General features: G+C 41.2%; 5 protein-coding genes and 1 long non-coding RNA gene across 7 annotated transcripts; 4 read left to right on the top strand and 2 right to left on the bottom strand.

The window, feature by feature from the left end:
* The first annotated feature begins 51992 nt into the window (after window positions 1–51992).
* Window positions 51993–63275, top strand: xpc (xeroderma pigmentosum, complementation group C). Of its 2 annotated transcripts, XM_030732932.1 has the most exons (14): window positions 51993–52104; window positions 53319–53609; window positions 53730–53826; window positions 54258–54342; window positions 54442–54599; window positions 54791–54911; window positions 55013–55102; window positions 55588–56457; window positions 56757–56917; window positions 58927–59008; window positions 59481–59612; window positions 59754–59923; window positions 60560–60653; window positions 60774–63275. In XM_030732932.1, the coding sequence occupies exons 1-14, from the start codon at window positions 51993–51995 to the stop codon at window positions 61098–61100; spliced, it is 2790 nt and encodes a 929-aa protein (XP_030588792.1). In that variant the 3' UTR covers window positions 61101–63275. The 2 variants fall into 2 exon arrangements, with proteins under 2 accessions (XP_030588792.1, XP_030588793.1); XM_030732933.1 differs by lacking the exon at window positions 51993–52104 and having other exon boundaries at window positions 53595–53609; window positions 53730–53830; window positions 54261–54342; window positions 60774–61100.
* A 1681-nt stretch (window positions 63276–64956) lies between these two features.
* On the top strand, window positions 64957–83232 carry arih2 (ariadne homolog 2 (Drosophila)). Its single transcript, XM_030732935.1, has 15 exons — window positions 64957–65102; window positions 71415–71970; window positions 73597–73664; window positions 74146–74218; window positions 74767–74908; window positions 76047–76168; window positions 76569–76678; window positions 78551–78668; window positions 78879–78929; window positions 79238–79259; window positions 79737–79888; window positions 80238–80381; window positions 80931–80999; window positions 81183–81299; window positions 81767–83232. Exons 2-15 carry the CDS (start codon window positions 71704–71706, stop codon window positions 81836–81838), a joined length of 1527 nt encoding a protein of 508 aa, XP_030588795.1. The 5' UTR covers window positions 64957–65102; window positions 71415–71703; the 3' UTR covers window positions 81839–83232.
* Window positions 83233–88057: 4825 nt separating this feature from the next.
* On the top strand, window positions 88058–100707 carry impdh2 (IMP (inosine 5'-monophosphate) dehydrogenase 2). Its single transcript, XM_030733319.1, has 14 exons — window positions 88058–88519; window positions 89549–89597; window positions 91228–91329; window positions 91442–91516; window positions 91751–91957; window positions 92605–92692; window positions 93898–94097; window positions 94504–94594; window positions 94960–95055; window positions 98587–98730; window positions 99057–99201; window positions 99583–99726; window positions 99995–100078; window positions 100334–100707. The coding sequence occupies exons 1-14, from the start codon at window positions 88422–88424 to the stop codon at window positions 100353–100355; spliced, it is 1545 nt and encodes a 514-aa protein (XP_030589179.1). The 5' UTR covers window positions 88058–88421; the 3' UTR covers window positions 100356–100707.
* A 6872-nt stretch (window positions 100708–107579) lies between these two features.
* On the bottom strand, window positions 107580–110194 carry LOC115782998 (uncharacterized). The gene is made up of 2 exons (XM_030733573.1): window positions 109612–110194; window positions 107580–108269 (listed from the first exon to the last, which is right to left on the bottom strand). Exons 1-2 carry the CDS (start codon window positions 110141–110143, stop codon window positions 107989–107991), a joined length of 813 nt encoding a protein of 270 aa, XP_030589433.1. The 5' UTR covers window positions 110144–110194; the 3' UTR covers window positions 107580–107988.
* A 1462-nt stretch (window positions 110195–111656) lies between these two features.
* Window positions 111657–112204, bottom strand: LOC115782999 (uncharacterized). The gene is made up of 3 exons (XR_004020186.1): window positions 112130–112204; window positions 111828–112008; window positions 111657–111736 (listed from the first exon to the last, which is right to left on the bottom strand). It is a non-coding gene; the product is annotated as an uncharacterized LOC115782999 (long non-coding RNA).
* Window positions 111894–124923, top strand: dalrd3 (DALR anticodon binding domain containing 3). Its single transcript, XM_030733572.1, has 13 exons — window positions 111894–112319; window positions 115436–115743; window positions 116061–116371; window positions 117013–117071; window positions 117180–117281; window positions 117388–117452; window positions 117816–117874; window positions 118041–118123; window positions 118209–118335; window positions 119691–119749; window positions 119912–120028; window positions 120111–120179; window positions 121784–124923. Exons 1-13 carry the CDS (start codon window positions 112083–112085, stop codon window positions 121901–121903), a joined length of 1716 nt encoding a protein of 571 aa, XP_030589432.1. The 5' UTR covers window positions 111894–112082; the 3' UTR covers window positions 121904–124923.
* Window positions 124924–144179: the final 19256 nt, after the last annotated feature.

Here is a 144179-nt window from a genome sequence, read left to right as displayed (position 1 = left end):
TGTTGTATTGTCTGTGTTGTGTTGAGAAAAGCTTTAACAGTGGTGAGAATGATGTTCCTGATGTGTGAATGGCATCAAAATGATCAAGAAAAACTATGTAAAAGATGCTCAACTGGTACTCACACCATTACACCAGCAGCAGCAGCAGCAGCAGCCTGACCATTGATACAAGGCACGATGAATCCATGCTTTCATGTTGTTTATGCCAAATTCTCACCATAATGTTGAAGCAGAAATCAAGACCAGGTCATTTTTTTCTAGTCGTCAATTGTCTGTCTATTGTAACCCCAGTTTCCTGTTCTTAGCTGACAGTAGTGGCACCCGGTGCGGTCTTCTGCTGCTGGAGGCCGTCTCCTTCGAGGTTCAGCATATGTGTCATTGCCTTCCTATCAGCTCAAAGCAGTCTGGCCATTCTCCTTCGAAAGCAACAGGGCATTTTCACCTAGAGAACTCTTTTACGGACCACGTCACTTTCAGAGTCACTTAAATCACCTTTCTTCCCCATTCTGCTGCGCAGTTTGAACTTTTGACCATAGGTATATACACACACACACACACACACACACACACACACACATGCGCACTTGCTACCCATGGGTAAACATCCCTAACACTGACTTGTCACTGTTTAAGCAATGGAGCACAACAGTCACTGAACTGTAACATTTTAGAAACCATTATTGAGGTGAGCTGTTAACAAGCGCAGGACACTCTCAGCATTTTTGTGCATCAGGTGCCACACAGTGTGAACGCTGCAGCTCTGCCCATTATCCTCCTTTCATGATTAAATAGAAGCCATTACAGAGCGTTTGTGCCGCGTTTGAATGCCATTGCTTAAACATCAAAATCCTCTAATGTTACATACATAATAGGCATCTGACAGCTAAGGCACACATCGTGAAGTGTAAATAGATTATTTCTGTTATCTAAATAACATGAAGGTGGAGTGTTGTGGATCTTATTGCCTGGTAGCTCCCTCTGATGGCCAGCAAGAGAGAGAGAGGCAGAGGGACCAAATAGAAGAGCAGGGACACACACATGCCCACATGTGTACACACGTACACACACACACACACACACACACACACACACACACACACACACACACACACACACACACACACACACACACACACACACACACACACACACACAACAGAGTGAGTGGTATTACAGATTGGCTGACGTTGCAGCTCTTAACTAAAAGATTTGCAGTGTGAAAGCACCTCTATTGTGCTTTTTAGTGTGACAGTATCCAGCAGGAATGTGAAGCTAACTGGTCTTTTTTACACACAATAGATACCATCGAGTTCAGTGGGGACACCAGCCACGGAGTTTAAAGCTAATGTACAAAGAGAGAGAGAGAGAGCGAGAGAAGAGGCACGGGATGGGGTGGGGTGGTGGGGGGGACAGCACGTTGTGTATTGTTATCTCGAACTAAAGAATCAAGATGTGACAAAATCACCAGTGCACTGACAGTCGTAAAATGCTTTATTTCAGAGTGAGACACATGCTGCTGAATATATTCTGCTCTGGGGGGTGCTTCTGCCTGCTTTCAAGTAAAATCTTCATTAATTCAAGGATGGAATGGAGTGGGAAAGAAAGCTTTTCTTTCAGTTTAACTTAAACTGTAATTGCAAGAGGAAGAAAAAAAAAAACAAAAAAAAACAAGCCTGATTGCAGCCTTAAAGGCGCTGGTTCACAAAGGCAAACACTTTAAACTCGTAATCCCCGATGAGTTTAATTTTCTGTCGGGAGATAATTCGGTAACAGAAAACCTCACTTTGTTCATGTTTCATTTTGGAAGCAAACTCCCAAGGTGCTATCTGTATGTTGTGTGCGTGTGTGTGGTGATGGGGTTTCTTCCGAGGAGTTAAGAGAGAGAAAAAGCTCTTGACACTGTTTGAACCGGTCTGTTAATCCTCACCACTCTTCAGGTGGCCTGTCCCCATGGAAGCAGTGTGTGGATTTCTGTGCACGTTAAGAGGAAAGAGGTCAATAAGTGGAGAGAGCAAGAGGAGAGGAATGTGGGTAGTGCTGGAATGAAGATTATGTTTGTGTATGTGTGTGTGTGTGTGTGTGTGTGTGTGTGTGTCCCCATCACAGAGGTAGGGCTGCTGTGGAGCTGAATGACAATGAAGGCGGATGTGTGCACGACATGCAACCGGAACACAGCTCCACATAAAGAAATAAGGAAGCAGAAGAATGGAAAGAAAGAGGGGAAAAAAGGGAAGAACACTGGAAGGAGAAAGGTGGGGTTAAGGAATGAGGGAGGAAGGGGAAAAGCAGTGGAAGTAAGAGAAAAAGTAGAATGAAGGAAGGAAGAATGAGGGAGAGAAGGAAGGAAAGACCGTCGAAGTACATTAAATGATTTGAAGGAGGGAAAGCAAGGTGGAGGGAGGGGGTAAAGGAGGAGTCAGTGAAATGGTCTTTGATCTCTGTCTCGTTTAAGAGGGGAAAAGGAAAGGAATTACAACACGTGTGTGTGTGTGTGTGTGTGTGTGTGTGTGTGTGTGTGTGTGTGTGTGTGTGTGTGTGTGTGTGTGTGTGTGTGCCCATCCAGTAGGCCTCCATCCTGGTTTGTCAAATCCTCGGCTGAAGTAAAGTGAGGACTTGAGAGTTTGAATGTGTGTTCCTACATGTACTGAATGTGTGTGTGTCTAAGTGTGTGTGTGTGTTGAAGCCTAGGCGGATGTTTTCTGAGCCCAGCAGCCGTGTCGGGCTAAGGACAGGGAGAGAGAGAGAGAGAGAGAGATAGGTGAAAAGGGGAAGGGGAGAAGCATGGAAAAAAAAAAAGCGTGTCCGAGGAATTTACAAATGAAAAGAGAAGGTTTTTCTCTTAATGCGATTAAATTTTTCCATTTCACCGCTTCCCCAGCCGACAGTTTCAGCTCTTTAGGAGCACAGAGCTGCAACGCAACTCTGTCTTCGAGATGGGATGGCAGGGGGCTGTGGGGTGGGGGGTGGGGGGGGGGTGGACTGGCGGGGGGTAAACAGGAGGGAGAGGGGGAGAGAAAGAAATGCTGGAAGAAATGTTACTTTTAGTAAACCACTTTGGCGGTGGTTCGTCTGGCTAACAGTCGTGCCGGTGCGGCGACTCAAGCTGAGAAATTGAACTGAGAAAGTGACAAAGACAAACAGACACGGAGGGAGAAACACAAAAGGATTAACACTGGTTACACCAAGCATGTTGAGAGTGAATGTGCAGTGGTTTGTTTAGACTGTTTACATCATTTGTTTCATTAAAGCGGGCGAGGCGCACGCTGTTTGAATTTCATTTCAGTTCGTGTGATACTTTAAGGAAAGTGTCACTACCACAGATGCACTTTAGTGCCGATGTCAGGGATAACAAAATACATTCAGTGACACGCTTCAACGCGGAGACTTCGGCCTGATAACAGCCATCATGTTATGAGCCAATATTATTTGATTTAAATATAGCTGCGCAGCTATAAAGTGGGCCAAGCAGTCCAACAGGGCTCAGTCGTTATGGCAACCTAAACAGATCATGTTAAAAGTGTAGCTGTAAGGACCGATAGGAAAAACAAGTTTCTGCTCTTTTCTTTTTTTTTTTTATTTGCAGTGTTCAAACGGTGCAGTTTGAAAAGTTGTACAGTTTCATAAACACACCTAACTTTGGATCAGTAAACTGCGATGGATTTCTTATCTGATACTGTTTTAAACTTTGCTTTCGCTCACTGTTTGGTTAGGACCAGGCACCAAATCTAGTCTGTTAGAATGAGGAAAAGGGTTCAAATCAATCCTTTTACAATATTAAGCACGTACAGTACTATGCAAAAGTCTTGTATCGCTGCTCATTTCTTTGTATTTTGCTTCCAAAGATCCAGAATTGGAACTTTTTAGTGCCACTTAACACTTACCTACAGTATGACTCCTTCTACCTCGAGGGATGAATCAGTCTGGTGTCTACACACAACAGACAACTTACTGTAGCAAAGAGCCAACCAATCTTTAGGCACTTTGTTACTAGCAGCCTGTTGTAAAAACACATCATTTTCCCCAATTTTTTTTTAGTTGAAGCTATAAAAATGTCAACGATAACACAGTTTGACAAACATAAAATAGTATTTTTTGCACCAACAAGGTGACACCCAGAGCACTATTAGCCAATATCTTGGCATACCTCAGCAGGGTGTGCAGTGTGTCTTTAAAAAATTTGAGGAAACTGGACAAGTGGAGGACAAAAGAAGTAGCAGGCCTTAAAAACTATCTACAGCAGATGACAGTATCTGAAAGTCATGTCCTTATGAAATAGGGACAAAAAAATCCAGCAAAGACCTGACACAGAACCTGAAACAGGCAACTGGCCCTACAGTCGATCCATCTACTGTTCACAAATGGTCTCAGTCGAAGGGTGGCTGTCAATAAGCCATTCCTAAAGAAGGCAGACAGCGAGAAAAGGCTGAGCTATGCCAAATTACACAAAAACTGGACTGAAAAATCAGTGGAAACAGGTTTTATGGAGTGATGAATCCAAATTTGTAATTTTGGTTCAAATCATCATCAGTATGTATTGAGGAGGTCAGGAGAGAGGGACAACAGTGAGTGTCTGCAGCCCTCTGTAAAACACAGTGGAGATGGAAGAGATGGAAAAAGCACCATCAGATTTTGATCCACCATGCAATACCATTTGGAAAGCATCTGATTAGCAACAGCTTAATATTTCAGCATGACAGTGATCCCAAACACACTGCCAGTGCAGTAAAAAGCATGTGTGGGTAGCAGTGTGCACAGTGGAACACTATTAGCCATAGATTGGCCTCCCCAGAGCCCAGACCGCAACATAATAAATAGACTGGTTCTTATATAGCACCTTTCTACTCAGTTTGAACACTCAAAGCATTTTCTACTACAAGTCTCATTCACACAACACTTTTTTTTTTTTTTTTTACCTAAGCACTTTTCATTTAACATACTTTTCATCTAACATACTCACACTCCAGTGAATGCATTGGGGGCAACTTGGGGTTGAGTATCTTGCCCAAGAATGCTTCGACAGCTGGACTGCAGAAGCCAGGGATTGATCCACCAACCTTCTGATTGGTTGGTAACCTGCTGTACCACCTGAGTCACAGCCACCTACCATTATTATAGCAATGTGGGATCAGACAGAGAATGGAACAAAAGGCAGCCAACGTCCAACAAAGAGCTTTGAATGTCCTTCAAGAAGCCTGGAGAACTATTCCTGAAGACTTCTTAAAGGAATGAGAAGGAAGCTGCCTGAGAGAGTTCCGGCTGTGTTGAAGAATAAATGTGGTCACAAAGGTGTTATAAAAATAAAGAAATGGTGGAGTGGGTCCTGACTTTTGCACAGAAATGTATTAGAAAGCTCCATTTTCCAGGTTACCGGGGTGCCCTATCTAAAGGTAACACACACAGAATCACAGCTAGAAGTTGCTTTAAAACTAACTCTAAGTTGTTGTACTCGATTGCATTAATGACCTATGGCATCATTTAGTGGTGGAGGACAGTCTCTTTAAGTTGCAGTTGGAAACCTTGTAGTGTTTCCATACGTCACTGCTCATTTGTGTTTCACAGAGGCTGCGCTAGTTTTACATTCCCAGTGAATGGGAGCAAATAAACTGTTGCAAAATGATGTGTACCACTGAGGGGAATCACTCCACTGGAAAAATTGTTTTCACAGTGAATACACACTGGCTGGCTAGTATTTGTGTAACTGGGCATAAACAAATGCAAATGCAATAAAGTAACCCGAGCCTTTACAGTAGTGACTAAAAAAAATCCACTGTTTTTTCTTAGCGTTCAGGACAAACATCCCGTGTTAACATCACAGATCTCTACTTTGGGGTGAGGTGAACTGTGTTTAGTCCTTTCTTCACAGCAAACATTAAAAAGCTGTTTGATGAGAGAAGATGAGACATTCTGAAGAGAGAAACATCAGTTTCGACAGAAGCTGCCTCTCTAAAGTCCTAAGGACTTTAGAGAGGCAGTTCAGCTTTTGAGAAATGAGCACTTGGAGAAGGAGGCGAGTGATGCCCCATCTGTGTGTTTGATGGAGAGGCTCAGCAGCAGCACACTGAAACCAGACACGACGCAACTTTCTGACAGATGCTGCTTGCTGGCAGCAGTTTTAAGTAATTTGCTGAAGTGTTCTTATACTGATGTATGCTGAGTGGATGACAAATTTAAAAAAAAAAAAAGGTAGCAGGGACTATCTGTGTCTCTGTGTCTTGCTAGCTAATTTATAATAAGGAATACCAAGTAGCATAGTGGATTCCTGTAGGTCTCAAAACTTCAAGATAAGAGTTTTCATTAAAGGCAGCCACAGTAAATCTGTGATTTTAAGCAAAAAAAATCAGCAAAAAGTCTTTCCCTCTGCAGTGGAATAAACAATCTTAAGCTCCACTTACAGTATGAAGCCTGAACAGTACTCAACTCCAAAGTGCCTGTTTGGCCACTTTACCTTACCCTGCTGCTATTTGCTATTTTGGCTACAGTGCCCATCTCTGTTGTCAGTCAGGAAGCACTTATCTGTGAACAATACAACAGTGTTTTATTTGGTTTAAAGTACCTAAAAGGTCACACAAGGGAAACTGTAGCATCATGGGCCAGTCCTGCTGTGATTGTGCTTTCACCTGGCAATGAAAATATGGTTATTTCAAGAGAACTTGAATCACTGACACATTCTGGATGTACTCTCACTTGCCTTGGATAGCCATCCAAATATTAAAATCACTGACAGATTAAGTGTATAACTGATCAACATGTTCTAATGCAACATTTTGCTGAGAAACCTGGAGTCCTGGCATTCACACAGATGCCATATGTAGCAGAGAGTTAATATAGTTAATATTGCTGCAGAACATTGCAACTTCACTCCCCGACAGCTGCAGCCTCCCACAGCAGGGCAGTGTTTTTGCCACACTGCAAAAATCATTTAGCAACATCTCGAGGAAGATTACAAGGAGACCAAGGTGTTGACCTAGACTCTGTTAACCATATTCCAATCCGATCAAGCATCCACAGGATGCACTGGGCCCACAGGACCCGGAGGATCTGATGCGACATCTCACTTGAGACATCTATAGGATTGATGTAAGAAACAGACAGAACCCTTTATGAAAAGTGTGGACAGATATTAAGTTGTTCAAATTGGTTGGGTTTAATTGTTTGAACTCACTTTTTGGCAAGTAAACATAAAAGCTGCAGACATGAAGAAGAGTCAGTTCCACTGGGGGTGCAGAAACAGCAAATGTCTGGCTGGGACTTTGGCAGTATTCAAATGCTTTGTTGCTCTTTACTGGTTAGGCCAGAGTGCACAGAGTCCCACAATTCTGTAATTACAAACAGAGCAGGTTCATGCCAGAATGCAGAGTGGCACTCATTTACCCACACTTTGGCCTTTGTAGCATTACGCTGCAGCCATTTTAGCTCCAAAGTTCTGCACCCCCATGTTGCTCAGTAACTTGTTTCCCTGTGCCAGCTGGCTGGAACACCACAATGGAGACGGTAAGGAGCAAAATACTGAACGTCTGCAGCCAAACCTTGGTGGGTCCAGAGAGGACACTGCATCAGACCTGGCTGACTCCAGAAGTGTGTGTTTGTTGTGTGTGGTCAAGGGGCTAATTGGTCTCTGTGCTTCTGCTGTGGTATAATTCTCCCAGTGCTTTAGTTGAAATGGCTCTTGTGGTTGTATAGTAAATATTGGAGGTGTTCTGGCATGATTCCTCCAAATAAGAGAAAAAAAAATTGTATCACTGACTCACAAAGTGTGACTGTGTTTGCAGAGAAACAAACAGCAGAGTTGAATGTCAAAATATATCAATAAAGATTTTGATTGGAATTAAAACCAAAATTAAATATTCACATCTTTGATCCACAGGCTTCAAAAATTCTGCTCATCTCTTCTTCCCTCTAACACATTAATTTGAAATCGTAAGCTTCAGCTGTCAGTTGTTTAAAAAGTGCAATTTATGAGACTCTACATTAATGCAGCCAAGGACAAGTGATGTGCGACAAAAAGAAAACAAAATGGCCTTGTAATATAATGCAATCTTGTTTTCATTAAAGTGCGGATACAAATGGCACTGCTATTTTCAAAGCATATATCACAGCTTTCAGGCCGTCTTTGCATCTTAGAGTGATTTGTGGAGCGCAAATTCATGAGTCATTGCTTCCTGAAGACTACCTTCACTCTGTCTTGTTTATGCATGCAGCTTTAAATTTCAGACAAAACCTAAAACTCACAATTGCATCTAAATTAGCAGTCCTTTTTTGTATCTGTTTTGTATCATCTGTTATTCTCAAGCCCCTGCAGGCTTTTTCATGCCCACTTTTTTGGCATCTCTGCGCATCAGAGTGTAACAGCCAGCCATCCAGCCAATGAACCAGGAAGCCAGCTATCCTGCCTGCCTGCCTGCCTGCTTGCCTGCCAGCCAGCTCTCTCCTCTCAGGACAACAGACAGTAGGGAACGGGCTGGCTTCTGGAAGCTAATGGTTCATGCCCTCCTCCCAGGGCTGAAAATGGACTGGAATGTTGTTTACCTCAAACACAGCAGGCTGCTGCACAGGAAAAAAGATCAAAATACAGATTCTCCAGTCTGAGCTATAATTTTCTAGAAGGGTGAGACATGCTGAAGTAAAACAATCTTATTGATCAAATATCATTTACTTTGAGTTACAGTTTTTTTTGTTTTTTGTTTTTTTAAAAGTCAAAACAAAGGTAAACCAAGTGTGACAGGAACAGAAAAGATCTAACTCTGGGCACTAACGTTGTCATCATCAGCGCAGCCAAACACCGTGAGAATAAATAGACTAAATTAACACGGCCATTTTACTCTTTTGTGCCACTGTGCACACAGCTAAAAGCATCGCCCCATGAAGGCAAACAATCCAGATCAGGGTGACACCTCAAGTGGCACAAGCGTTAAAACTTTTGATGAACTGAAAATAATCAGAGTTCATTGCAACGCTTACATTTTTTTTCTTTCTATGAGGACAGGTAATGCTTTACACTGTCACTGAAGGCAGGGGGTGTGAACCAACAAACACAAAAATACTGACAGGAGGGCCATATTGGCGCCACAACAGACATTACATTTCAGTTTCTTGTCTGAAATGTAATTGAAGGGGCCTCAAGCGGCATTATACGCACGCACCGACGCTTTTTCAGGAAGGCTGTTGATGTCCTCGTTGATGTATTTAATGCCTTTCAGTGTCTATCATGCAGAGTGAGCTACTGTATTCACAGATGGCGCCCAATGCACCATCAAGGGCCCCGATCAAGACTGAATAGACTGACAATAAAGGTGACGTAGGAGGTCCATTCAGGTCCTTTCAAAAGCCTTTCACAAAACGCACAACGGGTTGCGTTTGATAATGAATGATGTCAAAAAGGCCAAAGGTCATTCACGGGGCCACAGAGTCGCGTGTCACAGCTGGGCCAAGGTCAAGATCACAAGACACAAACTCTTTTTTTTTTTCTGTAGCAGTAAAAATTAGATGCAGTGCCTCTATTTGATATGATAATCAGCAGGTAGACGTGTTAGAATCACTACAGTTAGAATACCTAATACTATGTTTAATACATAAACAACAATAAGACCTAGCAAATGTTGTGAAATAAACTGGCATAAAAACCCAGAAAAATTCTGATGTCATTTACTGGTACATTGACTTTCCAGTAAAGGATCCAGATGTTTTAGTGCAGCTGTGGTTCTTGGGATTACTGGTTAATTTTGGTCTCAGGTATTTGGACTCAAAGCATAGTGAAGAATCTAAGCCCACCAATTCATCCTCACAGTTTGTTGTTTTCTTTGAAACTGCCTTTCAAAAATGCGATGACTGCATATGAGACCTTACACAGTGTAAGAGTGCTTGCCTCTGAATTAATTTTTTTTTTAAAATGGCAAATTGAAGCTAGAGTCATTTCTACACATAAAACATAAAAGATACAGGAACAAAAAACAAAATCAAAATCTTAGCTCGGGCATCAGGAGTTAAATTGTTCACTGGGAACACATTTCTTTCCTATCTTTGGCTTCTTTTGAAACATTTTAGTGCTCAAATAAATCTGAGGTTTTGATGTGTGAAAATGGGGGTGAAAGCGACTGAACAATGCAACACTTACTGGAGTAGAAATCCCTCCTGAACCTTCTGTCGGAGTGGTAAAGGGTAAGAGGTTGAGAACTCGTACTACTCTGGCTGGCTTAACGAGGCATGCTGTGCATTGTCAATGACCTTCAAAATACCTCAGACCTATATAAGACTATCAAGGAACTTGGGAACCTGCTCCACTCCCTTTGCTGATGTCTGTAAATGTATGACCTTTTAGAGAGCGTTTTTGATAGGTCTGTTTTGTCCTCAGGTCATGAAACTTGTTAGTTTTCAGTGCATGGACAGCACATAACAAGATCATTTATTAAAGGGACAGTCTCCTCCGTGTGACAGCAAAGTGCTCATCAGGCACTCTTTAGCTGGGTGGATGTCTTTGTAACATTTAAGCAGGCTTACCACGCCTACTGCTTATCATTGTTTCTTTTCAGACCTGCAATATGCAGCTTTTTACCTTTACATAGTGTATTTTAACAGCACATGACCATCAACTCTCTGTGTTATGAAATTGTCTATTAAGTTAATTAATTAACTTAATTAATTAAGATGAGATAAGATAAACATCTCAAAAGGTGGGACCTATAACAAAATAGCTTAAATGAAGTAGGATAGAATATTTAAAGGAGCTTAATAAGTACAAATCTTACATATATACAGGCATTCTGGTATGAGGCAGGAAGGATTTCCTGTATTTGTCCTTGTGGCAGCAGAGCTAAAGCAGTTGTTAGAGAAAGTGTTCCACTGCCTGCTCAGTAAGTGATGCAGAAGTGGCCCATGTTATCCATTTGTCATCCAAAGCCAGCTCTGTGTGACCTCCGTGTCAGCTGATGGAGGAATCCAAACAGTGTGTTGATTCAAACTAAAGGCAGACGGAATTCATTCAGCAGCAGCAGCAATGACAGGAGAAAATTCCACAGTTAGCAGGTCAATATTCAGGCCACAGAAACGTTCCTTCACCGTAGCATGTCCAGGATTACAACACTTTTCATTCACAAACATTGCAGTCCCTCCACATTTCTTCTTCATGTTCAGATCAGCGTCACTTAAAGTGTACTGTGGTCTGAGGAGTGTGAGTGCAGTGATGTCTCCATGAAACACATCACACTACACTCATTTTGATTCCTCCAGGTCTCAACCAGCCATCTTATTGTCCAAGGACCACTCAGCAGAGCGCTGGGAAAAAATAATTAAATAAAAATTAACAATACCAATAATTGTGTGGCATCTCAACATTTGGGCATAAAACAGTCTGGTAATCCTTAAATTCACATGGTTCAGGGAAGTAATTAATATTAGCCTTGCGCAGCTTAGTGCATGCTAAACATTGAATCTGTCTCAAGTTAGGTATGTCTGAATCCTTCTGTAGTCAATGAGTGGAAATTACAAAGATAATCCACTGAAGATTAATTACTGACCATAATGTTACATGTTTATATTGCAGGAATAGTAGCAAACCTGTTGCAGCTGCTACACTGCTGCCATGGCTGCTATATAAAACTAAGACTAGTTGAAATTAAACAATTATTAAAATCAAAAATTTCAAAATTATACAATTATTATTATACCACATTTATTTGGTTTCATTTATTTTGTTTTGTTCTATCTTTAAACTTGGTTTTGTATTGCTACTTGCTGTATTTTAATGATCTATTATACTTCATTATAATTATTCCTTGTATTATTTTGATTGCAACACACTTTGTAACTACTAAACTTTACTTAGTTACTTACAAAACAAAACAGCTGGATGGATGGATGGATGGATGGATGGATGGGAAATAAAGACTTATAGATCTTTAAAATGGTTTGGCTCGAGTGTTATAAGAATGGCCATGTTCTTGAAAACTGAGCTTTTTCAACAGTCTCTGTGTCATGGGCCCTAAAAATATCACAGTGCTATATATAAATGAAGCTAAGGTTGCATATTTTGAAACGGAAAAAAAAAAAGGCCCCTAAATCAAAAGATTTAGTCTCTATGGTAGCCATTTCAAGACATCTCAGACCTAAACAAGCTTTTATTGGAAGCCTGTAATTGAGAAGAAAGGGGTCTATTCCTTTAGCTATTCTGCTACATTGGATGCTAGGCTAGCTGAGAGGTAGGGTAGCAGCCACAAGTAAGGTGCTTATACTCAGTCTGCTGGAGCATATTTTAGTTTTCCTAAAACTGGTGGCAAACTGGTTCCAATAAGAAGACACAAAAGCAGCCACATGCGTGCAAATACATTAGAGCATGTAAGAGCAGTGTGGAGGGGCATGTTTGTGGCATGCCTGCGTGTCATGGTAACCACATGAATTGCCTAAATGTAGTGGAAGGACGCTGGGAAAATAGTGAGTGAATTTCTTGCTTGAACTTCTGATTTTGTGCTCGGGTGAGCGTGTCTGGAGGCGGAAACATTTGTGTGTGTGTGTGTGTGTGTGTGTGTGTGTGTGTGTGTGTGTGTGTGTGTGTGTGTGTGTGTGTGTGTGTGTGTGTGTGTGTGTGTGTGCGTGTGTGCTAAACCTCTGCTTGCAAAAACATGGGGATATTTTTTGATACAGAAATGGTAGCACAGCAGTGTGCGTTGGTTAACTCACGCGCCTTGCTGTGTTAAACACACACACACACACACACACACACACACACACAAATAGCCAGGTATCTGCATGTGGCAGCATCAGTTGAGTCAGAGTTGTCTCGTCATCCCTCCTTGCTGTGAACTTATCTGACCCAGCCACACACACCTACACAAACAAAACGCACAAAAAGCAACACATTAGATGCAAACATGTATTTGTATCCCCAACAGGATGCTAAATAGATGAAATATCACACACTCAGTGGCCCTGTCTCTTTCTAGCACACACTGAAAACACACACCTCTTTGCCTACCCCCTGAAGTGTAGACATTCACACCCCTCGGTGACTCTGACAACAGCACTCATCTGTCATCACACACACACACGAACACACGCAAACATATAACTCACAGAAAACATAGGGGGAGAAAATAATGGTGTGTGTGTGTGTGTGTGTGTGTGTGTGTGTGTGTGTGTGTGTGTGTGTGTGTGTGTGTGTGTGCAAACAGCATGCACATTCCTGGAGCCGCTGACCCGGGCTCTGTGGGTAACCATGGCGACCAGTACTTCGCCATGGAGACGACCGTTACTCCCTTTACTCGCCCTCCTCTCCTCCTCCTGCTTCCCCGCTGTCCCTACACCCCCACCCCACTGTGCTCGCCTTCCTCATTTTTTTTTCTCCTTCCACACACCAGTGATACCAGTCGATCACCAAAACACAAGCCAGGTGTGCTCTCTTTACCACCGTGCAGCACTCACTTTCAGTCACTTCTTTTCCCTTTTTTCTTTTCTTCTTCTCTTCCCCTGTTTTTCTTTCACTCTTCTTCCTATCTATTTCCCTACTCTTTTTTTTTCTGTGTGTTTTGTGCGCTCAGTTCACTTCGACTACTGAGACAATAATATTTTGTTTGCAGGGATCCAACTTCCAACTAAAATGAATTTATGCAACTATCAAAACAGGCCTGTGCAGTTAAACCCTACACTAATTCTGCTCCAGTTTATCCAGAATTATTAATAAATACACACTGGCACTAGGTGCCATGTTTTTGTCATTACAATGAATAGTGATATTTATCTTAGTCCCACATGACATGCTTCTACAGACCCACCAAGACCACCAAGCTTCTCACTGTTATTAAAACTACCAGTGAGCTTTAATGAGTGAAAGAGCTCTGTGCAGTTTGTTTAAATTTAAAGTCAGTTGTGAGCATTGGCAGCCCCCAAAGGGCAGCATTAGGTAACAGTTGGAGGTGACATTTTTAAGCCACAACAACACCTTGATGTTAATCCATGTGGCTGGTCTGTGATTCTTTGCTATAAAGGAAACAAAGGGACTCCCTTTAAGGAAAGAGATATGACACTGATGTGAGTGCAGCTTTCTTTTTCATTAAGAAGACTGCTTTGTCACTTTCTGTGAGTCAACACGTTTTGCCACTGCTGATAATAGACGACATTTAGCTCACAGCTTCTTAATCAATGTGAGCAGGCTGTTCTGTTTTGCAGCTGCAGTTCTTGATACAGGCAGTGAAATGTGTCTGCTGCTGCAATGTGAAGGAGCCAGCAGTCTCCAGACTGATCAGGAGCATGCTCCTTTTTTTTTCTTCTTCTTCTTATTTGGACATTAACTGGGTTTTACACAATGGATTTATTCTCCAGAGTAAGCTGGATTTGTGCTTATGCATTTATGTCTGTTCCTGTTGCTCTTTGGCTATGCCGAAGGATGGGAATTCAAACAATGGAGAGGTTACAGAGAAGCACTCAAGTACAGTCCTCCAAAACCCAAGAGTGGGTCACTGGACAATGATGATTGGCTGAATGCATAGCCCAGTGGATGCTGATTGGCTGGAAAGTTGGCTTGAAGAGGAAAGGGAATCACTGTGGTGTTCATCACAAAGAGGAAAAAGTGTAGCAACAGCCCTGACTATAATGGACTGTAGTAACAATTTTCTCAACACAATGGACTAAACTAAAGGATTAACAAAAGAGCAACAAGAGTAGCCCACACTAAAGGCTGTTTTACTTATTTTTATCACCACCCCCAAGTAACAGGACCTACAGGGATCTGAGGAAATAATTTAGTGCAAATAACAACTTTGGCACATGCTACACACATTGCACAACAGCACACTGAAAAGGCAGAAGATTTTTTTTGTCCACATAAACATAAATGTTGCTCATCACCAACTGCCTGTGACTTTGTCCTCTGTAAAAATGTAGTTTTTGATTGGATTGATGAATGACAGAATGGAGGAGATCCATTTTGCATCACATACGCCCAAGTGTGAGTGGTGAGAACAGGACTTCCAGGGAGTGATCTAGACATTGCAGGAGCCACAAAGCCTTGCAGCACACAGGTCTAGAGACTGGTTAGTGACCCCCCTGGCATCCTTTGGTTGCTAGGGGAAAATACCAATTCCCCTACAGGTTGGCTTGAGTTGCTGACTGTCACTGAGTGAAAGTCTTAAGGAGGGTGGTGCACCGAAAACTTCCATGCAAACTGCAAGGAGGTTTTCGGTGCACCATCCTCCTTAAGCCCTAACTAACCAACTGAAACTTTTCACCTCTTTGCAACCGACTTCACCTAGCGAGAGCAAACGACCTCCCACTACCGCTCGCCAACCACTTGGGGAAGACACATTTTTGCCTTGTTACTGGTGGTTACCAGGGGGTCACTGGCCGGTCTCTAGGCCTGCGAGACTGGGCCTTTACAACTGATTTCATAGCAACTGCCAGCGACCTGCAGCAACCCCTCAAAATTGGAGAAGGCTCATTTTTTCTGCAATGACTGGTGGTTGCCAGGCAGCCACCAACTGGTCTCTAGGCCCGTGTGACTGGGGCCTACAGAAATAATCTTGATGGGGGCACATTTAAATCAGCTTTATGTTTTTAAAGGCACAATAGCAGAACTTTTTCATTTCTCCTTGTAGATGGGATGTAAAGTTAGATGAGGTAGTGATCAAACTGCAGTTGACAGTTGGTAACTTGCTGTGGCAAGTGAGCCAACTGTTACTAATGGTTGAAAAAATCCTTGCTGGGTGGTATAATGGGTATGAACACTAATGGCCTATGGCCATTTCAGTTACCTGAACCACTTCCAGGGGTGCTTAATGAGCTTAATCTACTATACAAAGCAACATATGACTAATTTTATAATATTTTACTTATGTCAGGAACTAAATACCAAACGATGTGCATCACAGGGGCTATTGTTGCCAACATTTTTGTGTAATCTAGCTGTAATAAGCTAATAATAGCTGTAATGTGATACTGTAATAAGAAAAACATTATGCAAAATCCTTTGAACAGTACTGTACCTGCATCTGAACAAACTGTTTGTTGTACCCAAAGTTTCCAACACTAATCTATAAACAAGTTTTTGAGATGTCCTTATAACTGACAGGCAAACAGCACTGTAAACATTAACTCGATGTCAGCGGCAAATATCAGGCATGCTGCTAAAGGGCATTTTGGGGATTTATGTTACTATTTTGCCTGAGCTCGTACACAGCTCTTCCGCCCACACAGCTGTCACCACTTCTTGAGTCACTACTTCCCGGCCTCGACACATTAATGTGACTGAGCCGAGTTTTGTGGCTGGTAATATCTGACCTTCACTCAGTACCTTCAGACAGGATGTCCTGGAGGTCTGTTACTGCACAGACGAGGCAGACTATCAGGAGTGGCTCATAATCATATAGTTATCAGCAGAAATCGTCCCCAGCAAATGTTAAATAAATGGGAAGTAAGAGAAGTCTTTCCTCAGCTGTCCCCTAAATTGAATTGGCAAGAAGAGTGATGAACTACTCCTTTGTGTGTCTGCAGAGGTGAACACCTTCTCTCTTCACCTGCTGTTCATTGCGCTTTCAAAAAGTCAATTTTTCTAAAATTTATAAAGGCAGGCTCATTTTAAGATTGATGACGGTGGATCTTTGAAATCTTATTAAGGATACTGAATGGATTTTGCAGGCCTGAGGGTCAGAAAACTTGCCTCCTATAAAACACCACACAAAAAAACCGTCTGGATCGAAGAAAATCCTGAAAATCTCAGTTTTACAGCAGGAACCTTTTTCTTTAAAGGCAGACAAACTAAACAGCACTAAACTTCCTGTTGTTTATGTTTTTGTTGGGTCACTTTCCAGAAGTTTGGTCAGCATAAAATGCTGCTGTCAACAGAAGTGAGATCCGAATCACAGACAATTCATTCTGCCTAATATATATGAAAATCTATTTTTGACTGTACTGTTTAGGTTTTGCAAACACAAGCTGATATCTGCTGATATTGACGTAGTCTTCAGAGCGTTGCGAGGGCGTGAAAAGGAAACAAGAATGAACGTGTGAAAGCCTTAGACTTATGAGGTTCATGGCCGGTGCCTTGTCAGTGCAGCAACTGCGATTCCAGCTGATTTGACAGGAAATACACACGAGATTTCTGACAACAAAGGCAGTCACGGGACAGCGGTGAGCAAAAGAAAATGCAGATGTTTGTAATGTTTTATTATTCAATAGAAAGGACTGCAGGAACGGTCTTCTTGCAAGGGTCTAATCATTGTACCAAAATGTGATTTCTTTGCCAATAAAGTGGAGAGCCCGTTTCAGCTGGTTGTGCCAGTGATTGAATGCATTCAAATTTATGTTAAAACCACCAAATGTCTTTCAAATTAAACGAGATATTACTTTTTTACAGCTGGCCCTGGCTTCTTTATTTATTGGGGTCTATTCTGTTTAAGAAAGCAAGGCCATACTGTAGATCCTAGGACACCAATAGGTGACCCGTGGTCTAGATCCAAACCCAGGCCCAGACGCCATTCTTTATGGATCCAGATCCATTACTAGATTTTGACGGACTGTTTCTATTTTACTCTGTGCAACTTTTCTTGTATGTATAATAGGATTATATTGATCTGTGCAGCCTTTTCTAGCAAGGTCCTGGGTTCGAAACCAGTTGGGGGCCTTTCGGTGTGGAGTTTGCATGTTCTCTCTGTATCTGCATAAGTTCTCTGGCTTCCTCCCACAGTCCAAAGACGTGCATGCGGTTGATTGGTGATTCTAAATTGAGTGTAGGTGTGAGTGCAAATGGTTGTCTGTCTCTCTGTGTTAGCCCTGCAACAGACCCTGTCCAGGGTGTATCCTGCTTCTCACACTATGACAACAGGGATAGGCTCCAGCCCCAGCCAGTTGTCGTCTATATGCAGACACTGATAGGACTGTCAGGCTACTTCAAAATATATTGCATTGAGTTATAATGCATGTGGAACTTTATAATATTCTGCACCTTTGTTTGAAGGATACTCTCAATACTGCTTGCTTCTTCCTCCACAGTTCTGCAAAGGCTTCCGCTATCCATCCATCCATCCATCCATTCGCTTCCGCACATCCTGTTAAGGGTCGCGGGGGGCTGGAGACTATCCCAGCTGTCATAGGGCGAGAGGCAGGGTACACCCTGAACAGGTCGCCAGCCTGTTGCAGGGCCAACAGGCTGGCGCTTCCGCTATAATACCCAAAATGCAGATGGTCTACCTCAAAACATCTGACATGGTTCAAACAAAAATGTCTTATCTGTTGCAGCTGATGTTCTCCCTGTGCCTCCACGGGTTCCCTTCAGGTACTCTGCATGTTAGTTTTATTGGTGATTCTAAACTGGCCATAAGTGTGAATAAGTGCATGAATTTTTATGGCCCATGAACTTGTTTGTTATATAAGGTTAAAAAATTTTGCCTTCATTTAATCCTGAGTAGTGTTTCCTGTTTCTGTCTCACTTTGTCTCCTCCACACCAAAACTGAGCCTTTAATGAAGCTGAAACGCTGTGAAAAACAAAACATCATGTAGCTATATATAGCCCAGGTGAAATTTGGGGATTTGAATCAGCCTGCGCTGTCTCCAATCATATTATTGCAGAGAGGTGGCGTCATGCACGAACAAAGGTGACACCACAGGTACTTAAGTCTTCCATCGTTGCCCCCCCTCCCCCCACACTCTTCTTTTATCTCATCATCTCTACTTCTCGTCTGCATTCATCTTCCCCGTCTGTTCATCTGCGCTGCTTCGCTCCTCATCACCTACTTTTTTGATCTCCCATCAAATGATCTCTGAGACCGGTTTTATCCCCAGACCATCTTCCTCCTCCTTCCCTCCCGTCGATCTGTCAGTCTCGCCTTATTCCTGATTGTCTGCCTTGTATTTCTCTCGCTCTCTCTCCTGCCTGTTCTTGCGCTCATCTGACTGCCTTTTCTCAGACTGTCTTCCTATTTTGCTCCTGTCCTCTTGTCACCTTGTACCCCCCCCCCCCCCCATTCCATTTTGCATATTCTCCCCTTTCACATCCTCTCAGTTTCTCTCCCATTGTTCCTCTATTAAATTACCAGTTTTGCTTTCATCTGCTCTGTGACCCGTCCATTTTGCTGTGGCTCATCCTCTTCATCTCCTGCAATTATATCAGATTTTCTCCACTATGCCTACGCTTTACATTTCTATTGAGAGATGACAGAAACTTGACTTCTTCACATAGCCGACAAAAAAAAAAAGGCCAGGATGGTTTGTCAAATCCTAAGATTCTTGCCCAAACATCCAGCGCTGTCACATTTAACCACTTTGGGAGAACGTCATTGGTCGTTTGATAAGTTGTTTAAAAAAAAGTGGCCTTTTCAGTTTCATTAATTATTGTGTCTTCAAGTCCCCAGTGTCTGATTTTTCTTCCACAACCTTCCCATTTTTATCTTAAAGCTTCTAATTTTTCCTTCTATTTAATGTCACTGTTTCTTTTCCTCTTAGCTATCATTTCCTTTTGTCTCTCTCTTATTGTCTTCTTACCAGTCTCTCTCCCACCTTCCATCAGCTTTTCTTTCAGGCTCTTTGCCTCTCCGTCCTTTTTTTTGCCCCCCCCCCCGACCATGTCCTTTTTCTCCTCGCTCTCTCACTCACTGACATTTCTCTCTCAGCGTCTCTTTTCTTTCCCTCTCTGAGTCTCTCTACCACCACTCACTCTCCTTACACACACGCACACACCTACGCACACATACACCTTTACACACGGTGCTCATTCATATTCCACCTGTGTCAGTCTCCTTGGAGTTGTCTGAGGGAATCAAATCCACCTTCAAAATTCATCTTTTTATTCTTATTCCCTCTCTGACTCAAGGTCTTATTCTTTTCTCTATTCTTCTCCTCTGTCATGGGTCTTGTGAGTAAATGTAATGATTTGTGCGTACATACTTCAGATTTTGTTGATTACACGCATGCACACAAATGCACAACATAAATGGTGTTTACAGAGAACAAACATTTGCATCCACGATCACAGTGAATTACATTATGAGTCCAATTTTTTCTTTCCCCAAAGACATTTCTAAAGGCAAGGACAAGGAAAGATCAAAGAAAAAAGCAGGAAGGAAAAAAGAGGAAAATTGTTGTCTTGTCTCTGTCAAGGACAGTCAAGGAGCTTTAAAGGGTATCAGGAGTATTTTTGATTGTTTCCATCCCATTAAGGAAAGCTGTTACATGCTACTTCTGGCAGCAAGAAAGCGAAACTAAACTTGAAGTGGAGATAACCTGTAGGACTTATTTTTTAACCTCACAGTGATAGTGAAGCGTAGCTGTCTTGGTCCAAGTGTAGTGCTTTTTGGTACCATTATTCTATTATAGGCCCTTTTTTTCCCCCTGCAGTTAAAAAAAGCACTTTAGTGCTCAAAGCATCAGTCCATCAAAGTATAATGAAAATGTGTCATTTTAGTTCATGTCAACAACATTTGGTTATTGGATGATTGATTTGGTTTTGTCACACAACAGCTAAAAAAAATGAGCACAGAGTCATTATAATGCTTTGCAAAGCTGCAGGTTTCTTAAATATGCAGATGGCAATTCTCTGTGTGAGTCTTTGATTGTACTTTAAGAGACAGACTGGGGAAATGTAGTTACTGTAGCTGATAACTACTCTTTTCTGCAGAGAAAGAGTTTGCTGTTTGGTGACATTTTTTTTTTCAACTTCTTGAAGCAAAGCTGTGGTGTCACATATCTTGCTTTAATTTAACTTGTTTTGCATAAAATTAGTGGGTGTATCACTGATTTCTCCTGCTTTGTTTTCCTTTGTATTCACAGTTACAGTGTGGTACCCAACAGATTGTCAACAGATTTGTTGATTAAAAAAAAACAAAAACTTTTTTCTTATTTAAAAAGGAGCTGGCAAACTTCAGTCACCACTTAAATCAGTGAGGATGAATTTACATCAAAGTTTTACATTTTGTAAGCACAGAAGTTGTTAAAAATGTTTTAACAGTGTTAAGCACAGGACATTAATGTGTGCCTTTGGTTTGAATGGGTCCTGCTGAGAAGCAATGGGGGCAACACACACACACACACACACACACACACACACACACACACACACACACACACACACACACACACACACACACACACACACACACACACACACACACACACACACATATAGTTTCCTTTCTAATCAATGAAAAGATAGTAGAAAACAATTCTTGAACACAAACTTTCTTTTGCTAGAGAGTCAAACGAGGATGTTGAGAAGTATCTCAAACTGGCCATCGAGGTGAATCACCGTCGGTCCAGCTTTCATTTTGGAACTATTTTTTGATTGTGACTTGATGTCAAGAAAAAAAACCCCACCAACATCCAGTGTCAATATGAAGCCACAAAGTCAAGCTCAGCCACAATCCCACATGATCAGCTGAGCTCTACCAGCGCACATCCAGCATTGCATCCATCCTCAGATAGGGTGGAATATTTAAGTTACGTTAGCCTGCCTACAGTTGCTTTGCTTTGATCCGGAAGCTGTTTAGCAACCACCTCCAGCCCAGTTCCTCCTTTTCATTCTGTGTCAGACTTTATCAGTGACGTGTCTGTTGTCTCTGGTGCCTGCTCTGTGATGTATTGGGGGGTCTCGCTTCTGGTCTCCCTGCCTCCGCCTTTCCATGTACGGGCATGAAGCACATCACCGCATATGAGTTACATCAGCTGGAAATAACACTGACTGTCATCATCCTGATTTCAGTTTAGTTTTGAGCCCCTCAGCATTGTATTTCTTTATCATTATCAGATATATTTTGGATGTGGAGAGTTAGACATTTTGTTCAGCTGCCATAGTGGTTAGGAGTAGGGCAGTAAATAGTAATTACACTCCGGATGCCAACACTTCACTTCATTGTTTATGATTTCTTTTGTATTTACTGGTAGATAGAAAATGGTCATTCAAATCCCAGAGAGAAAATCTTGATGCTCTTATTCCTCACTCTGTAACTAACGCACCACACCAGCTTAATCTGCCACTATAGCGAGTTGTTTTTACCCCCCAAAACTGATGTTCTTGAAAATATATTTGGGAACAACTGCTTCACACCATTTATCATTGTTGAATAATATAGCAAAGCAGAGAAAGCAGATTCTTGTGTTTTCTCACGTATGAATCAGTTCACCTCCCACCTGAAATGTGCAACTGGCACATAATTACGTATAAATCTCGCAAAATCCCTACTTGGACAACTCGATCCAACGAGAGATAAAAGATAATGATTAAAAAAAAAACATCAGTTGCAGTCCTACTTACAGCCACAGCAGAGGGAAGCTCAAAGAAAATGTGCAATAAAAAAATGTTTTAGTAGAGTTAAGATGAAATCATTGCATCTCCTCTCACATACTCTGTGATCAAGCAGGATGCTTGGTTGATTAACCTGCTTTTATGTTCATTTTATCTAACCATTCATCTTCATACAGGAGTCATTAGGTTGATCTGCTGCAGCAACTTGTTTGCCTGTTTAATAAGTAATATCCATGTCTCACCATGATCAAAACAAATGCAAAAGTGAGAACTACTTAATTGTGAATTCAGTCATATGGAAAAAAAAAAAAAAACCCGCACACAGATATGATCACAAAAAGCAGAGAGGTTTATCTAGCTCAGGTGCAGTAGAGTGTTGTTACACACACTTTTGATGCTTTCCAATGGAAATATGAAAGACGAGATCAGACCATTTTCCTATTGTTTGGCTGTTGCCCGACATGTTTAGTCATCTGAGTGTGGACTGTGTTCAATCATTCCTGTCTCTCTCGCTGACAGGCCGGTCTCCCAGTGAGGCGGGAAATGAAGCGAGAGAAGGGCTGATGTGTAGAAATGAGTGAATAATAATTCACTGGGATTGAAAGATTATTGTGTGTCGTAGGATAGAGATGTGCATACGTGTAGAGTGTCTTGGGTTGGGTGCTCAAGCGAACAGTGAATTTGTGTTGTTTTTGAAACATATATGTCGAAGTCCTTAATGGGTTTATATGTGTTGTTACATGTTTTGAGTGTGACACGAGTAAAATGTGAGCGTGAGGAAAAAAAGGGGGTGCAATTGTATGTGTGCCTGCATACATCAACATTTGTCCGTGTGTGTGTGTGTGTGTGTGTGTGTGTGTGTGTGTGTGTGCTGAGCTGATGGTAAATAGAGATATTTACAGCATTTGTCTTCATGTGGTAACCATGACTACATCACAGTGGGAGAGGCGATCTGTCTCAATGCATTATGACATCAATGTTTAACCCTCAAAACAGACACACACATGCATGCGCACATGCAAACAGACACACATTTGCTACAAATACTCAAACACTGCATTGAATACAGTTGATAAACCCCCTCACCCCCCCACATACACACACACACACACACACACACACACACCAAGCATTTACATAAAAATGCACACACAATGCCAATCTGCACGTGTGTGCCCCTTCAGTTGGGAGTTAGAGAAAGACACACACTCACACACACAGGATGCATGCACATTCAAGTGGAAGCAAACCTGTTAACACTCAGAGGAATGCATGCTAGACTCTGAAGTACTCTGAAAACATGTCGGTGTGTGTGTGTGCGCGCGTGTGTGTGTGTGTGTGTGTGTGTGTGTGTGTGTGTGTGTGTGTGTGTGTAGTGCATAATTATTTCAGAAGACATGATGTGGGGTGCATTTCTGCTAACTCTAACCTGTTGGTTTGGAGTAATTATAAAAAATGCATAACTATTTAATAGATCTGTGTCTAAATATGCTCATCATTTAACAAGCATAGAATTCAAATGCCTTTTTTTTATTTAAAGACAATCGTTTGAAAGATGTTCATAAATTCTCGAATGTTGACATGTTGACTTATAAGCACGGTGTATTAGTCTTATCATGAAATAGAGGCCAGTAGAATTCTTAGGGTATCTGATCTTATTGTCTCAAATGTTGAAAAACTGAAATTTAAGGGTTGCCTGTGGTATTGGATAAAAAGTCATGGGATCAGCAAAGTCAGTAAGATTTATCTTCTTGAGACAATATCTGTAGGAAATGTTATAGTAATACATCTGATAATATTGAGATACCCTATTTTGCCAAAAGTATTCTGTCATCTGCCTTCACTTGCATATGAACTTGGGTGGCATCCCATTCTTAATCCATAGGGTTAAGAATGTCAAATTCTCCTGAAAAACAACCCCGTAATCCCCCCTCCACCAAACTTTACACTTGGCACAGTGCAGTCAGACAAGTAACTGTTCTCCTGGCAACTGCCAAACCCAGACTCATCCATCAGATTGCCAGACAGAGAAGCCAGTGCAGAAGCAGCGTGCTTTTACACCACTGCATCCGATGCTTTGCATTGCACTTGGTGATGTAAGGCTTGGATGCAGCTGCTCGGCCATAGAAACCCATTCCATGAAGCTCTGTACACACTGTTCTAATCTGAAGGGCACATGAAATTTGGAGGTCTGTAGTGATTGACTCTGCAGAAAGCTGGTGACCTCTGCACACTATGCAGCTTAATATCCACCGACCCCACTCTGTGATTTTATGTGGCCTACCACTTTACATGGCTGAGTTGCACTGAATCACTTCCACCTTGTTATAATACCACTGACAGTTAACTGTGGAATATCTAGTAGTGAGGAAATTTCATGACTGAACTTGTTGCACAGGTGGCATCCTATCACAGTACCACACTGGAATTCACTGAGCTCATGAGAGCAGCTCATTCACTCACAAATGTTTGTAGAAGCAGTCTGCATGCCTAGGTGCTTGGTTTGATACACCATGGAAGTGATTAGAACACCTGAATTCAATGATTTGGATGAGTGAGTGAATAATTTTGGCAATATAGTGTATTTTGCATTAGGTGTTGGTCCAGTGCACTAATTCAGAAATTATAGTGTTGAATTTTTAGGGCTGATTTGATTAATTCTACACATTGAGAATAAAATATTGTTTACAGTCAATGCATTTCAGTTTTTCTCTTGTACCAAGAGTATAGTCTTTTTACAGACTAGTAAGACAGGAGCAAGAAAGCTCTACAGAACACAATATAGGTATTGCTTTGTCAAAGAGTCCCACAACCATTAAATGTGGTTAACTGGAATCAAGTGCATTGCCCTAACCCTAACACTATGATGTTTAACAGTTGGGAATACTCACCTTAAATAGGAATACCCCCTCGTGTTCTCTAGAGACCTCTGATAGGTTGGTAGGTACACTCTCAGGAAGGATGTGTTAAAATCTTACCCACTTTTTGTGTCAATTAAAAAAAAACAAAGGTTACAATAATTAGACACATCACTGTCCACTCAGGATGCAGTGACGTGCACCATCATTTAATGCTTAACTGTCCTAAAGTGAATATCGGTTTCTTAACTGTGACAGTGGAGTGTGAGAGCTGAGGCAAGGAAATTAATGAAACAAAAACACAGCAAAGTCAGTGATCCAGCTGAAGATATTAGATAAAATCATATTCAGGTAACAAATTCTAAAAATGTATTCAGTGACAGTAACAGAGACACTAGGTTGACTGGCTAATTTTACCATACAGCTCATGCTGTACATCATGCTGATGTTAGACTTTTCCAGCCTCTTTTTGAAAGTTAAAAATGACTTACAGATCCTTTAGAGGTCTAGTACATCTCACTACTTGCGTCACTGGGGTGTAACCATCACAGATCGTGTCACAGCTGTTACTTGTAGCACGATGTAACCAAGGGTTAAAGTGGGATTTGGAAGGATAGCGTGGCGGATGGAGTCACTTAGAAGTACTGTAAGTCACATATAAACTGTTTTGTGAGCTCCAGCAGATCTTCAGCTGACTTGTACTATTACTAGTCTGCTACTCTTCTGCACTTTGTTCTTCAACAGGATATAAGAAGATCTCACACTATCAAGGCTGATTTCCAACCCATGGACAGCATCGAGCTAAAGGTTGAATTTGGTGAGCAAATCTAATCATCTAATCATCTTAAATTAATATCTGCTGCCTTTGATGTAACCTAACACTGAGCATGAAAACCACAGCCTGCTGTGCACCAGTCCAGCACAGTGCATTACTGTAACCTTCACCACAGTACTGCAAACTAACCACTTTAGCCTGCACTAAACTAATTTGCCCAGTTTTTCGTGCATAACACAATTTTGAATAACACTAAATTAGTATACTTAACTTTGTTTTGCAAAACGTTTCATGGAAACGTAATTAAGCATCAAATCGTGTAGATCAAATATCCGATTTTAAAAACACAATTAGGACATAACAAGTAAACAAAATCTCCAGTTTATCAACTGTCACTTGCAGAACAGACCTTAGCGCATCACTCATCTTCCTCTCCTCTCCTGTCTTTCTTACATCACTGAGAGTGTCACACATTAATGTTTGTCTCTCTCTCTGGGAAATACAGCAACTGTACATTTAGCTACCAGGACACGACATGTTTGTGTGTTTGGTGACATTTGTTGAGCTGTTGTTGAGCTCTCTCATGCACACTGATTCAGTAGCACTAACTAGATGTAGTACCGTGTAGCCACTTTGGCATCTGCACCATGAAGAGACCACAGGGAAGAGAAGGAAGAAGCGATGTGTTGAAGGTGCAGACCATGGGATGTCAGTATTTTCTTATTACTGAGAAAGTATCTTGATGCTGTCAGCTGGAAGCAACACCAGGCTGCGGCAGATGAAAAATAACTCTCTTGATGGCATTATGTCTGTCAGATGCCTTCACCTGAGTATTAGGGTTAGGATTGTTCTGGCCATATTTAGCCTGTGGATGTAACTACTAAGTGGCTGTGTCTTGTAGATTGTTTGACACCGGATGAAAATACCCAAATACAAACACATGTAAGGAACTCTAACAAAGTGTTAAATGTTTCGAATGTCAATTAAAGCTGGAGAGTTTGGAGCTATATGAAACCTATGAAAGTGTGAACATTAACATCCCTTGACTTACTGTAGGTCTTATTTTCACAGTTTTCACCACCAATTAAGGCAACATTGTGCTCTACTGTAACTCCAAAAATGGAAGCACAGCTCCATTATAATCTGGCTTTAAACAAGCCAGCACTTTAGCTCATCATCTAAACCTTTTAAAGAATAATGTTATCAGATAACATGGTGGTGCGGTAGTTAGCAGTGAGTCCTGGGTTCAAATCCATCACACGGTTGGTGCATTTCGGTTCTTTATTATGGCCTCAGGCCTTTTTTGCAGGGCTTGCTGTGTATGTTTTTTGTTGCAAGAGTTTCCTGTGAAGAGATGTAGGATGCCTGGCCAGTGTTCTGCAGGCCTATATAAATCCCACCTACCATGGCCTTGGCCTGCTTCGCTGCTCTTGTGATGGTGTGTGTGCCGTCTCCATGCCACATCACCCTGTTTGTTTCTGTTTGAGTTATCCTTTTAGTTTGATTTCACACATACAATACACACCATACACTTGCCAACCCATCCATGCGCAGCTTTACACCACTGATGAGTATGATTACATCTGATAAATCTTTGTTAATCTTTGTTCAGCTGGCGGCGTGACTCCATTCTTTGCTGTGATCTACAAGCAGGTGGTAACATCCCTGTACCTGCACAGGTGCTCTCCTGGTCCTTAATTGGTGGTTAATTAATTGGTGGTTCTAAATTGGCTGTAGGTGCAAATGTGAGCATGAATGTTATCCCTGCAGCAGAGGTTAGCAACCCGCTCACCCTCCCTCTTGCCCTATGACAGCTGACATAGGCTCCAGCACCCCTATGACCCTGAATTGACATATGGTTGAAAATGGATGGATGGGTGGATGAATGGATGTAATGCACACGTGAGTTAAGAAAAGCGAGAGGAGAGACAGGCGCTCAAAAAGCCACACTTTCTCTTGCTTTTCTGTGATATTACCATCACGATTTCAACCTGCCGGTAACACAGTTGGGAGCATCGTCACAGCTTTTTGTGAAATATAGAAAATTGCTAACTGAATTACAGTTAGACAAATCAGGTTTGGGTGGAGGGGAAAAAAATGAATCGCAACACCTGATGTGAAAATATCTTCTGTCATGCTGTAAACATTTCAGGCTGATGATACCTAACAGCGTAAAAGAATCTGAAGGAGGGTTTTCCCCCGATAATACTCAGGTGAAGTCATTTTTCCCAACACTATCCATCTTGCTGTGTGTAAAGGAAAGAGAGAGAGAGAGAGAGAGACAGATTGTGTGAGATAGTGCAGGTGTGTGGGTGACAGAGACAAGAATTGGACAGAGAGATAGAGAATGAGAAAGTGAACAAGAGAGGAGAAAGAAAGAGAGACAGAGAAAAAGAGTGAGAGAGTGAATCATTCCCTGAACAGACCACCTCGACAGCGTGATATCAGATGCATTATTTGATGATTGGATCGCTGGCTACAAAAGCTGATAGATCTCCGCCTGAAATTGATTTCTGTCTGGGTGTGACACACACACACACACACACACACACACACACACACACACACACACACACACACACACACACACACACACACACACACACACACACACACACACACACACACACACACACACAGAAGCTATGAGACTGAAAGCCAGGAGAAACTAATTACCAGTTCACAGAGTGTCTGAGAAACCTGAACCTCAATGAAAACACCTGAAGGACTGGCAGGCTGGCAACTAGAGACAAAATAAATTGGGAAATTAATGTTCTATTATTGGAGTGAAAGCATGTGTGGGCTGGGATTTTCACAGAGTCTGATGATTTGATCCCCTTTATTGTCACTTTTGATCCTTTTCAGTGGCACTTGTATTGAACTATGAAAATTAATACAGTTATACTGTTACTGCACAGCAAGCCATAAACAGCACTGTGCTGGAGCTTCAGGCAGTGCAGGAACATTTAAGACTTTCTGAATTTTTTTTTATTCATTTTGATTTTGATTTTGATTTTTTTTATGGGTAAAACAATGTTTTTGAATCAGGCAAACCATCCTTGATCACACTGTATACAGTAGGGATGGAGTGCTGGTGACCTTAACTGAGGATATATACTATGAGGGGTCTTGAACCCCACTGACACATATGGTTGAGCTCACTGAGGTAATTAAAAACTCATATATTGGCCTGGCCCCTGGTGTGGGGTGGATGGGCTACCGCAATGATGTTGGGGACAGGGTCCTGGGAAAGTAGGATTGTGATCCACCTTCTTTAAAAACAGGGACTGGAGAGTGTGTTCCAACATCAGAGGGATCACACTCCTCAGCCTCCCAGGGAAAGTTTACACTGGGTGCTGGAGAGGCAAGTTTGTCGATGGTTAAACCTCAGATCCAGTAGAACCATGTCTTTGTTTTGGTTGTGGAATACTTGACCAGCTCTTTATCTTCCTGAAGATATTCAAGCTTACATGGGAGTTTTCCCAGCCAGTCTACATGTGTTTTTTGGACTTGGAGAAGGCATTTAACTGCGTTAGTTAGGGTGTCCTGTTGGACACGTTTTGGAAGTATGGGGTACTGGGTCTGTTGTTGAGGGCTATTCGGTCCTTGTACAGCTGCAGTGAGAACTTGGTTAGTATTGCTAGCAGTAAGGCAGGTTTGTCCCAGTGGGTGTTGGGCTCTGCCAAGGGGCAGAGGGTGTTTGGTTCTGTGGCTCAAGATCCCATCTCTGCCTTTCTTAACAGTACAGTTAAAGAGTGTCAAGCTATATTATGTGCATATCTATGTATGTGTATGTATGTATGTTAGTGTGTGGTGGGGGTATCTCGTTAAGCACGTGAATAGGGTTTCTGAGCTGTTGAAAGCAAGTTAAGCAGGTCAGTTAAGCAAGAGTGCTGATAGGTGTTATTAGAGATATGAGGATTGTGGTGGTGGCATTTCAGGAGTTGTACACATTAGATATCAATGTGGTTCTACTGGGTTCATCAAGCAATGACCTCCAACTTGCACTGGGGTGGTTTGCAGCTGAGTGTGAAGTGACCGGGATGAAAATGGTTCTCAGCTGGAAAAGGGTGGCGTGCCCACCCTGGGCTGGGAATGAGTTGCTACCCCCAGTTTAAGTATCTCGGGGTCTTGTTCATGAGCGATGGGAGAAGAGAGTGGGAGATCGACAGATGTATCAGTCCAGAAATGCAGAAGTTGAACTGGTCTGTTGTAGTTAACAGAGAGCTGATTATGACATCTGACCATGTTGCCTCCCGGACACCTCCTAGGTGTTTCAGGCATGTCCAGCTGCCTCGGTGTGCTTGATGATCACACCTCACTGTTCATAGCATTAGGGCAGCACTCGCTGCTTTGTTCAGCACTATCAGTTAAAAATTTTTCTTCTGTCAATTAGAAAATGTATTTAATGGTTTTAGTTCTAATGAAAACATTAATACTTTATTAGCTGGGAAAATTTCAAAGAGCAGGATAAACAATCAGTGAAAAGGGTGATAAACTCAGTTTAGGTTCACCGCAGCATCTCTGCCCATGCCCATGTGTAGGAGTATTAGTGGTGGTCATGGTGATGCAGCTACTGGTACTGAGTGTGTGTGTGTGTGTGTGTGTGTGTGTGTGTGTGTGTGTGTGTGTGTGTGTGTGTGTGTGTGTGTGTGTGTGATGGGTTGGGGGGTTACCTCTCTGTCAGAACACTTCTGTCACACTCGGTAATGATCAAAGCTCTCCCTGGGACCCCCTACTGCACACACTCACAACAACCAGTCAACTGGACAGAAATTGCTCAGCCATGCAGCCGACACTCCACACGGCTCATACAGAATCTCACACACACGTATACATACACACATACATGCACGCATTCAGCTTTGTGTCTTTCATGCCTCCAGTTTTTAACATTTTTTTTTTTTTTTTACACCGCACTGTTTTGGCTCCTTCGGTTTCCAGTTAAAAGTTCCATGTGTAACGTCTCACCACTTGTTGTCTAACTCTCCTCAGTGGCGCGCTCATCTCGCTGTTACACTTTATTTTTTCTTTTGCGTCTCGTGCTGCTTCACAGTGTCTTTCTTTAAATTCGTTCCTACCATGCTCTCTTTGAGATTCACTGTTTGAGACTTTGCTCAGCCTGTTTGCTTTCCTGTTCATTGAATTTCATCGATTCAGTCTCTCTAACTTGTGGGCTTTTCACTAGTTATTTGTATTAACGTCACTATTTTCATGCCTTTGACATCTTATAGATAATTCACATTGTTACTTTTCTACTTTTCTCAGCTTCCTCCAGCATAACTTTTATTAGCATTTTTATTTCCTTCTTTGTTTTGCATGGCTGCTTTTAACAAGTTATTCAATTCAAATGGTATATTCAAACTGCACTAAGACAGTAACTTAGCGAATGATAACAAATTGCATATGTAGATTATCTAACAGCCAATCTCCTTATAAAATATGTGGTCTATTGTGCGTATTTGCTCATTAAAACTGAAGACACTTAAGACGGAGATTAGCCCACCTAATCTCACATTTGCATAAATCTGCTGAAGTGATTTCTAATCTCCTTCTACACTTTCCCTCTTTTTTTCCTCAACTCCCTCCTTGTTACACCACTTATACCACCAAAATAGTGTGATCACACCAATTCTTCTAAGTATTATATTTTATTTTGTCAGTGGGTTGCAACCCCACTTAAAAACTGCACTCATGCTGGACCTTAATCCCTGCAATTACTGGAATAATTCAGCCCCTCCCTCTCCTCATCATCGTAACCCACTGCTTGATTTCATGTCTCTTTTGGTTTTTAGGGAGAATGGGCATCCCACCTCCCTTCACGTCTGCATCCCCTCCTCTGGGCTGGTGAAAGGCCGCAGAGCAGCAAGACAGGAAATGGAGCAGAGCGGCGCGACAGCCCAGCACGAGATTGGAACCAAACCCACACACACACACACACAAGCGCACACATCTGCTTGTGCGATATGACAAAACCACCAGGAAGCCCCATTTGTTTTCTAACTTCTTGTCCCCAGAGATGCTTTCCTCGATTGCTCACAACTGATTATTCCCCAGATGTCTCTCATACAGAGATGTAGTTTCAAATAAGCTGGAAATGCTTTGAATCCCACATCAATAAATATTTTGACCTCTAACTGTACAAACTCCATTAGCTGCAGAGCCTTCGTACGAGCTACAAGCTTTTCGGAGTTAAACTTAGACTCCACTCGAAGTGAACCTAAACAATACACTTGTCATCTGCTTGTTTTCAGCTGGAGCACTTGTCTTTTTTCTAATTTTAGCATAATTATTTACACATGGCCATGCCTCATTTAAGTTTTGTTTCACTAATAGGGAACCAAACTTGACTAAAATGTATGTATGCATATGCAGATATACATAGAGCATCTGCAGACACAAAAGGAGCTGTATGAGGTCATCTGAGTCCATTTTGGTTAGGTTTGTTGTCCCTTGTAGTAAATCTGCTGCATCAATGGTCACAAGTTGCACAGCTGTCTATTGTGAATCTTTGAGACTGATTTGCTAAATTAGTAGAATATTATTTCAAGTAATGTTATTGACACTCAGATTAAATAAATCTTTGCACCACTTGAGCTGTTTACACATGTTATGAAAAGTGGAGAATCAGGTAGGGATATTGTCAGAGGTAGTCTGACATGTGGCACACAACGGTAGTCTGCCTCAGCTGCATCCTCACTTCTAAAAATACTCAGAATGGTATTGGCGAGGGTGCTGCCTGCACAGAGCAGGCAGGGGGCAGGACACTTCATGCCCACTCCTTCTCTGTGAATCCACCAGTAGGTAACCTGTGCTATTCTCACATGGGTACAATCAGACTTGACTCAGACTTTGTACTGGGGAGTTCACAAGCTAAAGAGTCTTTAATCTGACTGTGGCTGCAGTACTTCTGCACTTCAGTACATTTTTGGGGAAAACAAAGCTTTTTATCTGCTATTTATTGTCAGCTTGTGGTCACAAACGTGGGCAGCAAAAACAAATCTAAAGAGATTTAACCACAGACTGTATATAAAAGATGGATATTGCCACTTTGACACCATCCACTCTTTTTTAACTCCTCATTTTCAATACTCAGCTTATGCATTTTGGGCACCTCCAGGTGTGTTTTTGGAGCCAGGGTTAGCCAAATCCAGATGGATAAGTTATTAAAAAAAGATATTTTGACTGCGCCTTTATTTCCAAAGTGGTCACCACAGAATTCACACCAGATGCCCTTCCTGATGCAACCCTCCCATTTATACAAGCTTGGGCCGACACTACGAGTACAATAGCTTGTGAGCCCCTGAGGCTGCGTTTGTGCAAATTATTTTTAAAAAGAAAAAAATCAGTCACTGCATGGTTATTCTGAAATTACTTATAAGGATTTAAACCATTCATTGTACCAGGCTGCAACCATGCTTTTCCCCCCTAAAAATGTAGGTATTTTAACACAGGGGTATATGGGGACTCACTTTTAGAGCCAGCCTCAAGTGGACACTGGAGAAACTGCAGATTTTGTCTCTTTTGCATTGGTTTCAGGTTTCAGCCTTGGAGGTTGGCACTTGGTTTCAAATAGCTTATTTTCAGATTCAAAAACTGGGCATATATACAGGGGTTGGACAATGAAACTGAAACACCTGTCATTTTAGTGTGGGAGGTTTCATGGCTAAATTGGACCAGCCTGATGGCCAATCTTCATTAATTGCACATTGTACCAGTAAGAGCAGAGTGTGAAGGTTCAATTAGCAGGGTAAGAGCACAGATTTGCTCAAAATATTGCAATGCACACAACATTATGGGTGACATACCAGAGTTCAAAAGAAGACAAATTGTTGGCACACGTCTTGCTGGCGCATCTGTGACCAAGACAGCAAGTCTTTGTGATGTATCAAGTGCCACGGTATCCAGGGTAATGTCAGCATACCACCAAGAAGGACAAACCACATCCAACAGGATTAACTGTGGATGCAAGAGGAAGCTGTCTGAAAGGGATGTTCGGGTGCTAACCCGGATTGTATCCAAAAAACATAAAACCACGGCTGCCCAAATCACGGCAGAATTAAATGTGCACCTCAACTCTCCTGTTTCCACCAAAACTGTCCGTCAGGAGCTCCACAGGGTCAATATACACGGCTGGGCTGCTATAGCCAAACCTTTGGTCACTCGTGCCAATGCCAAACGTCGGTTTCAATGGTGCAAGGAACGCAGATCTTGGGCTGTGGACAATGTGAAACATGTATTGTTCTCTGATGAGTCCACCTTTACTGTTTCCCCACATCCGGGAGAGTTACGGTGTGGAGAAGCCCCAAAGAAGCGTACCACCCAGACTGTTGCATGCCCAGAGTGAAGCATGGGGGTGGATCAATGATGGTTTGGGCTGCCATATCATGGCATTCCCTTGGCCCAATACTTGTGCTAGATGGGCGCGTCACTGCCAAGGACTACCGAACCATTCTGGAGGACCATGTGCATCCAGTGGTTCAAACATTGTATCCTGAAGGCGGTGCCGTGTATCAGGATGACAGTGCACCAATACACACAGCAAGACTGGTGAAAGATTGGTTTGATGAACATGAGAGTGAAGTTGAACATCTCCCATGGCCTGCACAGTCACCAGATCTAAATATTATTGAGCCACTTTGGGGTTTTTTGGAGGAGTGAGTCAGGAAACGTTTTCCTCCACCAGTATCACGTCGTGACCTGGCCACTATCCTGCAAGAAGAATGGCTTAAAATCCCTCTGACCACTGTGCAGGACTTGTATATGTCATTCCCAAGACGAATTGATGCTGTATTGGCCGCAAAAGGAGGCCCAACACCATACTAATAAATTATTGTGCTCTAAAACCAGGTGTTTCAGTTTCGTTGTCCAACCCCTGTAGATTTCCTGTGAAGTTTGGTTTGAAAGTTGGACCAAAACAATCACATTCTTAGTCATATTAAGGTCTCCTGAGGATAGAGAGATATTAATGTATAGCAACTTTGATTTATGGGTACAACAAAACAAAAAATGCACTCCAATATGTGTCAAAGAAGCTGTGACACTTCAAAATAAAGGTCATGCCTTCCGAATATTGTTTATAAAAGAAATATCACCATGAGACATAAAATTTAAAAAATAATTTGAAGTAGGTGCAGATTTAGATCTGATTGTGTGCATATATTCTTAGAGACCATGGGAATTTGGTGTGTCACTCCACTTTGAGACACTGCCAACCCACCTGAAAGAACTTCATTTATATTGTTTTCAGCTGAGGCATGTCTTATATCTGACAGTCTACATAGTGTTTTAGAGGCTTCTCCATGCTGAATTTGGGGGAGAACAATGCTGTGCAGGTGCTAAGAGGATGAGCCGGATTTTGACTGATTATAGTCTGTGTGCGTATAGACCAGGCTGTGTTTCTGTGTTGCTTGTTAAACAGGGAAAAATGTAAAAATGTGGCACTAAATTGCCTGGCATAAACTATCATAACTGGCAGCACAGGTGATACACCAAAAAACCTAAATCACACCGAAAACCTGGATCACTAACCTCAGTCACTCACAGATTATGCTTTAGCTGGCGGGGGCTGACTGTGCACTGTATCCAGAACAAAGCAGACAGATGGCAAAAAAAAAAAGACAAAAAAAAGGCAGAGAGGATAAAAGAGCAAGAGAGAAACCCAGAGAGGACGATTAAAAAAAAAAAAGCCTGCTAGTCATCGGCTCTGTGGAGCTGAAATCCCCGCTCTCAGCTTTCTGGCTGGTGAACAAGCAGAGAGCCACAATGGCTAGCAGATTCCCCCGGATTTGGAGCACAAAGGGTGGGCAGTAGTCCACCCAATAACCCTCCATACCCCCACCACTCAGTCACATTCAGTCGCATCCCTCCTCGTATTCCCCCTCACTCCATCCACATGGCCTTCCACCCAATCTGACTGTCACTGGCTTCGGTTCAGCTTGCAGAATCAGTAGCCATCCAACTGACACGGGGAATACATGCATTAATGTATGTGCACACTCTCACCTTGCAAATCCTAGAGATTTTAGCCAGCTGTCACTGTCCTGCCAAACAAGAATGTCACAGTTGTAGTAATTGGAGTTTTGCTCCAGGCACAAATGGTCATACATCTTTCTGTTACTGCAGGTGTGAGGAAAATTACAGCAATGTTGTGGATTCATTAATCCTAATCCTAATTCTGATTTTAGCTGTGAATCCAAGCCCTAAATCTCAACTGTGTTCAAATCACCAAACTTTGCACAAATGTCAGCTGTATTAAATTTGACGAGGACCATATAGCACACTCGCTAACCTTCCATCAAGTCTGAATATGTGTTTCTAAAGTTTTAAACTGTGAATTCAAGTTCAGCCATGTCACTGGTTCATTAAAAGTTACCTGCTCTCGCCGCACATGGACCCAGCAGAGGAAAGCCCGTGACCCATTTCCAGTCCCCTCCCTTAGATTAAGAAACTCTTGGCTTCAGGTTTATAGCAGCCAGGTGTTTAGTGCTCTTGAGCTTGGCATAATCATTAGGTTGGTTTCAGACAATTTAACAATGAGGCGATTAAGCTCAATTAATGACTAATGTCTAATGTCTCAGGAACTGTTATCTTCCACCCTGAAACGAAGGTACGGCGACGGCAGCAGGTGGCTGAGTGGAGCACAGCAATGGAGCGTCCGCTTAGCCAACAGCTACCAACTGTGTGTGTGTGTCTGTGTGTGTGTCTGCATTTCCATGAGAGTGTGTGAAAACCTGACTCTAATCACCGGGATTGTGCCACTTGTGTTAGCCACGACAGCGATAGTAATTGCAGCATTTGGCTGCAGTGGTAATAGAAGTGTGATGAGCAGCCGGGCAGACTGTGGGATTGATCACCTCTTCAGAAATGGACTTTAATAACAGATCTTTAATAAGACTGAGCAGAGTGTTCCAAAAAAAAAAAGTAATTGTAGTTTTGATGTTTTATTTTTCTTGTTTGAATGAAAGCTGCATGTGCTGTGTGAAAGAAGTAGAAAAGTGATAAGGAGACAGTCTACTCTCAGTGTGAGTCATCCATAGACTGATCATAAGGATGGGATGATGGGCCGAGAGAAGTACAACTGAAAAGAAGCATATGCTATTTAATTATTGATCACGTCTGATGTAGGTATCTCTGAGAATCCTTTGAGGAAAAGATGGTGGAACGAGTTGGAGAGACAGATGTCTGTGCTGCTTTGCTCAGTTTCCTACCACTGTGACCTAGTCTATGATAAGTGATGGGAAATGGAGAACCTGTAATGCAGTGTGTTTCCTGTGGTTTTGCATCTTTTAGCTAATTAGCTACAAATCATGTATTAACCACATCACTGACAACAATTTCCCAAAGCACAGGTGTTGATCTACTTTGGAGGTAGTCATTTGTTTCAATTAATTTCATTACACTCTCAAAATCAGTTGGTGTACATTCACAATTTGACACTAACACACACACACGCACACACACACAAGCACACCTGCACTGATACAAAACAACCACCAGGAAGCCTCATTTGTTTTCTAACTTGACGTCCCCAGAGATGATTGAAGTTTTATAAGAGCTGAAAGTGTGTGGAATACCACATAAGTAAATGTTTTGACCTCTCTTTGCACGCTCTGTTGATGCAGAGTTTTTGCCGATTATAAATCTTCAATATTTTCAGGACTGCCTCCAACTCCTACAAGCTTGACAGAGTTAAATTCAAAATTACTCAACTTGAAGTGAAGCTAGACGAGGGACTCAAACTGAAACGTGCTCAGACTTGATCATCAATCAAACAAAGGTAGAGTGCTAAGAACTAAAATTTTGATGTAAAGCATTACAATAAAATTTATGTCTAGCACATGTGTTAATGCACAGTCATCTGTGGTGAGATTTTGGCTCTTTAACTCCAGGTTCAGGTTGGCTTTGTACGTAAAAATCTTGATGGCAATGGCTGCACTGGGGGTAATTTGGTCCCTTGATCAGCTATTGATGGTCAGCTTTTGGTTTGCTAAGGTGGAGTACCATCAAACATTCTACAACAAGTTTTACATTTATGCCACAGTCACATTAAAGAAAACAGCTGTTGGGGGCTGTGGCACAACCAAAATTATTGTGACCGCGTGCAATGAGCTTGTGCTCTCGTTGCATTAAAAATGGTTGCTTGAAGACAGGGACCTGATCTGCAACCACTCACAGTCAATTGCCACATTCAAACCAACTTTCCTGCATCAAGACAATAATAAAAAGGAGCCAGGCAGTGACACTGAATCGTGATGCCAGTTTCCTTGGAGCTTTGGAGGTGTCAGCAGCTTTGAGTAAAACTTCAGTCCAGGCAGAACCTCATAGGTTTGAAACAGAAACTCAGAAAATCTTCCACAAGACAGTACCTCTGTCATTTTACTGCAAAATGACATAGATGTTTTTATATTTGAATATATTGGTTGGCAACCAGTTGGCGTCGAGTCCACTGCTGCAAAAAGATGCATTGCTACAAGTTGGAGCTTGTTTTCATGTCTGCCACCCACAAATTATGCATTAGTTTGCAACTGGTCGCAGACTGACTCAGACTGATTGCAGCTAGTTGGCAGTTTGTCTGTGTTTATAAATTAGACAGTCATTATTTGCAAACCTTCTCCAGTCTGCCTTACAGTGACTACAGTCAGTACAAGTTAGATTGTGAGTGTTTGGAGACAGGTTGCCTCCCACTAGGCAACCTGTGCAATCGCCTTGCAATCAAAAGTGGTCCCCCAGAAGTTGAGGGTGTTTCACACTCAGCCTCTGGGTGACCACCTGGTCACTATAGCTACTTGCAATTACAGTAGTTGCTGAATGTGAAAAAAATTCAATATAATCACTGGGCAACCACTGATTTTTTTTTCCTAGTCACAAGGAGTTTGCTGGTCTATTTTTACTTTAGTCAGATTTTTTAAAAATCCTTCTTCTTACAGCTTTCAGGCCCCTCTTCTGTGGAACCAGCTCCCAGTTTGGATTCAGGAGATAGACACCCTCTCTGATTTTAAGATTAGGCTTAAAACTTTCCTTTTTGATCAATCTGGATCAGGTGACCCTGAACCATCTGTACCATCCCGTAGTTATGCTGCAATAGGCCTAGGCTGCTGGGGGGTTCCCATGATGCACTGAGTGTTTCTTTTCATTCAACTCTTTTCACTCTGATTATACACCACTCTGCATTTAATAATTAGTTGTTATTAATCTCTGGCTCTCTTCCACAGCATGTGTTTTGTCCTGTCTCTCTCCCCTCACCCCAAACTAGTCACGGCAGATAGCTGCCCCTCCCTGAGCCTGGTTCTGCTGGAGGTTTCTTTCTGTTAAAAGGGATTTTTTTCCTTCCCATAGTCACCAAGTGCTTGCTCATAGGGGGTTGTTTTGATTGTTGGGATTTGGCATCTTAGAAATCGAATCGAATTGAATTGAATTGAACTGAATTGAGCCATTAAACACCACCTGTAAATGTATGTAGTGCTTTGAGATGGCCATATTGCACTTCACAATCACTATTCAAAACCACAGTTTAACCCTGAAATTGTATATGGCTACTATTTGCTGATTGCACCATCAGCTGACCCATACCCTTCTATTATTTCAATTGGACATCATGTAGGGCTTGCTTATTACAGCTTACTACAGCACAGCTGCAAGTCACATTGCAACCCACCTCCACCCCAACTCCTCCTTTTCATGCTGTTTCTGATTTAATCGTGTCATATCTGTTGTCACTGATGTGCTCTGTAGGTGGTCTTTCTTTTGCTCGCTGTCTCTGGCTTTCCATGTATGCATGTGGAACAGTGTGGAGGACCCAGATCAGGGACACACTACCAAAATACATGAAACTGCACTGGAAATAACAATTTTGCATTGACTGTAGTGGCTTGACTGAACTGCACATAAATGTTTATCAGTCCACATTTGTTGTTCCACCTAACTGCTATCTTATGTGGTATTGCAGACCTGGATCATTCAGGGCATCCTATTGGCATTTATTCCCTATTTCAGTCTGAGCCACATTGGTGCACTGACAGATTGATATTACCACCCCGAGAGCCATGCCACTGGGTTACAAAAAATGAGACAGGCTTCATGTTCACAGTGATGTCTCAAGGACATTTGGAATCTCTGCAAGTTGATTTCTTTGCCATACTGAGCATTTAACCCAGTATCTTGCTTTGATCAAAAATATGATGTTACATGTCAGTGAGATTAATTTCATGAGTCTTTGGACCCCCAAAACCTGATAAAAACCTTTTTAATACATAATTTGTACCTGAGAATGACACAGCACAAATTCAGGAAATGTTTTCACTGCCCAGCCTTTCCTCAGAGATTTTATATACATAATTTCCATGCAGTTCCAAACATTCAATCAGTCCTAAACCTACAGGTTAACTGAGAAATGTCACACAATTTCTCATTACTGTGGTATTATCAATCAAAATGCCGTAGGGTAGAAGCTGTTTATGGACATTTTTTTACAGTCAATCCCAAGTTTCTTCTTTACAGCTGTTCTTTTCAAGGCTGTCTAAGCAGAGACGAGACTCCCTGGCATCTCATTCTCTGCTGTTGAGACAGCGACAAGAGGATCACCGGCTCAGCTGACCCACAAAAGGTTAAAAATCTGATTTTCTGCTCTCTTGTAAATGTAACCAATGACTCATACCCGCTGCCTTCAAAGCTGGCTCCTACTTCCAAACAGTTTCTGGGCAAATGACCAATGCTATCAAAGAAAAAAGCTTTGATTCCCATGGCATGTTTATTGATCATAACACTGCCTTTTGATATGTGCTGCTAGAAGGGGAGCTCTCCCCTGAATATCAATGAAGTCCCACTGACAGGCAGATAGAGTGGGAATATCATCAAGGGCCTATTCATATTTCATGTTTTTCTATTGCAGTTTATTCTCTTCTGTTGTGTTCAATTCTGCCTCGCACTATTCATTCTCTGCCCTGTTTTATTCTCTCTCACCTATTTCAGTCTTTTCTCACTTCTCCTCCTCTCCTGCTTCACCTTCTCATACCCCACTAATGTTTTGTGTATAATTACAGAGCACGCCACAGTCACGCAGAAGCAGCCAGAGTTCGTGGGGGAACATTAAAACCTAATTCTCCGAGTTCTTTTTCCAAAGGATCAAAAGCCTAAAGCAGTGATCAAAGGATGCATCCTTTTTTTTTTTTTTTTTTTATGCTTCTTAGTGTTTTTTCTTTGCATTATTCTGGTCTTCCACTAATGATCATTTGCAACAGTAGATGTGAAAGTAATATATGAAAGCAGACAGCCTCAGCACCTAAAGATGTTTTCTTCAGTTCATAACCTCACCTGTTAGATTAAGGGATTGAAGGAAAGGTTAAAATAACATTCTCTTATTTAAGCTTCTTCAAAATAAATCTTTCTAATGAGGTGAACGGACTCTCCTGAGGAGCATTTTGCAAGAATGCGTGCAGAGAAAAATCTATATACCATAAAACATTATTGTTCAACTGTAGTAAGACAAGAGGGTGTTTTCCCTTTGCAGTAGCTGAGAAACTGAAATTCTTATCATTTTCTGCTTCGTGTTTGATTACAGCTGTAGAGTCTCAGTTATGTTCTGTTGCTGCTCAAGTAAGTTTTGTTTAGAGAGATATAAATACAATAGAAGATGAGAGGAAATGGCACAAAAGCTAACCATGTTTTTTTTTCTGTGCATATTTGATTAAGTAATAAAATGTATCAACATTATTAGTTGGTAGTATTTTGGTTCATGACCAACTCCTGCATCGTCCTCAATTTCACTGGAACCTCTTGATGTCAGCACTGCTGGTAGATGCCAGCATTTTAATGTGGCTCCTTTGATTTTGGGGCAACTTGTGTTGTGATGTGTACCTGTGACCTACTTCCTGGGATTTTCCTTGTTTCTGTTTTCTTTGTCTGACGTGTGTGCTGCTAATGCAAACATCCCAATTCATCTGTTAGAGGAAAGGCTGCGCTACCTTGCACACACCTGACACTATACAGAGGCTTCTACTACAAAGTAAAATTTGGAGCTGGCATCTATTAATGAGAGATGTAGGAAACTGTTTATCTTCAACAACTGATAAAAACACTCACTGATCTGATAAAATGAAGCTCACTTACTGATTTAAATTGTGCTTTTACAGCGCTGTGCAAAAGTCTTGAGCAAACTACCTTTCTTTAGGCTTGCTTGTACTTTTTAAAGTGGTCTTGAGCAATAATTGTCCAAGATTCCTGAAGGTTTTTCAGAGTTTTGATTCGGGCATTGGCTGCTTTTTCCACTCATTTTCACTCCAGTCCTTGTACTTGACCATCGTCACCATTTTATTTTCTAAGACACTTAAAACTGCTCTAGGAATTACCCAAGCATATAAAAAAGTACCAAACTCAAAGCATGAGCTAGTGTTACTGTATGTCTACACATAACAGTTTTAAATTGTCTTTAGGCACTTTGTTACTAGCAGCCTGTTACAAAACATATAATTTGTTGCAGTTTCTTTAGTTGAAACTATGAAAAATGCCAATGATAAAAAAATTTGCCAGGCATAAAATAATGTTTTTGCACCAACAAGGTGATTCCCATAGAGCTTTATCTCAGCATGCAGCGTGTCTTTTTTTTTTTAATCTGAGGAAACTGGACAAGTGGAGGACAAAAGAAGAAGTAGCAGACCTAAAAACTTCCACAGCGGATGAATAATATCTGAAAGTCATGTCCTTGAAAAACAGGGAAAAAAAAAAAATCAAATCCAGCAAAGACCTGACACAAGACCTTCATCTGACCCTTCAGATCCATCCACTTTTGTAGAGCAAAGGTAGTCATTCCAAGTATTGACTTTCAAGCTCGTTAGAATTGTGCAAACTCTGTTTTTGCCTTATATACTGTATTTCCACGTATGTTTGCATGTGTCAATAAATCCCTGTGCCTATTTCCCATTTTCCTAGCAAAAAAAATAAATAAATGAGGGTTGGTTTGAGTCTTTTGCACAGTTCTGTATCTTTGTTCTTTACCTGCTCCTAAGTCTGGTTACACTACCAGAGTTGCAGCTGGATGAATGAATGAATTAAAACCATCTCAGAGTAACTGTGACATAAGAATGCATCAAAACAGCACAGTAATTTATTGGAAACACAACTGTAATTACAGTCAGATGCACTTGTGCCCTAATAATGGGCCCGTTTTTGCCAGCTTTACTTCCTGACTTTGGCCTGGCTTTTCTTTTTTTTTCTTTTTTCCTTTGATTTTGGATTGGATTGTCCACTTCATTTGTAAAATATACTTCTCTGAAGCTGGTAGATGTGCCCATGTTAGTGATTGGTAATATGCAGCAAACACCATCCCTTTAACACACTCGTAGTTATTTCAGAAAACCTGGGTTGACTTGCTGAGCTGATAACTACTGCCAAGAGTCATTGCAGTTATTAGGCTTAGTGAAGCCAGACAACAAAAAGATACCTGGGGTATCTTGAACTACAGGCCCCAGGACGTCAGCTGTGAAAGCTTAAATTGGTGATGCTGTGAATAGCCTGTAGCAAAATGGCAACTGTTATCACTACAAACTGCCTGTTTGATATTACAAATGATCATAATGGATTCCCCTGAATATCAGTGGACTGTTATAGTCCCGGGGTCTCTTATCTCTGACTGTTTCTCCAATTTGCACTTGATCTATGAAGGGCCAACCGAGCTATTTGTTGTGATGAATCCAAGCAGAGACCACGTTAACATGCCTATTACTGCTCTGAAAAGATGAGAGAAATCTGTCTGCAGCCTTTACCAGTGATGCAGAGTACATTCTTGATGGAGTACACATGACTATTTCCCTTTTAACAGCAACTGCTAAGTTTAAAGTTATCATTTTATTTGAGATAACGTTGGTATTTACCTGGCTCCTTAAGATGCACAAACCAATGCAAGTGTTTGAGGTTTAAAATAAGAACTGGATAGTGACATCATTTGGCATTTGGAGCTGAGTGGCTGCCGTCGACACGAGGAATCCGATTCTCCTGTCGCACCTGCTTCCCCGGTTTTTTTTTTTCCTCTTACTCTGAGGATTTACTCCTGTGTGTTTTCGCTGCTCTTTTAAAGGCTTTTAAGCTGTGAAAAGAAACGATTTCTTAAAAAAAAAAAGCCTGAATATTTGTCATTGTTCGTGGCATAATCACGATAAAGATAAATGAGTGAAAGCCCAGATTTGTTGACCTTTCACCTTAGTCCTTCCCTCGTATAATCCATTCTCATCTCCCTTACTCACTCCCACATACGTGGATCAATAATACCATTTGCAATAATCCTGTTTGCCGTAACCCTTCCTGGTGTATTGGATAGATGGTTTACTATTTTAGGATTCTCACAAAAAGCGCACAGCAGCCATTACTGCTGAATAGTCTGCCCATTGTGGCCATTGTGTAGCCCAAAATTAGTCTCATTATGGTTCATGTCTACTTTTCCACACAGTACTTCACTGCAGATGGCCGTTTTGCACAATCTCGTATTTACTTTGACAAAACATCCTGTTTTTGTGAGATTCACGAGTTGTTTCTTTTGATTCCTGCTCAACATGTCATCAACTTACATCTTTAAGGACATTTTCATGTTGTCAGTTTTTGAGCCATCTTATTGGCCGTTAAAGCAGCAATGCTTCAGAGTAATGCAGTTTTTAAGAGATCCATGCGTTTTGTTTTTAGGGCTTTACGGTACAGCAGGTCAAACATGATCACGTCTGCAGGTGATTGTCCTGCTTGTTTTTTTTCCCCCCCTCTGCTTAAAGGATTTTTGGGAGTCTTTAGTTAGAAAAAAAATACTGCAAACTTTTTGTGACACATGGTGAGCCAACCCATAGACCCCCATGAGCGAGCCCTTGCCATTTAGACTACCATCCAAATACGTGGAAAATGGCATTTGTATGAAGTCTATTTTTAAAGCTGCTGCAGTCAGTATCGTTATTTTAAAGGTGCAGCCTACTGTGCATTTCTCTCTTAAAGGAAACAATAGCTGTCTTTACTCTCACTAAAACACATCCTCGGTGTGTATCATTGAGCTCTAGCAAAAGTGTGCATTTCTGATCCTCACGAACATTTACAACCCGGGTTTGTCCTAAAGGTTTAACACTGGCTTTGTTTACCTCCGTGCTTCCTAGATTACAGTCTTCTTTTCCCACTCTTCTTGGAGAATTGCTGCATGTCTTGATGTGCTACAGCTATGAGCAGGTCACTGTAATAGTGCGGCACCTTGCTGCTTTGCTCCACAGGTTACCGCTCCATAGCTACTAGAGGTCAGAGCCTCCATGGGCTCCCATTAATAATCACTCGACTGCTTGTACCCGAATGGGGTAGCTCATACTGTTCAATCCAGAGAGTGAGATCCCCTTTAGCTCTGTGGAGCTTTGTATTATCTTTCAGCTCATTGTTTTGGTTTAGGTAATGTTCAGTTACTGTGGAATACCATTTAGAGAGGTGCTAATTTGGAGGTTGCATTATACAGAGCATTGTTTCTATTATTTAGCCTAGCTTCCCTGGCCAATTGGGTGGATGAAATAGTTATATTTTCCAAGCTGCCAAACACAAAATGCAAATGAAATATAATGTTACTCCTCATCTGCTGGATGCGCAAGCAGAAAGTGTTTGCAATAAGTCCACATTTTAAAAAGTGATTAAATGTCAATGTTGCATTCACAGCTTATTTCCACTGCCATCCAGTGGCCACAATATCTAGTCATTAGCCCATTTATTAAATGATACTGCATATATTATTACGCTGTAGGCAGCTGGCTGTGATCTGTGAGCTTCCAGATATTTTGAAAGTCATTTAACACAATATGAGCGACCTGTCTGGGTAATGCTCTTCCAAAAGAAGAAAAGAGAAGAAAAAGGGATTAGAGCCGCCTTTAACCGTGTTAAGTTTATGTGTGATTTTATGGGGCAGAATCCCACCTGTCTGCTGGTGCAAGCATTTTAAAACAAACGCCACAACTTTCCAGATATTACGTCAGCCATGTGCGCTGTGTCACCTCTCAGTATTCTTTATTACTCTACCCTTGTCTCAGCTTTTGCTTCTCCTTAACACGAGTTTAATAAACCTTAATAAAGCAGGCAGCCCAGAGCAAACCCATCTGACTTTAATGGCCTCAAGAGAAGCAAATGAGCTTTAACAGTGATTTTCCTTTTTAATTTTAGAAATAGGAAGGAATGCCACAGGGAGGGTGGCATTGTTACAACTTGTACACTTTTTTCATTTTGTCTTTTTCTTTTAACTCATTCCTCCTTTTCCTCATCCATCTGTACTTTCATTCCTGTCACCAGCTCTCGTTTCCTTTTATATTTTGACCTTATCTCTGCTTCTTTTTACCTTCTGTCCTCTTCTCATGTCCTCTCTCACCTCATTCGCTTCCTCACACCTTTCCCCTTGTCTTTTCTCCCTCTCCTTTAACTATCCTTAACCCCCTCCCCTTCATTTTTTACCCTCTTCTCCTTCTTGCACTCCTTTCTTCCCCTTTTCTTTCGTAACCTGCTCCTCGCTTCACTTTTCTCTCATGTCCTTCTTCATCTTCCTCATTTTCTTCTGCTCTGATCTACCCCTGCATACCCATTTTCTCATCCATCCTGTCCTGCCCTCCCCTCTGAGGCTCCCACCTTCACCTCCTACTCCCTCTTCCTCCTCCTCCTCCTCTTCTGCCCGGCATGACGTGGGACCAGATCAAGGAACTGTGTTGCTGGGAGTAACGGGGATTGAGAGCGACGCGTTGGAATGCAACTCCAGCCGAGTCCCTGAGAACAGGAGGAGGAGGAAGAAGAAGAGGAGGAGGTGGAGGGAAGGAGGGGAGGTCGAGAGCAAGTATTTCCACTTTATCCCCGTGCAGTGTTTCCCCAGTTCTTTTTCTGATTTGCTTCTTCTTGACCTTTATTGCCATTTCTGTTTTCACTTTTCTCTTGTCTAGCTGTATCTTGTCTGTAGACGTCCTACTTGTCTTCCCTTTTGCTTTCCACTTAATTTCAGAAAAGCAGGTGCCAAGGACTCCTGTTTTGCTGATCTGTCTCTCCTTGTCTCCTCATTAATGTCTCGCTTCCCTCATCTTTTGCTTGAATTGTCCTTTGTACTTTCTTTCCTTCTTTTTTAATATCTTCCCTCATGTCTGACTTTGAGGCTCCTGTTTATCAGGCGTCAGTCAGGCTGTACACTCATCCGTCTGTTTGTCTGGCTGTTCTCAGTGTAAATGGCAGTGAAAGAGACAGAGGGAGAGAGAGGGCAAACACATGGAGATGCAGATGGAAGCACACATATTCACACATTCCCTTGCTCCAGTACACACGCACGCACGCACACACACACACACTCTTTCTCTCTCTCTCTCTCTCGCTACTTTATCAGCAGAATGAAAGTGCTTTCTGGCGGTATTTGAATGAGACAGAAAAGAGCCCTATTCAGCCCCTCTGCCTGGCTTTTATTAACACTGCGCGTCACTGAGGCGACATAAGCCTCCCCTCCCTCACACCCTCTGTGTTGCAGACAGACATACACACACACACACATACACACACACTCGCACACACACACATAAGCAGAGGGAGGTCTCCTGTTCAGGTATGATGATGCCTCCTCCTCGGCACCCCCAACCCCATCCATCTATTTTTTTTTTGGCTCCTCCTCACTTGTGTGCTTTTTGTTACCTCACCCCCTCCTCCTACTACTGTCCCTTTTCACCACACCTCCCTCCCCTCTCTCACTTTCTCTCTCCCCCTGCTCTTTCTCGCTTTCTCCCTCTCTCTCTCTCTGTCTGTCTGTTTGCCTCTGCCGCTGAATGAAAATACGCACAGATGCGTAAAGGGGCGGTCAAACTCCACATATCCACCGGTGGCAGCGGCAGCATCACTGACCCTATCTCTGTGGACAAGAGGACTGGAGCAGGAAACAAACTACTCTTTTGGACAATTCTTCAGGCCCTCGAAGAGAAGCCCAGGCGCGACCCCGGAGCCCACCTGTTTGAAGCCGGACCTTGTTTGCTCGGATCAGAGCTCAGAAGCCACAGCAGCCGGGAGAGGACGCAGGGAACGCGGGTACAGAGTCAGAAGAAGGACCTGCAAGGTCCCGGCTCGGATGCATGGATGCTCGCTTCTTCATCTTCTTCTCTGCCCCCCCACCTGCCACCCCCTCCTCCTCCCTCAAGCTGCTGTTGCTCGTCTGTGGCGATCCAGAAATAGCAGCAGCTTGTCTGGAGGTTGTATGAGAAAGCGTCTGAGATGGGGGTTTATTTGCGGTAGTTATGTTTTCAGCCACGAAATGCCCGTTTTGTGATTTTTGTGTGTGTATGTGTGTGTGTGTCTGTCTGTCTCTCTCTTGTCGGCTCTATTTTGAGTTTCCAGCTTTGATACCACTTAGTGTGCTGGAGTCGTACTAATTAGCGGCCTGATTGACAGCTCGGTAATTGGATTTATTTCATATCCGCTCCTTGAAGTTGCGAAGCCTCTTAAGGCGCGAGAGGAATGGATTCTCGGGCTTTATTTCTTTAGAAATCAATAACATACCTACTTCAGACTTGTAGGGATTTTTTTTCTTTTTTGTTTTTTTTAAGGGGGAGAAGGAGGGTTTCTAATTTTAATACAGTTTCTTGCCAAATTCTCAATCCTTTTTCTAAATCCTTCCTGGGGCTTATGAGGATATTTCAGACAGGAGATATTTCATACTCCACTTAGAACACTAAACATAAACTCCACTGCAGAAATATGCCTGTTACTGAGTCAGATCTCAGTCTTATCTGTGTTAGCAGTCGTTTGGTTATGGGGATAATCCAGAAAATGGCAATATGTGGTAAAAAAGGGGGGATTCCAAACTGCTGTCAAGTAATACATTTCTTTAATAAGTAAAAATAAATGTACACACTAAACTACTTTAAAACCAAGTGGACAACAGGTGCCACCACTGCTCACTGGTGGAAAATCCACCCCCCTCCTTTCAAAAGAAATCGGTCAAAACCTGAATGTCTTTTATCGTGTGATCACATCACATTTTATAACTTACTGAAGAAAATCCATGTGACAGAGGCAGCACAGATTAGAGTATGTGAAGAGAGATCATATGGATGTATGAATGTATGTTCCAAGTATTTAAGACTCAAAATGAAAGTCAGAAAAGGACCAAAATCTACCGGATTAGTAGATGATGTTGATTTTTATGTTGGAAAAACTTGTATATGTTAACAAGAAGGCAGCTGTACCAAATTTAATCAAAATAGATTTCAAATGAGTGTGCATGGTGAGCATTTTCAAACATTTTGTACATGTGTTGCAAATTTGCATTAATTGCCTCTGGGAAAGCTGTAAGGGGGCAAAAGTGATGTACTTGTGGTACACAGCAAAGACCTGTGTGCTTACCCAGTATCCAAAAAAGGGCTTTCTGTAGCAGTGCCTTCGAACATGATTTTTAGCAGGTTCTTATATTTTTAGGAAAATCTTGTGCAGACAGTTTGCGCTGATTATCATTAATACAGCTGGAGATCCAGCTGCCGTGGAGACAACACAGTGGGTGGAAAATAGCCCACATCCTTGCTGTGTGGATGTCAAACCTGTTGCCACACCTTACCATGACTCGTCTTTCATGAGACTTCATGTACTCCCCATCTGACTTCCATACTGTTTTCTGATTAGTCTCAGTGTGATGCTGGATCTCCAATATACCTAGAGTGGAGTGCAGAGTCATCTCCGATAAGCTTGTTTTTCTATCTTCTATCTGTGTCCTTCACCTGCCCTTATCCTTTATCAAGTTTTTCTAGCCTAAGGGGGTTTCAGTTGAATCTCTTTCCATCTATCATCTGACTCCATGTGTGTTTGTGAGTATGTGCGTGTCCTTGCTCAGTCTTCTCAATGCCCAGTGCATTGTATGGCTTTTTATTCCTATCTGACTGTACTTATGGTTCATATAGGGATGGAAGCCATGCACTGCGCTGGGAGCAAAGCGCACAGGACCATGGACTCTTGCCATGTCACCTCACCCATACACATGCTAACAACTATATGTGTAAGCACACTCTTGTCTAGCCTACATACTCACATATGCATGTACACATCCACAAGACCGTAAAGGTAAAGCCTGTCACACACTCTCGCAGAAGCTCTCCACACATAAACATGCATTCATTTATGTGTATGCATGCAATACTTATGGATATGTATGGTGCATGCATACGTATGGAAAGGGCCCCCTGGTCCCATCAGGCCCCTACTGCAGTGAGTCAGTCTGAAGCTGTCTGACTGTATCAGCTGACAGATGGCTCTCTGAAGTGAAGCACACACATCTGCCACAGAACCTCAATATGATCGATACAGAGCTGAATGAAAATTAAATTGAACTGAAATGAACCGAATTGATTCAGAACCAAGAGGCAGAACTTGTTTCAGGGGAGTCACGCCAACCCGTCGCACAAATAACAAGATAAAGAATTTGCTCGGGCATTGCCGTTTACCCACTTAAGTCTTTTTCAGGGTTCCACTGGGATAAAAACCCAGCATTGCGCTGGGTGGCTGATGCACAAATGACAAAAAAAACCCAAGCAAAACAAAAAACAAAAAAACCCATTCACGTCTGCTTGTGTAGAGTTTCCGAAAATAACTGTCAGGAAACCCCTGCTAATGTGAAGCCCAAGGTCTTTAAAAGAAACAACAGTCTATTCACAATACCTACAATAGCACAGGATGAGGTGGGAAATAACATTTGGGGATGTACTAAATTGTATCAACCACTAAAACAAACCAAAAAAAAAAAAAAAACCTTGAAATTCTATCACAGCGTGTACTTGGAACGATCTACTGCCAATTCAGTCTTCTAGCAACACACAAGAGCAACACAGAGAGTCCTCAGTCTGCCGTATTTGCTTCTGATGACATGAAATCAGCTTTTCTGCTTCTTATTTCCGTACCTGTTTGGAAAGGATTTTTTTTTTTTTTTTTTATCTCCATAAACAAGGTGATTTTGACAGACAGCTGGCCAGGGCTGTTAATGGTCTCATGTCCACGGTGACCATGCAGAATCTGTTCAGAATTACATTAAAGTAAAATCCAATCGTGACTGACTTTCTTCTCTTTTATTTCTGGTTGTTGCTTCAACTCAATACATCCTTCGGGACACATGGGGTCTGTGGTGAACAGAAAGAAAAAAAATCAATTTGTTAAGAGAAAGGCATTTAAAGAGTTCTCATGAATCATATTTGGCCACTTTTGTTGAGCTCTGCTGTCTGTTGAGGGCTTCACAGCTAGTTTTTATATATATGTATACGGTTTGCATTACACAATGAATAACAGTTCCAAAAAATACCACAGTGTTTTTCACCTTTTCAGCCTCTTATTCTCATATACAACACAGCCACTGACCTCCACTGATTACACTATATTTAAAAATCCCACCCTGAAATTTGCCCAGTTAGTCTGTTTCATCGCATTGAACATGAGGCCGTTCAAACATATCATGGAAAACATGCTTGGTTACAACTCAATGATATCAATCAATTATAATATCTAGAGGTTCTTCTAATATTGTGGCTCTATTGTAGATTTTTACAGTTGAACTCATTGAGGATGCTTCTGGCTAAATGCTTCATCATATAATATAAATTTGATAATTGACTAATTTTGCCAGATTGTTGCGTTCGGCATGAGTCTGTCTTTTATAAAGCCTCTTGTAGCTCTTAAAAACGTGTGAATATGAAACTTATTAAGTATCAGGATGTGTGAGCCTCCTTAAGGGTTTCACCAGTTAAAAATCATAAGGAAAGCACAACACCGCCTCTCAGTGTCGGAGAGTGGTATTACATCTCCCTGAAACACCACAATATATGCAGAAGCCCATAAAGGCAGCAGCACGGATATAATCAAATATTGGTGTCGGCCTATTTAAAAATACCCTGCTGTTAGCTTGTGGGTTAGGGAGTTGAATTTGGTCTGCTTAGGTGCAAAGAAGACTAAGGAGACAGGAGAGCGGATATGACGTCAAGGCCCGACCTCCAAAACAACCGGGTACAGTTTCTGGTGTTATGAAAACTCCTGAATGGAAGTGTTGGGTAACTGCTGTTTCCTTTCCCTTATATAATACCATGTGGCGCGCTGAGGGACGACGGCTCGTCTAGTTCTGCCAGCGACATATTTAAAGAAATAATTTTTGGACTGCCGGCAAACAGCATGGCGAAGCGGAAAGAGTGCGCGAACACCGGGACCGACACAAAGAAACTGAAGCAGGTGCTGAAAGCGAAGAGCAGCGAGGCAAAACCGAGAGCAAGGAAGAAAGATGCTGGTATGAAAAGTCGGGATTGCTGAAAATCTGTCTGGCTGTTAAATAATAAACGGAACCTCTTGTCTTCATTGTAACAGCGCTGAATTTTGCACACAGGAGTATCCCAATAGCTAGCACAGACAGACTCAGCTCAGGGAGCTCGAGGTCATGAATAAACTTACATGTGTTCATATGAGGAAGAATTTGACACAGATGACTAACATCAGCCTCAGCTGCAGTAAACCAACATACTGCTTCATAGCATTATAAAACTGTTCACATGTGAAACATCCTCTGCCATCCATTCCCTTTGCACTGAAAAGCAGCTTTTTTGTGAAATTATAGCGTCATATGACATAAATATAAGCATATTTCAACACAGTCAGTTCATTGGAAAGAATGAACCGTGTGAGCTATTAGAGCTGCCGCCCTAAAGGCACTGTATGAGCATCCAGTGTGCAGGTGCACTGATGAGTGATGTGCATGGTTGCTGAAGTGGATCTGCTGGCCCAGATGCACATCTGTGCTCCACTTACCAGAACACAAACCATGTTTTGTGTATTGATAGTGTTCCTGTGTGTGTGTGTGTGTGTGTGTGTGTGTGTGTGTGTGTGTGTGTGTGTGTGTGTGTGTGTTTCTTCACTTCTCAAGCCTCTTGCCTCTGTCTGCAATTTGGTCTTTATTCCAGCATTTTCCGTTCTGTTATTCTTCCAGTTTTAAATGCAGTTTTCACAGTGCTGTACTTAACAGAAGAATCATCACCTCAGATATGATCTCTGAAGTGTATTTGAACGGGAGTATTATTGATTCTGTGCTGTATTTACAAGGGATATACTAATTGTGAGATTCTTGGTCAATTCCAATACAAACATCTGGCTTCTATTCGCCCTTCCCTTCATGTTTTGTGATAAATGATTCATAAACAGTGGCTTTAACTCAGATAAACAATCCTGTTTCTCCTCCTACGGTGAGATCAACCATCATGTGGCTTTTAAGGTTGCAGAAAATTATAACTGCTCCTGAAAATTGACACATTTTGGTCGATTTCCTGTAGCAAAAAAACACATTTCCTTTCAAATAATTGGCTCACAACATGCCACATTAATAAAACAAAGATAGTCAGTGGTTGTCTTGTTTGTTTTGGGTGATTATACTTTAGTTTTGTATCAATGTGTCTTCCTTTATTATCAGTCAAGCACAGCGGCTTAAAAACATCTTTCCATCTGTTTATCCAGGTGAGGATATCGCAGAGAAAGAGGAAAAGCTTGAGAGGAAGGTCATTCCTAAGCCACGTTTGCCCTCAAAGCGAGCAGCAGGGAATACGCTGTCCTCCAAATCCAACACCAGCACCACTGTCAAAGCCAGCAAATATTTCCAGTCTCCTGTTAAGGAGGAGAATGATAGTGAAGATGACTTTGATATGGTGACCTCACCACCACCTCTGGTTAGAGTGAACACCAAGAAACCAGAGAAAGAAGAAGAGGAGGAGAGTGAGGAAGATGAGGACGATTGGGAGGAAGTGGAAGGTAAGTGCGAGATCATTAACAGTTGTGATTTCCAATTCCAAGTGTTTTTGTTTTAATTCCTATGCAGAGCAGGGAGCGATGGAAAACACAGGAAATGAATAGTGTGTGTGTCTCGATCAGAGCTCGCTGAGCCGCTGGGTCCAGTTGATCCACTAGAACCCGTCCTGCCCTCTCAGCCTGTAGAGATTGAGATCGAAACCCCAGAAGTCAGAAAGAAGTAAGTAAATATAGAAAGTGTCAGGATGTCCACTTGCTGCATATTAAATTCAAAACTGTTGTTGTGCAAAATAAAACGAGTTGCATAAATTATTTTTTGAGATTAAAATGCCTTGCTGTCTGTGTAACATGAACTGCACACAGGAACAGATTCCAAAATAAATCAAAACAAACAAACCTCATTATTGAAACACAGGAATCTCTAACATAACTTAAATAAAGACTTTAATTTAGTTTCACATTATATTTAGGAAAGCTCTTTCAGACCCTGGAGTTTAATTCAAATGTACACTTGTATGAATTTTGGGTGTTGGGGGGAAGGACCCTGTAATCATGTGTAAAATGATGATTTTGTGCAAACTGCATTATCTACATTTGCATGAATGTGCAGTCTTTGTTTTAACCCAATAATCATTATTTCTGATTGGCCAGGAGAAAAAAGCAGGCAGAACTTGAGACGTATCTGAGGCGAATGGTGAACCGATATAAGAAGGACCTGCTGATAGACACCCACAAGGTGAAAACACACACTTTAGTTTTACCTTTTCTTACAAAGTGCTTCTCTAGCTCACCCCTGACTAACGATCCAGGGACTTTCCTTTGATTGGTCTCCTAGGTCCACCTCATGTGCCTGATAGCCAGTGGGATGTTCCGCAACAGGCTGTGCAGTGAACCAGACCTGCTGGCTGTCACCTTGTCCCTGCTGCCTGCCCACTTTACCATGGTAGCTAAGGAGCGCATCGACCAAAGCTACCTCTCTGGGCTGCTTAAATGGTGTGTGCTTGTAAAATGTGATCTGCATAGTGATGCCTGAAACTACTGTGAAATTTGTACATCAGAGACAGTAGATGTAGTACTGAACTTTATACCTACTGTTCAGAAGCCACCAGTCATCGGTAAGCTGGTGTTATCAGCACCATATCTTATGATTCCATTTCCATCTGTCCAACTTACTTCTTTTCCAGGTTTAGAGCGACATTTACCCTCAATCCCAGCCTTCCCTGTGAAGAGCGTCCGGACCCCCGGGCTCTTCTGGAGAAGCGACTGGCAAGCGTCTCAGCCAGAAACCACCAGGAGATGACTCATGTTAGTAGTTTGGCGTGAGATTGGTCCATTTTCTGCAAACCAGTCCCCTGGTTGCACGTACAAATGAAGAATAAATAATTTTGCTCCTGTGTTTCCTGCAGCTGTTTTTGTTGGTCCTGAGGTCTCTGCAGCTCTTCTGCCGATTGGTTCTGTCTTTACAGCCAGTTCCTCTCAAACCCCCATCAGCCAAGGTACTAACAGTTTATTTGTCCCTTTAGATGATACTGCAGTATAATTACAACAGTCACAGTTGGATAACTGCTGCAGTTTAATGTATAGAAAATCATTTTTTTTAAGCTTTCTACTTAAATGTTCCGCAACTGGACAAAAAGACGTCCAGTCGCCTTTTTTCAAGCTCCAGAGACCTTTCTACTTAAAGGAACATTGGTGGTTTATCCATGGAAGGCCTGATCTTCATTAATCAGGTTAACCTGTAAAAGTTGAATGAAGTGGAATATAAATTAAATTGCAGAAGCTACAGCCTAAGCTCTTGTGTCACACTTGCCAAGCACTTAATTGAAAGGATAAAGACACCAGTTATGTCACATTGATAAATGTATACGTCTTTATACAGTATTTCTGCTCACTGCTCAGTATTGCAGCTATGCAGTATTAGCTGCTATTTAATTTTAAGGTTGTTCTGTTCTTACAAACAGAAAATCTCTCATTTCTGCAGGCTAAAGGGGCTGGAACATCTTCTGGTGCCCCAGAAAAGAGCAACACAAGCAAAGAATCATCCAAGACCAACTCCCCTGAGCCAAAGATTTCTCCTGGCACCAAGAGACCAGCAGGAGGGAGAAAGATCAAAGGAGACGTAGGAGGAAAGAAAGCAAAGAAGAAAGAAAAGAAGGATGAGGAGGAAGAGAAGAGGGCTGTAGTATCAGGAGGGCAGAGACCAAAGAACTCGAAACGCCGCAGCGTCGCCTCAAAGGTCAGCTACAAGGAGGAGAGCAACAGCGAAGGGGAGGAGGAGGAAGGGCTTAGTGATGAGGATGAATTTCAAGCTTCCAGTGAGAATGACAGTGAGGATTCGGAGAGTGGGGTTAAATCTACAAAGGGGAAGAAGGGGAAAGGAAAAGCCAAGGGCACAAACAACAAAAATACAGCAGCTCCAAAGAGAAGAAGCAGTGGAGGTAAAAAACGGGTAAAAGACGAGGAGGATGGAGAGTGGGAGGAAGGGAAGGAAGAGGAGGAAGAAGAAGGAACAACAAGCAAGGGAACAAAGAGGAGGAGTGGGCCAAAGAAAGAAGGACCTGGAGCAGACGAGTGGTTGGAAGTGTTTCTGGAGAAAACTTCTTCCTGGGTTTGCGTAGATGTGGATCACGGTGTTGGGATGCCTCATCTCTGCTCCCAGAATGCAACCTCACCGGTGACGTACGTGGTGTCCGTGGACGGAGATGGGTTTGTGAAAGACTTGGGAAAGAAGTACGACCACACCTGGATGACATCATCCAGGAAGAGGCGGGTGGATGATGACTGGTGGGAGGAAACACTTCAGCCATTTTTGGGACCGGAGGATGAGAGGGATATTAAGGAGGACAAGGAGGTGAGTCAAAGTGACAGGTGTTTTTCTGTTTACCAAAATCAGTGGGCATATTGTGTGTACTGTATGCATCATACGTATTAGCAGGAAAGGCTGAAGAAATCTCTCCTCGGCTATATTTTAAACATTGAATTCTTTCCTCCAAGTTAAGAAATGACTGCATATTTCATCAGAGATAATTACAGAGAGGTCTTCCATCAGTTGTTCACATCAATACCAGTGGAAGAGTGGAAAGAAAAGAAACAATGATCGGACTAACTTAAAGTGAAACTTTCTTTATTTTCCCTTTTTTGCACACCCAGCTCCAGAATAAACTTCTGAACAAACCAATGCCAGTCTCTGTAGCAGAGTATAAGAACCACCCGCTGTACGCTTTAAAGAGACACCTGCTGAAGTATGAAGCCGTCTATCCTCCGACAGCCACTGTGCTGGGGTACTGCAGAGGGGAGCCGGTATATTCTCGGTAAGTAGTTAAACTTTCATCATGGATGAATTTTAGTTGAAGATGCGCTGCATGGAATGGTTTTATACTGTGTGGTCTGTGTTAACCTAGTTGGTCTGTATTGGAAATCCTGATATCTTCTCCTAAAACCTGACAAAACAGAGGTTATTACACTTGGCCCCCAAAATTCTATGTGATGCTGTTGAGTCACCCTCAACAGCATCAATATAACTTCAGGTTCTACTCTAAGAAGCCTTGGAGTTTTATTTGACCGTGGTTTATCATTTAAAGCTCATATAAGTCAAACATGTAAAACAGCCTTCTTTCACTTACACAATGTGGCCAGAATTAGAAATATGTTACGTAAAAGTGATGCTGAAAAACCTATTCACGTATTTGTGACATCTATTGTAACGCTCTGTTGGTAGGCTTCCCCAAGAGCTCTTTGAAATGTCTGCAGCTCGTTCAAAATGCAGCAGCTCGAATACTGACGAGAGCGCATTACCCTTTTATTATCGTCCCTTCCCTGAATTCAGTTTAAAATCCTCCTCCTGACCTATCATCATGATGCCGTGTCATCCAAATAGAGAACTTTGCTCACAAAATGCAGGCTTACTGGTGGTTTCTAGAGTTTCTAAAAGTACAGCTGGAGGTAGAGCCTTTAGTTACCAAGCTCCTACTTTATGGAATCAACTCCCAGTTGATGTTAAAGAGGCAGCGACAGTCTTTACTTTTAAGATCAGACTGCTTTTTGATAAAGCCTGACAGTTACTATCAAGAATGACTTTACAGATACCTCAGATTTTGTTTGCTTGCTTGTGTTATTCATTGATTTTATTTGATAGCCTGCTGAGGCAGCTGCTGTGATTTGGGAATTTATAAATAAATTTAAATTGAATTGAAATATATGCAGGACTGTGAAGGGAAAAAGTTGCAAACGTTTTGATTTCCAGTGAAGTCAGCTGCAGGATGTTCCTCCTTCAGTTGTTCTCATGGATTGTTGCAGCCAGCCTGTCTATTTGAGAAATTTCAGATGGCCACTAGGTGTTTACTCGGTGTTTTCACAGGAATGATTCAGTAGCTTGTGGAACCTCTTTAAGCAGCAATAACTTTACTTTATGACTTTATCAGTTTCTCAGATCGTTGCGGAGGAATTTAGGTCGGCTCTTCTTTATAGTGTTGCTACAGTTCATTAACCTTTATGCACAGCTCTTGTAAGGCCCCGCCACAGTATTTCAATCAGGTTGGCATGTGGACTTTAACATTGCAACACCTTGAGTCTTTAATCTTTCACCCATTCTGTTGTAGATTTGTTGCTGTGCTTGAAATCACTGTCCTGTTGCATGATCCAGGTTGGCCCAAGCTTTAGCTGTTGGACAGATGGCCTCATATTTGACTCTGGAATACTTTGGTATACAGAGGAGTTCATGGAGTTCAAAACAAGCCCATATCATCACCCCTCAACTACTGTGCTTGACAGCTTGTGTGAGGTGTTTGTGTTGAAGTGCTGTGTTTATATTCTGCCATCTGAAATCGAGTAAGAAATATGAATCAACATCAATAACCCTGTGAAAAAAAAAAAAAAATGTTCATTATGTTTTGCAGTTGAGCTCCAGAACCTGTCAGGAGAATTTGGTCAAACATTGTGAAGTTGCCCTTTCTCGTGTGTGGAACTTCAGCCACTGATGTTCTCACTGCTTGAAATTGTCGCAGGGTGTTAATGTTGGCCTGCAGTGCTGAAGTCAACATGGTTGTGAGCATCAATGCCCGCCTGCCATCTAGTGGCGCTGTTTTGCGCTTTAAGCCTCGGTTTTAATAGCTTTGCTCTGCTAGCTTAGAAACACCTTTGTAGCTTAATCTTAGACACTGTTCACACTAACAGTTAAATACATTTTAAATCAGTTATAAGTGAGACTCCTGTTGTGGAGTCTGCAATGGTCTCAACCAATGAGCAAGAAAAATTGGAATCTCAGTGTGGGAGGGGGGAAAACTTTCATTATTCATTCATTTAAATCTTTACCTGTTTCTAGGGACTGTGTGCACACCCTCCACTCCAGAGACACGTGGTTGAAAGAAGCAAGGACTGTCCGGTTAGGAGAGGAGCCATACAAGGCAAGATTTGTTTTTTTAGGTTTGAAATATTTGTGTGGTTCGTTTCTCTGTTATATCTGGTTGTCTGTAATTCAGTCTGTGTATATGTATAAACTGTTACTTCTACACAGAGGTTTTTTTGTCAGCGTCTTCAAGAATGATGTCATTTTGAGTTGATGTGAGGTATAAAATTCTGCAAACCTTTATTTCCTGTTACGGCGCTGATGTTTTGCTGAGTGCAGATCCATTGAATTCTTCATGCAGCAGTGATGCTTTTAAATCCTAGTTTGTCTTAATTGGATCAGTGAGCCAACGGTGTCAGGCAGCAGTAACCATAACAGCAAGGCTGCATTTTCAGCCAGAGTGTGCTGAATAGACACAAAGATAATGTGGAAGTATAAGCATGATTTTGCAAGAAGAAATAAAAGTACAAATCCCAGAGAGCTTGGTGATTTTTATGAACTTGTGATATAAATGTGTCTTTTCCTTCCAGATGGTGAAGGGCTTCTCTAACCGTTCCCGTAAGGCCCGGATGATGTCTGAGTCGAAGGATGAGAATGACCTGGCTCTGTTTGGAGAATGGCAGACTGAAGAGTACCAGCCGCCTATAGCTGTGGATGGGAAGGTCTGTGCCTGTGTGAGAGTCACATACAGAAGATAAAATGGAACTGAGTTTGATAACCTAAGAAACTACAAAGTCACTACAGTGAATTACAATGACTGTCATTGATCAGTTCAGTGCCATTATCATATATATTTCCTCCAGGTTCCCCGTAACGACTATGGTAACGTCTACCTGTTTAAGCCCTGTATGCTGCCGGTGGGCTGTGTTCATATCAGGTTGCCCAACCTGCACCGCGTGGCCAGGAAACTGAACCTTGACGCTGCGCCTGCAGTCACAGGTTTTGACTTCCATGGAGGATACTCGCACGCTGTGTAAGATGACTCTGGGGAGCCTTCACTGGGATGTAAACACAATTAAGCAGATGAATACGATCATATGGGAGAATCTCAGATTTAACAACTGCACTCAGAGTCAGTGACTTTCAAAGTTTCTACCCACACAAACACAGACACTATGACAGACATGTAGGCGCCTGCATTTGATGTATGTTATTATCCATGCATTTATCGATTCCTAGAAAGACTCATTTAATCGTGATATATTCCCAAAAGGTTTGGGTGAATGTTTTTTTTTTTTTTTCCTGCATAGACTCACTTTTATGAGAATACCAAAAGTGTCTTCAAATTTCAATCATGGCTGTGTTTGTGTGTCTGTGTTATTGTTTTGTTTTTTTTTTTTTTGTTTTTTTTTTTCATTTATTTATTTGAAGCTTAATTAGTTGCTTTCCAAGTTTATCCATATTGTTTTCAGTGGGCTTGTTTTCACCTCATTAGTTAGCTTTGGGTAAAATTACCCCTCTGTAAGCATTTGCATTTAATCATTTCAGTATTTAAAATAAACGCACCAAAGTCTGCATGTTTTTACTACTAAAGAAAGAAATGGAATAAATGCATGTTAAAGGTACGGAAATATTTGCTTACCTGTGTGTTTTTGGGGGTTTTTTTCAGCACTGATGGCTACATTGTGTGTGAGGAGCACGAGGAGATCCTCAGAGCTGCGTGGGTGGAAGAACAAGAGCTTCAGAAGCAGAAGGAGAAAGAGGTGTGTGTGTGTGTGTGTGTCAAGCCATTGTATTATCATATATATTTGAAACCTGTAGTTGAAACCTGTACGCGACTGGCTTTAGCCTCAAATCAGTTTTTCTTTTCTTGCAATTTCTAGAAAAAAGAAAAGCGGGCCATCTCCAACTGGACTCTCCTGGTGAAGGGACTCCTGATCAGAGAGAGGCTTAAACAGCGTTACAACAAGAAGAACCAGGGATTGGGAAGCCTCGCTGATGGAGGGGACACCGGCGGGTTTTCCTCAGATGAGGAGGCTGTCGAGGGTGGAAGTCCTGGAGCTAAGACAGCATCTGAGACTCTTGCAATGTCCTGGCCCCAGAACAGACAAGCAGAAGAGGACAGTGGAAGTGCCAGAGGACTGAAGAGGAAGACAAAACGAGAGAAGAAAGGTCAAGAGCAACATTTATTCCCCTTTGAGAAAGTGTGATGTTGGAGATCAAAACAAAACTGTTTCCAGGTTTTCATAAACTGATTGATTCCATTCTGCTGTCAAAGGAGCACTTCACTGACTGCTCACGGTATTTAGTTTAGAAAATTGTCACATCACTTCAAAGCCGGGTAAATAGTTTGGATCACTGAAATGCCCTGGAACCTTTGGCAGTAATGCAGGAAGGAGCGGAAACACAGGATGAGAGGAGAAGGTGAAACTCTCCGCCTCATCACTGTTCATAGCTGCTTTATGGAAGCTTTTATATGTGAACCTAATGGACATACAAAATGACAGTAGAAAAATAAAAACAAGTTTATGTACAGTGGAGGTTGTTGTGGAGAGAACAAACATAAAATGAATGTGAGACCGCGGAAGTGTCCTTACATCTTCATGTATGTGTTTAACATGAGGCACTGATAGCAGTTACACCTTCTGCAAATATTCAGACTTTGACCAGTACAGTACGGGTTTGAGCCAACAGAGCACGCAAAAGCTGCCACGTAGAGCTCATGCTGACTTGAACTGATGGCAATTAAACACAATATACCTCCTGTGCTAACACTACAAATAATAAAGGATTGTAAAAAATAAGTATTCCCATCACGACTATTACCACAGCATCTGCGCCACCTTCTGCCGCTGTTTTATCACATTCCCTGTAAGCGGTTTTCCCAACCTGCAGGTCTGAACAAATGCAGCTTAGCTTTTCTTACTGGCTCGTTGTAAATGTTTGTTTTTGTTTTTTTACAGAAATTCGTACTGTTGATTTATTTTTGTCAGCTGAAAACTTTTTTTTTTTTTTTAACTTTTTGTAAGCAACCAACCACTGTGCACTTTTAAGTAGATCTTTGTGGTTTTGAATTGTAGCAAATCCTTGTCTGACAAAGTGTATGTGAACCATCTAACAGTTTTTATGAGCGTATAATTTGAAAATCACTAGAACTGTTGTTTCATTCTTAATTTCTCATCAGCAGCTTCACTTCCTCTTTGTCGTCTCTTTGGTCTCTGGCGGTTTGCTTGTATCTGCTGTTCTCTGCATCATTATTTTTGTTCAGTATTTTTCTTACTCTCTTTCACATATTTGTCACCATTTCACAACTTTTGTCTGTATAATATTGAAGTTTGTTTTTGCCACTGTCACTATCTGCCACTATCTTTGTCATCAGTAATTCTCAAACTGCAACTTAATGACTTGAAATTTCAAGTCATTTTCTCAATTTCGAGTTATTTTCTTAGAAGTTTGAGTTAATAAGTTGAAATTTTGAGATTAAAATAAAATTTTTGTCACTGTTGAGGAAAAATAGTTTCCATAGTAAATATCTTTAAACCGTTTAAAAAGTTGCTAACCGTTCTTGTATGAAAAGTATTTTTGTAAGAAATGTTTAAATGTATGTAACATTTTTTTAAAATGCTTTTCTTATAGATTTTGCTGTCTGTATTTATTAATCCGAGATTTTTAAAGACAGTTTTGTTTTGGTTTCATAAAGACAGCTTGAAATGGTAAACACAGGTGTTTACTGATGACATATTAATGACACTGATGAAGCTTCAGTTGTATTTAGGCACTGAGCCTTAGTCAGTGTGAAATATCTGTGTTTACCTACAAAATGACTGCCAGGAAAAGAGCTTATGAAGTTTGTTTTTGTTGTTTTAAACCAGTTTTATATTACTGTAAAGACTATTTTACAAAGAAGCTATTGCACCCATTGCATGGCCTCAAACAAGAGAAAACTTCTTTTTCCAGGGGGCTCCTTCATTGTTTGACACGTGATTCAATTCAATTTTTGCCAGTTGAATTTGCTTTAACACTGGCAGGTGTGTGTCCGTTAGACAGTTCATAATTTTTTATCTTCCAGGCTTTCCAGATGTTTACATCAAGGTTATTACAGTTAAATTAGACTGGACTTGCCAAACAAACTAAACATTGTACAGGGTGAAACGTCCCCAGTTTTAATCTTTGACACTTTGGTAAAATTTGTTATCACAACCAGCCTGATGAGGATTTGCTGCATTTATTTATTGAGACTTGGGAGTGTTGTATTAGTGTTATAACATCTACTTTGAACTCCATTGTCCCTGACAAACACCCTCCGTAACACTGAGAATAATAAAAACTAAACTAAAATGAAACATTTTCAAACAATAAAAGCTAAACTGAAACTAAGCTGAATCAAAAATAAAGACTAATTATAAAAATACAAAATTGCAATAATTTTGGTCTTACATTTTTTTTTTAAACTGAATATTAGAAAAGTGGTTTTGGCTAACAAAATATTTGAAAATAAAGATATTTCCTTCTGAAAAGGTGATGATTGCTTAAATGTTTTTCAAGAAAATTGCGAGGCATATTTTAAAGGTAAAGCAATCAGCCTAAACTGCAAAGGTAAAATGTGTCATTTTGCAGCAGTAACGACTGGCTGAACACCAGCTGCATTAGAAGATCTATTGTCTTCCTCAGTGATTCCACGCTATTACCAGACCATTTCCCTCGAGGGCTTTGCCCTCGACCTCTCTCAAGCAATGCTGAGAAGCACAGCAGAGGGTAATCCATAGTTTATTAAGCCATCACTCCTATACTTTCATGGCAGAAGAATTTTAAGTGTAATGTTTCAGTCTAGCTGAAGAGCTGCAGTATACTGCCTCAGGGGCAAAGGAAACAAAAGCAGGCGCAATTTAGAAGCGCTGGCTTATGATGTGTAATGCATTAGATACCAGAGATGATCAGTTATGGGCAAAGAATGTTCTCAGTTCATGAAGTGACATTAGGGTTAGTATTAACAATATACACAAGCACATAAATTAAAAACTATATACAGACGCACTCCTGCACTGCCACTGCAAGGCCAGTAGGGGTTGCAGGAGGGCGTAAAACAATAGAAACACCTCGAGGTTTAACACAACGATGCGCTTGACAGCGGTGGAGGAAATAAAGCAAATATTGTTGCAAATAAAAGCCTTCTTATAGTTACATAGGTAAAAGCACCCTATGTATTATTCCCAGAGTAATAATGAAAAATAATGGTACTCAGTGTACGAAAATATATCATTAGATTATTATTGCCTCTGTAAAGCAGGACTTTGCTGTATAGTTGACAGAGGCAGAGCTCCTCTTCTGAACTATTTTGCAACTGCAACAAATGACTGTTTGCATTATACATTAATCTGCTTTTTAATAAATACTGAGAAATATCACGTGCTCTAAATGATAATAAAAGCAGCTGTCAGTTTTCTGTCAACACCTAGGCAGGTATGTTGCACAGTGTGAGCGCTTGTCTCTTATAATTTGTTGTTAAAGGTGTGAAGTTTATAAAAAAGTAACTATTTTTTTTTTATATTTTAAACCGACCTCAGAAAGCACAGTCCCAGACTCTGTGGTTATGGAGTGTTTATAATCTGTGTGGGATTTAGGCGTCATTTAATAAAAATAACGTTAAAAATATGTTGTGTCTATGAAAGAGCAATTTACAGGGAGAGTTTGCGCATTTTTTTTCTTCGGGTTTCTCTTTGTGTAAACCGTAGACTGTATACAGTGGACACAGGATACAAAATCCTGACAGAATTTAAATTCCCTCGTCTTTAAAACCTGAACTCCTGCTGTTACCTCCTCTTTGTATTATAAAATCAATAAATCAATCGCTCTGCATAGTAAAGGTCAAACATCCAAGGGGAGATATATTGACCAAAACACGCACTTTAACTACTGATGCCACCAACGATGCAGATGCATGTTTGAAAAAAAAGAAAGATGTTTGTTCTCCTGCTTGTGAAGCTTCTTGAATAGTAACGGAGAAAAGAAGCGAACCTGCAGCATCTTTCCTCGTAGAGAGAGAGCGAGGGTGAGAGACAAACGCGGACGTGACGTCACTGCTAAGCACCTCTGTAGCGGTGTAGCTTCCGCCTACCAGCCAATGCAAAAGAGTGTAAATCGCTCTTAGGATTTCCTTACTTCAAACTCGCCTCTGGTTGTCACCGCGGGCTGGGCCGACTCTGCTTCAAGAGGTAAACAACGCCGGCTTTAAACAGTGAAATTTCACGCAGCGGTTGATTAAATGTGGCTCTTTGCTCCCGGGTTCCTCCAGAGGCCCTTGTTTACATCTCAATCCCCGGACTAGAGTGGGTGAGAGGCGGGGGCACAGCGGGAGGGAACGAGGAGAAGGGGTGGCTACCTGGCTAGCTCGTATGTTGTTAATTCTTGTTGGAGAGCAAATTAAAGTTTTCCTTGGAAACTTTTGCAAGCGTATTGTGGAAGTGCTCAGCAGTCTTAGCTAGTCAGAGTCGTGGGTTTGCAATTGCGTGACTTCCCTGCTCAACAGAAATGCCAGCACGCTAGCCAGGCTAATCCGGCTAACGGTAAGTTAGCCAGCGGTTGTGTGGATTTAACTTCAGAAGCGTTTGGAGCCTCTGTGTTGAAGTCGGATCAAAATTCTGAACTCCAGGTGCTACCGGGTGTCTTTCTTCTTCCTTTTTTTTTTTTTTTTTTTTTTTTTTTAGCGTGATTTAATCTAACCCCCAGCTCCCTACTTCCCTTTCCTCGAGACCTGTTATCAAACCTGTAACACATTAGCCTAGCAAGATGTGTGTCACCCAGTTTGGTGCCTATTTTTATCCTGGATCGGGCGGAATGCGAGCCTTCGTCTGTCTGCCTGCCTGCCTGCCTGCCGGGGCCGACTGGCAGGCTTTCCCAGCTAACCTTGTTTTCTGTCCAGTGAATATTTACCAAGTCACATGTGAACACCGGTGCCAGCAGTCGTCTTTGATCCCGTGTCTGTGGATCAAATCACATGTCGAAATAAGCCTACTAGGGGGCCTCTGTAGTGTCACTGTTTGTATTTTCTTCAGAGTGTACTTTCCGTGCAAAGGTAGAGGATTTACATGGCGAAGACACACGTAGATTCAAGACAAACACAAGAATATGGATAGCACTACAGTTGTGTTACCGTGTAAGGGGAGCACTTGTGTCATGACTCTGCTGCTACGCAGCTAGGTTGAAAATATTTCCGCTTTTTCTGCCTGATGAGTAGGTGATATTGGTGACCAACGTGGCAGCAAATACCCTCTAAAACTTTAAATGTGAAGGTCTTTTCTGTGTTGAGTTTAGACCATCAGTGTTGTTTGGAGTGTACAAACATATGTCTGGGTTAATATTGGTGGACCAATATTATTGGCCAGTATTAGCTACTTGCCAATCTATGGCTGTTGGTGTTTATGGGAGCTTGCTTCCACCACTGACTGGGGGGGGAAAAATTGCCAGGCAGAACTAAGTCAAAATTTTGGGTTGAGGGATGTCTATGTTGAAATTTTGACTTGGCTCTGCCTGGCAAATTTATTTATTTTCAGTGGCGGAAACAAGCTTCCATATATAATGACCTTTTAAATGAAAGTTTAAAAAGTAAAGAAGAGATGGTGGAAAAACACCCTTCAACTGGGTTATCGCTATTGGTTTTGAATAGTTTGCCCACCATGGGGCAACACGCATGTTTAGAAACATGAACACAACCACCAGCTACTCTGAGCAGAGTTAAACAGTAAACATATAAATTAATAACTACATATTATAAATGTTAAGGATATGTTTTGTCTCTCTGAAAAAAAAATTGGCTGACAGATCAGATAATCAGATTTTTAAATATTGATATTGGTATCAGCCTTAAAAATGCTATATCAGGCAGGCTGGTCTGGGCCAGCCTTGTTTCATCAGTTATGCTGGATCCAGTTATACATCACTGCTATACTGTTATGTGCTAGCAGTTTTCTTGGTTTAATGGGGTCTTTCAGATGTTCAGTCCAATAATATGATGTGTGAACCACCAGCTCTTCTGTCTGGCTTTAATCTGCAAGCCAGCATTTCATCCACATGTAATGGGGACAAATTAATAGCAAAATTCACTCGCTACCTTTCAGTCAAACTGTATTTAATCACATCTCACAAAGAGTACTGCCTGCTGGATGTAGTTCACCACACTCAAGGATAGTCACTATTGTCAACTGCCAAAAGTAATAAAGTTAGAATTTATTTTATCTGATATCTGTGTAATTTTGATCTGTCTGTCACCCAAGGAAGAAGTGATTGGATTGACAGAGACTTGAAATACAATTTCAATTGAGTTTATTTATTACATTTTTAGACTGTATTATTATTTGGCGATTCACTTATACCAGTATCGGTATACAACTTCCTAGAGGTCATTACTCAGAGATTCCTATAAAGATATCTTGCAAGTTGTCAGGCAGCTGTGAAAGCTCTATTCAACCTTATCTGCTCCTCTTATAATAGCCTTTATATCTTCTAACATGATTTCATGAGTTTTGTTATTAAACGCCTCTTAAAAACAAACATCCTTATCGGGACAGTAATCAGCTAGAATTTTGTACTCTTATAAAAAGGGAGTATACATTTTTAAAAAATGCTGTTTTTTTGCTTTTTTGCTTTCAATGCATGTTTTTAAGTTTGGGTTTTCAACATCTAATTTGTTTACAGCATTTTATTATAATAAAAAAATGAGAAGGAATTTTATTTCTGGTACTGTGCAAAAGTCTTGACCACCTTTGTTCTTCAACACAGCCTGAACTCTCTGAGACAGTTTTTTTTTTTGTCATTTCTTTAAGTAGTCTTCAGGAATAGTTCTCCAGGCTTCTTGAAGGACATTCAAAGCTCTTCTTTGGATGTTGGCTGCCTTTTGTTCTGTTCTCTGTCAAGATGATCTTACTCTGCTTCAGTGATGTTGAGGTCCAGGCTATGTGTTTTTATGACAGGCTGCTTGCAACAAAGTTTCCTAAAGATAAAATGTTTTAAATGGTTTCTTTGCTAAATTATTTATGTGTTCAAAGAAAAACTTTGAAAGACCTTCAGAATAGGGCTGCAACTAATGACTATTTTGATAGTCGATTAGTCATCGACTATTGAAACGATTAGTCGACTAATCGGGTTGTGAGTCACATAATTATGAAATGGCACTTATTTAGCTATCAGCTTTTAAATTTAGCATAAGGTTATTTAAAATGTGGTAGTAAACACACGGAAGATGGATACTTCATTCAAAAAATTTAATCAGGTTTGCTGCTGATATAAATGTAATGGTCCATTTTTCCAACCACGAAAAAAAAAAAAAATATAGTACTCTTTCTTCCCTGTAAAACAAAGTTGGCAGTTTAAGCCATAGACATATGTCTGTGGTTTCACCAGTAGCCGCTGAATGCTATCCGGGCTTTAAGTCTGACGTCATTTCCGGGTCCAAATGCTCCTAAATAAACAGCAATGGCATAACCAATGACTGTTCACTATTAAAGATGAGTGTAACATACCTTATCAACTGCAGCCATTTGCGCTTCACTTTCTCATCGGTAAAATGACAGCTGAGTGTGTGTGTGTGTGTGTGTGTGTGTGGTTTTTCAGTTAAAACGGGTCGGCAACCCGCGGCTCCGGAGCCGCATGGGGCTCATTCACACTTAATCTGCGACTCTGTGCGGCTCGCGGAAGTAAATTATAAGTATCCAATTGAAGTGCATTTTATTTTTGTCAGTTCGGTTTTTGTTGTAATTTTAAATTGGAACATTATTGTGATCTTGAAATATTAAAATAAAATCATTTTATTTATCTATTTATTTATTTACGTTTCTCAATATATGCCTCACTCGCGGTAGCCGGTAGCGGCTACCGGTGTTGTGCCAAAAAGTGATTGTCTGCCAAAAAGTGATTGCCAATATTTAAACTGTTGTAAATAGGGCTGCAACGATTCATCGATTAACTCGATTAAATCGATTCTAAAAATTTATCGACACAAATTTACTGTGTCGATGCTTCGTTTAAACTCTGCAACGCTCAGCTGTCTCGGTGTAAGCGGCGCTCCTCACTAGCATTAGCAGCATTAGTGCTGACGTTTTTTTGGGGGTTTATTGGGGGCTGGCAAACCAACATAGAACTGCATTACCGCCACCTACTGGACTGGAGTGTGAATCACTCACGTATACACAAGCACACATTCTAAAAAGCTCTCCGTCGCTGCGATGGATTTCATTTAACACAGAGTGGATCATCACTAGAGTTGCCACCTGTCTCGTAAAATACAGAACCCCGTATGTTACGGGACTCCGTGGAATACGGCTCCGTAACATGCCGTGTTCCGTACTTTACGGGACGGGTGGCAACTGTCGCTGACATGCATTTCCACGCCTCAACTGCTCTCTGTGTGTCTGTGTGTGTTGTGCTCGCTGAGAATTTCAGCTGCTACTTTTGTCTTTACTTCAGCTGTAGCTACCAGAACTGGTTTGCTAGCGAGCGCGGGCCATTAGCACTAGCGATGGTTCGGTACCAGAAGTCCCGCCCCCCAGGACCGAGGGGCTCCTTCAAAATATTTTTTTATACTTTAATCCCTTATTAGTGACTAAATATAGACCTGCAGTAGAAACGTATTTTCGAGAATGCTTGTGAATACAAAGCATTACACCATTACTCACACATGCGCCATGGCTCCCGCAGCCACTAGTTTTTCAAAACACTCATAGCAGGCAGCGGTTTTAACTGCGCAAGCGCAAAGAGGCGAAGCTGTGACGGTGAGCTCAAGTAGTGAAAAAGGAAACGTTTTTCCAGCGTCCAAAACAGCAGCTTTTTCTTTTAGTAACCACCATTAAATCTGTGAAACAGCTGGAGGTCCTTCATCAAGCACCTGATCAGCAAGTGTGAAGAAAAGAGAACTTTGTAGCTGCTCCATTCACCGCTGTTTGTTCACATGGCGAGAAACTGCATTACGGAAGTTAAAATATGCAGATAAACTGTTAATAAAAAAAAGTATTTCTTATCCGATTACTCGATTAATCGCTGGAATAATCGATAGAATACTCGATTACTAAAATAATCGTTTTATGCAGCCCTAGTTGTAAATGACTTGCTGACCTATAATCTGTGAAAAATTTGTCAAACATATCTCTCGTGAATGATATCAAGACATTTTGAGTAAGAAACAACATTTCTGTCACAAGGTAGAAGCTGCAATCAGTTTTTGGCAGGGACTTTTATATATTCTTTATTTATCAGGGTAAAAACTGTGATTGGCCAGATTCTAAAGAGATATCTGCCCAAGAGAGCAGCAGAAATCAGAACAAATATGACATTACACTCTATAAAGATATTTTAAGTGACCAAAGAGGACTGGATTTATTATAATGTACATGCAATAATGCAGAGTCATAAACATACTTGAATAACAGGTCATTTCTTAATTTTATATCTAAGCCCTTCATAAATACTATTGACTACACTCTATTCACCAATATAAGCAAAGACATTACACATAAAAGCACATAGAAACATCAAAAATCACTTTCTGGCGGACGATCACTTTTTGGCACAACACCGGCTTCCGCTAGTATTTGTGGCTCTCACTGTTTTGTTTTCCGTAGAAACCGGGTTCAAATGGCTCTTTCCGGATTACAGGTTGCCGACCCCTGGGTTAAAACAACCAGGGACACAGGATTGCGGCATTTTGATCACGTGACGGTTTGGACCCCGAAATGGAATTTTACGTCATCACTTAACCGGATTGCGCATGTGTGAAGCTCGCCAGAGATAGACAGACAAGAAGACATCTAACTCTGTTAAAAAAAAAATCATCAGTAATTAAAAAAAAAAAAAAAAAAGACTATTATCGACAGTTAAATTCGTCATCAACTATTTTTATTGTCGACAATGTCGACTAATCGTTGCAGCCCTACTTCAGAAAGCCTGGAGAACTATTGCTCAAGACCGCTTTAAAATGCTACAAGAAAGCCTGACTCCTTGGAAGCAAAATATAAAGAAACGAGGAATGGCTCAAGATTTCTGCATAGGACTGTAGATTATTTACATAATTTGTGTCAATGCTTCATTTTTCCTGATTTGGTGAACCAGAGAACAGAGGAGAGCAGAAAAGTGGCATTAGACTATACTGATGTTCACCGCTATAGTGGTGAACATCAGTTGGCTTACTGCAGTGTTTTGTGGCCACTCAAAATATTTTACCATGTGAGCATGGGCACATTGCCCCCAAATTGGTTTGTTTATTTATTTTTTGTCCTTCATGTACACAAGAGTAATGTTTGCAAATGAAACTTGAAGAAAGAGGGGAGGTGTGGGCAAACAGCTGTTTTGGATTAAGAAACTGGTGTTTTAGTGTGAGATTCATGTAGTTCTTGAATTGCGCTTTTTTTGTTTTGTTTTGTTTTTTGTTTTTTTAAAGAATTGCTTGTCATTCAGAAAAACAAATAATTAGCAGAAGATTAATAGTTTTTTTTTCCCCTCCCCCCCCCTCTTCTCTGCTTTTCATTCTTTTTCTCCAGTCTTTTTTTTTCTCCTCAGATTGTCCTATAACAAACTTTCCAAATGAGTGACGGAGAGTGTGACTTCTTCTGCTTCTTCCGCTGCTGCTGAGCGCACTTCGTATGCGCTTCAGGCAGACAGGAAGGCAGGGTATCTTTTAGCAGTAAAGTGACGCGAGAAAGTGGAAAGGAGGGTGGGGAGAAACAGGGAGGTGAGGCTTCAGTCAAGCCATTTCAGCTCATTGGACGAGTAGGATCCGACAGGTAGGCGGGTAGTCTACCTGTCCGGGTTATCAAATCAGTCGACTGGATGTCTGTGGACATGAATAGCCAGGCGTCGGATAGCAACGAGGAAGACTTCGGCGTGAACTCAGAAGAAGAAGAGGATGAGGACGATGGAGGAGAAGAGGAGGATCCGGGTGACATTGCAGGATACTACGACGGAGTGGCCAGTGACGTGGAGCAACAGGGCGCTGACTCCTTTGATCCAGAGGAGTACCAGTTCACCTGTCTGACCTACAAAGAGAGTCAGCGGGTGCTGATGGAGGAGGTTAACACTGTGGCTGCTGCACTGAAGGTGAGTGGAGCTGTGCTAGTCTCAAAAACCTGTGAATGAAACCCAATGTTTTGTTGTAGTTCATGAAACCAACATCTGAAATTATCATGAGGTAAGAGCAAGGTGTAGATGAAGTGTATTTTTCCAGGTTGGGTAATTTGGTAGTGCTGACCATAATTTTTGATTTTTAGATCATTGCACATTATTTTATAAGAAAAGTGCACAAATGTAAGAACAGGTACTCTGGTCTCAGCTTGATGACATATTTTTCTGTTTCTACCATTATATGATTGCATGACTGTACCAATGTTTTGTATGCTCATTATACTAATAAAATACTGATTCCTACATTGAAAAGCCAGATTACCTTTAAAAACAACAACAAAAAGCCGTGTTTCCAGTAGTGAGAATTCGGCTGACACAGACTAGCTCGTGGTATGTGTTACCTGTGGGAAAGCACACCTTCAGTGTTTCACAGGTTCATGTTTGAAAATAGATGGCAACGCATTTACAGGCAGCCATTCACTCGGGTTATAAGTTGCAGTTATCAGGAGTAGTAGACAAGGAGTACTTGAAGATTAGGTCACGGTCAGGCACTGTTCTTCTGGTCACAGTTCTTCTTCTTGCAAGAGTCGTCCCACTCAGGAAAAAGGGTGAATAATTAAGAACCTCTCCCCTGCCGTTAAGTGCAGGGGTGGATCTAATATGATTTGGGCTTGTGTTGCAGCTAGTGGCAGAGGAAACCTCACTGGTAGAAGGAAAATGGATTTAATTAAATATCAACAAATTCTTGAAGAAAACATTAGTATGTGTTTTTAAAGGGGAAAAAAGATAATGGCTTCTACGACTGCTCTTGTTATAAAAGCATCTCAATATCTACAAGCAGCAACGTTGCAGATCAAAAATCTGTGGAGAGGCCTCAAAACAATAGTGTGCAAGAATCTCTCAGAAGCTGTTTGGGGATTTTCTGCCAGTTCTTACAGCAAACAAGAAGTGAAAGCATTTATGCGCTGTGATACTTGCCAGTGGGATATTATAAACATCTGAGTGAAACTTTTTTCTTGTAAGATCTGTTTTGCGTAACACTGCTAAGTCAACGCTACTTCACTCACAGTTGCTCACATTCAAACTAGAGAGCTGCACAACATAACTGCAGTCCTCTGTGAGCAGAGCTGAGCAGATGTGTCTTTCTTGATGGTAGTCTCAGTCCTTTTACTGGAGTAAGCAGGTACTTAACCAGTTTAAGGGCAGCTTTAGATTTGAGAAGCCTTGAAGTGTCTTTTCTTTGTTATAAAATTGTAATGAATACCATTTCTTTTACAGTAAGGTCAGATAATCACATCTCTATATTCGAGTGAATTGTCTACTTTTTTGTTTTTGTTTTGCTGGTAAGTCACTTGTTGTGTAGCAAAGATATTAGTAAGAAGGAAACCTTTGTAGGTCAGCACCATAATGCGGCTTTTTGTCCATTAGCCAAACTGGGATCTGAGTTCTTTGTAGAATTACACCCAGAACTCGAGTAGCAGGCTTTCAGCACAGAAAGGAGGTCACACACCTAGCTTTTAAGCGATCTTTCATTAGTTATGATTAGACATTGAAGCAACATCTCAGCAGCGTGCCTCTCTGTGTCCTTTCTTTCTTTCACAGGTTGTACCATCAGTAGCAAAACTGATCCTGGTGCATTTCCACTGGCAGGTTTCACAAATACTAGACAGGTATGTCTCCACTGTGTCTTACTCCTTCCAGTCTCTTTTTGTCTTGTTTGCAGAATTCCTTTTACACCATCTGTTCTTCACATTCCTTTCCCTGATTTATTCTCTGCTCTTGCCGTTCCTCTTTTTTCGCTGTCTTTATCTCATTATCTTCCTGTGATATCACTCTGCAGTGATATCACACCGACTTAGTTCACACTGATATTTTCTTTTTCTTATTTTATTCTTTGCACTGCACTTACCTTCACAGACTCTAGATGTTTTTTGCCCATCCTTAAACAGTCTTTTTTTCTTAACAACATATGACGGGTGACAAAGACGTTAATTAAAAAAACTGATTACAGTTGCTTTTAGTATTCATTAGTAAGACATTTGATTTGATATCTTTTCAAACAGTTCACATTGGCTTCTTTGTCAGTCAGACTCTAATGTGCTCTTTTGTCCTCTTGAGTTTGACCCCTGCTTCTGTCTATGTTTTCCACAGATATAAGTCCAACTCGTCTCTGCTTTTGTCAGATGCTCTGGTCCAGCCCAGCAGCACCTGCAAATCAGTCACTGTGAGTGCGGTATAGTCAGTTTTTGTCACCAATTCACCGCTGTACTCATAGCTTCATCAAAGTAACTTTGATTGTAATGCAGCAGATAATCCACTCATACATGAAATTTGTATAAATGTTTAATCATTTAAGACAATGTCAAAACTTTCTAATATTAAAGACAATACTCAACATTTCTTTTTTGAGTAAGTACTTGGCGACTGTGGGGAGGAAAAACTCCTTTTTCAACAGGAACTAGCCTTCTGCAGAACCAGGGCATTTCTGTTAGTTCTTGTGAGGAGCACTTTAGAACAGCTGGAGACATTTTTTTTTATGGAGTTATTGGCATGCTATGGTAATAAGCAATTCCAGTAGTCCAACCTGGAAGTAATTCATGCTTGGACTAGGTTCTCAGCATTCAGCACTTCCTGTTTAGATCTTTTTTTCAAGAGATATGATTGGCTGCTCATTTCAGAAACTTTAAAAAAGTCTTCTTTGTGTACATTGAGGATACCAACAAGCTCTCCAGTGCATCAAGAATGTGCTGATGATCTTGATTTCTCTTTCAGGCCCCTCAGTCCCTCCAGTGTGGTGTGTGTCTACAGGTCGTACGTAGAGACTCTCTGCTGGCGCTTCCCTGCCAGCACTCCTTCTGCAAAGCATGCTGGGAGCAGCACTGCACCGTACTGGTCAAAGATGGCACGGGTGTGGGTGAGTACAGCGAGTGTATGTAAGCATCACTGCAGTTATCAAAGCGGTTATTAGAGTGGGTGAGTCACAGTTTGTTTGATCAGAACTCCCAAACGTCTGTTCAAGAATCTGTATGCCTGCACTTTGTATATTTATGTGCTGGTATGTGTATTTGTCCACTTGGAGTTTCATCAGTTTCAGCCTCTGATCTGATTTGATTTACTGCCAAAACCAGCGCAGTTTGCAGAGTGGTATTTCATTTGTGCTACATCAGCCACCCAGTGATACCACATTTACTGATTGCACATCCCGGATGTCCATATTTATTTGTGTTTCTGCATGTGTGTGAAATTAAAGAATGTCTTGGGCCTTAGAAGATAAAGGTGGTGTGATATGACTTTTTGATGATTTCCATCTGGCGTGGAATTAAGCAGGCAGGCATGTTCCTGCAGAAGCCTCAGTTATCAGTGTGTCTGTGAAGGAGTGTGCTTGTGTCAGCAGGATAGCAGATGGGTGTGTGGGTGTGTACATTGATCGTTTCTAAGTTTTTGAGCATTATACTGTACGGCTGTACTAGATACCTTTCTTTTCCATGGGCGGTTACTGCTGGTCCTCACTGTTACTGACTCAACAGAGTAAAAAGAGAGGCCACTGTGCTTGCAGAAGGAGAGAAACAGCTCACGCTTGGATAAAAAGTTGCTAAATCTAGTTAGAAAGTTATGTTGGCCACAACAAGATGAAGTGAAGCCTGATGATCACTGTTGTGACTGAGAGGGAGGTCAAGCACCCAAGCTGAGATCAAAATCATCCAATTAGTCCAATATTTGGGTGTAGCATTCGTATATTTTATGCGCATAGTTTACCAGGCTGCCTGTAACTGCGAGTGTGTAGGAGTGCAGATGCTTTAGTAGTGAGATGTGTGAGCATGTTTGCATGCAGTTGCATGTCACTGTACTACTTTTAACAGTCTCTCTGATAGTCTGTGTAACCAAGTCCTCAGCCTGATAGTGCAGCTGATAGACACTTAAGGAAGGATAAAATAAAGGTTCGATAAAGCACACAAACAGAGGTCTGTGTAGTCACTGTTTACATCTTACTTTCCTCACTGTCACTGTGATTCTTAACTTTATAATAAATGTGCGTGTGTTTGTGTGTTCAGGGATCTCATGTATGGCTCAGGACTGCTCCCTGCAGATGCCAGAAGACTTTGTCTTGCCGTTGCTGCCAGGAGAGGAGCTGAAGGACAAATACAGACGCTACCTCTTCAGAGACTATGTCGAGGTGTGTGACCGCCACAGTGTTTGCTGAACGTATTTGCTGAACGTATTTGCTCAGATGCTACGTCAAAGTCTGCATGTATAGTGAATGAGATATCAGAAGCATCTGGAGAGGTGGTGGGAACTCAGTTAGCCCGTTTGTGTTTGCTCTGAGTCATTGAATTTTCCAGATACAGCATGAAATTACTTTCCTCTCTATGTAGCTATCTCACCAGCTGGCTATCCATCTAAATATTTATGCCAATTCTTATATCTCATATTAGTAATTTCCTAAGTCAGTCTCTCAAATGATAAAGAAATACATCATTAGTTGTAGTTAATTACATTATAATATTTGTGCCTACAATGAAGGTAAATTGAAATGAGGTGTATGTGTGTTAATTGTACCTATCTGCATTCTGCAGAGTCACTTCCAATTGCAGTTGTGTCCAGGTGCAGACTGTCCCATGGTCATCAAGGTGCAGGAGCCACGGGCACGAAGAGTGCAGTGTAGCCGCTGCAGTGAAGTCTTCTGGTAAGTGGCACATTCATGCATTAACAAGTTAAATGCAGAGCATTTATCTTAAAATTGTACTAACAATTTCACACAAACTGCAGTTTGTTTTTTTTTAACCTGTCCTATCTGGCAGCTTAAGCAAGCAAAATTATAATCTGCATATATACACTTTGTTGTCATATTTATTTTTTCCTACATTGTAAATTAATACCAAAGTCATTCAGACTATGAAGGAGCACATAAGGAATTATGTTGTAAACTTAAAAGTGCTAAACAAACCAAAATATGTTTTAGGCCCCATTTGCTTTGATGACAGCTTTGCACACTCTTGGTTTTCCAACAGTCTTGAAGGAGTTCCCAGAGGTGCTGAGCACCTGTTGGGTGCTTTGCCTTCATCTCGGTTGGGTTTAGATCAGGTGGTTGTGGAGGCCAGGTCATCTGACGCTACACTCCATCTCCCTCTTTCTTGGTCAAATAGCCCTTACATAGCCTGGAGGTGTGTTTGGGGTCATTGTCCTGTTGAAAAACAAATGATGGTCCCACTGAGCGCAAACCATATGGGATGGCATGGCGCTGCAGAATGTTATGGTAGCCATGCTGGTTGATTTATTTTGAATAAATTGGCAATAGTTAACCAGCAAAGCACCCTCATACATTGTTTGTGTTCCTCGGCCCAAGCTATTCGGCCCAAGCTATTCCCAAGCTGTATTGAGCTGCTGTAATGCACAAATTTCCCCGTCGTGGGATTATTAAAGTTTTATCTTATCTCTTATCTTATCTTATTCTCTTCCTCTTGTTGTTCCTTCGAAGTGGCTTCTTTTCAGCAATTCAACCATAAAGTCCAGAGTCACGCAGTCTTCTCTGAACAGTTGATGTAGAGATGTGTGTGCTGCTTGAACTCTGTGAAGCATTTAGGTGGGCTCTTATCTGTGGTGTTCTTAACTTGTGGTTTCTGAGGCTGGTAACTCTGAACTTATCCTCCACAACAAAGGAAACTCTTGGTCCTCCTTTCCTGGGGCGGTCCTGATGAGAGCCAGTTTCATCATAACGTTTGATGGTCTTTGCGACTACACTTGAGGATACTTTCAAAGTCCTTGAAAATTTTTGGACTGACTGACCTTCATTTCTTAAAGTAATGATGGACTGTTGTTTTTATTTACTTTGTTGAGTAGTTCATATGGAGTAGAGCATTACCCCAATAGGCCCATTCACTGTATACCAACTCTACCTCTTCATAACACAACTGATGGTCTCAAACACATTAAGAGGGCAAGAAATTCAAGAAATGAACAGCTGTTAACTGAAAGCCATTCCAGGTGACCACCTCATAAAGCTGACTGAGAAAATGCCAAATCTGTCATCTAAGCAAGAGGTGCCTACTTTGAAGACTCTAAAATATAAAACATATTCTGGTTTGTTCGACACTTTCTGGTTTACTAAATTATTCCATATGTATTTCTTCAGTTTGGATGACTTTAGTATTAATCTACAATGCAGACAATTTAATTAATAATGAAAAACCACTGAATGAGAAGGTGTGTCCAAATCTTTGACTGGTACTGTACAGATGGTTAACTAAAATGATCCTCTATCATGTAGCCCCTTATATGATCTTTTATTTCTCCAAATGAGAATATTTAATTAATCCAAAAGCTTTGAGCTGAATTATTTGTAAAAGCTACTTCAGTATTTAAATGTTACTTGTTTAGACTTCATACAGTTACATATTTGTGTGCTATGACTGTAGTTAGTTCATGTTTTTTTTTTTTTTTGTTTGTTTTTTTTCTGTGGACAGAATTCTTGTTTATCTTTAGTCAGTTTTAAACTCAGGCTGTTTAGTGTGTCAGTGTAGTCGGTGAAGCTATCACTGTGAGTTTATCTTTTCCACAGTTTCAAATGCCGTCAGATGTACCACGCACCCACAGACTGTGCAACAATTAGGAAATGGCTGACCAAATGTGCAGATGACTCAGAGACCGCAAACTACATCAGTGCGCACACTAAAGATGTAAGAACATCTGCATGTAAACGCGCTAATATGCATACATACTGTACTGTGACTGCTCTTGCTCCCACACACTTGTATGTCTGCACACATATTTTAGTTTTGAACTCTCCCATCGTCACAAATCATCCACAGTTTGGAAATGCAATTTGTAAAACACTGCAGATTTTCAGCTCGAATTAGGGCGTTAAAAGCTGTGTATTTCTCTTCTAGTGTCCTAAGTGCAATATCTGCATTGAGAAGAATGGAGGGTGCAATCACATGGTGAGTCAGAGCTGAAAATCACAGTTTTCCCAGAACACAGGAAACACTAAAAATATATTCACATTCTGAGAGCTAATGTCCTCAACTTTGTTGAATCACTCCAGAGAGATGTTACTTATTTATGTTTGTTACTCATTTATTACAACCTCTAAGCTGTGCGTGTGACAGCGTTGTGTTAAATCATCCATTAATTGTGTATGATCTGCTCTGATTCACAGTCACAGTGTGGCATACCTTGTTGTGTTATCAGGTTTCTGTTTCACTAATTTGACTTTCTTCTATTTTTTTTCCTCTCTCGTTTGTTTCAGCAATGCTCCAAGTGCAAACACGGTAAGTTGTCTGTGTCAAAATGTCACACTTCTCCTATGATTCAGAGAGGCAGACTGTGGAGGAGAGGATGACAAAAAATAGTCACAAGTCACGATTACAGGATAATGACTGGGCTTCCGAGAAATTCTCTGTCCAGGTTTTATTCTGTTGCAGTCCGCTGCAGTTTGGCGGACATGGAGTGAAAAGCATTTTTCAACGTGTTCCACGGGTCATCGGCTGCTTCTGAGCTAGAAGAGACAAAAAAAGCTAGACAAAAATGTGGTTAAATCAAACTTGGTGTCATTCATTGATAGAAAATTATATTACCAACCTTAACCTCACATCATCCTCTTCAGACTACTAGAAATAAGAAGTGAAGGGGCAACGTGGCTTCTTTCCTTGTTGATACAAAAATAATCACTTACTGTACATGCTCTGAAATCCATGTGTGCTGTGCAGAGTTTGTGAATTTGTTGTTCTTTTTTTGCCCTTTGAAAGACTTCTGCTGGATGTGTCTTGGAGACTGGAAGACTCACGGCAGTGAATACTACGAGTGCAGTCGCTACAAAGAAAATCCTGATATAGTCAACCAGAGCCAGCAGGCTCAGGCCAGAGAGGCCCTCAAGAAATACCTCTTCTACTTTGAGAGGGTAAGCGGTTTTCAGTAGAAGAGCTCCGGACGAACCTGCCAGATGTTTTTATGTCCTTTTTCCAGACACACTGACACAAACTGTTCTGTTTATGTATTTATTTGCATTTTTCTTTTGTTTTCTGTGGAGCTTTACTGGAGTTCAGAGAGTATTGGCTTCTAACACTGTGGACAAATTTGCACTTTAGACAAGAGGGAGATTAACATGTAGAATATTTCCTCCTGCACATTTGTGCAAAAGTTTTGTGGGATACTGGAACACTTAAGACAAAATATACTGCACACCATCTGTAGTAATGTGCTGTTAGAAAACACAGTGCAGTTTTTATGTATTTTATTTTTCCCATCAGTGGGAGAATCACAACAAGTCTCTGCAGTTGGAGGCTCAGACATACCAGAGGATTCAGGAGAAGATCCAAGAGAGAGTAATGAACAATCTGGGAACCTGGATCGACTGGCAGTACCTGCATAACGCTGCAAAGCTACTGGCAAAGGTACTGTGTAAACTGTGGCTGCATGTACTCAGAGGTAGTGAGTTATGAGCTGGGAGTTGAATGATAAAATACAGACAGAGGGAAGAAGATGGAAATAATCAGTGTACACTTCTCTGGGTTAATCATAAAATTACAGCTGTAAATAAGTAAATGATATCTTTGTTTGACTAGAACTCAGAAACACACAGCGAGCATGCAGCCTCCCTGCATGTCAGTGTAAATGTGCATCTCAAACTTAAAACGAGTTTAAACTGTTACTCATTCATTTCTGCTTATTTGATGAATTTGGTTACACTTGTAACACTACTCTGATCACCTGATTCCTTTTGGTTTTTTTAAAGGTTTTAAAAGTGGGGGGAAAAAAAAAAAACTGGTTTGTAAGATGTCTGTAATTAACACAGACATATCTGTAACATATCTACTGTTTGGGTTGAGTATCAGTGATCATGTCGGTAAATTTAAGTTTTCTCCCCGTCTGCTTTAGAGTCAAAAACTTGTAAACTTTTTCCAGTGCAGTGTTGTGATCGCATGTCGTCTTGTTGTCCCTAGTGTCGCTACACACTGCAGTATACCTACCCTTACGCCTATTATATGGAGTCCGGCCCACGCAAGAAACTGGTGAGTAATTAACTTCAACAAATAATGTAATACACCAACTACATCAGCTCTGAGCTCAGTGTCTTCCTCCTACCACTGATCTGTGCCCAGTAATCTTAATTGTGACTTCAGTCAGATTTCTCTGGGGGAGGGAAGAGATTCTTTTGGCCTGATGTTTGTGTTTTTTCCACGTGTCCTCTGCAGTTTGAGTACCAGCAGGCTCAGCTGGAAGCAGAGATAGAAAACTTGTCGTGGAAGGTTGAGCGAGCCGACAGCTACGAGAGAGGAGGCGAGGGGGAGCTCAGCGCCAGTGACAGAGGGGTAAGAGAGTATACTAAACAATGAAAAGGGAGGGAAGTACATGAAGTCTATAAGAAAGGAAAACTGCAGGAGGATGATAGCCTTGGGACTTTGTTGCTGGCTTCATTACATACAAGTAGTGAGAGCACACTGACCATAAAAACAATGTGCCTGGGGGAGTATTTGAATGTTGGACTTTTGATTTCCAAGTAAAACAGGTGACTTTTTTTTTTTTTCTCTTGAGCAAGGCCATAAACTAAAACAGCTATGAAAGAACCTCTAACCAAATACAGTGGTATGGCTCATTAATTAATTTTAATAATTGTTGGCAAACAATGGAGCTCAGACACAAAGGCAGTAAGTCCTCCTGCTCATGATGCACAGAGACCATTAGAAGGATCAATTCGTGTGATTTTATTTATTTTTTTTTATTGATGTATGAGGATCAGCCATCAACAAACTGTTAACAAACTGGGTTTTTTTTGCAGGATCTGGAAAATCAGATGCACATTGCTGAGCAGAGGCGACGTACGCTGCTGAAGGATTTCCACGACACCTGAAGCTTCATCGCGACTGCAGAGCACCAGCATCTCCCTCTTTACTTCCTTCCCTGCCTCCTAACCTTTGCTTCCTTCCATGGCCATCCCTCGGTGCAGTCATGCTTCACCCCCCCCCCCCCCTTTTGCTTCTCTGCACTCACTCATTGGCTTCTCTCGTTCCCTCCTCCCACTTCCATAATGCTGCAGGGCCACGGAGTGGCACGATTGTATCGCCCATTACTCTCCTCATCCTCACCCCATTTACAGGTTTTTAGCCTCAGAGCATCACATTTACTGCGGTTACACTTGTTTCAGCTTTCAGATCTGATGGTGTAGGTCAGAGTTGGAGGTCTTCTGTCATTTGCTTTGCTTTTATTTGTCAGTAAACATAGAAACACTGGCACATAGCATTTAAAGGCAGAATGAAGATCTGTAGCCGTGAATGGAAAAGCCTGTTTTTTTCTTTTTTTTTTTTTTTTTTTATAAACAGAGATGAGGAAAAGTAGAGGATTTTTTTTTTTTCTTTAAGAGGATGGTGCTGATGGGTGATTTTACAGAGACCATAGTAGACTAGACTTCCTTGATGGTAGTTGTACCTTGCAGGGTTTGCCTGAGCACATGCAAAGTTTAAATTTAATTTCCGCTCAAGTGTTACATGAAATTTTATGGGGCAAGAAAACACTTGGTGTAGAGGTTCTTCCGGGTTGCACTAGAGCTGTTCAGCTTCTAGCTCTCGGAGGGTGATGTTTTGCTCTCACTGTCGTTTAACAAAAGTTTGTCTAGACATTCATTTCTTCTTCACTGGATTCTGTCACCAGTGTTTTATCATAAACACATCTTCCCTCCATTGTTTTGTCTTTTGCCAAACCCGGGTTTGCTCCAGTTACTGCTGCCAGCAAATAGCCTTTATGGTCGAAGTGAAACTTCTGAATTAGTCCCGTTCACGTCTGCACGTTCTGATATTGTTGCTCAATTGTGTTCAGCTAATCTAGGTCCAAGCCCGTGTGAGCGCTTTCTATCGCAAATCCAGTATTAGCACCTCCAGTGATCAGATCGTGAAGTTGTTATGAAGCTACGAGTGTAATCTCAGCCACTTACACACACTACAGCACCTCCCACTGACATGGCATGCACACGCCCACCCACTCACGCTCAAACACTCCGCCGCAGAAAATGAGCTGTTAATTTCTCCTCGCCCCATCTCGTGCTCTCCTCTTTCTTTTCCTTCATCCCCTCACTTTATTTTCTCTTATTTTTTCTTCCTGCTGACATTGTTTTTTCTGAAGAATGGCTCTTCATAGATAGATCGTTTTAAAAAAATTGAAAAAAAAAGAAAATACCAAAAAAAAAAGCTGTAATTTTCAACGGTTGTACATTAATACAGAAATAGAGTTACTGAGAGAGTTTTTAAACCAGATGCTGTCTCTTGTGTGTTGATTACACAAACACCACTCCACACAGAATTTCATTTCAGGTTTAAATGGACACTACTTGAGTTTTCCAATTATATTAAGGTGTTTTATTTCTTTATTTTAAAAAAAAAAAAAACAAATTAAAGCAGGAAATGTGATTGAGTTAATGATCCCTCCTTAACAAGACGTTTATATGACACTTCTCAAGCACAATGTTTTCTCATTTTTGCAGAATACCTTCTAAAAATAATAATAAAAAAAAACATCTGAATTTTATAGTTTGTTTTTATAGACATTGTCAGGGCAGCTGCCATCAGGGTATACACTGCAAGGAAGGCGTGCATGTGTCACAATGCTGATGTGCGTGGTACATGTCAACAATCGGATGAATCCAGGGATCCAGTGTCCTTTATCCTCATTTTTCTCATCAAGGTTGTTGGTTATTTGGGCTACAGTAGCTCTTCGGTGCCTGCTTAAGTAGGCAGAGTGCAGCTTTTCAGTGCCTGTTTTCAAAACATTAAGAACCTTCTGTTCACTTGCTGTCTGTTTCAATCCCAGGTGCCACTGGAACCAGGTAATCTTAGTCACGGCACCTGTCGGTGGGTTTAATGTCATGGCTGATCAGTAAAGGACTTCAGATCTAAATTTGTGTTGCACATCTGTTAGAGGACTCATGTCCATATTAGTCATTCTGAAACCTGCAATGGTCAGTGTTTTGTTTCTACCATGATAAAAAGGATGTTCACCCCTTTTCTGTTTTAGGATATAATAAAAATAGTCTGGTAAATACAACCTCTTGTGAACTACTAAACATGAGATACTGCACTGTGTCATTGTGTAACAAAAGTTAGACCAAAAGGCAGAAACTGTGTGGAAAACAAAGTACATCATTGTTTCCACAGGAATTAAAAGGGTAAGTAGGAGTCGGGTCCAATTGCACTTGATTACCTGTCTTATCAGCAAGTCTGAGCACCTCCATGAAAGCAGAAGTTTGGGGAGTTTTAAAAAACATGACAGCACGGCTTAAGTTTGTAAAGTTGCAGCTGAACAAATCACAAGACTTCTGTAGATGTTTGGCTATAATGCACAGCGCCACCACAAACACATACCAACTGCCAGCGCGGTGTTGGAGAGCTGATGAATTGGGATTTACAGCCACGGGACCTGGGCACCTTGCGGTCATTGAGGCGACCATGAACTCCTCTGTATACCAAACTATTCTAGAGACAGTTGAGGGCTGGCCTGTTTTGTGGTCTGTGGTCTTTTATTCACTTAACTGAAGCAGCATGACAGCAGCCTTTTTTCAGTCAGAGGGTGTACTTTTTATGACTGTAAATGCATGAATTTATATTAAAATGAAAAATGTTTTTAGAGATTTTAATTGAAAACATGGATTTTTTTTTTTAATTTTGTCATTTCTTGGGCACTGCATTATTGACACACTGCAGAAATCCAGCTCTGACATTATCAGATTGTCACTTTGTTTCGAGCAGGGACCACAGCGTCTGTTACAGCCTAATATAGATAAGTGTAGTAGTGGGCCAAGATGAAATTCACTGCCCCACTGCGCTGCTTGACCTTGCTCGTGTCCTGGTTTCATATTTACACAGTGACAAACTCTGTATAGGGGGATGAGGGCACCCTCATGTGTTTGCTTGGAGAAGTGCAAGCAGGCTCTTTCTCTGGCAAAACAGTCTGTGGGGTTCCTGGATATTAATGAACAGTAAAGCTGAATGAGCTCAGATTAACTGGGATGCAGTTTGCTTTATTAAATTCATCAACATTTTCCAAAATACCAGTACGACTTTTTTTTTTTTTTACAGTCTTTATTTTTATTAAATACTATTATTTATTAAATACTGCTCTGACTATATGTCACAAACTTCATGTTGTTAAAAAATGTGCATGAACAAGGGAGCAAAAACCTTGTTCTCACATATGTTTGTTTTTTTATAGCCTGTCATGTCTGGCGGTTTTCACAAATGGAATCATGATCCAAAGGCATTATTATACCAAACTTATCTGCTTTTACAAGACGAGCTCTATAAGTCCTCTTGTTTGTTGTTTCTTTTATTTATTCATTCATTTTGATTATTGTCCACAAAATATGACTGCCAGGTCTGACAGGCAGGAAGGACAGACCTAGGTATACATATATACACATATTCAAATGCACACACACATATATATAGAGGTAAACAGGGAAAGACCCAGGGGACTTGGGCCATCCACAGGCCACCTGGAGGTCAGGAGACCTGTGGCCACACATCTCGATGATATGCACACACCCCAGAGTCCCTAGACGGAGCTCCCACGGCCAAAGGGCAAGAGCCACCCCCCCAGCATGAGCTGAGAATGAGGCCCGAGCCGCCCAACACCCAGCACCCCCCCAACCCCCCCGCTTCCCTATGCTGGAGAGGCCTGAGCCACCCCCAGTCCACAACCCTCAAGGGAGTGGACCAACAGCCACGCCAAGACATCTGGCCACACACCCCAGGACCCACAGGCACCCACATCCCAGATAGATAGCAAGGAGATAGCAAGGATCAGTGGGGAGCAGTAGGGAGGGGTAAACTTTTTCCCCACAGGGGCCAAGGCTCAACTGTACACATGCACACACACCAAAAGACCATACCAGTACGACCTTTAGTAAGATACATTTTTGGGAGATGAAGTTAAATTTTGCTGCAGGTCACAGTTCCAGAAGTCATGGCACATCTGTTTATATACCTGTTTGATTCTGAAGCCACGTGTCAGTAGTAATATACTGCGAATATTGGTAAATGTCTGTGTAAGTTCTCAGTCATCCAGGTCATAGTAGTCTCTGGAGCTTGAAAAAAAGGCGACTGGACTTGAAGACATTTCACCTCTCATCCGAAAGGCTTCTTCAGTACTCAAACCAAATGGTGGAATGACCCAGGTATTTAAACCCTCAATAGGTCACTTGAAAGAATGGGGCAAAGTCCCACATTGGTTTCACCCAAAACCACTGATTGTGGTGACCCGCACCTTTAACACCTTGGCTCTTGTGATTACGCACATGAACAATTGTGGGTCACAACCACATCCAGGGGACCACCCGACAGCCAAACTAATCTCTGTTTTTCCAGGTTACCAGTTCAGTACAGCTAGGACTGCGCAGCATTGCACAGCTTGGATCCCGGCTGTGCCAAAAAACAATCTTCTGCCAAAATGTGATTTCTGATGTTTCTCTCTGTGTGTGTATGTGTTTTATTAATGTGTAATTTATTTGCTTATATTGGCAAATAGACTGTGATTGACAGTATTGTTGAAAGGGCTTATATTTAAATTGAAGGAATGGCCTGTTTTGCAAATATCTTTATGACTTTGCATTATTATATCTACATTATAATTTATCCAGTCCTTTTTGGTCATCTTTATAGTACTGTTATGTTATTTTTCTTGCGCTCTTTGAAAGAGTTTCTCACTCCTGCCGCTTCTCACTACACTGCGCTCCCCCCGCCTCCCAAAGCTCAGAACCGTTCAGAGGGGGGCTGGGGGAGCGCAGTGTAGTGAGAAGCGGCAGGAGTGAGAAACTCTTTCGAATGAGGTAAAACTGTCGGAACGTTGCAGTGAACAGAACCGCCTGAGGCATAGGCGACATATGTTGCTGTCTAGGGCCCCCTGACCACCAGGGGGCCCCCAAGCTCACATACATTTGTAATGAAACTTTTTTAACATGCTAGTGCACTAGCAACATTTGTTTATGCACTGGTAACAATTATCTGTGCAGTGGTAACATTTATCTGTGCAGTGGTAACATTTATCTGTGCACTGGTAACATTTATCTGTGCATTGGTAACTATGTACTGGTAACAAATGTCAATGCATTGCTAACAATTATCTATGCATTAGTAACAATGATCTATGTATTGGTAACATTTGTGTGCGCACTGGTAACATTTATGTGTGCATTTGTAACAATTATCTATGCATTGTAACATTTATGTGTGCATTTGTAGCAATTATCTATGCATTGTAACATTTATGTGTGCATTTGTAACATCTATGTGTGCACTGGTAACAATTGTTTACGCATTAGTAACAATTATCTATGTATTGGTAACATTTGTGTGCGCACTGGTAAAAATTATCTATGCATTAGTAACAATTATCTATGTATTGGTAACATTTATGTGTGCAGTGGTAACAATTATCTATGCATTAGTAACAATTATCTATGTATTGGTAACATATATGTGTGCACTGTTAACAATTATCTATGCATTAGTAACAATTGTCTATGTATTGGTAACATTTATGTGTGCACTGGTAACAATTATCTATGCATTAGTAACAATTATCTATGTATTGGTAACATTTGTGTGTTTACTGGTAACATTTATGTGTGCATTTGTAACAATTATCAATGCATTGGTAACTATGTACTGGTAACATTTTTCTATGCACTGGTAACTATGGACTGGTAACAATTACATATGCATTGGTAACAATTATCTGTGCTCAAGCCAGTTTGCCCAAGTCTTACAATTATAAAACATATACATATGTAAATTATATATGCAATAATATAGGTGTACACAACACTATTTTTCCAAGAAACATTTGAAAAAGAAGAAAGTAAAAGATCAAATATTTTTTTTATGCTTTGCTCAGAGTATTCATGGAATATGTGTCCCCCCAATAGTAAACTCATTCCTACGCCCCTGTCTGAAAGTATCAGAAATCTATGTATTATCCTCACAGTGTCTATATGTGTGAATAATAAAGAGCACCTTCACTATGCTGTTCAGCAAATAACTATATGGGGGGGTGGGGGTGTCGGATGTGACGTCAGTGTCGGAAACACTGTCAGATGGGACTGCTACACGTGCTGGAGTTAGCTGCTGAAAGAGCATGATCTCTTGTGTCGTGCATGCGGAGAGGCCCGAAAAAGCAGCGGTTTGTTTTCTTCTGTTGCACGATTTCTCTTCATTAGCACGCACTCAGACGGCGGGAGTGCTCCCGACTGCTCAGAGGGCACGCGGAGGAGCCTGAAGGGTAACCGGCCGCGAAGGAGAGCGGTTGGCTGCGCCAAACGAGAAAGTTATCGGTCTCCGAGCCGGTGCGTGTTGCGTGTGTTTCTGTACGCGCACCTGGGCAGCTTGTTAGGGTGGTTTGTTTTTAGTTGAAGACTGAACAGAGGGGTTGGTGAGGGCTGTTAGGACACCATGGCGAACTACCTGATCAGCGGGCAAACCGGCTACGTCCCAGACGACGGGCTGACCGGACAACAGCTGTTCAACGGAGGAGACGGGCTCACGTACAAGTAAGGACTGTGTTCTCGTCCCTGTACCCCGGCGAACTGGGCCATAGGCAGTTATTAATTGTTTAGTGTGGTTTGCATGGACGTGTTACCAAAGTCGGACTGGGCTAGCTAAGTTTGTACGTTAGTGGCTCCTTTCTGTCTCTCCAAGGTGTTTTGTTAATATTAGGAAGGGAAAACCAGACTGTTCACTTATTTGTACCTTTATTACTGAGGAATAGGTTCATTATGTAGTTGGGGATTACCTCTAATTCAAAGGGGGAAGCCCCGAGTACAGGTTTAGCTCCCCCCGCCAAAAAAAATAAATAAATAAAAAGATCCTACATTTCCCAGAGTGCAACCAGTTGTAAGAACATCAAGAATTGACTTGTTTTTGTCAGGACATTTTTGAACAGCACTTGTAGTAGCAAGAAAACATGAACTTGAACTTACTGTTTGATATTCGTGCCTACATACAGATAAATCGATTAAAAATCTCAGCTGTGCATACAGGATTACACCTTTCATGGTGAATCTGGTGAATGTGTATTAGCTGGGAAATCAGCTTTGACCTCATGGGAATCATGTTCAGTGAACAATCCTTCAGTATACACACTTGTCCTAAATTTAGGTCCTGGCTTATGCAGTCTTGTGTTGTTGTGCAGGACTGTGTGGACCCTGGTTAAATTTAGAACATCTGCCTGGTAGTCGTCTGTACAACAAAACAGCAGACAAACTGTAATTAAAAGTGTGTGTGTGTGTGTGTGTGTGTATAGACTTGCAGTATGTAAATCATTGATTAATGGATCAGTAACAGAAAACTGACTTTAAAAATTTGCTATTTTTCAAACAAATGCGTTTTTGATTCGGTATATGTTTATTCATTATATTTTTCACTCTTAGAGCGAAGCCAGCTCAGGCAAAACATTGGGTGTTAAAGTTTTAACTGAAGTGAGATCTCAGAGTGTGTTTTTTTAGCAGAGGAAGCTTTAAAACTGTAGGCTGACAACTCAGCTTTTTGCTGCCTCAACTGTTTTTGTGTTCCTCCTCCAGTGACTTCCTGATTCTGCCGGGGTACATCGACTTCACAGCTGACCAAGTGGTGAGTCGACATGACCGACAAATAATTGGCAAACATGCAAAATCTGATGTAGTGTTATACTAATCCAAGCTGGATGATGTTCAGGGTGGGAGCATATGAGGTGAGAGAGGATTATCAGCTGTGTGCCTCCTATCTCCTCCAGTGTTGTCTGATTGTTAGCTCACAGTGCTTCCATAAATGCCACAGTTTTTTTTACTTTAAAGTGAGACTGTGTAACTTTTTTTCCTACAATTACTGTGACATTTGGGGGATGCTAACTGCAATGTAGTGTGACGATAGAGCGCAGAATATAAGTCAGAAAGTCACAAACTGAGGTTGGGGCTGTCCATTATGAATATCTAACTAAAGTTTGCTAACATTATCCATCACGAGCTGCAGGTCATACCAGACCAAGTAAGGCTGCAGCAGGGAAACTCCTGCGTTTATTGCTCTGGGATAAAGCCTGCATCAACATAAAACCATACAACACCTTGCCTCACAACGGTAAAGCTTTTCAGGGAGTCTAATAGAGTTTTTGTTTGAAGTGACATTCCTGTATGATGGTTATTTTACTTTCATCCCTTTTTATTCTGGATATAGTCAGTTCACTAATAACCATAACCATGTTTGTGTCAGTTTTCTTTTTGTTGTTGTTGACATAAAAAGCAAAAGTCTGATAAATGGATTTATGTATAATTTAGCTCATATGTGCCCGTTTTTACAGTGCACATTTAAGCCATAGTTCTGAACAGGTTTTTTTGTTCTGGTGTGGTCATGTTCATGTTTGGACTGGATGGTTTTAAAGAAGGAATTTCCTCTTGACTTTAGGTGGCTCAGCATGTTAGGATGCGCTGTACGAGCATTTCTTATGTTTTTTCTTTAGGGTTGGGGGTCACTGATTCTCATCATGTGAGATCTCTTGAATTTCGTTGAACAAGTGTTCACTTGGACTTGAGGAGGTTCAGAATTTGGTGGCCTGAGGTCACTGTGACCCCCACAAAACGTGTTTTGAGCTCTTGAATTGTTTCACACAAATGTCCAATTAGAATAAAATTAAGTGACGAACAGGCTTTGACTTGCAACTGAACATTTAATCCACTTTGTCAAAAATAGAGTTTGTATCAGAATATTTTAAAAAAAAAGGTGTTTTTGGTTATGTTAAATTTACTTAAATCACACAGATTAAAAACAGTATGCTGTGTGTGCTGCTGACATACACTGAACTCTGGAGCATTGCTGTAAATGGATGTATGTCTCTCAGCTGGAAAACAGATGAATTGCAGATGGTGGTAAAAGCCCTCAGACAGCACGGTTATCCTGTAAAATTAAACGCAATGTCAGCCTCATCCAAAAATCGAAGTTTGGTTTCCTTTTTACAGTTAAAATATCGGACCATTTACATCTGTTGATGGCTTCATTCTAACTGTAAAGACTTTAGCTGATGAAATGTATTGTGCACAATTGGTATGTTGTAAAGAATTGTACAGAGCATCATGGAGGACAGACAGCTGTCTTGTAATGTCTCAGTAAACCATGTCATTTTGTAATGCCAAGGCTATTAAACTGCCCTGGTTAAATACATTATTTCTACCTGTGCTTATCCCACTGTGTGAAGCTTTAAAGGCTGAACTAAGTGTTTGAATGTGTCTAGGACCTGACGTCAGCGCTCACCAAACAAATCACCATGAAGACCCCCTTTGTCTCCTCTCCTATGGACACTGTCACCGAAGCCAACATGGCCATCGCTATGGCAGTGAGTATAACAACCAAAGAAGTGGTTTCCTTGGATTTGTTGGCTACTTGTTGTTCTGCTATCACATTTGGACGCCCTTAGTCACACACACGGATGTTCTTTCTCCTCACAGCTAACAGGCGGCATTGGTTTTATTCACCACAACTGCACTCCAGAGTTCCAGGCTAATGAAGTTCGTAAAGTCAAGGTAATGATTCTGTGTTCAGTCTTTTCTTATTTTGCATGTGTTATTTTCCTTAACTCAGGTGTCTTTTTGTGCATGTGTAGAACAGTGTTTTTGTCTGGTCCCAAGCTGTAGAGTGTAGGCAGTGATTCCTTTATGTTTCCTTCACTGCTCCTTTTTCTGCCTCCCTCTTTACTCTTGCACATCCCCATCCCATTTTTTTCCCCCCTCATTTCCTTCCCTCCCTTCCTCCTTTAGCGCTATGAGCAGGGCTTCATCACAGATCCTGTGGTGATGAGCCCCAATGAGCGAGTGAGGGATGTCTTCCAGGCCAAGGCACGCCACGGCTTCTGTGGCATCCCCATCACAGATAACGGCAAAATGGGTGGCAAGCTGGTGGGCATCATCTCGTCCAGAGACATTGATTTCCTGAAGGTGGAGGACCACGACTTACCACTCAGTGAGGTAAAGTTTAAATATAAAGGTGTTGGTGTTTTTTTTGGCTACTTCTATGATGTGAGCTGTATGCAAAACATTTGGATGGGATGATCTGGCATTCTAAGATGCAAGCTATTTTATTTTTTGTACTGTTACTAGAAATGTGTTAATCTGGAAAGGCATTCAGAGCAGAGGCGCCCATTCTCTACCTTCCCTTTAATTTTCATGATAGCTTTTTGGATAATCATGCTGACAAACTGGCAAATGCATGACACTTAAAACACAGCTAAAAATACACACCTGATCAAAATCTTAAGACCAGTAAAAAAAATTGCAAGAATTTGCATTTTGCACTATTGGATCTTAAGAAGGTTCTAAGTAGAGCTTCACAGTGCTAAAAGAAGAAATCGGTGCAAGAGACAAAAACTTTTGAGCACGGAATTTTTTTGAAAACTGCATTTACAATCAAACATGATTTTTTTCAGCTGATCAAAAGTTTAAGACCATAGCAAATGCAAATTCTTGCAATTTTTTAACTGGTCTTAAGATTTTGATCAGGAGTGTATATGTGCAAGATTTTTATTTATTTTTTTTACATCTTAAAATTTTATGTCTCAAAATGCCCCAGAGACACTTTCTTAGATACCTTGTACCGTAATATATTTTTCTGGCAGGTGATGACTAAGAGAGAGGATCTAGTGGTTGCCCCTGCTGGAGTGACACTGAAGGAAGCCAATGAAATCCTCCAGAGGAGTAAGAAAGGTGGGTGGGTTGCTTTGTCTAAGAATTTTTAATTTGATGATAAAGTCGGGCTGGACAATAAATAAAATTTTAATCTGTATCACAGTTTTGGATTCCCACGTTTACACGAATATGATCATCTGATTTTAAATGCATGCTCCGCCAGTTAATCACAAAGCAATCAAGCACTCTGTAAATCACTGCCTCAAGATGTGCCTGCACATGTTAGTCACAGCTGTTCCGTGCATGCCACAGCTTGAAGTTTCCTGGATGTAGTCTGAATGAATGACGCTATGCAATAGATAACAAGTCGTCAAAACAAAACTCAAATATCTGGCACAGCAGAAGGCAAAGACAAAGAAGCACTGAAATCACCAACACAGTTGTATCCCACTTTGCCAAAGAGAAGTGTCCAGGCGGTGTCGGTGTACTGGATGTACATGCAATTATTTTTCCAAAGTGGTGACGCCTGTGTGCTGCTAGAGATTTATCAGCTGTCTGATAAATGAAAAATTTTAAAAACTAAAGAAGATAGGAGAAACACCCTTAGCCCATCTTGAGTGTGGATGTTGCACTGTTTGTCCACTAGAGGGCACTCTGCAGCTTCTTTGTTGTAGAGTGTTTTGTCTGTTTGGAAAGCCAGAAACACACTGACGAACTGATCCGAGCAGCGTTGCGCATAAATGAGTATAAATGAATAACCCAGGATTTGTTACAGTAAAACAAGAAATTTTTAGGTGCATTGTCATATTATCTTAGTGAGGACTCATAAATAACTGCACATAACAAGTGTTGGGGAAATCTGTTTCTTGTGTCTGAAAGGGAGAAAAATATCAGCCGATATCATATTTTTAAATCACCAGAGTAGAATAGAATAGAAATATTGTGTGAAATAGTATCCTGATGACTTTACTTTTTAAAGTTTTGGTGCAATTTTGTTATTCTAAGAGAGTTCAGGTGAGTTTAGTTGAATAAGGTGGACCAATTTTGCTGCAAAAATTTGTACAATCGCAGGAATGTCACACAACATTTGATGTTAAAGCAGTGAATCGTTTAAATGGCATTGTAATAAAAACATTTTTTGCACTAAAATCAATTGTGATAGTTATTCTGGCTATAATTCTGCAACCCTAATGATAAAGGTTAAAAAATATACCAAAAACAGGGTAAGCTGATTGTCAGTGCACTGCACAAGCATGCTTTCATCTCTTTGGTTCCTCCTGCAGGTAAATTGCCCATAGTGAATGAAGAGGGCTCCCTGGTGTCCATCATTGCCCGCACAGACTTGAAGAAGAACAGAGACTTCCCTCTAGCGTCCAAAGATTCTCGGAAACAGCTGCTGTGTGGCGCCGCCGTCGGCACCCATGAGGATGACAAGTATCGGTTGGACCTGTTGGTGCAGAGTGGAGTGGATGTGGTCGTATTGGTAAGGACTTTATAATATAATCTTTAGAGGAATAGAATCTTTATAGTGGGAATTTTAAGGTAATTAAGACATGTTGAATCAGGGCCTTGGTCCCCTAACTAATATACAACTGAAAACACTTAATGTTTCGTATAACCATGGAATCAGAAGGAGAGTAGACATGCCACTGAATGTTCAGAATACACAAAGATTATTTTTTGTTATCTTTTGATAAAGATCAGTGTGGGATGAGTACTTTGATCTGTGTGACTGTAGGAGCAAGTTTAATGGCGTGTAGACTCCTTTGATTTGTTCTGGGTTTAACACAAATCTACCCTGGACTTCTTGTTTTTGTTTTTATTTTAGTTTCTGCATGTCTTTGAAGAGTGTCTTTTGGAGCTGTTATGTTTTGCCTCTCTACCACCAGGACTCCTCTCAGGGCAACTCAGTCTTCCAGATCAACATGATCAAATATATTAAAGAAAAGTACCCCAGCCTGCAGGTCATCGGTGGCAATGGTAACTATACTTTGCACACAGAAACATGTGCATGTGAAATCAGAGGCATTTTCATTAATCACTGCTTCTCATCCCAAATAAACATTTGTGGAGAGCTAAACAGCAAATGCTGTTTGTATATATGCACTAGTTAGACTGACCTCTTAATTATTAATAAAGTTATATTATGGAAAAAGGGAAGCACACATGCTTCATTTGTTTGCTGTAAAGTGATCAGCTGTGTCATATGGGACAGTCAGTGAGCTTGAGTGTCCAAACAGTTGACTGAGTTTCATTGACATCTTTGATTTAGTCGTGGTTTGTTGATCTGCTGCTTGCAATGAAAATGATCATTATTCCTCTCTGTCTGAACCCCTCTGTGGCAGTGGTGACTGCAGCTCAGGCCAAGAACCTGATTGATGCAGGAGTGGATGCACTGAGAGTGGGAATGGGCAGCGGCTCCATCTGCATCACACAGGAAGGTGAGTGACTGGGTTCAAAACTCTACAGACACCAGCCTCCTCACTTCCTGCTTCCTTTCCTAAAACTGCTCTCAGCCAATCTGAGGCCTTTAATCTGGATAGTGTAGCGGCTTCTCGAGGGGGGAAGAAAATGCTGGTAGAAGTATAGTTTTAAACTTTGTTGAACTATTTGAATGACTTCAGCAGTAGAAATTGGGATGCCTAAAGTTTGTTTTGCTTGATGAATCCTAATGCGTGGACCGTACAAGGTGGCAAACCAAGACTGGAAAAATAATTTGCTTCACCCTGTGTAGTATGTCTTAGTGCAGGACAATCAATTCTGCATGTTCTGGGTGCTTTATGCGACTCCTGATGGAAGCCTGAGCATTTCTGGTTGCTTAGTTTGTTGACATTCGGGTGTTGCCTTTAGGGGTAACTGTTTTTGAGAGTTCTGATCCTGGAAGGCTATCTCTGGCATCTCATGCCTGATTGTCTTTGTACGTCATAAACTGTGAAATGTGTAAACTGCAGCTGCAAGAAAAAGATTGAATTCCTAAGAGATATTTCATTAGAGAAATGAATAATTAATATCATAAAACGGGCTCTGATCTTCTCGGTAAAACTTGAATATAGTCTGAAGTAATAAAGTTTTAATTGAATATTCTGAGAAATTAGTCTATGCTAAAAAAGTAACTGTGTGTTATGCTGCTTGAAGTCGGTTGGTAGAAACGTGACACTGGAAGCGTGGGTTGTAGAGCCTCTGAGAAAGATGTAAAAAGTGTGGTTACTAACAAAGTAACAACTTTCACTGGACTTTCAGAAAAAGTATAGAGATGCACAGAGCTAAATAAGACCTGTGTGTTTAGACAAATACCCAGGTATTTAGACAATGTGTTTAACCCACAGTTAAATGCGTTGTCTATAAATAGAGGAAATTCAGTACTGTTGACACTAGAATTAAGCATCCTGTAGAGATCTCATGTGTACAACAGTCTTTTTTTTTCCCCTCGTAAAATAGGTGAAAAACTGAGATGTAACACCTGATAAACACTTGCAGAAACCTCTAACACTGAAGAATTCTTAAAAGACCATCTCTAATACAAGCTGGTTATTCTATAAAAGATCAGAGCACAGTCGACCAATTCAGAAATCCTGAGCATTTCAAAGGGTTCACACACTTTTTCTTGCAAATGTACATCTTTTTGGGTCTTCAGTGTGTAGCTTGTGTGTAGTTTTCAGGGTTGTCAGGCACTGTGATCACTGTGATTTGTAAAGACTAAACGGTTGTCTGGTCCTGGCTTTAATTAAATTGCACCGTTTGGAAATTGATGAGGAACAAATGTGAACTTGGTTTAAATTCGCTGGGATCACTGGGATAAGTTTTGTGTTTTGTCTGGTGTAGCGAGGATGTGTCTGTTCTTCTTGTTTTCTGACTTCACTTGTCTCCATGTCGACTGTGATTCTTTTGATATCATAAAGCAGTTCTTGTTCATTTTCTTTTGCTTATTATTTTCTTCTGCTTGTATTCTGTTTTGTCATCTTCATCTGTCTTCTTACCTACCTCTTCCCTTTCTGTCTGCTTCCGGTTCTCTCCCCTACTTCTCACCCTGGTGTTCGTATGGTGTCTGTGTGTTTTTGTTTCATGTCAATGTTCAGCTCCCCTCAGTGTACCGCCAGCTATAAAGCTCCACAGCCCCAAAACCCCAACCACTGTTACGGGATACTCCAGTAAGTTCCCCTGCTGGCGTGCGCTAGGCTGGGATTGGCTCCATTATCTCCGTGTCTCCTCCACTCCTCACAGTCTGCTGCATTAACTGGGGCACAGCTTTGCATCTGTAGATGTAGTGAGGTTTTGAAAGTTGGCCTTTGGGGTTTTGGGGTTTTGTTTGTGTGTCCACACTGATCTGTCAATCATCCTGAGTGAATGTTGCTCTTCTTCCACCCAATTTCCTGACATTTTATTTCTGTTTTTGATGCCATCACATCGAGACACAAATATAAAGATACAATTGGTCAGATAGTGGCTAGGTTAAAAACCCCATGCTCTTTGACAGGCCTCTTATCCCTTTCTAACACACATACATCCCCAACAGCTAAAAAGCAGAGGATTAGTAGATGGTGTAACTAACTGCCACAGGGTGTCTCTGTTTAGCAGTTATGGTCATGTTTGTGGGTTGGTTGGGACAGACTTTGCTTCAGGACACAAATGATTAGAATTAATGAATGATTTTTCTTTACTATATGGAAAAAAGCTGTTAAAGAAGTCGCTGCCACCTTTGGATTTTTAGCTGAAAATTATTTGGCACTTGCCTGCTGTGTACGGTTTAGGCAGGACAATACATTCTTAAATAATCTGTATAAAGTGTGTGAGCTGCCTCTTGAGTGAGACTTTAGTCAGCTGGAGTTCAACTCCACGGTTTGGTCTTCAGCTGGTGACATTAGTCCTTCTGTCCTGCAGCCTTGGTGAGTTTAGCAGTGTTTCTAAAATTTCACCTGCTGCAGGCTGTGGTTTCAGCGGTTCTCCAGCTCGCAGCAGAACCACTAGCTGTAGTCCAAGATAGAGTCTGAGATCCTTTCCAGAGAGAAGCGGTAGATTGAAATCGATGGCTGCAACAACAGTAACCCGGAAACAGTGAACAGCCAAAACCTGGCTGGCAGTAAATATGCCTTACCGGCCCACGCAAGTAAAGTGTGTGTGTGGGGAAACACTGGAATCACTAGTTTTGGTAAGTACCTTGCGGCCCTGAGTTGGAAGGAAATGACAATTTCAGCGGTTTAGTAAAAGGAATTGGGATGTTTGGATATTTGTGTTTTGGCGCTTAATGTTCGTAGTAGTTGATCTTTTAAAAGATGGCTTTTAAATCCACTGAGAGGTCGTCTTCAGCTCCAGGCAGCGTGTATTGTGTGAATTGGTGTTTGATTCTCAGAGCAGTGTGGCAGTTCTCTGCTGATGTGACAAGTTTAACTTCCTCATTTCCACGTTTTAACAATCATAACAGACATGTTCCCACTTTTGTGTGCTCATTCACTTTATTTCTCGTTGATAAACGTGCATGCCCATCAAATGTTAAACAGTTACTTATAAATATCTTTCTATTGGAAGGTAAATTTCAGTCATATGAAGGAATAACTATTAATGATGGAAAAGCTTTTTCCCAATCTGGGGTCAGTTCTTTAGCTAAATCTGCCATAGTGTGGTGTTGTAGGTCTGATCTGATGTTTAGGAATTTCTCACCATTTAGGTTTAAACCTCCTTCTTCCTACAACCAGCCATAAACTTGTGTCATGTGAGGAGCTGGTGTGAAGTGAAAATGTTGTCCATTTCCACACAGCTGGTATCACTAAAGGCGGCACTCTGCATTTTCAGTTAATAGACTGTAAGACACAAAGGACTGCTTAGCAATCAGTGTTTTCTTCTGCAGTCAGTTTAATGTCAGTAAAATTGCTTTTCATTTGCTTTGAGCCTCCTGAGCTTGCTGACACATTAGCAAGATGGTGCAAGTTCTACCCATTTAATCCTCCTTCATCTCTTTCCTCCTCCCTCCCCATCAGTGCTGGCATGTGGCAGATCCCAAGCCACAGCTGTCTATAAAGTTTCAGAGTATGCCAGGCGCTTTGGTGTCCCAGTCATCGCTGATGGCGGCATCCAGACGGTTGGCCACATTGCAAAGGCCCTGGCACTTGGAGCATCCACAGGTATGGATTTCATCATCATGTGAACGTGAAAAATAAACATGTTGCAAAAGCCAAATGAAAGAAAAATGAAGCAAAACTTGACTTTAATCTGATTGTTTTTATTACTAAAGAATCAGTTGAGGAATAAAATAAACATGTATCTAAACACCCTACAGCTAGTTAGAAGGTAAAGCTGACTGTGGCAAACTGGAAATGAGAACCCATCACCTCACTGCTGCAATCTAAGCAGAACTCCTCTTTGGCTTTTAAAGGTTTCAGTGGCGATCGTTAAAAAAAAAACCCTGTGACTCTAACTTGAGCTCCTTCCTCACTTTCTTTGTGTCCAGTAATGATGGGTTCTCTGCTGGCTGCTACTAGTGAAGCTCCTGGTGAATACTTCTTCTCTGACGGCATCAGGCTGAAGAAATACCGCGGCATGGGCTCCCTGGACGCTATGGACAAAAACCTGGGCTCCCAGACCAGATATTTCAGGTATCAGTAACAGTGCAAGGGGCTGTCCACCTTTACACAATGTAGCCAGTCACGTTGTGAGGCCATTCTTTGCCAGTTTTCCCCAGCAGACAGCACTTCCTCATTTCATTTTCAGTGGTTTGCAGAACATATGTTACTGCTGTGTGGTGGTAAAGAATGATGAGCCTGCTAGAAAAGGATGGTGCTGATATTTGACCTTTTTAAATCTTCAATCTGAAGAGGACAAGGATGTTCACTGAACACTTTTGCTTTACAAATCTTGATCCACTGTGCAGCGGTACGCAGGCTGTCGACATTAATATGCTGTCAGTGATCACTAGGATGCCTAACCAGGGACCCTCCACTGTACTCACTGCTTTTTCCCCTCCTGTCCCCTCACAGTGAGAATGATAAGATTAAAGTCGCTCAGGGTGTTTCTGGAGCTGTGCAGGACAAAGGCTCCATCCACAAGTTTGTTCCATACCTGCTCGCTGGCATTCAGCACTCCTGTCAGGACATAGGAACCAAAAGCCTCACCCAGCTCAGGTAACAGTACATGCAGCTGTAGGTGACATTTTTCTGCTTGTGAAATTTTAATTTGATGTGCTGTCACATTTTGGAACTCATTAATATAAAGTGGATAACTAAGAATTCAGTTGTATTAATAGTTGGTAAAAATCTAAAGTATGAACACTACCTTGTAGTTTATACAAACTTGGTGTCCAGCTTATGTCCTCAGCCTTTATTGTACTTAATCTCTTACCCCTCATATTTGGTGTCATGTAACAGCTGTTTTTTTTTTTTTCTCCTTCAGAGCCATGATGTATTCTGGAGATCTGAAATTTGAAAAGAGAACCACATCAGCTCAGATGGAAGGCGGAGTCCACAGCTTGCACAGGTATACACACACACACACACACACATGGGTTTCATCAGTACAGGTCCACTCAGTTTGTTTAGCTTAGTTTCATATTTCACGGTCTTCAGATTTCTGAGTTTCATGTCTTACCACAACCGTACAAGCCTTCAGTTAGACTTCCTCTTTAGTGCCTACATTCAGGCCACTGCTGTCTCTGTTAACAGGAAACCCCAGGGAGCATCGTGGATAGTCGCGTGATCGTTTCTTCTCACACTGTCTTTCTTTCTCCTACAGTTACGAGAAACGTCTCTTTTAAGGAGAAGCTTGCCTTCTGATGGAGGGTCCTTCCAACAGACATTATGCAAAAACACTACTTGCCAGACCATCCGATAACTGTACTCAACGCACACTAACAACTAACTTCTCATTAGATTAGTCTGTGTAAAGATCAACCTCTTCATTCTTCCAGTGATCCCTTAGTCTTCCTGCCAGTGTCATCTATGCATCGTCTGTGTGGAGGGAATAAAAGAATTTCAATCACTGCACGTATGGTTGAGTCAAATGAAAATCCCAGTGCTTTTCATATTGTCTGAATCAAAATATTTGAACCCTGCTGTGTCCATTTCAAGATGAAAAGTTGTCTAATAATAAAGCGTGTTTTTCCATAAGTGGTCATTTTCCATTTTTGCTTAATTGTACAACTTTGCTGAGAATTTTAAATAATTTCATGTAGTTGGAAAACCTTTAAGAATGTGCCCTTATGTAGTTCATGAAGTAACTCGTGGCCGGCAAGTTCTCGTATTACTTGGGATGAGGAAAAAGATGTGCTGCGGCTTGTAGTGTCTAATGAGAAGCTGTTCTAAACCGACCATTTAGTTTCTGTTCATCTAACGAAGGGAAGCAGTGAAGTAAACCCATTCATTTCAACCTGGTTTATATGAATTTTTAGCTGCTTTGTGAAGCTGAGGTTTATACACACACACACACACACACACACACACACACACACACACAAAAAGCATAATGGCTCCAGAGAAGCCCAGCTTGTCAGTCTAGTCCTGCTGCTAAAAGATACACTGAAGGACAGTGGCTTCCACCATCAGGGTTGAAGGCACCACCCGTTCTCCACCTACCGCCCCATCTTCCTGTCTGCTGGAGGTCTCCAGGGAGCATCAGCTATTCCTCTGAATCTCCCGGACTTTCCAGGCTGAAACGCAGACTGACTGCTGGGAGTTCTCCAGTCACACTCTGTTGGTCACACCTGTCCTCCGTTCATCCATCATGTCGCATGCAGACGTTTCTAATTAACACACAGGAAGGAGTCAGTTTACAGGCCTCAATTAGCACAACGGATAAATGAAGGTTTTACATATGACATTGAACCCTGATCTGTGAAATACAGTGTACTGTAGCCATCGCAGATATTTGTAATTAAGTTTTCCGTCACTGCTAGTGCTACTACTACCTCTGGTACCAGACGCCGCTGTTTATGGCTCAGGATGCTTTCATTTGAGGTTCCACAGATCAAATATAACTCCGGCTCACTGTCTTACTTCTCACACATTTATGAAGTCCTAACATTTTGGTCCAACTCATCAGGTACGAAGGCTCACACTTGCTAAAACTTCAGATGAATGCATACGTTTGAAAGGGTTGAGCTGATTTATATGTTCATGTTGCATAATTTTCAATGACATTTCACTGACTTTGTGAGACGGATCCTAACAACACACAGATGAAACGGTGCAACAATAATGTCTAAAGAAACTCACTTTTAACTGATTTAAGCCCATTTTGATGCTCATTGTCTGGCGCTACCTCTGCTGTCACCACTATTGTTAGTATTAAGTCATTATTACTACAGACACAGCTGTGTAACAGCTAAAACATTAGAAAAACTAATAATAAATTATATTTACTCTTGATGCTGAGATAAATATGAAAATTTGAAATAAACGAATGATTATATAGTTGATTAATGGTTACAAAAAGATCAGCTTCACGTACTAAGAAGGACACTAAAAGAAATGACTGCACCCACACTCGGACATATTACACTGTTGCAGTACAAACTTTTAAATATATTATTTTATTAAAGCGTTATTTTATTTTGCAAAGATTGTCATTACTGGTGAGGATGTTCAGTGATTGTCTGTATATGACAATCAAATTTGAAACTCAATCAAAAATAACAGATTTTATTAAGTAATTAAAGGTGCAGCATTGGTCATTTACAGCACTCGCGCACCCTGAAGTTTAGTTGTAGAGATTTAACTGTCTGCTCCAACACAGTGAAGGAGGAAAAAAAAAAAATTAAGAATTAACACTTGCATCTCTTTGCAGAAACAAAGTCTTTATTAGCCTGAATAATCCAGCTGTTTCCACAGTTTCATCACAAAACCTCAGCAGCTAAAAACTAAAACTTCTTAACTTGACTGCATGTTATTTTGGTTATTTGATGCTTTATAAAATGTAAAAACATGTTAACAGTATTTTACATGTTAATAAAAAGCCGGCAGAGATTCAACGGCAAATACAGAACACAGTAAGGTGACACACCGTGTACACAGTATAAAAATGAATGTATTTCAGTCATAAAATACAGAGAAACTGATTTTACTTCAATTATCTGTATTACAGGTAATAAAACAATGTATAAAATATATGGATGTATGGTTGTCTCATGATACATGAAAACATTTAAACTTCAAATTACACCTGATCAGTAGAGCTTTAAATAAACTGAACCACAATTTTAGCAGAAAAATCAAATAAAACTAAACTTTTAGACCAATTATGAGCATTTTTGTTCAACTAGAATATATTATAAATAAAGAAAAACAGCTGTTGTTGAGGTGGGCAAGAGGAGTCGGGGTGGTGGGAGTGGATAAAGGACGGAAAGGAGGAGTTTTGTACTCAGGAGAAGTGAAAGTGAAATGAATCTGTGGACTATTTAAAGAGGAAGTTTGGAGTCCCGGAGCAGTTGGCAGACGGGACTACAGAGGACGACGCACCGCTCGGAGACGCAGGTGAGCTGGAGCGCGTTAAGCTTTCTAAGTTTCACCGATGCCGACTGCGAGTGTCCAGCTGTGTTTCTGGCAGCTCTGTGTGTACATTCACTTTACTTTCATTCTCTTGTTTGGCTTCTGAATGGTTCCACCCCTCTCTCTCCCTCTCTTTCTCCTTATTCAGTTTAACATTTTAACTCTTTCCTCACATTCATCTCACACCTTTGTTTTTTTTTTTTTATTGTAATACATATGTTTATTCCATGTTTATTCCCCTCACATTGCACTAGAGCTAGAAAGTGTTTTCAAGGGTTTGATCAGGGGTTTAAGCACAAAGGCTAAACTGAAAGTATCTCTGAGCTGCTGTTTAGTCTCTTTTCCAGTAACTGCGCCTCTTACTTTCCTGAATTAGAGCTTATGTACAGGGCGGAGTGAAGGTCTGAAGCTCAGTTTTAAGGTTCACAGGAAGAGTCCTTACGATGGAAATCTCTTCCTTAAAGTTTTCTCTTCGGCTCTCTTCTTCCTTTTTATCGTTTCTATCAGCTCTTCCTTGTCAGACTGACCTCCCCTGCCCCTTCTCGTGTTTGCTTTCTTTTTCTTTCTAACAACTGATAACACAAAACTGGTTTTTCAAGGTAGAATACCAATATGACGTCCTGTTTATAACTATGGGGTTATGACTCCACTGCAGTCATAACCCCCTTCTTCAAGATCTAATGGGCAGATATTTTAATATATTAATAGTGGAATCTTGAAAGCTGACAAACTGAGCCTCTCACTGTTTTTTTTTCCCTCCTCTCTTACTGCTGCATCTTGGGGAAGCTGTATGTGTGTTTGTGGCTTTTTGCCACCTTTCCTCATCAAATAGACTGAACTTTCAAGGGTAGCGTGTGTGTGTGTGTGTATTAGTGTTCACTTAGTATAAACTCTCTTTTAAAAACATCCAAACAGGCGAGCACAGTAAATTATCTAACTTAAAGGAAAGTACGAATTTAGTAACCCATATATTTGTTTAAAAAAAATGTACTTTGGTTAATAAGAGTTTCCCTGTAAGAAGCAGTTTGTCTTTATAACACTCACTCATTTCTTTGACCATTTTATTACAAATTTGATCACAAGCATTTCATCTTTTCTTTAAGCTGCTGTGAGGAGGCAGCTGTTGTGCGACTGGGAGGTCTGCCTTGTTTTGAGGGATTTTGCTAAACATAAACTAAAATCTCTCACACTGTCAGAATCTGGTTTCCACTCAAGTCAAGTGTGACTTTTACATCACCAAGTTACACCTGAGTGGGTGGGTGATTTTAATGGCTGTTTTATGTTACAGTATAAAAACACTGGACTCTGATCGCCTCAGACGCTTAACGTCTGCTCCTGCAGAAGCGAAAATCAGCCGTTAGAGTGAGAATAAACAGCTGAAAATGACAAATTACTTATAAAAATGAATTTTATCAAAAGGAGCAAAAGAAAAGGGTCGCAGTCATTTATTGGTGAAATACTTCTGATTGTTCATGTGTCAGCCAAACAGCTTAAAGCACATAGTCATGGAGGCTACACAGTTTCCATTCAAATCCACTGTGAACCAGCACAGATCGAGTGAGATGAGGTCGCATCAGCACCGAAAAAACCAGAACAAAATGAGGCAGGGGAAGTTCCAGCTCTCCAACAGCCACTGAATCAACTCAGCTTTCAGCTGCTCACATAGACCAACAATGGAAACAAACCGCACTTCTCAATTTCAAATCACTAAAATCGCTTTACATAAAACAAAATAATACTCATTCGTAGTTTTTGTCCCCCCCCCCACACTGACAGGATAATAGGTAGGATGCTCTGTCTTTTAAGATGAAACATAATATAACATAACATAATGCATTTTAATGCATCTCACTTCCACTTATTTCTAGTCCAGACTGATTTTGACCATCGGTCTGAAACATGTAAATTCACCTACTTTCTGTTTCTAACTTTTTTTTGTCTTTTTCAGCCGTGCTGACCTGAGGCCAGCCCCGTTGAACCCTCTTTTTGTGGGTGGGATTGTAACGGAACCCATAATGCAGCTGTGATTCTGAGCCCCAGCTGGTTATGGGGTCCGTTTCCATCCCATGGCGCACAAGACATCCCGAACTGACGGGCTGTTCACTGAGAAAAGCCCGGGGCATCCCCCTTCCTCCCACAGATCAGACATTACAGTCCCACTTCTCCACCGCAGGTTACTTTAGATTATTATTTTTTTTTTTTTTAGTCAGCATTTGGAAATGAATTCATGTCACTTCAGCTGAAAACTCTCACATTAAAGGGGAAAAAAGCAAAGCTTTAAGACAGTAAAACACTGGTAACAGTACAGAAAACTTTAAAAACATCTATAATAAAAATACGCAGCTGACTGAGCTGCAGAGAAACAGCCACTGCTCACCATCACGGTCCACCCAGGGTAGACCTTTGGTTTGAGTTCTGCTGAATGAGTGAAGAAAGTGAAACGAACACCCGGAAGGTCCTGTGATGCTCTGCCGCTGGTTTGAAAAGGATGTATAATAGTGCAGAAGGTGTTTTTCCTCAATGACACGTTTTCTCCCGGATTGCTGAGAACAGTAAACGCAACCGGGAATTTCGTGTCAGCCAAGAATGACACTCAGAGCAGCAACTGAAGAGCCAGCTGCAAATGTGATATATATATTTTTTTTGACATTTTTGGTGTAACTAATTGTATTTCTTAATGAGATCTCTAATAAACCTCATATTCTAAACTCACAGTTATTGTACATTTTTGTTGCAGCACCCATCACCCCATGTTGCTTATGACCTGTGCCACAACAGAGGATTACAGTGGCGTTATGTGCGCAGTCACTATCTGTGGTTTCCTCTCCCTCTCAGGACTGCTGCAGAGTTTATGTGTGATAACAATGCTTTTTCAAAAAGCCAGATTTCAACACAGCCACCCGTGCTGTCGTGTAAATGTCAGATCACATGAGAAAATTTTACTATTTCCTCCATCGCAAAGCAGCAGCTGCCAGCGTGAGTTGTTCTGCTTTTACTGAGGAGTCCGGTCCACTGTTTACACATGAAAACAAACCAGCACACAACATGTATATGTATTCTTCTTAATGGCTATTGTTGGGTGAGACAAGTTTGTTTTGCCCCCCAAAATAGTTGGGCATTACTTAGAAACCAAGTGAGATCCAAAACAGCAATCAGCAAAGAGGACACTGAGACAGAAAGCATGAGAAAGCAGGCAAAGGCGGCCCACGAGAAAATCCTCATGATAGGAAAGAATCATAAAAGTAAATAATCAACATGAAAACATGTCCACATGCACAATTAAAGCTTCACAAGACTCCATAGAATGACCATTATAGAATGATGACATCACCGCAACATTACTGGTCACAATGTTTAAATAAAAATCTACACAAGAAACACAAACACAAACCATATAATAAACAAAGTGACACGCCCTTTCAAACCTACAAAATCTATATAAGTGAGGAAAAACAGCATCATCTATAGAGGAGTATCTGTAACATGGTGATGCCAAAAGATGACAGGAAACAACTCAGCAGTACTTTCAGTGCGTAGAGTCCAATACGCTAAACCTGCCCAGCACCAACCCACTAACGAGGCTGAAGCAACGGGCCGAGCACATATTTGGTTCTACAAGATTCTCCTTTAGTTCAAAATAAAAGATAAAGTGATGAAGGCTTCATACAAATATGTTACATTTTTATTCTGCTATAGACAATTGTAGCATTTTGATAGTTTTCTGGTGGGGCACCATTTGGGGGTGCGTGTCCTGCTTTCTATCATGCAAGTGTGTCCTCTTTGTTGATTGGTGTCTGAACCTCACCTGGTATATATATCATAATTACACCAGATTATTCTGATGACATCTTATAGCTGAAATATGCTCTTTATTCTTAGGCAGGATGAATGCTTATCAGTGGGCGCCTGTATTCTGTTTGTTTTCATATTTGTCAAGACCAGACATGCGACGCATGTTTAAGCTTTGAAGCTGAGCGCACTGCTACTTTGTGTTACATTTCAGTGTTCACACAACCATGTTCAGCTTGGATACACCCACCCACGTGTCAGACCCTATACTAACTCAGCCATCCTCTGTTGTACGTTCACACCGCAGGTGTAAATCCACCAAATGCAGATATTCAGAGTCACACAGAGCGACTCAGATCCGGGGCCTGTTTCCCAGCAGCGTGAAGCTTAAAATGTTCACAAACGCTGGGATTGCTGAAGTTTTCTTTCTTGCTTACAGCTATTTGTACGTAAGATGAGAATCTGAGTTTAATAAATTCCTGCAGCAACAAAGAAGAACATTAAAGAGCTCAAAAAAAAAAAATTTCTTTCACACAAAGAAAGCTGCTCTATTTGATCTTCCACAGTGGGCTAAGTTATCAAAAAATCATGGCTAAAGAAGACAGAACGCTTCTTTTTGTATATATATATATATATATATATATATATATATTTTTTTTTTTTTTTACATGTTTGATATATTGTATGATAAAACTGAATTACAGTATGGGTTTAAAAGCTTCTTGTCTGAAGCAAAACAGAGTCAAAGCAGCCCATTATGGGGCAGCATCATTATTTCATTCAAATTAGTGTTTTGATATTTCTTTATCTGCATATTAGCTTTTCTAGCACCACTGCCAGTTTACACTGGTATGAACTGGTTAACTAAAAGATTTAAATGAAGTCACATGATCAGAAACCCAGATGAAAACAGAGGCTGAAAACCTGCGGTGTGAACATGACCTGGATCTGCAGTAGCTACAGCTGAGCAGAGTTGAGGTTAACATCGAGTGGAAGTGATTTTGTTTTTTTAAATCCTTACAGAAATACAGTAAAAAGAAGGAATGTGGGCTGAGGCACTGGACAGCTGGTGGAAGACTTTGTCACGAGCTGTCATTTCTCACGAGGACGAGTCAGTCAGTGGCCCGAAGGCGAAGGGAACCTGGACAGTATTCTGTCCACGAGTTCAAGGTGTCTTTCGTGGTTTTCTCGACTGATCCTTTCATTCATGGCTATGAGCTGGCTCACGAGACTGTTCTGCATTTCCCTCTCGTGGTCCATTAACCTCTGCAGACGGGCGTCCTCCTGCGCCTGCATGGCAGCGTCCATCTCTCTGAGCTGGGCGACCGTCGCCGACACTAAAGTGGAGACTTGCTCCATCACTGTCGTTTTCCTTTTCTTTGATGGGATTGCGTGCGCTATAAAACAAAGACACAGTGCAGTGTGTCATTAACAGGACTGTGGCACAATTTCTTCATCTGTGAGCTTCAGCACAAGCGACTCAGAGACAAACTATGACTACTAGGCTAACAGTCAGTCCTTCTTTTCAAGTCCACTGAACAAACTGCAGCAATAAAAGAGCCTTGCGATAAGAACAGAATGTTGACATCTGATGATACTGATCCTAATGCATAGGTCACATAGATTAGATAAAGAACTGGAGACCCAACTGTTGACCAGAGATTAATTTGAATGCTTGCAAGAATATAATGTCTTCCCCTTCAAAAACAAGCTTGCCTGACAGAGTGGCTCCAGCTGTTTTTATTGTTGCCCATAGGCTTGTTTGACTAAATAAGAACATTCTCACACACACACACACACACACACACACACACACACACACACACACACACACACACACACACACACACATATATATGCGTGTGTGAATGTTCTGCCTTTCCTAAAATGATTTCACTTGGGCCCCGAGACCATTTTCAGAAGACAACCTAACAAAACATTTGCTGAGAATAGTTTCGGCAGATTAAACCAAAATCAAAACAATGATTAGTTTCAGTCTGATGTGCAACAGTCAAGCTCCATTTCCACCTGCTGCAGCAGTAAAAGCCTGCTTTTTATTAACATGTAACAATAATGTAGTGAGAAAATGCAATAGTATAAGACATACAGCAGACACTTCTCTGTAGTGACTACTTTTAGTACTTTATGTGCAGTTTCCTAATTATTCCAGCATATATGTGTGTGTATGTACATATATATATATATATATATATATATATATATATATATATATATATATATATATATATATATATATATATATATATATATATATATATATATATATATATATGTACATACACACACAAACTGCAATACCCTTCACAGTTTTGTACATAGGCTTTAATATATCTTGTGAAATTCATATTTATACTTGATACTTCATTTATCCTTCATAGCTGTATTTCATAATCTTATAGTTCTGTTTAATTTCTATTATATTTCTTTTTGTTGCACAGTGTGGGTCAAGGGGAAACTACATTTCAGTGCTGTGCATGCCCTGCACATATGGAAAGTCAAAGTCAGCTTTGACTTCAGCAGAGTGTTCACTGCAGGGCATTTACTTGTAAAGAGTTATTTACAGAGTTATTCTAGTACTCACATGAAGCAAATACTTCACTTTTGAACAGACATATTTCTTCATCAGAGGAGCCCTTGGAGAGCGCTCCGCCCCCTGTGCTGAGTACCCAGCTCCGCCCCTGCAAACTTCACAGAACTACAACAGTAACACAAACTCACGGGCACTGATGGTCTGCGCGTGCTCTGATGGGCTGTACTGGTCCTCGTCGTCATCCACCTCCACTGGACCCAGGTGCTTGTTGAGCTCTCTGTCGTCCACTTCGTCCCAGATGCCAACTACAACTTCTGAATGCTCCTCGCTGCTGGAAGAGGGGTGCGGAGGTGGAGGGGGCAGTGGCGGGGAGGGCGTAGGTGCAGGAGGTGGCGCCGGACTTCTGTGCCTCTTCATCACCGGGTTCCCGGCCGGAGCATTCCCGAAAACCCTGTGGCAGTCGTCGTAAAACAGCCAGTCGACGCGGCCGCTCCCGCAGCGGGTCTTCTGTTCGTGGTACTTGGTATACTGTCTCCTGAGCGCCTTCAGCTTGCTGATTACCTGCATGTTGGACCTGTGGACCCCTCTTTCCGCCAGCAGCCTGGTCATCCGGTGGTAAACGACAGAGTCCTTCGCTGTGCCCGTGATCAAGTTGCGGATCGCGTCCGACCCGCGGATCTTCAGAAGTTCTCTGATCTCGTTCTCCTGCCAGTTGTGCATCCTGGCGTTGTGTTCATCAATTCGGCCACCGAAACGTCTCAACTTACTAAAAACGCCTTTTTTTTCTTTTTTAAAAAAAAAAATCCTTGCACCCTCTGCGTCACACCGCTGCGCCGGAAAACGACGTGCTGAAAGAGGCTCGTCTGAGATGAACTGCGCCTCGTCTGGAAAGTGGACGGGAGCAGCCGGCAGCAGTGCAGGATGTCACAAACACTATCACCCCGTTACAAATGATCCGATTTAATTAAATGTTAGCGAGCTAATCAGATCCTTTAGGACAGGGTGGTCTAAAGTGGTCTGAAACCATCCAGTAAATCAGCATCTGTCAGTTTGCTGTGCATAAATCAGTTGATAAGCCCCATCACTCTGAACAGCCACAAACTGCGCCACTGAAGAATATCCCATTTCTTTGCCATGAGAAACTGTCCACTGTCTGATCAGTTTTGCAGCATTTGGCTCACTCTGAGCAGAGTATTGCCCTGTACACTTCACAACTAATCCTGCTACTTCAGCAGTCACATCATCAGTAAATAGTAGTGACCCGGTTCCCCTGGCAGCCATACATACCCATACCATAACACTGCCTCTAACCTGTTTCACAAATGATGCAGTATGCTTTAGATCAGAGCTGTTTCTTTCCTTCTCCATACTTTACCCATCATTCTGATACAAGCTAATCTTGGTTTCATCTGCCCAAAGAACTGTGCAGGCCTTTTAGATGTTTCCTGTCAAAGTCTAATCTGGCTTTCCTGTTCTTGAGTGTAACCAGTGGTTTTGTACCTTGTTGAGAACACTCTGTATTCTTGATTCTCTTGATCTTTAACAGTGATACATCTACCTCCTTGAGAGTGTTCTCAACTTGGTTAGTTAGATGTTGTGAGGTTGTAGTTTTGTCATTATGAACTTTTGTTGTCTTCTGTGGGCTGTCAGGTGTTTTGGTGTTGCTGATCTGGCCAGTGCATCCATTCTTTTTAAGAATGTAAAAGATTGCTGATTTGACCACTCCTAAAGTTTTTGCTGTCTTTCTGATAGGTTCATTTGGGTTTTTCAGCCTAATGACAGCCTTCCTCACATTCACTGACATCTCTTTGGGTCTTGTATTTAAAATGACAGTGAAGAGCTATACAATACAATTTCAACATTTTAAATCCAAAAACACAATTTCCAATACAGTTTAATTTAACATGTTCAGAAGAAAATGGATGGACATTAATTTGGGAACTTTATAATGCTTTAAAATAATTATTTAGATGACTGTAAAAATTGTTCCTACATACTAATCTGCTAGTGGTTTCAGCTTATGGCTTCTTGCCGTTGTTGATGTATATAAATTATTTGGCCAAATGTATGTAGACATCTAAACAACGTTTAACCGGTGAACATTCACTCCTAAGCCACATGCAGTAACAAAATGATATAACTCAACTTCATCCCTGATAGAAGGCTTTCCTCAAGAGCCTGCCTCATATAGCTACAGGATGATTCACTGCAAAAGTGTGTGATAGGACTGAGCTGTGGGATCATTATGAAACATGAGGGAGCTGTATGTTGTAAGACTGAGGTTTCCCCCTCACTGGATCAGAGGTGGCAAGCCTAAACAATAACAAAGTTTCAGGTCCTCAGCGCAGACAGCAGCATCTGTCCACAAACATTTGAGCATATCGTGTGGTTGCAATTACTTTACCTAACACTGGATGGCGCCGTCCTGCTCCGACACGCAAATGTTTCTCGGATGAAACACCGATTGCATTTCACTAGTTCCGCAAGGAGGAAAACAGCCAATGCAGTGCAACATCTGACATCAACCAGCGACCCACCGAGCGCCTAGGTATCTGCTCGCATCAACGCAACCAGCAAGACGGCGCCTTGACAGAAGATATGAGCAAAGGGTGAATGTGCTGACTGCCTGGTAGAAAGCTCACCTGTTTGTGTAGTGGTGATGATGGAGAATATCGAGGCGCTCTCGCCCCTTCGGATCACCCCTACCGTCCGGGCTCTGAGCTCCGCGCTGCGGGGGAAGCGTGAAGATGTCCACGGTTCCAGCCGTGGAAACGGTGACAGGGTATTCCCCGAACCGGAGAAGCTTTGGTTTAAGGAGAGCAGCGCTAAAAACCTACGGAACAGGGACTTCTTGTCACCGACCACGATGCTTAACACGCTATATGCGGACGGACAGGTTGGTTTGACTGATACCTGTTGGATTTATTAGCCCCCTTTTATGCCCAAATACTAATTTCATGATGTGCTGTTTTATATTATTTCGAAATAGCGCCAACTATTAAGTTACTAGCTTAATGCGCTCTCTAAACACGGTTCTTAAATTGAGTCAAACCGGATGCTGTCACCAAACAGCAGGAATACCGCCACTTAAACACACAGAAGTTCCCATAAACAACTCATTTAATTCCTCCGCTAAGCAGTGTAGTTCCTCGGCACTAACGTGTTTGCTTTGGTGCCAGTTCGTTTAGCGCAGTAATACAGTGATATTAAAACCAACTAAAGGTGTTTTCGGTTGTTTCGGACGTTATTCGGCCAATAGGAGCGGGGGGACCGGAACTATCTGCTTTATACTACCTGTGAATCCCACACCGTATCATAAATAGCATCTGAAGACCCAAACCAATACGCGCATCTGAATGATACTGAGGGCCCAGTTCTTTGCTCCATCGTGATCGACCAGGCTCTAACAGCCAGCAGCAGTAATTATTAACCCATGACTGGCACATACAATATAGGTCAGACAGATGGAAAGGCAAAGCTGGCTGTGCTGCAACTGAGGTTATATAGGACTTAAAATGACCCGTTCCAAAGCATGTTCATATGATTAGCCATAAAATATGCAAATATGAAGATTTAACAAGAAAACAGATTAGTGCGTGTATTATGTTCCACCAGTGACTTGTTTTGTTTACAGTGCAGAGATGCACTGGCATTGATTTCTAAAGCAGACTCCATTATCTAATGTTTTTTTTCCACTGAGACTAACTGAAAGACAGTGGAAACTAAAACTATTTAAAATTTAAAAGAATAAGGAAAAAGAAGGTTACATCTTGGCCCTCCGGAGATCCTCAAGCAGTGAATTCCAAAGTCGTGGGGCCTGGACTGCAAGGGCTCAATCATCTTCAGTGACTAAATGGGCCTTTGGAACCACTGCCAAGGCCATGCCAAAAAATTTGAGGCAGCAGCCAGACTCATATGGAGTCAGCATCTCACAGATAAGAGGCAGGAGCCAGACTTGGTCCTCTGCACTAAAATCTTAAAATTGATTCTAAAACTGTAGTTGCTGTTTTTGCTACATGTTAAAAGCCTGGCAGCAGCATTTTTGAATTAATTGCAGGCTTTGGGTGTTACAATAACTGATGCCTGAGTAAAGATTTGTCTGAGGGGTAGCATGGAGATTGTGAATAAGAGAGGACCTAAGATAGCTCTCTGGGGACCCCACAAAAGAGAGGAGTGTAAGAAGAAGAGGCATCACCAATCCTTACAGAGAATGACCTATTAGACAGATACACTATATTGCCAAAAGTATTCACTCACCCATCCAAATAATTGAATTCAGGTGTCCCAATCGCTTCCATGGCCACAGGTGTATAAAACCAAGCACCTAGGGATGCAGACTACTTCTACAAATATTTGTGAAAGAATGGGTAGCTCTCGTGAGCTCAGTGAATTCCAGCATGGTACCGTGATGGGATGCTACCTGTGCAACAAGTCCAGTCGTGAAATTTCCTCGCTACTAAATATTTCACAGTCAACTGTTAGTGGTTTTATAACAAGGTGGAAGTGATTGGAAATGACAGCAACTCGGCTATGTAAGCTCACAGAGCAGGGTCAGCAGATGCTGAGGCGCGTAGTGCACAGAGGTCACCAATTTTCAGTCAATTGCTACAGTCATCCAAACTTCAAGTGCATTTCAGATTAGCTCAACAGTGTGTAGAGAGCTTCATGGAATGGGTTTCCATGGCCGAGCAGCTGCACCCAAGCCTTACATCACCAAGCACAATGCAAAGCATTGGATCCAGTGGTTTAAATCACACCCCACTTGAGCTGTAGAGATGTGTTCTCCAGAGTGAAGAATCCCGCTTCTTCGTCTGGCATTCTAAAGGATGAGTCTGGGTTTCGCGGATGGCAGGAGAATGATGCTTGTCTGACTGAATTGTGCAAAGTGTAAAGTTTGGTGGAGGGGGAGATAATGGCGTGAGGTTGTTTTTCAGGAGTTTGGCTCGACCCCTTAGATCCAGTGAAAGAAACTCTTAATGCTTCAGCATACCAAGGCATTTTTGACAATTTCACGCTCCCAACATTGTTGGAACAGTTTTGGGATGGCCCCTTCCTTTTCCAACATGACTGCACACCACTGCACAAAGCAAGGACGATAAACACATGGATGAGCAAGTTTGGTGTGGAAGAACTTGAGTCGCCTGCACAGAGTCCTGAACTCAACCCAACAGAACACCTTTGGGATGAATTAGAGCGGAGACTGCGAGCCAGTGTCTGACCTCACAAATGTGCTTCTGGAAGAATGGAAAATAATTCCCATAAACACTCCTAAACCTTGTGGAAAGCCTTCACAGAAGATATGAGGTTGATATACCTTCAAAGGGTGGGCTGATCATATTAAACCCTATGGATTAAGAATGGGATGCCACACATGTTCATATGGATGTGAAGGCACATCTTTTGGCACTGTAGCGTATGAATGAACCAATCCAGTGACACATCATGGGTGCCAGCACTGATTAAACTGTTGTGATCTGCAGTATCAAAATCTGAGCTAAGAACAAGCAGAATGAAGACAGAGAACAGTCTAAAGTTGTCAGCGAGCAGCGGATCATTGAGACTGACCACCATAGTAGTCGCAGTGCTATGATGTGACCGAAACCCAGATTTAAGTTTTTCAAAGATCTGATTGTCGTTCATATAATGAATCAACTGAGTGTCCATAGTTTTTTTTTTTTTTTTTTTAAATTTCAGATAAAAGTGGCAGCTTAGAGGTGGGCCTAAAATTACTTAAAATTGAGGGATCCAAAGAGGTTTTCTCTAAAAGAGGATTTGAAAGTGTTTTTTTTTTTTTAAAAGCACTCATCAAGAATACCATAGTAATATTGCTGCATTTTAAGGATCTATCTTATGATAACAAATGATATCACCTGCACGTCTGATATGTCAGACAACCATTGATGCTTAGAATACTAAGAACCTGATGTTCACTCTTTTCCCTTTGTGCCTCTTACATTGTACTTGTTTTATTGCATGGTTATGTTATCCTACATCCATTTTATATCCACCCAGGTCCCTCCAGCAGTGATGTCCAGAGTCCTATCCCTTCGTGGTAGTGGGGTTCTCCCTGTGGCTGGTGGGGAGGTAATGGGTGAAGGTCTAAGGGTGCGGGTGGATCGGGCTGCTGCATTCAGGGCTGTTCTGGCAGGTGGAGCTGCAGAGTATCTGAAGCCCTTGAGCCAGAGACATGGCTGTGTGGTGCTCAACTGTCCCGCACTGCACCCTAAACCCAACACACCCAGTCCTGATACAATGAGTTTAGGCCAGCTGAGGACTGTTCTTCTGGCTGACCACATGGGGGCACTGCTGAGACGACAGGGGTGAGTCTGATTTAATTACAGCATGGATGGATGGCTGGACAGAAGGACCTTGTAAATACTGCATTGCCAGAAATACCCATGCCTACTGCTTTAAATCATCCTATGTTTTGATTTACTCTCATCCAAAATTGATGTATAACTCTGTCACCAAAACACTGGAAAATTGCCTTAATTAATTGTTTTCTGCTTCCCAAATGTGACAATTAGCTGCCTTTTCTCTGTTTTACCTCAGAATTTGAAAGATTTTTGGCTTCTTGATAATTTATAGACTAATCATTTAATCATCAATGAAATTTAAATCCCTTTCCCTGTCTCAGATTTGCTGTGTCCTTCTGCCCCGCACTACCTGAGGACAGCGACATTGTCAATTTCCTCCGAGCTCTGGGAATTGATTGGCCGACAGCCCCGACTAATTGGACAAATGAAGAGCGGGAGGAGAAGATCCAAGAGTTGCTAGAGAACTCTCAGTACAGAGAAAGGGAAATGGAGAGAGGCAGGAGAACCAGCGGAGGGGGAGGGAGGAAAGCAGAGGAGGACGAGAGTGAAGGAGCGCTCAGGGTCAACCTGAAACGGGTTTTCCAAGAGGAGGGGCTGCTGGGATACGACCCCAGCCTTGGCACCTGCACAGGTGAGTCTGAGTGTTTTCCCATTGTTTCCTTGATTACCTGAGACCCTCGTTCATGTCCGATCATGGAAAATGACAGGTTTATCCAAATCCAAGGTAAACACATTTGGTCAGTTTTTGCTTTTTATGTGTCAGTGTTCTAGATTTATCTATTTCTCATCTCCCTGCTTGTTCCAAAAGAATAAAGCTGGTAAAATAATTCTGAAAAAAACAAACAAAAAAAAAAAAACCGAGCCATTTCTCTTTGCTGAAACAAATTACAGTTCATGCAAATAAATCATTCTGCATTTTTATCAGAGGTTTTGTGCCAGAAATGCTTCTTGCTGGGCCAGTGACCTCCTCAAGTCTTGCGTTTCCAGCCTGGTTGCCAAGAAACTCCAGGAAGCCACTGACCTGGCCAAGAATAACGTGCAGCCCCTATAAATATAACATTCCTGTTTAATTAGTGCGTTTAGAACACTGTTTTATGATTATGATAAGCCAACTTTCTCCTGTGTGGTACCTACTTACTGGAAGAAAGCCAGTAAGCTTAGTTCTCAGAGTAAAATTGTAGTGACGCAGCTTTAGGTGAGATTAAAGATGAGTGAGAGAACAAAGGTTTTGTGCTGTATATTAACAACTAAGAGATTGCTGTCCTGTTTTAGTTAACAGAGACAGTGTTTCCCACTTGGCACAACTGGATCTTTCCACAGCTGAATGCACAGTGAGACAAACACACACTGCATGTCTTTGTTTTTAAAATAAAATAAAACAGACAAAGCACTGATTTTTTTTTTTTTCTTTTTCTTTTTCATTGTTTCCTCTTTCATAGGCAGCCATGGTAACAGCATTACATGTGACTTCCTGTCAAGATGAGTTCCGCCAGCAGCAGATAGCAATGCTGTGGAGAGCCAGTGGAGCCAAACACACACAGGTAGACACACACACACACAAACACACACACATTCACACACACACTCTCAGAGTATACAGTGTTGTAGTGTTACTATTTTTACCTGGTCTGCTTTCTGTGTCTGCAGAGGCATCTTGTTTGTGGGCCTGTGAAGACTCCTGGTTCACACCTGACTGCCGCACAGTACTTGCAGTAAGACACGACCCTTTCTCTGTCTGTGCTTCTGCCTCTTTTTTTCCTTTTTATCCCTTGTCCTCTCTTGTCTTTTCACAACATGCTCATGTCATTATGCCCCCGCCTTTTCTTCCTGCTGTCTCCATTAGTCTTCCACATCTCTCTTCCTCCTCCACACTCCCTGCCCAGCTCCCCCATCAGATGTGTGTTTGTTTTCATGAATAAAACTCTTACCATCGTCTTCCCTGCACTGTAGCATTGCAGATGTAATTAACAGAACACTGTTGGGTGTTGATGATGCATTTCTTCATGTAACTGTGGTATATTTTTAGCTCAGCTTTCTATATTAATGAGCCTTCTCTTCTTCCTTCTGTCCTCCAGGCTGAGAAGAGGTCAGATGAAGGAGGCCTCAGAAATGAAGTATGGAGATCAAGTAGAAGGTGTGTGTGTGTGTGTGTGTGTGTGTGTGTGTGTGTGTGTGTGTGTGTGTGTGTGTGCACGCATTTACATGAATTCTCTGCTTATATAAAGAGTGACCCAAAGGAAACATCAGCTGACTGTAGATGAAGTGAATTAACTGAAGATAAATGCTTCCTCCTCTTGAAGGTCATACATGGGAGGACATCATCAAGGTTATGACCTCTGCTACGGTCAGATTTGAGCTGCTGTCAACTGTCCACACTAGTCCTGTAAGTCATCATTACAGCTCTGTCTCCTTTCAGGCGGCTATGATCTCATGTGTTAAGTCAGACTGATTGACAACCGTCTGTTTAGGTGACGCTGGACGTCAAGAGGGAAGGGGGTGTGTCAACCAAGGGGCCCAGAGGAGGAGTGTTTGTGATGTATAACTGCGCCCGACTGCACACTCTGTTTGACAGCTACGAGAGAGGAGTGGAGAAGGGTGAGAGCTATGCTTTTCTTTAGATGAATGTTCCTATAAATCAGACCTTTAACCTCACTGAGTTTGAAGAGAAAGAGAGACTCATTAAAAAGCAGAACAGGCTATATTTTAATACCTTAAGAGTTCAGCGGAATTGTCAATATTGCTCACTGGGTGAATAATGTGGTATGTGGAGCATTTTATTTCTGTCGCAATTACAAAAATACAGGAGTAGCTGCTTTAGGGTGACATCCGAGGTCCTGCAAAACTCAAGATGTTATCATGTGGTACCTATTTTTTGAACATTAACATTTGGAAGAAGCAATAACAGAGCAGAATAAAAATAGTAATAGCAAAAATGATCAAGTCAGACAAACACATGCTTTAAGCACTGTCAATAACATCTTCAAATCAGAGAGAATCCAGGATTTGAGCAATGTTATTTGCCAAATCTGGAAAAAAAAACAAAACAGTAAGAGACCTACCCAAAGCATTCTGAACTAGTTTGAGGTGTAATAGACTTCATTCATCCCAAAAAGGAGAAGGAAATATAACAATTCATATGCATTACCTTTTGAACTCTGAGACCACTGGTTTCATTCTGGAGATTCTTATTTGGAGAAAGCAGGACCGGGCAAGTTCTGATGTGTTGTTCAGAGCTTTGAGCTGGATCAAATTGTTCCAGAATTCTTCTGTTCTGGCAGTGGGCTCCACATTAAAAGATGCGGGTTGGAACAGAGTGAGCAATAATGATGATTTCCAGGGTGACACCATGGCAGGACGATAGCTCTGTGGCTAGCACTGTTGCCTCACAGTAAGAGGGTCAGGGCCCTTCTGTGGGGAGCTTGGTTTCCCCTTGGTTGCTTGAGTTTACTCCAGGGGCTGGTTTACCTGTCTTGGCCCAGGACACGCTCGTAAGGATGTTGTCAGTATCAAGAGTTTCACTTCCTGGTTGAATAAAGGTTAAAAAAGTTGCCTGCATAGCTTGAATAGAGATGCACTGGATGATCTGAAGTGCAATCATGTAAACAGAAATTAAAATAGGGCCTAAAACTGATACTTGTGGTACACCAGAGGTAATGTGAGTTTTAGATGAAGAGTAAACCCCTGTGGTGACTTGGTTCTTAAAATAGTTTTATCTTTCTAAAACATTAGAATGAAACCAGCTAAGTGCAGCATCCTTGATGTGCTTGGGTCCAAAAGAATGAAAGCTTTCATTCATGAGCCAAATGTTTTTGCTGAGGGGATATGTGTATATATGGCTTAATGACAGGTCTGCTGGGTCCAATCAATGTTTCTACGGTGTTGAGCAAGTAAAAGAAAATCTGTGGATCAGATTGTTTTTACATTTAGTTTTTCTGACTGTTTATCTGCAGGTCTGTACCCAGAAATCCCAGAGGACTCCCAGCTGGACTTCTCTGCTCTGAAAGAAGAGGTGCCACATTATTATTATTATCTTGTCTCATATATCATTCTCTGTGATTTGATTATTTTTCTTAATTTTACTCTTATTAGATTAGAACCTATCCACTTCAGAAGTCCAGCATTACGTTGTTAATCGTGCAATGCTAATATTTCACTGTGTTTGGACCGGCAGGGTGAGTGGCTCCTCCTCTTCAATTACCTCATTCCATTCTCGGAGCTGCTGGAACAATTGGGACAGGCGCTGGATAGTGAAGGGGGCGGAGCCAGAGTGAACATAAAAACTGAACAGGTGAGAGTGTATAGGAGAATGAGTGGATAAGTCAGCTGTTGCAGATGTTTATCTAACTCATACACATGTTTGTGTTCCTCAGATCTGTAAATTTCTCGTGTCGCTCAGTAAAGACTTTAGCTCCTACTACAACCGAGTCCACGTGCTGGGGGTGAGGATATTCATATATTTGTATATTTGTGTGTATGCTTATAAAGAGGAGACTATACGGATTAAATGAATTAAACTGGATTACACTATACATATTGTACCCAAAAAAGTAGATTTTATATTTGTACTCTGTCTATAGACATGCACTTAATCATTTGTTGATTAAGTCCATTACCACATCAAATATTATGGTTACAGTAGGTTTTCTTTTAATTATATGTGAATGCCTCTAAAATCCATTTGTTTGTGTTTATGTGACGTTTTTGTGTGTGCTCTGTTTCCATTTTTAAACAACACATAACATCCAGTTATGGTCAGAAGTTTACATCCACTCATCATGGGCATGAATGTCATGGTAGTTCGGGGCCTTTAATGATTTGTTTGAACTGTTCTTTTCCAGGATGGAATGATTCTACAACATACATCTTTAATATTTGGTTTGGATATTTGACCACTCTTCTTGGCAAAATTGGTAGAGTTTATGTAAATTGGTTGGTTTCCCTGCACAGACCTGGCTTCCTTCCTTCCTTCCTTCCATCCAGTTTATGGTCACAGGGGGGCTCGAGTCCATAGTCCACAAATTTGCAGTAGAGTTGAGGTTGGGTCTCTGGAAAGATCATTCCAGAAGCTTAATGTTAGCCTACTTTATCCATTCTAAAACCAGTTTTCATGCTTGTTTGGGATCATTGTCCTGTTTGACCACCTAATTGTGTCCAAGTTTCAACTGTCTTGTTGATTTCAGATGAAGTTGAAGAATTTGGAGCTAGTCTTCCTCCTTCATTATTCCAACTAGCAGCAAAACAGCCCCAGAGCATGATGCTACCACCACCATGCTTGACAATTGGTGCAGTGTTCTTAAGTTTGAAAGCCTCACCTTTACTCTTCCAAACGCACCTCTTGTCATTGTAATCAAATAGCTCAGTCTTTGTTTCTTCTGACCATAAAATGTTTCTCCAGAAGGCATTTGGCTTTTCCATGTGGGCGAAGTTTAAATCACGTGCAGTTATTTAAACCTTGGAATCTGCAGTTGTATAGAAATCACTCCAAGAGACCTTCCAAACTTGTGTAAATACCAGCTGTAATCAGTCGTGATCACTAACAAGAGGTTAACAGGCTTTGGCCTTGTCAAGTTAAAAGACATTGTGGAACCTTTAGCACCACTTATTAAAAGATTGAAGTGAGTGTATGTATATATTTGAGCCTTCATGTTTACTTTTGACCCTGTGCGGATTAGAGAAAGTCCATAATAAATTCAAACTTGAGCACCCAGTTCTTGTGTTTTGAAGTCATTAAAGATGTATGCTGTACAGTCGTCCCACCCTGGAAAACAAACAGCTCAAAGAAATCATTAAAAGCACAAAACTACCATAACATTCATGCCCACGATGAAAAGTTTTGACCACAACTGTAACTGACAAAAAAGAACAGCAGTTCATTTTGAGGTCAGCAGTATTTTACTTTATAACTTCATATAATTTGTAACTTTATATTATTATTATTTTTTTTTTAATCTCTACTCCTCCTTTCTCTTCCTCTGCATTTTCACTCTCTCATATGCCCTTGCCATATTTTTCATCTTTCTTCCTTTCTTGTATTGCTTTGCAGGAGCCGCTGCCTCATCTTTTTAACCAAATGTTTTGCCGTCTGTATCTACTGAGAGCGCTGAGAGAGCTCTACCACAGCGCTCTGGACACCCTTAACCTTCCTCCCATCAGGCAACTATAGCCTCGACATAATTCACCCACCCTTCACTGTTAGCTCTACCTCCCTGCCTTCCTTACACACACCATATCCCTATGTATTGTGCATCTAGCTGGCACCTTTTTTGGCAGTGTTAAAGCAAATTATGAGATTTTACCTGCCCACTGTCCCGCTGCTGCATTTCCCTGTCAATGTATTGTGACATATTCTAACTGTCTGGTTATTTCAGTGATTTAGCATAACTACAGTAAGTATTAAGTGCTCCCTGTTCAATTCCATATGGGCCGAATGATTTTCTTGGAATATTTGAGCTGCTTTTACACTGTTAAAGAAATATTTCAACATTTGGGAAAGATGCTTATTTGCTTTCTTACTGATGAGAAATTCTTCTCTGTCTCAAATTGTATGTTTTTGTACTTTGAATTTCTGCACACAGTATGTGTGTTTACACTTACAGCTACAGTTATACATTATAACTTACCTGGATGTGCACTCGTAGCTTTCATAGCATTCCACAATGCAGATGTCTCACCTTCAGTCGTGTTCATCTTGGCTACGTAGTGGAAGGCGAGGGACCAACAACCAGTTTTAAGCAGTCCTCCACATCTTTGGCATGCCAATAGCTAGTTATACAGTAGCAGCAGCTTTTTTTAAAATATTACAGTTGCATGTGTTTTGGTGTTGCTTGGAGTTTATGCATGTTAAACTGTGGTTTCTATATCACCCGGTTTAAATTCATACACTATACAAGTACATAAGGTACCACTTGGATGCATGGAATGGATGGTAGCTGTACCTAACATGAAGAATGAAAGTGAGAAAAGGGGGAGCCTGGCTCTAAATCCCGGTAACAAAGTCCATCTACCAACTTTTAAAGCTCTCTAATTGGCAAATTATAACTTGTTTTTCATTTAAATTTCAATGAGAAAGCAAGTAAGTACATTTTCCCATGATGTCAGATTGTTTTCTTTAAGTTTGGCTTAGTCACTACATGATGGAGGAGATTTCCTTCCCTTATGAAAAGCAGGATTTTAACAGCAAGGTGGGCTTGATTGCTCTCAGTTAGCAGAGTTGGGATGCCCTCTTGAATCAGCTGACTGTCCTTTTAACCCAATAATCCCCCAATCTGAACTAGCTGGTGACTGTAATTACTATTTGGTGCCAATTATAATTATGGTGTTTGTTTCAACTGATCTGTATTAAGACTTGCCTTATTACCCCTTTATTTAATGTCACCAACAACAATTAAACCCTCTTTAGATCACATGTAAATGGTTTGTCACTGCCTAAAGAAAAAAACAACTTTTTTTGAGTCTCTTTAACTGTTAAAGGTCCCATTTCATGTATGTTCACCACCTTGTATTTATCAACACATAAATATTTATTGTCATTAAAAAAGAGAACTGTACAGAATATATATTCTTAATCTGAGTCTTAATCACTGTGTTCATATGAGTATTCAGAGCCCTTCAGTTAATTACTGTTAACCTGCTTGACAAATCAGATGTTACTGTAAAACAGCTGTTTATAAGTTACAGACAAACGTAGTTCATTGTGCCATAATCTTAAGACATGCATGAAATGGCATGATGATGATGATATGTATGACTTTTATGCCAAAAATGTTATTTGTAGACTTTGGGAGTGAAACAATAACGGTCTAACTCTGATCCCACAGTTTTTGTTGTTTGTGACCAACTGTCTGTAAAAATGTGCCATAGCTTCTTCAACTAATTTTTAGAGTTTTTTTAAAAAATCTCATAGATTTACTTTTCACTGCATGAAATGTTGTTTGTTGTAAATGTGTGCTTTTTTTAAAAACCTTTTTTTCTTTTTTAGAAAAGGGAAGGTGATGTTTACGTTGTTTTATTTTCGTAGCTGTCCTGTTAGCTGCTGCTGTAATTACCACTGTACTAAGGCACTGTCACGTTTTCCTCCTACACTACTACACAGCAGTCATGTGTAAACAGAAGTATGATCACATTTTTTTGCTGCCTCAGGCCCCAACACCTGACCTTGTTCACCCATCCTTCATTTTTTTCCTACATTTTTTTATGCCAACTCTCTGCCTATATTATTATTTTATTCAAGACTGCATTATTCAGTATAGTCACATACGCTGTTCAAGGACTTTCACATTATTTCTCCTGCAAATTTTGACATGAAGGCTTGTTGGTTGGAAACCAGACAGCTAAAAGATGACTGCAGAATTTCCCATAATGCAGTCAAACAATAAGTTTCATCAATTAAATCTTTTTACCATGCCAAGTAAAGTCCAGTGTAGAGATGCTTATTGCTGTTGCACTGCTAAGATTGCTTAGCTTTTGCTGCATGCATCATTTACAGCTGAGCTCCCCCTAATTCCTTTCTAATGAAAATCTCTACACCTCTGACCCTTAAGTGTATTTGTCCGTCTGAATGTAAGTAAATAATACTGCCAAACTCTCGCCTACACACATCTGTTCACCCACAGTTTGTGTGTTTTTCCCTTCTGCTGAATTAAAAATAAAGATGACAGACTCTCTGGCTGCATGTTGGTCTCTAGCTTCAGCGTCTGACAGATGGTGATACTGATACCGATGCTCTGTAGATAAATCCCCTTCATGTTTTGCTCCCCGCTGCCCTTCAACCCAACAGTAACCCACTCAATGCACAGATATGCAGCACATTTTATACTGTTAAGTGATCCTTCACTGAGGAACCAACCCTGCTAATGTCGTGTATTATTTGTATTCTTCCTCTTTTGTAGCCCCCACCCCCCTTCTGCTTATCTAATTCCTCTTTTGACCGTCATTTATAAAAGAAAGATTGTAATTAACTGACTCAAACCAAACTTGTGCTTGTGGAAACAGTTCCAATTATTTGGGCTACATTGCAATTCTGCTCACACTCCTGTGGACTGATGCTTTTATTTGCTTTTCTGAAATAGTTATTAAGTCTGCAGTGCTCCAGGAAAAGCAAGACACCACCTCTATATTTTATAAGTGAGGCCTTATGCTCTGTTGAAACCTTGCTGCTTTACTCCCTACGTCTTGTATAGCTCTGCTGTTTCTGTGTACTGTAAATTATACACACTGAAATGCAACTTTGTCATCCTTGTTTTGCTCAGTAAACTGGTATAAAAACTGGAGCATTCAGTCATTTATAATTATATACAGATGCAGATGTGTGATTATGAATTTATGAAACATGACAGTGGGGGAAATAATTATTTGATCCCCTGCTGAATTTGTAAGTTTGCTCAAAGCAAAGAAATGAAATTTTTATGGTAGTTTCATGTTTACTGCCATGGGTGAGACCAAAGAGCTCTCAAAGGAGGCCGGGGACAAGATTGTAGACCTGCACACAGCTGGAATGGGCTACAAGACTATCAGCAGGAAGCTTGGTGAGAAGGTAACAACTGCTGGTGCAATTATTCAGAAATGGAAGAAATATAAAATGTCCATCAGTCATCCTCAGTCTAGAGTTTCATGCAAGATCTTGCCTTTACGTACCACTTCATAGCTGAGTTGCTGTCATTCCCAATCGCTTCCACTTTGATATAATCCCACTAACAGACTGAAATATTTAGTTGTGACATTTCACGACTGGACTTGTACAGGTGGCATCCTATCACTGCACCACGCTGGAATTCCTCAGAGAAGCAGTCTGCATGTTTTGGCTTTATACACCTGTGGCCATGGAAGTGATTGGAACACCTGAATTCAGTGATTTGGATGGGCGAGTGAATACTTTTGGAAATATACTGTATATGAAATCAAAGATCATGTGTTGTCATTTGTATTTATATTCATTTAAATGTATCTATATGTTTGTGCTGCGTGTATGAAAACTGAAGTGTTCTGGAAAGTGTTGATACATGGGGTTACCATCTTTTTATTTGTGTGGCTGCAGGTGCAGCTGTCACACAGATGTTAAATGTGGGCTTGAAGTAGGAAATCTGAAGATCCTGCATGCCTCCTCCCTCACCGTTCCTGTCTGATGTTGTGTGCCATTGCATCCCGACCTGCAGCACTGTTGAACTGTAGCTTGGATTGAAATGTCTCTGCAAAAATAATTTGTTTTTCTAACCCTAACATGACTCCAGTTTCCTCCCACAGTCCAAAGACATGCAGTTACTGAGGTTAGGTTAATTGGTCACTCTAAATTGCCCATAGGTGTGAGTGTGAGTGGTTGTCTGTCTCTCTGTGTTAGCCCTGCGAGAGGCTATCAACCTGTACAGGGTGTACCTGCCTCTCGCCCTATGTCAGCTGGGATAGGCTCCAGCCCCCCGCGACCCTGAACAGGATAAGCGGAAGAGAATGGATGGATGGATCCTAAGATGCATGCACATGCTCAGGCACACTTTTACAGTTAAGTTTCCCTCTCACTGTTGAATGTAGTCATTACTTTAAAAGCTTTGCTACTTATGCAGGTGTGGGCACAATCAATTCTCAATGATTACATCGCTGAGTTTGCTTTGTTGATTCTGCTTTTTTCTTGAACATACTTTCCAGATGAAACAAGGAGCCATGAGGTGGTGGACATATTGTTATATGATTAAAAATAATCTGGGATAACTGGTTTAGTTTTAATTAATGTGAGCACAGACAAATCAGTCTTAATGATAATGGCATTCGTGGAAAATTTCTTCATTGGCTAAGGTCAGCAATTAGCATGTGGCCTAGATAAGAGCCCACGCAGTCAATTATTATAAATTTGATTGAGGAAACTGAGCATTATGGGTTCATTTCTACAAAAAAAAAAAAAAAATCACACCACAAATGGTTCCCAATTATCTCAGCTTAACAATAGATTAACTAAATAATTATAATGATCAGTTAAAAGAACTTATAACTTTTTGGATGTGGGGTCAAAAGCTTACAGTGATGTTAAAAGAAGTTATAAATACATTCTGGTCCCAACTTTATTTGCAGCATGTTGCTGGAATCACATTTGAATAAGGATGTGTTTAAAAAAAAAATCAATTCAAATTTCCCAGCGCGAACATGTAATTTGTTGTGTTTTTACAATTATGATAATAATAATAGCTGCAAATCAGTGCATTTCTGCTACTGAAATTTTACACATTATAACACTATAACAAATTTTTGGGAGGCAAGGTGGTAATTCAGTGTCTTGTTATTAGCTTTACAGACAGCGTTGTCTCTTTAAAGAGGACAAAATCATTTACTTGATTTATGGTGTTTCCAGTGACAAAATATCTTCTACCTCTACTTACCATCAGCTTTTTCCACCATTACTTCCAAGACAGTCAGGACAGCAAGAGATGGTCAAAGCCCACGCAATCGTGATACATCTTCCTGTCAAGGCAAAGCACAGAACGGCTGACTGACTTTCACAAAAAGTCACAGCGATTAGCCTTCTGAGGTGCTGAGCCACTTAAAGGTTTGCAGGGTACATGATCTCAGAAAAAAAAAGTCCTGATATTTACAGCCCTAAATGATGAGTGTCTGCCAATAAATGAAGCGAGCCACCAGAGCAGTTTAATGATGTGCTTCCTACTTTCCATATCCTGTCTGTAAACTGCAGTAATGAGCTGCCGTCAGCGGGTTCTGTCACTGTTACAGGTGACATAGTTCAGTCATATGCAAGCACATGGCTGCTGCATTGGGAGCCTGCTTCCAAAAAAAAAAAGTCTGAATTTAGACAATCCAGGAAAACTGTTCCAAGTAACACTTATACTGAGCAGCTGTGATTTTAGGGACTTTAAGCATGAAGGACAAACACATTTATTTGTTGAGTAAAACTTATGAATGAGGGTGGTACAGAAAAATACACTCAAATGAAAAAGTAATAGTAGAGTCTGGCCTGAGGATCGCAGGCAGCAGCTTAGTTCATAAGGTTTGAGTGAATCTATCAGGTAGGTAGGAGCGAGGCCCTGTAAGGCTTAACATAAATTAATAAAGGTTTAAAGTTAATTAGCCATCTGATAGGTAACCAGTGGAGTGTAGCGCGGATGGAAGTGATTCTGTCTTATCTCTTGGATTTTGTCTGGCTGCTGATTTTTGAACAAGGTGGAGGTGGGAGATTAACTTTTGGCTGAGACTCGTGGAAGGAATAGAAGTAGTCCAAACATGAGATGAAAGCATTGATGACTTTTTCAAGGTCCGCTTGAAATCATTTTTTTTAAAAACTTTTGCAACATTTCTTGATTGGAGAAAGAATAACTGTATGAACACTGTATGAACTGATTTCCATGGTATTCTTCTAAATGAGAGATCAGGTTTGGGGTGGGGTGAATAAAAGGACTGCAGACTGGCTCATCTGTCAAGGCACCATGAATGCTCAATGATATATTCAGGATTTAGATCAATATGCTGCTAGTCATGCAACTGAAACACCTCACGAAGCAAGAACAGGAAAACGTTTTACAGCAGCAGTCAGCAGAGGTGGGAAGTAACAAAGCACAAATACTTTGTTGCTGTACTTAGTAGAATTTTCATCTGTACTTTACTTGAGTATTTATTTTTCTGACAACTTTTTAATTTTACTTCCTACATTTTTTTTTATACACACATATCTGTACTTTCTGCTCCTTACATTTTCAAAACTTGTTACTTTAGGTTTAACATCTGAGAGAAGTTTGCATTTCCGGTCACTGCGCCGTCAAACATCAAACCGATCTGAGCCTAAATGGAAGAACAATAACACATTAAGGGACAATCGTACTGGAGTATCCATCCCCGGAGTTTATTGCATACAAAGACATGAAAGCGTTAAAACCAGATAATTTATGCATCACTTACAGCGCTGTACTCAGAGGTTACAGTGGGCCGGACTGAGTGCAACATTTCTATCAGCTCAACAAATATCAGCAAACACACAAACTGTGTGCAGTTTGTAACACAGTGTGTCTGCTAGCTAAAGGTCCAGCTGCTGTATTTCCAGGGAGAAAAAAGAATGAGCGATAACTTAACTCAGAGATGGAGAAAGATGTAAGAAAGAGGACAGGAGAGGAAGAAGAGAGGTTAGATTTAAAGGTAAGGACTGCTCAGTGATAGCTGATAAACTGAAAATTTAAAGCTTACAAACCGAGGTAGACTAACTTTGTGTTATTCCAAGTTTGCATGGAAATACTGCAATTTAGTGCAGGATAAATTAGATAGATAGATAGATAGATAGATAGATAGATAGATAGATAGATAGATAGATAGATAGATAGATAGATAGATAGATAGATAGATAGATAGATAGATAGATAGATAGATAGATAGATAGATAGATAGATAGATAGATAGATAGATAGATAGATAGATAGATAGATAGATAGATAGAGAATCCAGAAGACAGCAGCAAGAGGATATAATACAAAACTTTGTGTGTGTGATCTTATGTCCTGACAGGTGTGTTCACCTGTCACAGAATGAAGCGTTATTATGCAGTTTTATGGAGAACGGTAGGAATGATTTCCTGAAGTGTTCTTTATGGCAGTGAGGTTGAATCAGTCTACTGGAGCTCACAATAGAAATTATTGTGAGCTGTGATGCTTTTCCCCACGCCGAGCCACTACAACCTATCTTAGAGTCCCCCCACCTGCTGAATCCCACTGTAACCCCTGACTGTACTCATTTCCTGTTTAGGTGATGAGGCAGAGTCATCCTCTACAATGCAGGTAACAACAACTAGAGCGGTTTTTTCTCTTTCTTTTTCTCTGCTCATGTTCTACATGTTCAAATCAGTAATCTCTCCCAGCACTGACCCCCCACCAGTATGCATATAGGAAAAACAGGTCCACTGTGGATGCTTTCTCAGAGGTCATCCATCTGGCTCTCACCCATCTGGAGATCAGGGACTTCTATGTCAGGCTGCTCTTCCTGGACTTTAGCTCCACCTTTAACACAATCATTCCACAGACACTTGTTCACAAACTGGACACACTTGGTCTGAGCTCCTCACTCTGCAACTGGGTCCTTGACTCTTTAACAAACAGAAGCAGACGGTCCGAATCCACGACATCACCTCTTCCCTCATCACCCTCACCACTGGCTCCCCTCGGGGATGTGTCCTCAGCCCTCTGCTGTACACACTGCTTACTTATGACTGCTCATCCACATTCCCGAGCACTCACATCAATAAGTTTGCAGATGACACAGCAGTGGTCGGACTTATCTCAAATAACAATGAGATGGAGCGCAAATTGGAGGTAGAACACCTGGAGACCTGGCGAAAGCACGACAACCTTTGCATAAATGTGGTCAAGGCCAAGGAGATAATCGTGGATTTCCAGAGAAACATCATTTGTCATCCTGCCCCACTGTGCATCAGAGGAGCAGCTGTGGAGGTTGTCTCCAGCTTTAAATGTCTGGGGATTGAAGGAAATTAGTTTTACGAAGTTTCAAATATACTCATAGTATATGTTTGTTCTTACCATCTTTACATTTATTTGCCTGAGAAATCTGTCTTAGATTGGAAAATAAACTAAATAATTGTTTAATGACACAGAAGCACATAATGTATGGGGCCAGCCAAGAACAGTGCGTTCGTTGTGGGTATGTCTGTCACTAACAGATGATCGATAACAGACGCCAGGACTCTGTCGGGTGGTAACGGTCAGCCACTGATGGAAACCAAACAAACGATAAAGAGAAACTCCGAGGTCATGTGAAGATGCAGCTGCTGGAATCCTTTGTCTTGCACATTTCTTGTTTTGCATATGATGTAACCAAGACTGATAAGCTTTGACTCTATGAAAACCTGAGCTGAAGAAGAGAGCGTCAGTACTCCATTTCATGTCCAGTACCACACTGGGCATGGTATGTAGTTCTGACCTGGATTAATCTGTAAACTGTGTGAAAATAGCTAATTAAATTTAATAACTGACTCCTTATTCCATTGTGTTGTGCAATTCTTTCCGATAAGCAAACACGCCAAAACCTGGAAGGAATAAGCTGGTAGCAGGTTTCTTCAGTACTTGGCATGGTCCTGGATCTAGGACCCAGTCTATTTGAGTTTTTGGACTTTTGGGGTTTTGTTTCCTTATTTTCTGCAATCCCTTGGTTTGGTTTCTTGTTTCCATTTGCGAATGTTTCAGTATGTTTCAGTTTCAGTATGTTTGTGAAGAATTAGCGCAGGTAGCACAGCGGTGTAGTGGTGGTCAGCGCTGTGGCCTTGAACCTAGAGGGTCTGGGTTGGAATCCACCTCAGCCCGGGCCTTTCTGTGTTTTCTCTCTGTGTCTATGTGGGCTTCCTCCCACGTGCAGTTACTGGGGCTTAGGTAATTGGTGACTCTAAATTGCCCATAGGTATATGTGTATGAGTGGTTGTCTGTCTTTCTGTGTTAGCCCTGCAACAGGCTGGCGGCCAGGCCAAAATTGTATTAAAACTCATGTTGATTTTTAGCTTCATTCTCAGTGTATTAAAAGCAGGAATGTTTTATACTAAGAGCACTGCTTGTATCTGTGTGCTTTATTGTTTGTCTGTAGAAAAAGTGCCCACATCATTCTGCTGTCTTTCCTCCTGCTGCGAAATCCACAGAAGCAGCGACTCAGCCCCCGTGTGACTGAAGAACTGAGATGTGCGCTGGAGAGTTAAGACGTCCCTCACTGACTTTTTATCAAAGGACTCATGGTGCTACTGTGACTATCTTTAAATCCCTGTCCAGCAGCTGAAATCACCTCACAGATGTGAACTCTTGTGCTAAATCAGCTTTCTTTGACTTTTGACCCTGAGATGAAATATGTGCTGTTGTCAGTGTGATGCAAATAAATGATGGGAAACAAAGATGCTAAAGTGTTCTTTATTGTCAAAAATCCAAAAGTGAAAAGTTACTTTCAAACAAAGTAAGAAAATCAGTCCAGAGTAACAGAGTGTGTGTGTCCTTTAACAACATCAGCATCCTGAGCACTCCACCCTCTGGTCCAAACACACTCACTCACTCCTGCTGAATAAAAACAGGCCTCACTACAACAGCAACAACACTCGTGCAATAGAACTCTGCTTCTTTAAGGCCACTGATAATATTCTGTGAAATAAACCACTGACTGTGCAATACATGACAATATGATATACAATATATTTTTTTAAAGGCAGCTTTCACTGGAGGGACCTCAGAAACTAAGTTTCGTTCCTGTCATGTTTCCCATGAGAAGAATGACAATAAAGCTCTTTGAATCTTTGAATTTCAGAGCCTGTACTTTTTCACTTCTACTTGAGTAAAAGAATCAGTACTTCAACTTTTAGTATTTTTTAACTCAAGTATCTGTACTTCTCCTTAAGTACAGAATGTCTGTACCTTTGCCACCTCTGGCAGTCAGTCCCTTTAGTTTGCAAACTCTTGCTATTAAATGAGAAGGTGATTCAGTACAATGGCTGACTGGGTCCTGTCAAAATTTTTGAAACATGTTGGTGCCATCAAAATCAAAACGAGCATATATTTATAACCTTTATTATGGTTTGCTTATACTATGTTCAGTTAAACATAATAGAATTCAAACAATTTACAAAGTGTCCCATTTTATTTGGAACCAGGGACCATTAACATATATCGCATATGTTCGCCTTATGCTCCTTTTCTGCTATAAAGCTGTGGGAAAATATTTTACAGTCATGAAACTTTGGCAAAATAGGAACATGTATTCTCTAAAAATTAGCACGTAAGTTGAGTCAAACAAAACACGATCATTCATTACTCAACAGGTGACTTTATAATAGTCATTCATAGAGCCGTGGATCTGAGACTTGAACTTGAGTCAGATTTCCACAAATGTGGACAATTTGGATTTACAGTAGATTCGAGGATTTTCCGATTCGAGGGATTTTCTGATCTATCCTACAGATCCATGATCAAAGTGGCTGAAGTAAAACTTGTAGCATATTCCAAAACTCTAACCAGCAGTTTGCAGAGTTCATTTTTTTTCTCTGTTTATGTTCTGCGTGTGTCGCACATATTGCAAAACGCTGTACTAAACTACATTTGATAGTTTTGCTTCCTTTTTCTTTCCCCTATTTTGTTACATCCATGCACGTACCAACACACACAAAAGCAAACAAACACGCTCTGTTCTCTGGCTCATGCAGTAGGAGACAGGTGGGTTTAAGTCTCAAAGGGAGCATGTTTGGGGCTGCTGTGGTCACGTTTGCGTGTGTGCTTGTGTGCGTGTGTGTGTGTGTTTGGGCTTGCATGAGTCATATGATGAAGACCTCACTAGAATCATCTGCTCCCAGGGTCTGTTCTGTGTTTAGCAAGTGCAACAACACAGCTGTTTCCAGACCTCTTCGCTTACTGTTTTTGCATATTCACACACAGATTCTACAGTTTGAATTACAACTATTGAAGATGGCTGCACTCAACTGCTTTTTCCTGCCCATCAACTGTATCAAATGTGTATGTAACCTCAGCAAACGCTGCCTTATGCATTCCATGTAATGTGCAATATATGTGTTAATCTGTATTATGTACATGTTTATGTTGCATCTACATTCTGGTTTTGCTATCATTTCCCCCCCTGGATCTATGGCACCATCTGTAGACCCGTGATCTTTCACACACCCATGATCCCTTACATTTAACGTGGCTCAAACTGACAATAAGCCATGTAGAGATAAAGTAATTAGACTGCCATACACCAGTTTGACCACATGGTGACGATGTTCAGACAGCTTTAACTGAACCGACGTGGACACACTGCAAAAAAACTCAACCTTGAAGATGATGCTGTTCACTCTTCCATCAGTGTGCTCAGAGAAGATGGTTTCAGTGTATAATATGTACGTTGAATAGGATACCAAATCAAGCATTACCACTTTTTTCTTTCTGAGTCGAAAAAACTGTTCAATTATTTTGAGACATCAGAATTTTGGTAACATATTTGCTATGAGAGGAGTGTAAAAAGCAGAATCCCTGCAACTCTATCATAATATAAAGAAAGGAGCAGCTGAATGTGATCATTTTGTGCTCTCGAGGCACGACAAACTGCTGGCGTTCAGATTTCAACATCTGTTATTTTGTACCCATAAACCCTTTGGTTTTAGGGTGGTTTCCTATTATGTTACATCATTAGTTTTAATTAGCTGCATCTGTCTTAAAAGAGCACAAATAACCTTCCTTTTAAGCTCCCTTTATTGGCCATGTTAACAAATTGGAGTACATCGCAGTTCAGCCAACTTGCATTGAAAATCGTATAAATCAAAAGTCCTGCTAAAAAATGAATTAAGCTGTTGGGTGAAAATGTGCGAAATTCAACAAGCAGTGGGAACGCATAGGAACACATAAAGCGTTGTCAAGCTGGAACTCGGGTTGCAAATCATTTCAAGCTTGGCACACACTTCGGTGACTAAGAGAGCCAAGCCATTTAATTATTGCATTTACTTGTGCAGGCCACCCTCCTTTCATCAGTTTGGTTATTTGGTTCCATCTAAATTTTGGATGGTTTTCACCTGAACAAACACAGACAACCAAAACACTGGTGAGCTCAAAGAAGCCGCTTGAAACATGTTCAATGTGAACGCACCTTCAGACTGAGCACAAGATAAGTCACAATGAGTCCTTTTTTTGCAGTGTAGATGGGGCAGGTCCAGGAGGCTTTATTCTTTTCATCTCCCTCGCCACCAATCAGAAACTCCTCTTTACAAGACCCCCGCTTGCTTGTCAATCACTCCCCTTGGGCAATAGGTTGGAGTGAGACAAAAGAGAGAAAGGGAATGGGAATGGTGTGTGTGTGTGTATGGGGGGGAGTTTGGAAAACACAGGGATGGGATGAGAGCGGTGCATGTAGAGTAATCGCTGAAAGCGGATCCACTGTCTTGAAGAGAGATGAATGAATGGGGTCAGGGACGCCCCTGAGAATAAAGAGGTAGAGGAAGGGAAAAGAGAGGAGGCTGGATAGAGGGAGCAAAAGAGGGATAACAGAAGGTAGGATAGAGGAAATGCATGAGTTGGAAATGGACTGAGGGTGACAGGAGTGAGGGATTAAATAACAATGAGACATGGAAAGGAAACATGGAAATGAGGAGAGAAACTCTGTTGCAAGACAGAATGTAAAAGACGAGTAAGTGCCAGCAGGGAAGCAGAAGATAAAAAGAGAAGAGTGAGAGAGCATGAGAGAGCAAGTGTAAATGGGTGGATAATCAAATACACACAGGAAGAGATTTAAAAAAGGAGGGAAAGTAGAGAGGAAAAGAGATATGGAGGGAAGTGTTTGGAAAAAAGTTTTGAAAGTAGGAAAAGTGAGTGTGAGAGAGAAAATAGATGGAAGTATTCAGGGAAACCAGCAGGCAGAGAAACAGAGGGAGACTGTGGACCAATCCTAATTCCCCTTTAGCCCTACTGCTGGGCTCTGTGCCTCCGTTTGAATGCTGCTGTGGAGGTTAGCATATCCCATTACTTCCGGGCCTCCAACTGGCTCTCTATGCTCCATTTAGAAAACTAGATGAACAGCAGTAGTTAATGATGGCTCATCATAGGCTGGGTTCAATAATCAGATTTCAGGCAGCAAATTTGGTTGCAGACCTCTCAGCACACATCCCAGATCAAACAATACTCCTGGAAGTGCTTTAACTACGTTCTCCTGTTTCCTGTGCACGTGTATATAGTATTGTGCATGTTTCTGAACTGCATACGCTCACTCAAGCTGGCAGCAAGCGAAACGCAAGATAAAAAGAAATCATTGTATGTACTACAGTGCACACACTCTGATCTCAGCCGGCAGTCAACAGGCAGCAGATTTATCTCCCCTCTCCTTATGAGGAAGCATGCGGTTGGGTGTGACATCCGCCTCATCGAGGCCTGTGACACATTCACGACAACAGAGTTAATGCACTCCTCAAGAATGCAGCTCGCATCTTTTTGGTGTAGAAGCTAAGGCGCTCTATTTTGGGCTGTTCCATCCTCTATAAGCCAAAGAGTTCCTTATTGACTCAGCACAAAAGCTTAGAGAGAGAGGGGAAGAGGAGGATGAAGGGCAGCCTGGTGCAGTCAGGCAGGTGGTCGGCTGCTCCTGGATTTGGCCAAACAGCACACTTCGTGTGATAAATGGCTTTTAATTTGGTTGGTTTCCAGCTTGGTTTTTTGGCCAGTTGGGGCTGAAATTAAGACAAGAATGAACAGAAGTGAAAACCAACAAAACGAAGCTGAAGGAGAATGAAATGATGGCTTCCGTTCTTCTACTTTTATATTTGTGCCTGTCAAAAAATAAATGAAAATAAAGATCAGAAAAATTAATAAATAAAATAAAATAAAATCGCTAACTTTAACAATAGTTTATGTTGTGAGTGATTCTTGATCTTTTGTACATTTGGATTTCTTTTTTTATGGGAGCAGTGCCACCTTTAAATTAATAGGTCTTTACTGTGCATTTGTTTTGGGATTTAAACTGTAAATCAGTACACATTTGATGCACTGGTCAGTATGTATGTATGTATGTATGACACAGATCAACACATGGGAACTGCCTTATTGTAAAAATTGTCTACTTTAAATACAAATTTGTGCCTGAAACCCTGCAAAACTAATTACGTTACATTATGAATTAGCCTGTCACTGGCTTTCCTTAAACTGCGATTAAGATCAGCACACAGAACACTCAGGATTTTGGTGGTCAAACTCTGGTGCATAGGCATCATCCTGCAAAGACAAAGTTTAACATCGATAGCAAAACACATTTTCGAAAGAGGTGCAGTTTTTGGTTTTGCTGCAGATTGGCAGCAAAGAGTTGCTGTACTGAAATCGAGCAGGGCTGCGTGACACACAGACCTCCTGCATGTCCTAATAACCTTTTCAAAAGTGACCAAGCACAGTGGGAATGAGCGGAAACAGCACTGCACTTAAACTGATTTGGTAGGAGGATGACAGAGGGGCTGATGGGAAGCTGCAGAGATCGCTGCTGGATGCTGCTGTGGCTAAATCTCTCCACAGCAGAGACTCAGCATTCTGCTGGATTCAACATGTGGAGTGTTTTTTTTTAACCTCGGCCCCTCCAGTTAATTTCCAAAACAGTTGCAAATGTGCTTGTCAAGTGCAGCAGCAGTGTAAGCGACAGGCATGAGATTGGTGGGGGTGTCATGACAAGGATGGAGGAGGGGAGATAGGGTTGTAGAGGCAGGGACTGTGTTATTCAGTAATTGAATATATTGAGAGTTGAATTAAATTAAATCATACAAATTAGCATTCTGGCTATACCAAATTGCTGTGAACTGTGGCTGCTTGCCTGAGGCTATGGCTCATGAAGGGGGGTGGGGGGGTGGGGGGTGGGGTGCCAGCAGTGGTAGTGATGACTGGCCCTTGGGAGAAATTATTCAGTGCAATATTTTGTTCCTTTATAGGCATCAGTAGGCAAAGGAATAGCCTGTCATGCATTCATTATAGATTTAAAGAGGGTTGATGGAAAAAATCAGCTTCATAAGATCTGCAAAATACCTCACAGAGCTGTGTTGTCATATTTACAAAGACAAGAGAATCGTGCTTGAAAAAAGAAAGTATTACTTTTACTTTGGTAAAAGAAAAAGGTCTGACCCTCGAATTCAAACAGCGAGGGCTTTCTAGAAAGGCCGTTTTGCTCTGATGTTTAGCAATCATGTGGGCAGAAATCCATCATAAAAGCAATTTCTGCACCGTAGTCACAAATATAGACGAGAATCCAGTGAAGTCAGAGGGACAGGTTATCGTCTGAGTCGTGGCCGGAGCCTGACTTAAACACTTTTTTAACAATTCCCACTCATTTCTTATTAAATATCACAACCTAAATTAAATTCATTAAGTAAATAAATACATAAAAAAATAAGAAGCTTATGCTCGTGCAGGTTATTACTTCAGCAGAAGTAAAGAAGACAGGTCAAAGAAAAAAAACAGACACAGAAAATCAATTTAGCACTTGAACACAACATAACTCCTGGAGTGACCTCTTAGAGAGATGGTGCAGCTCTGTAAAGCAAAACCAAGCTTGGGTGTAGCAGCAAGAAGCATTTACCGATGAGTTTAACGTGAACCAAATTAAACTGAGAATTCATAAAACTGTAATAAAACACAGAGGTGCAGTTGCTGCTCAGAGAGGATCTGAAAATAACCTCAATCCATTAATGCTGAGCTTCTGTGATGTTCTAAGGTTCATATACATTACAACATAAAATGATTTGGAAAGACTGCTGTGAATTTGTGTTATATACATAAAACAAATTTGAGTTAAATTTAAATAACTTTAGAACAGATGAGATACACAACTAACAGCCTTTTTATTGAGTACACCTTGCTAGTACTGGGTTGGACCCTCTTTTAATGGCATAAAATCAACAGGATACTGGAGACATTCCTCAGATTTTAATGACAGCATCACACAGTTGCTGCAGATTTGTCACCTCCACATCTGTGATGCAAATCTCCTGTTTCATCACATCCCAAAGGTGCTCTCTTGGACTGAGATCGGGTGACTGTGGAGACCATTTGCATACAGTGAACTCACTGTCATGTTCCAGAAAGAGATGGAGATGTTTTTAACTTTTTAACATGGTGCGTTATCCTGCTGGAAGCAGCCATGAGAAGACGAGAACACCGTGCATTGTAAAGGGATGGAGATGATCAGTAACAACACTCAGGTAGGCTGAACGATGCTCAAGTGGCACTAAGGTAAGAGTGCCAATAAAAGTATCCTCCACACAGTTAAACCACCACCAGCCTGAACTGTTGATACGAGGCAGGATGGATCCATGCGTTCATGTTGTTCTGACCCTAGCATCTGCACTTTCTGAATAGTGCAGCTCATCGGACCAGGCAATGTTTTTCCAATCTTTTATTGTCCAGTTTTGGTGAGCCTGTGGGAATCGCTGACTCAGTTTCCTGTTTTTAAGAGTGGCACCCGGTGTGGTCTGCTGCTGTAGCCCATCTGCCTAAAGGTTCAATGTGTGGTGTATTCAGAGACGCTTTTCTGCATACCTTGATTGTAACAAGTGGTTATTTGTGTTACTGTTGCCTTCCAATTAGTGTGAAGCAGTCTGGCCATTCTCATCTGACCAACAAAGAGCATTTTTACCCAGAGAATGGCCCGTCACTGGCTATTTTCTGTCTTACAAACCGTAGACACAGCTGTGCAGGAAAATCCCAGTAAATCAGCAATTTGTGAAAATACTTAGACCAGTCCATCTGGCACCAACAACCACACAACATTCAAAGTCTCTTAAATCACTTTTCTACCCCATTCTTATGGTCAGTTTGAACTTCAGCAGGTTATCTTGTTCATGTCTACATGCCTAAATGCATCAGGTCGCTGAGATTGGCTGATTAAATATTTGTCTTAACCTAGAGCCGAACAGGTGTGCCTAATACAGTGGCCACTGTACACGCATGCACGCACAGGTAGGCAGATAGACAGGCAGGCAGACACACACACAAATACACTTTTGTGTGTGTATGTCTGTATTACTATTGCTGATGGTGTTCATAGAGCAGCTGTGTCATCCAAAGCTGTTAACTGGGTTAGATTCTAACCTGTCTGAATTCATCCTCAAGCGGAAATGTTTGGCACAGCGCAGATTTGTCTCCTTTTTTAGCCTCCACAACATACAGGGTGCACATCACTGCTAGTACAGGGCTCTGAGTGCAGAATAAAAACTGTGACAAACAGAACCTCATACAAATACTGATCCTGAATTCATATATCACTGTTCAATCACACAGTGAGAGAAATGGGGGCTATTTTGACTTAAAGGTGCACCTGAACAGACCTAACATTTCCTGTCTGGGTTTTCATTTACTTTAATATCCTGACACTGATATTATGATGATGATACGTGCTACACTAATCTCAACGCGCAGCACAGAGGCAACAAAGAGTTTTAATGTCATTGGTGTGTCCGGCTTCTTTTGCACAAAATCCTGAGCAGTTCTTAAATTTTAATTTGTCACCTCCCCACCAGTAGCCCTACTACACCAGACTTTCCTTTACAGTCTTTTAATTTACTACGAGAGGAAGTTTTTTTTCCTCTTTTGCAGTTTAAGCTCTTTATCACATAATAAATATCTTTTTTTGTAACAGTTTGAAAGCTCACAGTTTGAGGTCTAAAATGTGTCCACTGTGGTGTGTGTGTGTTTGTGTGTTTAGGGCATGAGTTAACTGGGTTCCTCCCTCCCACAGTGGAGCTGGTCAGATTTAATCTGATAAACTCTCGATGCAACCAGCTGTCAGACCAGACTCGGCCTGTCTATGACCCACTCTCCCTGCCTGCCCTTCCTCCCTTCCTTTCTTTCTACTCCTCTTCATCCTCTCTCATCTCTGCTTAATGGCTCAATATGTCCCCTCTGCACCCAGGCCTGTTCACTGTGTCAGTGTGTGAGTGTACTTATAGGAAAACGCACATAAGCTAACCCCTCAAAGTTTAGTTGCACAAACATGCGCATGCACCCATTCACACACACACACACACACACACACACACATCAGGTAAGAGGACAGACCATGTAGCGTCCATTATCCATCTCAGTCCCTAATCCAGCATCTGAGAACCTGCTTCAATAAACATTTATTTAGTAAAGAAACAAAGACAACACAAACACACCAACATGCCAAGAATATTTATTGTTTTTGTTTTCTTTGGCCCTTCAGCAGATCTTCTGATAAAATATGTGCGGACTACATGAAAGCAGAGTCCTGCTTCAGGACAACTTTCAGCATTGATGCAGCATTGATGCAGCATTTTAGATAAATTCCAATCTGGTTTTCGTAGAGCTCATTCTACTGAAACAGCTGGTTGGCTGACAACTTCCTGCAACTTAATGAAGATAAAACTGATATCCTGATCTGTGCACCAGACAGATATGCTCCTAATATAATGTCAGCCCTGGGTCCTCTTGCTGAATTTGTTAAACCCACTATCAGGAACCTGGGGGTAACTATTGATTCTGCTTGTATGCTTGATACCCATGTGAAATCTCTGATGCACTCTTGTTTTTACCATCTCAGGAATATTGCTAAGCTAAATCCCATTGTATCTCATACAGAACTTGAGATGATTGTCCATGCATTTATTTCCTCATGCTTGGATTATTGTAATGTGCTGTTTACTTGTATTATCAAACACTCTCTTGAACGTTTACAGGCTGTTCAGAATGCCACTGCTAAGCTTCTAACTAATTTTCCCAAATATTTGCATGCTACCCCACTGCTGATCAAGTTGCACTGGTTAACAGTGAAATATAGGATCCATTTTAAGATTTTAGTCCTTACTTTTAGAGCCCTGCACAGGCAAGCTCCAGCCTATATTAGTGAACTTCTGCACCTATATTCCCCCTCTAGATCACTGAGATCCTGTGACCAGGGTCTACTGGCTGTGCCTTCTCCCTGCCCATCTCAGAGTCTCAGACTCATTGAACTGTTTTAAAGGACTGTTAAAAAAACATCTTTTTAGCTGTGCATTTGATTAATTGTTGCTTACTATTGTAGTCATGTCATTATTTTACTTTATGGGTCTTATTGTAAAGCACATTGTGACAGCTGTCTTTAGAAGTGCTATATAAATTAAGTCTTACTTATTTACTTACATTGTGGAGAGATGATTCCACCTTTGACCTTTGCCTATCCACTCTCAGTAAGCTTTACTTATCACTGCTACAGGGTTATAATGACATCAAGTATTTTATGGCTGCTATAATAAGATGAGTAAATAAGGTTTTGTTTAGTAACAGCCTGAAAGACAGAAAGGAAAGACAGGCTTGAACTTGTTTCTATTATTTCTGTGTGCAGTTACATGAGGGAAAAAAGTGATTTTGTGACTTGTTCCAAAGATAAGAAAGTGTGTTTTTCCTTTGTATCTCAGTCTGGTAGAATGAACAATTCTGAACCTCCCATTCCACCCTTTTTTTCAGAGTTATCTGCGGTTAGTCAGAAAGAAGCAGCCTAACTAACTGAAAGAAAAACACAGTATGCTACTCTGTGCAGTGCAGGCTGGATTGCAAATATTGTTTTTAATGTTTTTACTGCACTTATTCCACACATCCAGCTGCAGAAGCTTCCAAACGCCAATTCAAAACTACAGCCATCTGTTTTCTGCACCACACCATGAAAACATGAATGTTCAAGTGTGATTCCTGGGCACGAGGGAGAAGCATCATGGGAAATACTGGAAATCAGTGACTGAGTCAGAAAAGAAGAGGCAGTTTGAAGGAAATTTGGGGCACTTTTTCATGCCTACAAGACTACTTTTGCACTGAACGTCCTTGACTTTGAAATACCATTTAGCCTGGAATTACATGCCATTAAGCTATGAAATTGCATTTAGCCTAATTTTTTTTGCCAGTGTCTCAACTCATCTTCAATTTGTCTCTTTGGGTCCTTTTATTACGCTGTATCTCTAAAAAAGAACATCTAAGCCTCCTGCAGCACAGACGCTAACACATGCACGCTGGCACGCATGTATGCTAATGAGCAGCTCCACATACAGCATTCACACAAAGTCTATCAAAGAGCATATCCAGCTTTAGCAATTGGGAACTAACAGCAGGGAGTCGAGGGGTGTGCATGAGTATGTAATGAAGTCCCATTGAGCTAAAGATGCTCCGCAGTTTGGGTTTTTTTGTGTGAAACTGTGGGATAACACCACAGTTTTCACTAAGCTTCAGCACGTTTTCACGCATACGCGTGCAGACTTCACTCAGTCCAGTATCCATTCAGGATTCACTAGAGTCCCTCTGTCCAGCTCTAATTAGCTAGATTGAGTCAGGTAAGGAAACTAACTGTAGCTTTCTTTTCGGCCTGAACGGAGAAGCATTTTTCTCTTTTTTGGTTTCTATTAAATTAACAGACTTGATTTGCATGTATACTGAGCACCTACCAAAGAATATTGTCATAGCTCAAGTGTTATTTTTAGTTTTTAAGGGTTTTTGGATTAATTGAGAGTGCGAAAGAAGCAAAAGTTGGATAATTAAGGATTGTGGTTGTATTGTGTGGTAGTTTGAGCTGGTTTGCTAAAAATAATTTTTGGTTAAATATCTAAATTCAATAAAAAATTTTGATTAAATTAAGAATTAATAATATCACAACACATTAGACAGTAAAAATAGGATAGCAGCCTCCTTTGACTAGGAAAAAGAAATTGGTGGTTGCTGTTGGAGACCGATCGCAAATAACTGCAGCAACCGATGGGTGGGCAACCACTTTTGACTGCAAGGCAATTGCACAGGTCGCCTGTTCTGAGTCAGCCTGTTTCCAAACAATCGCGGTCTCACTCAGGCTGACTGCGATCACTCTCAGACAGACTGGTGAAGGTTTACAAAAATGTAATTGATAAATGCAGAAGTTTGCCAACACGCTGCAATCATCTTGAGTTAGTCTGCACTGATGAGCACAACTCATCTATAAAGTAAGGTTGCCAGGCTCCTGTTATTTTGGAGTTAATTTGCTACCCTGCAGCAACTATGTCACTGTTTGTGGTGGAATTTCTGTTTGGACAGTAGTTAATCTGAATTTCTGTGTATAGAGATGGCAACAGATTTGCAATTTATCACAGTTAATCACCACATCATCACAAACAGATTGCACGTAATTGCCAACTTGACCCCATTCAACTGCAAACTGACAGCAGTCTGATTCCGTCTTGTGTGTTATCGCTGTTTTGATGCATCAAAGTCCCTTTAAAGATGGCAGCTGTGAGTGTTTGCAGATGTGCGCCCCATCTTTGAAGAAACTTTTTCAAAGGCAACGAGACTCACTGAGGTTCACTGAGGTCTCTAACCTCTGTTTTCCCTGTCACTGTGTGACTGCAGCGTTAGTAACAAGTTTGTTTACACTGCTGATGCAGTGAAAGTGATCTGTACAGGAAAATCTGAAAAAAGTTTCAAACAGATCCCTCGTTCATGTGCATTGTCATCAGTTCTATACAATAATTGCAAATCAATTAACCGGTTACACAGAATTGATAAACACAAACAAATCGGTTTAATCTTAACTGCTGAGATCAGCATGCATGCCTATAATGCTGTAAACAGCATTTCCCGTTCCTTATTACATGCAACCACAGTGAAAAATAAAGTGATTGACAAATAACAACACAACAGCAAAAACCCATTTCCATTGTGGTAACCTAATAAAATCAAAGCAGGAGTAGGTATATTTCAACATCTGTGGAGTAGTGGGTGACAGACTGGTGAGTGAAAACCCAAGATCCAGAGTCCCGGAGTCAGTGAGACCTCTTGTAAATGCGAAGCATGTTTTATTAGGACCGGACTTCCTCAAGTCTCGGCCACATCATTCAGGAACAGCAGGACGCAGCCCTCTAACAGCAGGGTGGAGGCAAGTCCCTGCTACAGCTGATGTGTTGACAATTTGACTGGCAGGTTCAGAATGAACTTGACTTGAATAAGCTTTGCTTTTAATGGACT

Source organism: Archocentrus centrarchus, chromosome 7 (genome assembly GCF_007364275.1).
Source record: "Archocentrus centrarchus isolate MPI-CPG fArcCen1 chromosome 7, fArcCen1, whole genome shotgun sequence".
Lineage (NCBI taxonomy): Eukaryota > Metazoa > Chordata > Actinopteri > Cichliformes > Cichlidae > Archocentrus > Archocentrus centrarchus.
The sequence above is the reverse complement of the archived record's forward strand: the minus strand, read 5'-3'. Positions and strand labels throughout refer to the sequence as shown.

Excerpts from the sequence above, each read along its gene's own strand:
- xpc (XM_030732932.1), top strand. The coding sequence starts at position 51,993 with ATGGCGAAGCGGAAAGAGTGCGCGAACACCGGGACCGACACAAAGAAA. Across the intron at positions 52,105-53,318 it reads AGCAAGGAAGAAAGATGCTG|GTGAGGATATCGCAGAGAAA; the intron begins GTATGAAAAGTC and ends CTGTTTATCCAG. Across the intron at positions 53,827-54,257 it reads ACCCCAGAAGTCAGAAAGAA|GAGAAAAAAGCAGGCAGAAC; the intron begins GTAAGTAAATAT and ends CTGATTGGCCAG.
- arih2 (XM_030732935.1), top strand. The coding sequence starts at position 71,704 with ATGTCTGTGGACATGAATAGCCAGGCGTCGGATAGCAACGAGGAAGAC. Across the intron at positions 81,000-81,182 it reads CCGGCCCACGCAAGAAACTG|TTTGAGTACCAGCAGGCTCA; the intron begins GTGAGTAATTAA and ends TGTCCTCTGCAG. Across the intron at positions 81,300-81,766 it reads TCAGCGCCAGTGACAGAGGG|GATCTGGAAAATCAGATGCA; the intron begins GTAAGAGAGTAT and ends TTTTTTTTGCAG.
- impdh2 (XM_030733319.1), top strand. The coding sequence starts at position 88,422 with ATGGCGAACTACCTGATCAGCGGGCAAACCGGCTACGTCCCAGACGAC. Across the intron at positions 91,330-91,441 it reads ACATGGCCATCGCTATGGCA|CTAACAGGCGGCATTGGTTT; the intron begins GTGAGTATAACA and ends TTCTCCTCACAG. Across the intron at positions 91,517-91,750 it reads ATGAAGTTCGTAAAGTCAAG|CGCTATGAGCAGGGCTTCAT; the intron begins GTAATGATTCTG and ends TTCCTCCTTTAG.
- LOC115782998 (XM_030733573.1), bottom strand. The coding sequence starts at position 110,143 with ATGCACAACTGGCAGGAGAACGAGATCAGAGAACTTCTGAAGATCCGC. Across the intron at positions 108,270-109,611 it reads CGCGCAGACCATCAGTGCCC|CGCACGCAATCCCATCAAAG; the intron begins GTGAGTTTGTGT and ends TTTGTTTTATAG.
- dalrd3 (XM_030733572.1), top strand. The coding sequence starts at position 112,083 with ATGATGGAGAATATCGAGGCGCTCTCGCCCCTTCGGATCACCCCTACC. Across the intron at positions 117,453-117,815 it reads ACTGCCGCACAGTACTTGCA|GCTGAGAAGAGGTCAGATGA; the intron begins GTAAGACACGAC and ends TCTGTCCTCCAG. Across the intron at positions 120,029-120,110 it reads TGAACATAAAAACTGAACAG|ATCTGTAAATTTCTCGTGTC; the intron begins GTGAGAGTGTAT and ends TGTGTTCCTCAG.